This window comes from Saccopteryx bilineata, chromosome 2 (genome assembly GCF_036850765.1).
Source record: "Saccopteryx bilineata isolate mSacBil1 chromosome 2, mSacBil1_pri_phased_curated, whole genome shotgun sequence".
Taxonomy (NCBI): Eukaryota; Metazoa; Chordata; class Mammalia; order Chiroptera; family Emballonuridae; genus Saccopteryx; species Saccopteryx bilineata.
Window position 1 is genome coordinate 384,755,024 of NC_089491.1, and position 141,605 is coordinate 384,896,628.

Consider the following 141,605-nt stretch of genomic DNA (forward strand, 5'->3'; position numbering starts at 1 on the left):
GCGGCCTTCTGAGCCCCCGCGTCGCCAGCCTGAGTCCGGTGTTCCTGCAGCCACAGTGCTGCAGCCGCCCCAGAATATGGCGCCGGGGCGGTTCTGGCGCTGCTGCCAGCGCGGCGTGGGCTGGGTGCCGGTGCTGTTCATCGCCTTCGTGGTGGCCTGGTCCTACTATGCGTACGTGGTGGAGCTATGCGTGTGAAAGGCCGTTGTTTACCTGGTGGCTTTTCATCTGTTCTTTGTTATGTTTGTATGGCCCTATTGGATGACAATTTTCACCTCTCCAGCTTTCCCCTCCAAAGAGTTCTACTTGTCCAAATCTGAAAGGGAGTGTTATGAAAAAGAAACCAGCCAAGAACAACAACAAGAAATTTTGAGAAGAACAGCAAGGGACTTACCCATCTATACCACCTCAGGCTCAGGGACCATCAGATACTGTGAAAGACGTCAATTGATTAAACCTGACCGTGCCCATCACTGCTCAGCATGTGACACATGTATTCTTAAGATGGATCATCACTGTCCTTGGGTGAATAACTGTGTGGGATTTTCTAATTACAAATTCTTCCTGCTGTTTTTATTGTATTTCCTATTATATTGCCTTTTTGTGGCTACAACAGTTTTACAGTACTTTATAAAATTTTGGATGAACGAACTCACAGATACACATGCCCAATTCCACGTACTTTTTCTTTTCTTTGTGTCTACAACAGGGGTTCCCAAACAACGGCCTGCGGGCCAAATACGGCCCCCTGAGGCCATTTATCCAGCCTCCCCCGCACTTCTGGAAGGGGCACCTCTTTCATTGGTGGTCAGTGAGAGGAGCATAGTTCCCATTGAAATACTGGTCAGTTTGTTGATTTAAATTTACTTGTTCTTTATTTTAAATATTGTATTTGTTCCCGTTTTGTTTTTTTACTTTAAAATAAGATATGTGCAGTGTGCATAGGGATTTGTTCATAGTTTTTTTTATAGTCCGGCCCTCCAACGGTCTGAGGGACAGTGAACTGGCCCCCTGTGTAAAAAGTTTGGGGACCCCTGGTCTACAATGTTCTTCATCAGCGTCCTGTCACTTTTCAGCTGCCACTGCTGGCTCGTTGGAAAAAATAAAACAATGATTGAATCCTTCCGTGCACCCACCTTTTCCTATGGACCAGACAGAAAGGTTTCTCTCTTAGGTGCAGTAAGAATTGGAGACAAGTCTTTGGTGATGAAAAGAAATACTGGCTACTTCCAATATTTTCAAGCCTGGGTGACGGTTGCAGCTTTCCAGCGCGTCTTGTGGGAGTGGATCCAGAGCAAGCTTCTGTTCCTAACCAGAGTGAATATGCTAGGAGTATTGGCTCAAATCAACCTTTTCCTATCAAACCACTTAGTGAATCAAAAAACCGATTGCTGGATAGTGACTCTCAGTGGACAGAGAATGGATCTGAAGAAGGCCCTGTCAGATCAGGGACAAATAACCATGTTACAGTGGCAATAGAAAATTGAGTGCCACTTGTTCATAACTAACCAATTGAATAAGAACAAGATTTATAAAAACATATTATGGACATATTTTCATTATTATTTGCAAGAAAATTATCAATGGATGAAATAATTGAAGTATAACAGAAGATATATTTTTCCAAAAAAGAAGCTTTTGTATAGATCGCTGGATCCACAGAAGTGCTACTGCAGAGCAGGAAGATACCTTAATCCTACATAAGTCCAACACTGACTCACAGCTGCAACAGGGGCTTAATTTTACTGTGCAAATAACACCTGTTATGGGATGGTATGATATGTCAGATCACATGTTAACATGACATAATGTATTTTTTGATAACCTGAGTTACAGTATCAGAGTTGTTTTTTCGTGTTCCTATGAATTCTTCAGAAACACAAGCTAAAAACTTAAGTGAAGTACGTCTAGGGAAGTATGGTGGCTGATAAGTGAATAATAATAATAATATCCAAATTACTGTTGTTTGTACTATGTAAGGAACAGAAAATAACTGCTTTTTTAAAATTGGGTGATTGATAGTTTATAATTAGTTTTATACTTTTCAACGTTTTTAATAAAGATTTTTTAATGTTGCTATACAGTAAAATTCAGGAGAAAAAAAAAGTTCATCACTATGAGAAACTTCCCTTTAAACCCAGAAACATAGCTTAGAGAAATAACAAGTGACCCCGACTGCTTCTCTCAGAACCACCTCCTCCCTCTGCTGACATGCTCCCCCCAAAGCCTCACCCGGTACCAGGGACCCTGTGGTTGCCTAATGTCGTTGAATGGGTGAAACCTACCGCCTCACCTGCAAGTGAAGCACTCCCGGAACAAGAGCGCTGCAGTGATGAGGCGGGCAGGGAGGGCGGGGAGCAGCATGGCTGAGAACTGCTGCTGCCTCCTGCCCTCCTCCACCTCCCACTGTCTGAGGCGGGCAGGGGAGGGCGGGAGCAGCATGGCTGAGAACTGCTGCTGCCTCCTGCCCGCCTCCACTCCCACTGTCTGAGCACCTGTGTGCCCGGCGGTGTGCACGCCCGGAGATGTGTGCCCCGCCCTTGGGCTACTCGGACAAAGAAGCAACTGGACACCAAGAACACGGGGTAGAAAAGCTACACGGGTTTTAAAATAACAAGTTTCTAAAAGTTTATTACCAGCAGCTGAAAACCCCTGGCCTGAGCCCAGATACAAAGGTGACAATCTCAGAGGGATATTTGATTTATTTGATAAAAGACGGGGAAATGAAGAAGGCAGGGCAGTTGGTTAGGACGTGTAAGCCGCTCTTGACACCAGGGAGGCAGGTGGACGCTGGGAAGAGTGTCATCTGAACTGGCTGCGCCCCGCTTTGCATGCAAGAGACGACATCCGGATCCCGCCTTCAGCCGGAGGTCACTACGCATTCATCCCCAGAGCTGCTCTGCGCAGGCCTACGCCAAGTGTCTCCAGCACAGGCGATCCGTGAGATTAAAGTTATAGTTCTGGCCTTTGGCTATTTTCAACAACAGGTCCTCACTCTTACCGCAAGTCAGCTTGGCCTCTCAAGTTGAAGATCAATAGTTCTAGAGCAAGAGGTAAAAAGGTTACCTGCATACAGAAACCACAGACCAAGGACCATATTATATGTGCAAGTCAAAGTCTGACGGATCCAAAGAAAAGACACACACCAGAGAAGTCAAACCTAGCCAGCCCACGTGTGAACGCCGAGATCCAAGCGCGCCTGCTCAGAACGAGTCCCATTCAAACAATACTCATAAAGGTTTCCCCGTGCTATTTACAATGGTAAAGTCAATTTACTCTATAAGCTGCTAGGGAATTCTTTATTTAATACTGTCCTAACATAAAAGTTCACATAACTGCTTCTTTCAAACCATGATACTGAGCCTCATGACAACCTTAAAATTGGACCTAAAAGAAGGCAAACATAATGCCTTAGAGACCCAGAAACATTTGCACAGCTCAACTGTTAAACACAGTTCAACATCCATCCGGCGAATACAGTGGGGACGTCAGTACACGGGGTGTACAAGTTCTTCAGGGGGGTCAGAGACCTCTCGACGGCTCCTCAGGGGCCACCACGCGCTGGTCCTATGGAACTTCCTTCTGGGGCTGGTTTTCTCCCAGGACAGTGTGCGGACTGCCGGCCACGGGTTCAGATTTCCAGGAAGCATGACTGCCACCCTGTTCCTTAGAAGACCAGACATAAGGCTGTCACATAGATGTTATCATTTTCGCTCAAGTAGTTTTGGCTGAAGCTATATGACTTAGGTACATTCAATCACTGAGTCAAAAAGTTACTGTTAATGTTTCAGGTCAAATTCTATCATAACAAACAACGTAATACAAATCTTTACAGAAGCACAATTTCAAAAGCCCTAATGACAACTCACTCCTTCCAAGTCTCAGTCATAACCACAAAATTCCAGTACATTTCATCAAAGAGCATTTGACCTGAGGTTTAGGAATGGGGGGCGGGCGGGAGTGTAAAGCCTTCCTTTAACCTCTGACAAACAGACAACTAATCCTAACAAGAATTTTGCTAATGAAATACTCACAGTCCTTGCTTCTCCGACTCGTCTTAAAATGACGCCTTCTGCCAATAAAGCCTTCCCTGTTTCTGCAAATAGTTTCTCTTCGTCTGTCTCTCCGAGTTTTTGTAACTCCATGTACTTCTCCACGAACCTGGAATTCCAAGCAGTCATATCTTAGGTCTGCATGTTGAGAGTTGTCAAGATATGCTGTTACACAGTGTAAAGCATTCCCTTAACAGATCTTCCGATAAGATCATTGTTTTCCACCCTGCCTGGATAACTCAGTTGGTTAGAGCATCGCCCTGAAGCACACAGAGGTTATCGGTTCGATCCCTGGTCAGGGCACATACAGAACAAATCGATGTTCCTGTTTCTCTCTCACTCTCTCTTCCCCTCTCTAAAAAAATCAATAAAAAATTAAGAAAAGAAAAAAAGATCATTGTTTTCCTCCAGTGGAAAACTCCTCCAACTGATAACTGAATTTTTAAATACAAAGTCTCCCAGGGTTTATAAAATGCTTACCGTTGACAGGTAGACTTGAAGTTAGGATTGAACAGATCAAACGCTTTCTGACCAGATCCATAGGCTGAATAAAATTTCCTGGAAAATACAAACAACACAATGTAAGTAAGTCTTCAAATACAGATCACGGCCAAGAACAGGCCAAGAAGGAACAGCTGGGCCATGAGGAGTCGAACATGACATGGCCTACATAGCCTGAACCTAACAGTTTTGGATTTTGCCTTTAAATAGGTAATGCAGGCCCTGGCTGGTTGGCTCAGCATCAGCCCAGCGTATGGATGTCCTGGGTTTGATTCCCAGTGAGGGCACACAGGAGAAGCAACCATCTGCTTTTCTCCCCCTCCCTCTGCCCCTTCTTTCCCTCTTCTCCCACAGTCAATGGCTCGATTGGTTCGAGCCTCGGCCTGGACACTAAGGATAGGTCTGAGGTTGGGCCTCAGGTGTTAAAAATAGCTCAGCTGAGCCTGACCTGTGGTGGCGCAGTGGATAAAGCGTCGACCTGGAAATGCTGAGGTCGCCGGTTCGAAACCCTGGGCTTGCCTGGTCAAGGCACATATGGGAGTTGATGCTTCCAGCTCCTCTCCCTTCTCTCTTTCTGTCTCTCTCTCCTCTCTCTCCCTCTCTGTCTCTCTCTCCTCTCTAAAAATGAATTTAAAAAAAAAATAGCTCAGCTGATATGAGCATCAGCCCCAGACGGGGTTGTCAGCTGGATCCTGGTCTGGGTGCATGCAAGAGTCTGTCTATCTCCCTTCCTCTCCTTTAAATAAATAAACAAATAACTAAATAGATAATGCATGTACATGGTAAACACATCCAATGCTACACAAAGGTAACCAGTGAAAAGCAACACTCCTCCCCAGGAAGAAATACCAGTTTCTTATGTATCCACCCAGGAATATTCTAATAGACAAGCATATAGGCATCTATCATGTCTCCAGTCACATTGTTTAACCTCACAGCTAGTGAGCACTGGTCTGTATCTTGCCCTTTTTTACTTACTATTTCTTAGAGATCATTTCAAACCAGTGCCTATAGACTGTTTCCAGGCCTTTGCTACTCCAGACAGTCCTGGAATGATTACCTTTCCTCTATTTCTTAATGCACTGTGCAAGTCAGTCCATGGAATACATTCATTAAAATGGTATGATTGGATCAAGGTGTGGGCCCTTGTAATTTGGACTTCCAAACTGCCAAAATGCTTTGTAAGGCCAATTTACACTCACACCACTAATGTACGACAGTGTCTACTTCCCCACACCCTGACCAAATGATACTTTCCAATTTCATGGCCTCTACTGATTTGATAGTTGAAAACTTATAACTCATGGTAGTCTTGACTTTTCTGATGAAACAGATAAAGCATCTTAACATGTTTGTCAGCAAACTGAATCTACTTTTCTGTGATCTGTCCATGTCTTTGCCAGTTGTTCCATTTGGTGGTCTTTTCCTTACTGAATTATAAACAAACTTTATAGCAGTAAAAATAGAAAGTTAGCCCTTTGTCATATGTGCTGCAAAAAAATTTCCCAGTATGTTGGCTGAGTTTTGATTTTGCTTATGTACTTTTTTGGTGCAGAAAATTCAGTATTTTCATTTATGGCTTCTGGGTTTTATGTCACTCTTAGAAAGGCCTTTATCACTCAGACTTGTTTTAAAATTCTTCCATGTTTTCTTCTAGTACTTTTATGATTTCACTTTTTTTTTTTAATTTTATTTATTTCTTACAGAGACAGAGAGTGAGTCAGAGAGAGGGATAGACAGGGACAGACAGACAGGAACGAAAAGAGATGAGAAGCATCAATCATTAGTTTTTCATTGTGCGTTGCAACACCTTAGTTGTTCATTGATTGCTTTCTCATATGTGCCTTGACCGCGGGCCTTCAGCAGACCAAGTAACTCCTTGCTGGAGCCAGCAACCTTGGGTTCAAGCTGGTGGGCTTTTTGCTTAAACCAGATGAGCCCGCGCTTAAGCTGGCGACCTCAGGGTCTCGAACTTGGGTCCTCTGCATCCCAGTCCGATGCTCTATCCACTGCGCCACCGCCTGGTCAGGCTGATTTCACTTTTTAACATTAGGTTTTGATACATCTGGAATTTATTTTAAGTTCTTAAAAATATAATCCCGCCCTGGCCGGTTGGCTCAGCGGTAGAGCGTCGGCCTAGCGTGCGGAGGACCCGGGTTCGATTCCCGGCCAGGGCACACAGGAGAAGCGCCCATTTGCTTCTCCACCCCTCCGCCGCGCTTTCCTCTCTGTCTCTCTCTTCCCCTCCCGCAGCCAAGGCTCCATTGGAGCAAAGATAGCCCGGGCGCTGGGGATGGCTCTGTGGCCTCTGCCTCAGGCGCTAGAGTGGCTCTGGTCGCAACATGGCGACGCCCAGGATGGGCAGAGCATCGCCCCCTGGTGGGCAGAGCGTCGCCCCTGGTGGGCGTGCCGGGTGGATCCCGGTCCGGCGCATGCGGGAGTCTGTCTGACTGTCTCTCCCTGTTTCCAGCTTCAGAAAAATGGAAAAAAAAAAACAACAACAACAACAACAAAAAAAATATATAATCCCCCCCCCACAAAGATAATGTTAAAAAAAAACTATTTAATACAAGGTGTTACTATTTTGGCATTAATAGTAATAAAATGGAGAGCTATAAAATATTCTACATTGTTTAATGACCTATCACCCAGTTCCAACTACTCTCCACACAGAAGTACAAATGATTTTAATGTACACTTGTACCTGGAAAGCATGCTGACTACAATCATCCAATGGACCTGAGCAGAAAAGTGGTAAAAAAGTATTTTATGCCCCAAATATTTTGTGTCCTACCCTAAAAATTTCCAAGTAGAGCAAGAACAAACTTGTCCTCCTACGTCAAAGGAATGTTGTGTGTTATGGGGGTGGGGGGAATTCCTCCAATGAAAGGTACCTGGACCTCAATAGAGAATATAATAACTTTATAAATTCTATTTTTTGAGTGTATGTGTGTGTGAGAGAGAGAGAGAGACAGAGAAACAGAGAGAGGGACAGACCAAAAGGAGAGAGATGAGAAGCATCAATTCTTCATTGCAGCATCTTAGTTGTTCACTGATTGCTTTTTTTTTTTTTTTTAATTTTTTTTTTTATTTATTCATTTTAGAGAGGAGAGGGAGAGACAGAGAGAGGAGAGATAGAGAGAGAGAAGGGGGGAGGAGCAGGAAGCATCAACTCCCATATGTGCCTTGACCAGGCAAGCCCAGGGTTTCGAACCGGCGACCTCAGCATTTCCAGGTCGACGCTTTATCCACTGCGCCACCACAGGTCAGGCTGATTGCTTTTTCATATGTGCCTTGACTGTGGGGCTACAGCAGAGTGAGTGACCCCTTGCTCAAGTCAGCGACCTTGGGCTCAAGCTGGTGAGCCTTGCTCAAACCAGATGAGCCCGCGCTCAAGCTGGCAACCTCAAGGTTTCAAACCTGGGTCCTCCGTGTCCCAGTCCGACGCTCTATCCACTGTGCCACTGCCTGGTCAGGCTAAATTCTATTTTCTTACATCCAGGAATAGGGGTAAGAATAAGAGACATGCATTAACTTAAACCGGGCACAATCTCTGATCTTAACATTTAAGATAAAAGAAATCATACAAACTCAAGTACTAAAACTGACATAAGTATTGTGTTTTGGGGAAAGAGCTCTGTCAGTGAACTCCCAGTGTGTTGACCTCCTTAAGCTTCAGAGGCCACATGACTAAAAGGGGTAGACGTACCTGCCTTGAAGGGTTAGAGCAAGGCTTCAATGAGAATGTTTGCTAAGCATTTAGCATCTGCCTGCCGCAAAACAGATGTGGCCCAAACGGGGAACTATAATTGCAATGATCAGTCTACTTCTGGACTCCATATTCTACTTCTCAGAACTTCTGTTTCTCTCACATGGGGGATGGCACTGATTCACTAATTTTGCTAAATTTACAAGCCTTTCTCCAAAGGGCAAGCCCTGGCTCCATTCCTATTTAAGTGGCCAGATGCTGGCTGAACCTTCCCTTCTGCAGTTTTGCCGCATCGTATCACACTCACGCTCTAATCTGATCCTCGGGGTAGAAGATGTCCTGGATGGGAGGTTTGGCTTTGCCATAACGCAAGCGGGGCCTTCGGAAGACTGGCTCCCGCAGCGGGGGAAAGGCGTTATAGATGTCAAACCAGAGGGGCTTCTCCTTCAACACCCCGGCCCGCATGAGGTCCCGAGTCCTTCAGGAAGGAGAGAAAGAAGGTCAGTCAGTTACAACAGCCTAAGTCCCCGAACCAATCTAACCACAGTCGGGGACACCAGCGGGATCACGGAGTCCGCAAACAGAGCCGGAAGGAGGGCAGAGCAGCGGTGCCCCCCCACACACACACACAAACACACTACAGGTAAGATATCTTCATATCCCAAACCAACTCAACTAAGTCCCTCTGTCTTCGTATGTGTGTCCCGCCCCTCGCCCCATTCCCGTCACGTCAAATGCAAAGACGGTCCAGCCTGGCCCGTCCGCCTCTCCCTCCCTCCCTCTTCCTAGAGACCCCCACCACGTCCGGGAGAGGGGCAACCTTGAATGTGCAAGATAAATTCAAGGAGTGACACCGTCTAACACAACTATTCAGAAGCAGAAGAGAGAACAGACAGGCCTCCCGCGGCTCAGACACCGCACCCGGAGAATGCCTCGCCTTGCTCATACCCCACGCCAGCCGAGAGCCCGCGCCCGGGGGAGGCACCCTCAGCCCACCCCGGCTCCGAGCGCTCACCGGGAGAAAATGCTCCCCACGGTTTCCAGCCGGCTCCCCGCCATGGTCGGGACCTCTGCCCGGAAGCGGAAGCGCCAATGTCAGGCCCAGGCAGCGCAAGCTGCTAGCCGAGCAGACAATCTCCGGGCTAACACCGCAGCCCAGACGGGAGACCGGAGCCAGACAGAAGCAAAAGATGGGCCGAACTGGCGCGCTCCTCGGCTACTTGCCAGGTTCAGACAGGAGCACTCAATAGCCGAGCCAAAAGGGAGGGAGCGAGCCAAAGCCGGGCAGAAGCAATAAATAACCGATCTAGGGGAGGGATTAATTCTAGCGGTTGCTTTATCCTTCCCGGCTTCGCTGAGCCAACTCCTCCCAGCTGGGACCGCGCGCGGTGGGAAGAGGACGAGGGCGGTGGGAGGCGCAATCCATGTCCTGGCGGAGCCAACCAGCAGGCCACCAGCACTGGGCCCCAACTGGGCCTCATCTTGGTTGAAGTCACAAACTACACAGAAGGAAACCGAGGCCCGGGTCACTCTGGAGCCCAAGCCACCGTTCTCCGTCTCCAGCTGGTTAGCTCTCCCCACTAAATTTGCATCTGTCCCGCTGGGGGTGCTGCCTGCTGCAACTACTGTTTTCTCCCCGGAGGCCTGCTGCCTGCCTCCTACTTGGAGCTTGAAAAGTGAGAGTGTCCGGAGCAAACCAATTCCCAGAAGGAAACTCAAAAACATGGGGAAAGTAATCTCTCGGGGTTACCTTTTGGCCCAATAAGCACACTTCGGGTAAAATACCCCCATAGAAATGAAAGTATGGGCTGACTTGCGGTGGCACAGCAGATAAAGCGACAACCTAGAACGCTGAGGTCACCAGTTCAAAACCCAGGCTTGCCTAGTAAAGGCATGCATGGGATTTGATGCTTCCTGCTCCTCCCCCTTCTCTCTCTCCTCTCTAAAATGAATAAATAAAATCTTAAAAAAAAAAAAAGTAAAACACGATTTCATGGGGCTATTTGCTCAGGGATTGTCATTACAGCATTGTTTGTAGTGGCAAAAAAAAAAAAAGCTGGCCAATGGCTGCAAAATTATGGTCTATGTGGAATCCTATGCAGCTATGAAAATAGACGACTTTCCTGACCAGTGGTGGTGTAGTGGATAAAGTGTGAACCTAGAATCCTGAGGTCCCGGGTTGGAAACGTCCACTTGCCGGATCAGGACATATACGAGAAGCAACTACCACCAGTTAATGCTTCCTGCTCTTCCCACCCCTTTCTCTCTATCTCCTCTCTCTAATATGAATAAATACAATCTTTAAAAAATAAAATTAAATAGATGGCTTAGCTCCATATGTATTTACCTAGATGAATGCCCATGCCTTATAAGTAAATGAAAAAGGAAGTTTCGGAGAAATGCCTACCCTGCTAAGAGAAAAAGGAAAACACTGGACAGTATCTGTGCTTGTGTTTGTGTAAGGATAAAAACTGTGGAAAGACACAAGGCTGCAAACTTTGGTTATCTCCAGTAAAACTGCAAGAGGAGAAGGGAGAATGTTTTTATTTATCCCTCCAAGTTTGACCTGGAAAGAGTTTTTATTTATATTTGAATGTTTTAATCCAATGAAATGTTTTGAATCACAGGCACACACACACACACAAAAGTTCATTATCTTTGTCAGCAAGAAAGAGCATGGAGTCCTCCCAGAACCCGCCCTCTCCATGGGAGGCTGGTGAGAAGGAGGAAAGGAATGTGTGATGAGCAGCTGCTCCTTGTTTGCGTTATCTCCCTGACTCCACACACCTACCCACAAGGTGCCTATTATTATCTCCTCTATAGATTAGAAAGTGAGGCCTCAGGGGAATGAAGTAACTTGTCAGAGAGGTAACTGACACAGCCAGGCGTCCTTCCAGCCCAGCCTGGGCCCTTTCCAGAATCCACAGTGCCTCCTTAGCTATGCCTCAAGTGGAAGACTGGTTAACAGAGGTCAGGCCAGGCAAAACTGGCCCCAGGGAAGGCAGAGGACAGGGTGATTTGAGGCCCAGGGCTAAACTAAGAGGTGGGCATCACTGCTGCCCCAGGGACCTCTGAAACACAGAAGAGAGAGCAGCACCGCTCTGGCCGCTGGGCGAAGTGCAGAGGCTCCAGTCTCCCAGTCCTAGGAAGGTCTAGGAGACTTTGCTGGAGGGAGAGCAAACATGCTTCCAGCTAAATATAGTCTTCCCCGTCTCAGAACACGTTTCTAATTCTGTCGGAGTCAGAGCTAGCTGTCAGCCCAGACCACAGACCCACTTCCCTGCTCTGGCTCAGGCCCGCCCTCATAGGCCACTGCAGGTACCGCCGCTGAAGAATTGGAAGGGTTTATTCCAGGTTCAGGGAAAGAACCCGAAGACACAAACCCTCAGTGGGGGGGGGGGGGATTGCAAGACAAGACTTTTCTCTAGATCTTCTTAGAGAAGTCTCTTCCTCTACAGAGCCTTCAAAGTTTCCCCTCCAGCGTCGTATCTCATCTCTCTGTGACCAAGGGTGCAGAAAGTTGGCGGATAGAACAGGGGCACCATGGAGATGCGAGGGCAAGACGGGTTGGGAAGCCTCTGAGCCTACAACAGGAAGTGTGCGCCCAGGGCGTGTTCGTTTATAACACAGGAGGAAGGTCCTGGGCAGCCAGGGGTAGGCATCAGAAGCGTGTTTTCTTCCCTCCACAGCCTCTCGAGGCTGCAAGAGGCTGAGACACATGCCAAGCACTGAACAGGAACCTGGATTATCTCTTTCAACTGTCCAACCACGTGATGCCATAGGCAATGCCCTGAAAATCTTACCGAGGAGGAAAGAGAGCTTATACATTCTCCAAAAGGTCCTAATTCCTTTCACGATGCCGCTCGGCCCCAGTTCAGTCCCGCTGCATCGCATTGCAGGTGTGCCCGCTGATCGTGTCACCTTGGCACAGTTCCACGCTTCAAGCCTGTTTCCCCCTCTGGTAAAATGCGGATGGCAGGATCAACTGTCTGCACGGCTTGTGCAAGAGTAAAAGTGGTCATTCCTAGAAAGCACTAATCACAGCGCACACAGTGAGTCCTCGTGGTCAACAAGTCTGATGGCTTTTACAGCATCACTACTGCTGTTGTGTCCTGCACACCACAGGTCACCGCCTGGGACTGCAGCACACAATATTTCATTGATTGCCTTACTGGTTGATTTTCCTGTTAAATGATTCATTCGTCCCACAAACATTTAAGCATCTGCCTGACACTGTGCTGAGTCCAGTGGGTTAGACAGACAGAAAAATTCCTAATTGATAACTTCTGCACCGAGTAGCTTGTTGATTGTATAGTTTGCTAGGGCTGCCGTAACAAAATACTACATACTGGGTGGCTTAAACAACAGAAATTTGTTTTCTCCCAATTCTGGAGGCTGGAGGCAAGGATCAAGGTATTGGTAGGTCAGTTTCTTCTGAGGCCTCTCTCTAAAGACTTCTCTATACACAGTTACATCCTGAGGCACAGGGAGCTAGGACTTCAACGTATAAATTTGGGGGACACAATTCAGCCCATAACGGTGATAAGTACTTTGTTTGCCCATCTAGAGCTACCTGCCCTCTGTGCCCTTCTTCACCTGGCTCTGGGCCCCAGGAGGCTGACGTGTATGGACAGCACCCACCCAGCCCCTTGCCTTCAGCTGCCAGTTGAGTTCCAGTTGGTACTGCCAGCGGGAGGCATTGGCAGAGGAGTGGGAGAAAGCAGGAGAGTGAACCAGACTCTGTTCCCCTGGCTCCCTGCCTGCACAGCCCAGGAACTGAAAGTCACAGCTCCCACCATACGGACCCTTCACAGCTCTCTCTCACCAGGGTCCAGTCGCTGTTTCTTCCCTCATCTCTTCAGACTTAGACACAGCAAACTGTGCCCCTCCATTATTACTAGCCTTGAGGTCTAGACCATCCCTTGTGGCTTCTCTATACTCTGCCCACATCTTTGTGAACAGTGCCTGGGAGTTTGTCACACAAAAAGAGGAAGAGCATCCCCAATATCAGAAAAGCATTGTTAAGTGGAAATTCCAGCATATTGACAAAATCATTAATATTGCTACTCACCTTTGGCCAAAAAAGCCAGGATCAGGGGAAATCAGCTGTTGCTTTAAAAGAGGAGGAAGGCAGCCCTGGCCAGTTGGTTAGAGCATGGTCCCAACACACAAAAGTTGCCAATTCGATTCCCCATCAGGGCATGTACAGAAACAGGTCGATGTTTCTATCTCTCTCTCTCTCCCTCTCCTTTCCTCTCTCTCTAAAATCAATAAATAAAGGCCCTGGCCGGTTGGCTCAGTGGTAGAGCGTCGGCCTGGCGTGCAGAAGTCCCGGGTTCGATTCCCGGCCAGGGCACACAGGAGAAGCGCTCATTTGCTTCTCCACCCCTCCCCCTCTCCTTCCTCTCTGTCTCTCTCTTCCCCTCCCGCAGCCAAGGCTCCATTGGAGCAAAGATGGCCCGGGCGCTGGGGATGGCTCCTTGGCCTCTGCCCCAGGCGCTAGAGTGGCTCTGGTCGCAACAGAGCGACGCCCCGGAGGGGCAGAGCGTCGCCCCCTGGTGGGCGTGCCAGGTGGATCCCGGTCGGGCGCATGCGGGAGTCTGTCTATCTCTCCCCGTTTCCAGCTTCAGAAAAATACAAAAAAAAAATCAATAAATAAAAATTAAAAACATTGAAAAGAGGAAGAAAGCAATAGTATAGGTTCCAGGCACAGTCCAAGGAGCAGGGGGAGGAAGGGCAAGGAAGAAGGTTTCCAGGGGGAGGTGCTGTGTCTCCCGCTGCCCTGGGCTGTTTGGGGCACACACTCAGCCAGACTGGGTGAGTGTGTCCCCAGGGCCTGCTGCCTCCCTCCCTCAGCTTATCTCTGTCGCAGCTGGCAGCTCGGTGTTGTAACTCTGTTTACTTGTCTGAGGCTGTCTAACTAGGCCTCTCCAAGGGCAGGAAACGGGGCTCTTATCTCCGCCTCTCACACCCAACCTGGTGCTTGGCCTAGAGCTGGCTCTTAGAAAGTTTTCTAGTGAACAGCGTGGATGAATAAAGCCAAGTTAGAACAACTGAGGATGCAGCCGTCCCAGGCCTCCCTTGGTGCCAACTCACATCCAGCCCTCCTGCCTGGAGGCCCTCCCCAGGTGCACCCACAGGGAGAAAGCTGAGGTTGACGGGAAATAACCGTCCATCCCTCCATGCACCTGGTCATTTCCAGTTCTGGCTGTCCTTTGTGCCTCACTGATGGCTAGATCCCTTTTACAAACCTCCGGGCCTCAGTTCTGTCATCTGTAAAATGGGCATAACCACAGCACCTACCTGACAGTCTTATTGTGAGGATTCAGTGGGTTAACACCTGCAGAGTGCTTAGAACCCCGCGCCTGCTATGTGGTAACCGCGCAATAAATAGGAGTGATAATAACGATTTCTGACCATTCCATGCTTAAGAGCAATACATCACGATTTATTGAACCACACCTACAATTAAATCACACCTGGCAATTTGCAAGGAATTTTCACGTGGCTGCCCATTCATTTCTTCAGCAAACAGCAATTCTGTCACCAAGGAGAACTGAGTTCAGGCTGGGGAGGGACAAGCACTTTATTCCTGCACCTGCCCTGGGAGGTCTGTATCGTCGTGGTTCCTTTGTAGTCAGGGAAACAGGAGCCTGCGGGCCTGGAGCAACACTCTGACCTTTTGTTATTGGAATCACTCTGTGGAGTTATCCCAGCGGGGATAAGGCCCTTGAAGGCAGACATTTCTGGACTGGTGTGGGCTCTTCTTTTCTTGTGGAAGGCAAAGCATCTCAATATTTAGTGTGCACCTGAACCCCCTGGGGTTCTTGGGAAATGCAGATTTGGACTCAGTAGGTCGGGAGTAAGGCCTGGAACTCTGCATTTCTAACAGGCTTCCAGGTTGATGTCAATGGTGACCGTATCCACAGACCACACTTCAAACAGCGAGGTTAGAGCAAGGTTGACTCATGCTGCGTTTGTACTGAGCTCCACAGCTCCTTACTTCAGAGTCCCTGGGATAATCTTTTTGGCTTGATAAGGATTTGTGCCTCTTTACTCTCTAGAAATGACAAGCAGGGGAAATGCTGGTTGTGTGGAGCCTGAAGCTTGTATAATCTTAGTGTCCCTTTTAAGAAAAAATATGTATAGCCCTGGTCGGGTAGCTCAGTTGGTTAGGGCATCATCCCAATACATCAAGGTTATGGATGTGACCCCCCCCCCCAGTCAGGGTACATACAAGAATCAACGAATGAATGCATAAATAAGTGGAACAATGAATTAATGTTTCTCTAAAAAAAAAAATTAATAAACAAAAAAAATTTTCTAAGTGCAAAATATCTGTTTTGAAATTTTTACAAAATATAAGACAAGTGAACAGAGTAAATTCTCTTTGGCCTCGGGCCGAACAAGTACTCACATCTTCCTTCTGGGAAAATGGTGTTTGGCCTGTTAGCGACCTGGGACTGCCATTTCCGAGAGATTACCACCAGGTGGCAGTAGACTTACACAATCCCATTCAACACTCACCTCCCCTGCCCACTCATCAGAAATTTCCAAATCTTCCTCCAGCTGGTCTAGCCAGTTAATCCAACAAATTAATCTATGTTTGATAATGGACAAAAAGAGTTCATGTGCTTCTCTCTCGGTAGCATATTTGCCATTTATGGGAAATTCTAAAAGATTGTTTTTTAAACCAGATCAAGAATGCTAATAGGTGAGTACCAGGCTCACTTTGGATCCTGTGTGACTACGGAGACGTTTTTAGGCAGGTGGACCCTTTCGTGCTCCACAGACTGCATCTGTGCAGGGGTTCTAATTCTCACCACCTGTTTCCTCGCCCCAATATACAGTTTAGTGTTTCAGCACCAGTGCTAGCGTTCAGCTGCCACGGTTCATATCCAGGGACTACCACTTACTAAGGATGATGTTGAGTAAGGACCTTAACATTTCTGTGTCTGTTTCCTGATCCATGAAGTGGGAATAATAATACTGATTTCTTTTTTAATGTAATAGCTGTAGGGATTAGGTAAAATAGCATAAACACCCTAGAAAAGTGACTAGCATACAGAAAAGCACCCCTAACTGGCCATCATCTTCATCGTCCCACGCCTTACCTACTTTCTGCAAACCAAGTTTCTCTCCTGTCTTTTCTCTGACCTCAACCCTCTACCAGGTGCCTCAAAGGACAGAGGAAGGGTTGAGACCCCAGCCTGGTGACAACCAGGCCAGTTCTTCTGGGCTGAGAACTCATTTCTACTGAGGTCCCAGGGCAGCTGCTTTGTCCCAGGGGCTGCACGGGCCCGCGGCTCTCACTAGAACGTACAGAGCTGGGGTTAGAGGATACTCTTGGTTTGCCCAGATCCCAACGTGTCTGGAGCATCACCAGCTGTCCCAGATGTGCCCATTTACCAGCTCACCTCGCTCCAACTGGGGGTGTGGAGGAAAGCTGGGAGCCTCCACGGTTTGTCCTTAAGGAGAGAGCCAGGCCACTAGTTCAAACACGGCCTCAGGGGGCAGAGTGGTGGCCTTGGCCTGGGTTACCTGGGGCCCAGAAAGCAGATGTACAGGTGGAAGCCGCAGGAGGCCTTGGGGCTCAGCACAGGGAGACCCCTTTAACCTTGAGAACTGCCCTGTCTGGAAAGGGCACCAGCTTCCTCCTTCGGTAGTAAGTTCCGCGTGGGAGGTAGCCCGGCTGGGCTGGGCAGTAGGGAAACCAGAGCTGTTTAAATGGAGATGTCTGCGGACCCTTTGAAGTCCGAGATTGAACATCCCTCCAGCCTCCAGTCGGCCTTCTCTCCTGAAGCTGTTTATTTAAGGAGGTGACAAGCTGCAGCTTTTGCCAGACGCTGCCTTTCCTGTCCGTGTTTTCTTTGCCTATCAGCGAGCAGTTTGCTTTCTCAGGGTAAACAGGAAAAGCCAGCAGGTCGGCAAGGTGGCAGGTGTCACCTCCTGAGTGATCTGTAGGGAGGTCTGAGCCCTTGGGGCCTTACAAACGCTACGGCTTAATGGGGGCGTGAAGCAGGTGGCCTATGGGAGTGACACGGGGCTGCCGGGGCCAAGCCCTGCGCGGGAACAGAAGAGGGCTCAGCCCACGCCGCCAGCCACATCAGAGCACCAAGAGAAGAACACCAAGTCTTTATTACAGGAAGTCCTATGAAATAGCCCCAAGAGAAAACCCACACAGAGGGGGAAAAGGAGGCGGGAAAAACACTAACAAAACAACACGCACAGACGTGGGGTCGGGTCCTAGCACGGAGAGAGGCCGGGGCCATAGCCCAGAGGCCCGGTCCTCAGCCCCCGGGGTCAGCCCCAGCTGGGGCTCGGGATAGGAGCCCAAGGTGCCTGGATGGGGGCACAGCCAGCGCGGCACGCCGCGGAGGGCAGGCGGCCCTTTCTGGGCAGGGCCGGCCCCACGCGCTTCCAAACTTGGGCATGCCAAGCGGCGGCGGCGCGTCTGGCCCCTACCGCGCGCGGCGTGGGCGGAGGGAGGTGCGATCGCGGTGTCGCCTCCGCCTGCGGCCCTGAGCGCCCGCCACGCCCTCGTTATCTCGGGGTGACTTGAGGCCATCGGGCCCGCAACGGCTTGGCTCCCAGTTCCCGCCCGCCCCGCGCGGTGGGGCTGCTTGCACACTCGAGGGGGTGGGCGGCTGAAACGTCGGGCTGCCCAGGACTCCCGGGTCTCCTGAGAGGTCAGCGCGTTCCCATCCCGACGGGGGACGGCGGGGGTGGGCAGAGAGACGGGGCGGTCTCCCTCCCATTGGCAGTGGTTGGTGCCGGCTAAGGTTAGTAGAACCAGAGTTTTCCTCCTGGGATCATGTACCTTCTCACTCTTGGCAAAGGGCACCCAGCAAGCTCTTCTGCCCCAGGCACTTCCAGCCAGGGCGGCAGCCTCTTCTCCTTGCCCAGACCATTCCTGCCCAGCCCGAGTCCTCCAGCTCCGGGGCGGCCGCCTCCCCATCCCCGCCGGGGGTCGCGCCAGCCCCTATCAGAGGTCGCCTGAGGGGCCCAGGCAGGGCCGTGGGCAGACACCTCTCCCGTGTCCCATCACTCCTCAGAGGGGGCCAAGTTGCTGCCCAGGGCTGCCCCCCATCTGGAGGTCCATGCAGGGGCTGTGCCCAAGGTTCAGCAGGCTGAGAAAGATGCGGGGGACAATGGGGATACAGGGCTCAAAGTGCCCAGGGGGAGCTGGGGATGGGGCAGATGAGGCAGTGTCTGGGGCCCAGCAGGGGAGGCGGGGAGGGGGGAGCAGGGGCTCCTCCTTCCGGTCAAAGAGCCTCTGGTAGGGTCGTCCTGCTCTCTGTGGCACTCCAGCCTCTGCATGTTTCTGGGGCTTTGTTGTTTTTTTAGAAGGGGGTTGGAGCCTGCATTTCCATTCATTGCCCACAGAACAGCCTGCCTACAAAGGGGGCCCTGGTTGGCCACTGCCCCCCCCCCCAGGTCCTTCCTCCAATCACAGCATGCAACTCTGAAGTTCTAAGTCCCATGGAAAGTGGCAGTGGCAGTGGCAGTGGCGGGGCTGGACTGTGGCCGAGAATCGCTGGGCCTTGGTCCTCAAGCACCATCTGTCCGGCTGCAGCTCGGCTCTCCAACCGGGGCCGGGCTGCTCTCGCTGCCTCCACCGGGTCAGGTCCTCCCCAGCGAGGAGGAAGGCTGTCATCTGGTAAGGGAAAGGGACGGGAGACATCTTTTTCAATGGAGCTCAGTGGTCTTTCATCACCGGTTCCCAGAGAGATGGTTTTGGGCAGAGCTATCCAAGACAGGAACCCTCTCCTTCCTCTGGGGACTGTGTCAGCCTTGGAACTCCGCCTGGGGACACACACCCAGTCACAGAATCCAAGCGCCCAGAAACGGTCCACCTCGCAGAATCCCAGGGACTCTGGCAGCTGGCGATGGAGTAGGAACCACACTTCCAGTAGACACGCTGCACGGGAAGGGCCGAGCCGCAGGGAGGCGCCCGCCCATTCTGATACAGCGGTGGCTCAGGTGAGCCAGCCTGAGGGCACCTGCTGCAGCAGCAAAGTAAACTTGTGCCCCATGCACCGGCCTGAGGAGTTTGCAAGCCTTTAGTACTCAGAAGACCCACTCAGAGGGCCAGGATGATCGGAACTGAAGTGTTCTGGTGATGGGGCAGACAGAGTAGGGGCAGCGGAGGGACCAGCGGCTGTGAACCAGGTGAGGGGAAGGGAAAAGGAAGAGAAGTGAAATGGAAAAGACGGTAGGGAGGAGAGACTGGCCTTCTAGTCTCTAGACATCTAGAGCTAGAAAGACAACCGTGGCCCAGCTGGGGTTACGGAGCAGACTGGGGGACAAACTGAGATGGAGTTTCAGATTTTGGAGTCAAATGCACAGAAGTATTGCTGACACTGTAAAAGCAGGTGGTGGCTTTGCTGTGGGGAGTGAGAAGATTTCAGAAGGTCAAGGGCAGAGCTACCAGGAGAGCTGGGATTGAGGGAGCAGAAGTAACCGGAGACCAAACAGCACCCTGAGACTCAAGTTGAGAGGAAGAAGGCCCAGGATTCTGGGGCCACAGGAGGCAAGGGAGGGCGACTTCAGGAAAGACTATGGGCACAGCGTGCAGAAGAGAGGGCCGGGGGACGCAGCACTGAAGAAGGCCCTGCGCCAGGCAGGTGTCACTCTGGTGGTGGCGGGAGGGGTCACCAGCCTGCAATGGGCGAAGGAGGATGCCACTTTTTTGCAAGTTGGGTGATTTTTAAGATGGAGAAGCGGAGAATGTAGGCTCGAAGAAGAGGCTGGAAGGGGAAGAGCTAGAAGACTCAGAGGAGAGAAAATGATGGGCAAGGTCCTGATGGCTCTGGACTGGACATGGTTTCCCTGGGGACCCCAGGGAAGGGGACAGCAGCAACACCGTCAGCAGCGGGCCCTTCCTGTGGCGCTTGGTGAGCCTCCCAGGGAAGTGGGGGTACAGATCCGTGGATGAGACAGCCCGAGATAATGAACAGGCCTGGAAGGGCTCGGTGGAGGTGATGAGCAGGCCAGCTGCCCACTGGTAACTGTTCCGGGCTGTGTCTCTGTGACAGCTGTCCTGAGGGCAGCCAATACACCTGCACAGTCTGCAGCAGGGCCATGCCTGCCACACCATCAGCTCAAGAAAGCCTGTTGATGCCCACCGCTGGGACCAAGGCAGCAGCCGGGGGAAGGGCGGCGGGCAGCTTCCTGATGGGGGAGGGGCCGGAGAGTGACTGTCGCTACAGAGTCCTGGAGGAGGCACGGACAGTCCCTTTCTCCCACAGGGATGCACAGGGAGAGGGGAGAAGGTGGGGGCCCGGGCTCCAGCCGGAGACAGAACTGCCCTCAGAGGGGCTGTTTCCTTGCCAGCTCGTGGCAAACGCGACACCGCCTGCCCAAGAGGCCAGTGGGAGCGTTGTGTGTACACCGCTTGCGTGAGGCCATCCCTGCTCCTCCTACATTGTCCCCTCAGTGTGCCGGGTGTGGCCTGGACTATTGTCGCAGCTAGGCTGCAAACTGTTCGAGGGCAAAGCTGATTTGTTTTTCCTGTTCCTAGCATTTGGCACCAACAGGTGTGATTACCTTTCATCAAATGAATAAATAAAACAAAATGCAAAAGACCCATGTTTCCTGCCACAATGACGAGCGAGGAAACCCACGGCCCGTGCTCTCTGGTTCCGGAGCCCGATGCCTCTGGACTCCTGGGAAGACACTAAGGATGTGGGGCGTTGGGGTCCCGGCCTCAGGCAGTCCCTGGGCAGCTGTGGCCCAGGCCTTACCTCTTACTGTCCTTCCCTTAGGGTTTCCTCCACCTTGGGGACCTCCTGTCGCCTTCCCCGGAAGTCTTCATCTGAAAAGCAGAGGGACACTGCCTCATCCCCTACCCTGCGTGCCCCCAGACTGGGGCACGTGCTGGCCCCGGGGGAGGGGCGTCTGGTGGGAAGGCAGCAGAGCGCAGTGTGGATCAGGACACCTGTCTGCCAGCCTGGCTCCATCACTGAGCTCCAAGACCCCGGACAAGACCTCCCCTCAGTTCCCTCATCTATAAAGTGGGGTGGGGAAGTTGGACTCTACAGATGACCTCGAAGGCCCTCAAGTCCTCGCTTCTGGACGCCTCCTGACCACTGAAGGCCCCTCTCTCGGAAGCACGAGGACCAGGGCTTGGCTTTGCGCCAGCTGAGTTGGCGGCAGCGTCTTGCTGAAGGGCCTCTGGGTCCAGACGCTGGACCTGCCCAGAGCTTGGTTCTCAGGTTGAAGCCTGTCTGCGCCTCGCACTCCAGAGACACCCCCCAGCAACAGCACCTGGGATTTTGAGCTCCGGGTGGAGGTGTGGCTGGGGCTCCCCTCCAGGGGTGGAAGGGAGAGGCAATATGGTCCCAGTGGGAAGATCCATTTCTTTGGGTCACCCGCCCACCCATCCTGCATGTGTCCCCAGGTTGGGTCCACCCATAGGACACACAGGCCCTCTTCTTGGAGGGTCACTGATCACTGGCCGCTCAGAGACCCGCTTCCCGCACTCCGCGCTCACCACAGGTGTGGCCCTCCACGTCGTCCAGGAGGTTGGCCGTTGACGCAGCGGCCCCCAGCCTGCCCGGCCATTCAGGAAAACTGTCCTAGGATGGGTGGGCACTGCCTAGCCCTCCAACTCACGACCCTTAGTCCTCCACCACCCACTGCAAGCTCGGGAGGCTCCTGCCACACCAGCCTTACCCCCAACACCCCCAAAGCCTCCCCTCCCCCAGCCCCCAGCCCGGGAACGGAGAAGCTAGTCCCTCCTGTTCCCCTTTGGCTGTTCCAGCTTCTAATACCCTGGACCCTGCTTGGCCAGCATGGCTGGGAGCCCAGGGGAAAGGGTGGGAAACCGTATTTTCCCTCAAGGGATTGAAAGTGAGAAGGCAGGACCCATATGCTTGAAATGAGGCGGGGAGACCCGAGGACGAGTTCAGGTGGAGACATTAGTGGGAGAACCAAGTCTTCTCCCAGGATGCAGGGTACTCCTGACAAAACGTACGAACGCTGCAGGTTCCCTTCTGAGTCTCTATACCAGGGGTCCCTAAACTTTTTACACAGGGGGCCATTTCACTGTCCCTCAGACCGTTGGAGGGCCGGACTATAAAAAAAACTATGAACAAATCCCTATGCACACTGCATATATCTTATTTTAAAGTAAAAAAACAAAATGGGAACAAATACAATATGTAAAATAAAGAACAAGTAAATTTAAATCAACAAACTGGCCAGTATTTCAATGGGAACTATGGGCCTGCTTTTGGCTAATGAGATGGTCAATGAGCTCCTCTCACTGACCACCAATGAAAGAGGTGCCCCTTTCGGAAGTGCGGTGGGGGCCGGATAAATGGTCTCAGGGGGCCGCATGTGGCCCGCGGGCCGTAGTTTGGGGACCTCTGCTCTAGAAGGAAGATGGGGGATGGGACGCTGGTCCTTTCCCCAAGCCTGGTCATGGTGGTCCAGACGGGCACAGAGAGACGGGACAGCGGGTCTCAGGGAGAGGGGTGGGCCGCAGGAGCGGGCGGACCCGCAGCCGGGAGAGTGCCCAGCCCAGGGTCCAGTGCCTCAGAACCTGTCACCCTCACCCGGGACCAGGCCAGAAAGGATACGACTGATGCTTCAGCAAGTGTTTCCTCTTCGATTTCCTCATCTTGGTCTTCTCAGAGAAGGCCTTGGCCAGTTCAAACAGCTTCCTCCGAGTGGCTGGGGGCACAGGGGCCTGTGAGCCAGCAGCCAGAGCAGCAGGGAGCTGCCCGCCCGGGCTCAGGGGCGGCCCCTCTCCTCCCTGCTAGGGCGGGGGCAGCTGGGGAGGTGATGCCCGGCTGGGGCCCTGGGGGAGTGAGGTGGCCACCCGGCTTGGCCCACAGGGGCAGCACAGGCTACCGGGAGCTGGCCTGGGGACAGCTGGCCGCCCGAGCCCTGGGTATTCCTCCTCAGCCTGACAAACAGCGATGCATACTGGCTTTCCTCCCCACCGCCTCCTGCCGCCCCTGGTCACCTCCAGAGCTGGCTCTGGGATTTCCGTGACTAATCCCAGATTTTCCCTGAAATGGAGCCTGAAAGGATGGCGGCCTCCTTCACACACGGCCGTGTGTCTGTGCAGGGGGTGGCAGGGGCAGCGGAGGGCACGGCCTGGCTGGCAGGACTGCAGGCGGAGGTCACGGCCCCCACAGGCCTTCCCACCTGCAGAGAGTGGGGGTAGCGAAGACCTCCCAACTCAGGCCGGCTAAGCCCCCTCCAGCCACAGAGAATGTGAACACTAAAGCTGGGGGGGGGGGGTGCAGCGCATGATTTTTCTGCAGACAGCTGGCCCAGGAGGATTTAAAACTTAATTTGTACCCAGACTCAGCTGCAGAGGGAAACGAGGCAAGAAGGCTGAGGGAACCAGCCTGCAATTTAAATGTCACTTCGGTTCGCCCAGAGCCAGCTGCACAACAAGGTCCGGGTGGCTCCCTCCCTCCCGTGGCCACGGGGCCTGGCTGAGAAGATCGGGGAGGGGGGGGACACTGGCTGGACTCACATTTCCCCATGTGTTTCAACTTGTCCCTGAATAAGGCATCTTCGGACACAGCGGGGTTGGCGTCGCTGGCTCCTGGAAGGGGGAGACACCTCTGAGGGCCAGCATGAGAGGCAGAGTGGCTTCCCCAGGCACAGGGGGGCGGGTCAGGGCTGCCCCGAAGGACAGGGGTTCACCCGACCCTGCTCTTGGAGGAAGGAAGCAAAGAGCAGGCTCCTCCCTTGACCAGGATGGAGCTTCAGCGAGGAGGACAGCTGGGGTCTGAGGAACACTTCTTCCCCACCCAAGCGTCACATTCCCCCTCTATAGTAGTTAAAAAAGGGGGGGAGAGGTCCTGGCCCTGGTGGGTTAGCTCAGTGGATAGAGCATCAGCACAGCATGCAGATGTCCTGGGTTCAATCCCCAGTCAGGGCACACATGAGAAGCAACCATCTGCTTCTCTTCCCTTCCCTCTCCCCCTTCTCTCTCTTCCCCTCTTGCAGCCAGTGGCTCGATTGATTTAAGCGTTGGCCCTGGGTGCTGGGGATAGCTCAGCTGGTCCAAGCATCGGCCCTATACAGGGGTTGCCAGGTGGATTCTAGTTGGGATGCATGTAGGAGTCTGTCTTCCCTCCTCTCACTTAAAAAAAAGAAGGGGGACAGTCCTATGATCTGCTGTATGTGTGGAGAAATAGCTCCCACGGGCTCCCAGCTGGCTGCTTCCCTGACCAACTCCATGTCCCCGAAGTCACATTGGTAGCTTGACATCAGCCGTGGTGAGAGTTCTTTACGCCATGCAAGTCACCAGACACTGCACACCCTTCCCCTGCGCCCCAACCTCTATTAAACATTCACCAGCACTTGGTGTGCCTGCCTGCATCCCACAGGGTGTGAGAGTTACTGAGGTGACGGACGGAAGGTGTAGGGCTCAGGGACATCCGCCCGTGGTGGTTCCCATGCCCTTCCCCCGCGGTCAGCCCCCTCCACTACCCCCCCCCAACATGGAGTTCCTGACTGGTTACAATGAGTAGAAATGAGAGTAGGCCTGTCTCGGTGTCAGGACCCAGGTGGCCACCTCAAGTCTCCCCCCTTCCTCAGCCCTTACTCGGGTCTCTTGCTGCCCTTTTAAAGCCCCTGCTCTCCACCGTGCGATTCGGCTAATCCAAGTCACCTTGTTTGCTAAGTCCCCTGTGAGTCACTCTGATCCATCTCGGCGGCCTTGGTGTCTATAGTTAATTCAGGATCAAGGACAGAGTGTGCCGTTAAAACTCTCAGATGCACATCTGGTGGGGGCTGAGCTCCCCGCCTGTTGCCTATGAATCAGTTCCACGGGATTTTCTCCTTTGAGCCGGGATCAGCTGAGCTCCCCCATCCTTCTGCTCCCCGGCCCCCACTCCACAGCACCATGTAAGGTCTGCAGATTCCGCTTCTGGGTGGGCGGCCTGTGTGTGTGTGGAGGGCTCTGGCCGACGAGGGGCCACTGTGCGCATATACAGGCTGAGCCCAGTGTCAAGTGTGGAGCAGGGGTCTCTGGACCCTCATCTGTGCGTCCCAACAGGCTGCTGTCCGCCCCTGACCCTCCTTCAGCCTCTTAGGGCTCCTGGAGGGGTCTGGACTTCTCTTGAGGCAATTCTGTTTCTCACTATCTTATATATTACACATGAAGATCAAAAGTCTGGAGGAAGCTCCAATACAAGGGCAGAGCCTGGCCCACAACAGATCCTCCCCAACTACTGAATGAATGAATGAATGAATGAGTGAGTGAGCCCTTCCCACACTGATCCTGCCCTTCTCCTCTGACCCATCTGCTCGAATCAATAGTGTGTCCTCAGCTTTGCTGGTTTGCTCTACCCATTTCCTGGCTGTATCCCCGTAAGCTCCCCCTGAGTGGAGACCAAGGCTTGTAAGTCTCTGAGTCCTTCTTGGCCTCCTCCCCACATGGGACACAATGTGGTATGGCATGGCCCATTCTCACCTGAGTTCCCAACACCTCCAAGGAGCTGAGCCGGCCGGTTAGCCCCCCCCCGACACCCCTGGAGGTGCGCTCTGGCAGCCGCTGGACTGTGAGAACGCAGGGCTGCTGAGTGGAGGGGTCGTCTCACCCCACTGTGACCCTCCCGCCAGGCCGTTTCCTCGCCCTACCCCCAGCTCCAAACATGCCAAGCACAGAAGCACAGCTGGGGTGTGCGCCCCTGTGCCCTCCAGCTCTCTCTCACAGGAAGGCAAGGTTACCTGGGGCAGGAGAGGGGAAGCCAAAGTCATTCCCCACCGCCACGCTGCTGGACTTGGATTTCTGGGACTCGTATTTCAGTCGATCTGGAAAAGGACCACGTTCAGGTCAGGACATTAACACCTGGGCTGAGACCTAGGGGGCGGTTGGAAGTCAGACCCTGAGTCACGCACACGAGCACACACAACATCTGCTGGCTGTCAAAGAATCGGTCAGATCACAGAAACTACTGCCCTGAAAACATGGGAAGGGGAGACTGTCAGAATGAGGAGGACCCTGAGAGATCGTAGAGTCCAACCCCTTCATTTAACAGGAAATGCTCAAAGACCCCCAGCCCTTTTGCTACAAAGCTACGGCTGGCCGTGGGCCTCTGTCTCAACTTACCCTTGTCCCTGCCCACAGGTGTCTCCCTACGACATGCTGTCGGACACACACACACACACACACACACACACACACACACTGCCACTGTGACATGCACAGGAGCAACCTCTTGCAGCCCTCTGGGGCTGTACTCCATCCCAAACACACTCTCGCCCTACAGGAGAAAGGCAGCCAGGCTAGAGAGCATGGTCCCCAAGCCAAAGACAACCCAGATACCCCAAAACTCAGGAACCCCCGCTTTAACGTCCTCTCCTCGGGAGACTCCCACTCTGGCACCTGGGGACCAGCCACTCTGTTCCTGGAGCTCCAGACACACCATGCCAAGGCCGGCGCCTGGCACACAGCAGATGCGCAGGGGGGAGAAGAGGGCCTAAGCGGGCACACCTCTCTTCCTCTGAATACGGGGGCGGGAGAAGGGGTGGCGGGTGACAGGTCCCCGTTTGGCAGGATTCCGGGGCTCCCACACTGATCGTGGCCTTAGGGGCCATGTCTGAACAGTGCAGAGGTCACCCTGGCCCCTGCTCCCTGCCTCGCCTGCACCCCAAGGCCACAGAGTGGCGGCCGTGCCCCGCCCGTGCGCCACCTCTCTCCAGGGCCAGGAGGAAGTCTCGGTTGCGCTGCAGCTCCTTCATGAACTCCTCATTCTGCAGGAAGAGCGCGATCCTCTCGTCCTCCAGGTACTGCTTCCAGCGGCTCTCCTGGTCCCGGGTCCCGAGCCCCGCTGCGGGGGGCAGGCCTCCCTCTCCGCTCCTGGCCTTGGAGCCCCCAGGGTTGCCCTGAGCAGGGGAGTGAGCATGTTGAATGCCTGTTCACAAGGGCACGCGGTGCACAAACATCTGTGCACATCTGGTGCACACCTGTCCTTTCCCAGGATCTTCCAGCTACACCCTGGGGCCTGCACCTCCTTTCGAGACCCGGTCATAGGCCAGAATCCAACTGCAGCGAGAGCCAGGGTACTCTCTGCTGGGGAAGCAGCAAGGGCTTAGAAAAGACCATTCCTCTCTTGGACCTCCCCACCCCTTTACCTGCAAACTGCTCAGTAGCCTACTCACAATTCCCACACTCAAAAGTCCCCGCACTGGCTGTCTCAGGGGGACACCCCTCTATGAAAGCATCTTAGGACATGACAAGCTCTGGGGGCAGGCGGCCTCTGGCCCTTTCCCGGGAGAGGGAAGGAAGTGCTCCAGCCCTCTGCCATTGGCTGTCCCATCTCCCTCAGGCCTGGGAGGATGGCTGCGGCCTGTCTCCTCAGGGCTGTCACCTTCCCTGGGGGGAACAAGAGACCTCCAGGCCCAGATAGGAAATGAGGTTTTCAGTTCAGCATTCTTTCCCTACAAACCCGGGGCAACAGAAATAGCTCAGCCGGGGCTTAAATATCAGAAAGTGAAACTGGCCAGCCGAACTGTGTGGGCCAACAGGGACGCTGCGCAGGCAGGTGGGGCGCCCCCCACGTGTCACCTGTACGCCGTCCAGCTGCTGAGGCAGGATGCGGAGGAAGTCATCAGGGAGGTTGCCCAGCAGGGGCGGGTTCCAGTTCCGATAGTGCCTCTGGCTGGAAGGGGTCGCGGGGCCCAGCACATCGATGCTGCAGGGCAAGAGGCAACAAGAAGGAGGGAGTGGTCAGGCTCAAGCACGGGCGTCCTGGCCCACCACACCGGGGTCCTCCTGCTCAGAGGGCACTCCTGCTCCCCACAGCCTCTGCTTCCAGCCCAACGACCGCCACGCCAGCTCATCTTCTCCACCAGGCCTCGGCCAACCCGTCCCCCGGCCTGGGACTGGGTCCCTGCCACCCCGGACGGTCACTGCTCCCAGCCACAGACCTCTTAAGGTCTCTAATGTCTCTAACCCTATGGAGCTCTCTGCCCATGGCGCTGTGCTGGGTGCTGGGGATTGAGACACAGATGTTCCTGAGTGTCCTCTAGAGCCATCAGGAGTCATGGCCTTTTATGCTCGTGTCACTAGCACTGAGTAACAGGTGTGCTCCAAAGGAACAGACACATAAGCCACCAACAGCCCAGCCCGCCTGAATGCTGGTATGCAGGGGTGGGGGGACATGGGGACACCAGCATCCCCAGAGAGTAGAACAAATCCCGGCTCCAGTTCTGGCGCAGCCACAAGCCAGCAGGGTGGTCTGGGGTGAGACCTGCACCCCTCCGGATTGACCTTCCTCATCTAGAAACTGCTGTCTCCCTGCCAGGGCGGAGGGCGCCCTCACCAGGCTGTGTGAACAGTGTTCTGAAAGGCGGCGCAGACAGGATCTTGTTCCAGGGAGCGCTGGGGCAGCTCTTCCTAGGCAGGGGGCCTGGCAGTCTATGCCAAGCACGGCAGAGGCCACCAGCCAGGTGGGAAGCGGAGGAAGAGAGGCAGTCACTTGCGCCCTCCCTGACCCCAGGCCCCCGCCTGCCCTGGGCCTGAGGGCAGCCTGGGGCCCGGCCAGCAGCTCCCACAGCTCCTCGGAGGCCTGCAGCGTGGCAACCGCAGGACACATGTTCCACTGAATCAGGGAAGTGACACATGCAGAAGGCAGCTGAGCGCCGGGGCGGCCGGAGCTCCTCTGGCCCTAGGACCTGGCTTTGATTTGGTCTCCAGCTCCAGGAATCCCGCGGCCCCCTCGCTGGAGGGGGGCTTTTCCGGCTGGGCCGCTCTGCCCGTGGAAATGACTTCCTCTCCTTTTCTATTTCGGGAGGGTGGCCTGGTGGGGGCCGGGGGGAGGGGCGGGGGCGGCAGCAGATGGGATAACAAGCTGCTAAGTGCGGGGTGGGAGCCGCATGGCTGGAGCCCAGGGAAGCCCGGCAGGCGGTCCGCCCCCTCGCTGCAGGAGGGGGCGGTCTGCAGGGGCCGCCTCACTCCCAGGAGTTCCCGGCAGCGCTCTCTCTGCACGGCTCTGCCTTCTCTGGCCCCGCTGGAACCTTCCCTTTTCCCAAGGCCCTGAGAGCCAGGAAAGAGGGTGCCCCATCGCTCAGGGACTTGAAGACCACCTTTGATTAATCCCAGCACAGAGAAGGCCTCTCCAGGGCTGCCACCCTTCCTTGGGCTTCAGGGTCTTTATCTGGGACATGGGTGCCCACCCCAACTCAACCACACCTGGAGCTGCCCAGGAAAGCTGCGGAGGGGGTAGGGGAACCCTGGAGCGGCATGGACTCCTCTGGACATCTTACTGAGAGCCCAAGACAGGAGGGGGTGAGGAGCAGTAGCCTGTCCTCAGTTTCCCCTGCTGCTGGCCCTGAGGTCCTGGAGGAAAGGCAGGTGTAGCCCCTCCTGGCCTGGTGCCCTGGCACCGGCGGAGATGAGGTCAGCTCCTAGCTGTGAGAGACAGGGGGCCCTGGGCCCAGGCGGCCCGGGCAACTCCACTGTGGTCCGGAAAGAATGTCAGAAATGAGCCCAAAGGCAAATAAAAAACTCCCAAAGCTGTCATTTCAAGGGGGAAACAGCAAGTGGCCTAAGTGGAGGGGTGCCTCAGGGTTGGACAGGCTGGGGGAAGGGAAGGAGAGAGAAGGGGGGCTCTGAGCCTGCCCCTTGGAGCCCTGGATTAGAACCCCCTCCCAGTCAGACCTCCAGGTGGAACCCACGGAACACCAAACCCCAGAAGGATTTCAGAGTCAAAACTTCCAGGCAGGATTTTTAGTTAAGCCTGGACCTTGAGGCTCAGAAGGGTCAGGCGCTCTCCAAGGGCACCCGGATCACTCAGGCCAAACCCGGGCCCTGGGATCTTGGCATTCCAGGCACACTTCCCTGGGATGACCCCGTGTCTCTGTGCCCCAGCAGGACAAGCTTCCAAATCCTGGCCCAGCTGTAGTCTCACAGGTACCCCAGTGACCAGAGGTGACAGAAAGGCACCAGGCCATTCCTCCCCCAACCTCCTACTCGAACTGAACTCCACCAGCAGCCAGAGGGAGATTCTAGAACACTAACGGATCCTGGCACTCTCCAGGAAACCCACTGGCTGCAGGAGAGGGCCCGGCCCCTCCAAGCACCCACAGGGACCGCGGGATCTGCTTGCCTCTCTGGGCTCATCCAGCCATTCCATACTTCCTTGAGTCCCCAAGGTGGTTCCCTCTTTGCTGCCTCCAGGCCTTTGCACATGCTGTTTCCTTTGCCTGGAATGCCCTCCTGTCCTTCGCTTCACCAGATCACAGCTTAGACATCAGCTCCTCTAGGCAGCCTTTGCTGTACCCCTGCCCCCACATCTATGCCTCCCCTAGACTCTGATCTCCTTGGGGGGGCATCAAGGCAGTGCTCTATTCACTACTGCATCACACACATAGTTCAGCATCTATATACTGCAGGGGACTCAATAAAGGCTGGAAATGAAGGTCCGGATGGAGAGACCGGGTAAAGCCTAGGGGTGGATCTGGGCCTAGCGGGGCCATCCTGGAGCAAAGGGGCATGTGCTCAGAGGCTGGCCCTGGCTCTTAGGAACACTGGCCTCGGAGGGAAGCCTTGCCACTGGTCTCAGGGTTCAGTGTTAAAGCTCAGAGGTCAACCCTGCAGCAGAGGGTTGGAGGAGCTGTGAACCACCGATGAGCAGGGATCAGCACTTCCATTTCATTGATGAGGCACTAAGTAGTGAGCCACACTGTTTAAACGCCACACAGCAAAGGCACCGAAAGAATCCGAAGGGAGGGGGTAGAAAGAGTATTCTGCTTCTGGCTGAGTCCACAGCTCAAGTTCCCTTCCCTCAGTTTATATCCACCCCCAGTTTAGCAAAGCTTTCATTTCTGGGTCAGAGACCAGGGTCCGAATGAGGCCTCCTGAGCGTTAGTCTAGTGCAGGGGTAGTCAACCTTTTTATACCTACCGCCCACTGTTGTATCTCTGTTAGTAGTAAAATTTTCTAACCGCCCACCGGTTCCACAGTAATGGTGATTTACAAAGTAGGGAAGTAACTTTGCTTTATAAAATTTATAAAGCAGAGTTATAGCAAGTTAAAGCATATAATAATAATTACTTACCAAGTACTTTATGTCGGATTTTCACTAAGTTTGGCAGAATAAATCTTTATAAAACAACTTACTACAGTTAAATCTATCTTTTTATTTATACTTTGGTTGTTCCGCTACCACCCACCATTAAAGCTGGAACGCCCACTAGTGGGCCATAGGGACCAGGTTGACTACCACTGGTCTAGTGCCAAGGTCACCTTGCCCCTAACTGGGGCTCCCATCACTGGGCTGCACTGCCCCTGCCCCCCAGCCCTACCCCAGCACAGCTACTGAAAACCTAGCCAGAGTAGGGGAGGGAGGACGTGGCCAGGATACGCACACCAGGTTCACAATGGGATCTTGTCTCTTATGGCCTCAGTTTTCCCTTCTAAAAAATGGGTAGAACCATTCTGCCTAATAAAAACTGAACCAGTTGCAAAAGCACTTTGGGATAAAATTTTTTAAAAGTCAAAGGGAAATCATTTAGCTCCACCCCAGGCTGAAAGTCCTGCCAAACCCACCCACTTACTCCCTGTCCCCCACCCCATTACAGCCTCCTAGGACCACTTGTGATAAAAGGAGCCCAGCTTTGTTCCTGTCCGACTCAAAACATTGCTCCCCTACCTCCCCACATAATCTTCTAGGCTCCTATCAGCTACCGCGAGCTTCAATCCCAGAGAATTTTCTCATTGGGGAGGCGACAAGGCACAGCAATAAAGAACCCTGGTTTTGAAGTCAAAATGGCCTAGGTTCAAACCCCAGCTCTGTGGTCTTGGGGAAGTCATAGGAACTCTCTAGGCTCGGTCTTCTCATCTGTACAATGGGGCTGACAACAGAGCCTACCTGAGAAGCTGATAGAGGATTTGAATGTGACGGTTTCCAGCGCTCTGTACGAGGTAGCTGTCACTAGTGTCTATACCTGTGTGATAGCAGGGTCCTCCCTACCACTATCTGAGCCTCCCAGGACCCCCAGAAGAGAAGATCCACTAGAACTAGCCCCTTGACCCACTATTCCCACCCCCATCACTACCCTAGGCCAGTCATTCTAAGGGCATTCTAAGGACAGAGATACCTGGGCCCACCACAAACATGAAGCCCAGGAAAACAAGCCCCTCAGAGACCCAGGGCACCTAGCTGGAAACCAGTTTCGTGTTTCATTTCCATATTACCGAGTCCCTGACCTGGAAGAAGTCTCCAAGGACCTAGCAGTCTAGGCCCCTGCCTCCCGTTAGTGAACTATCCCAGAAAAAGAGACACTTGCTTCCGTTACTTTGAGAATTCTTCACGATATCCTTAGACCAGGGATGGCAAATACATACCCATCCCATCAGTTACTGATGACAGTCTGGCAGTAGCGCGTTGAGGGGGGCTTTTCGCAAGTGAGCGGGCAAAAGCACAGTGGTCAGTTAGTAACGCGGGCCATGGGCTCGAGAGGGGAATTGTCACTACACAGTTCATGTACTTCTCATTTGCACTCTGCCTCTCCCCTGACTCCTAGAAAGCAGAGGCTGGGCCTTGACTCTGTGTCCCAAATGGTGTTCAGCTTAGCACCTAGCCTAACGCAGGGGTTTAATGAATGTTTGCTCCCAGAAGTTTTCCTTTGTATCCGGCTAAAATGTATCTTGCTGCAGTAGAGGCCTGTTCTTGCTGAGGGATCAAGCCAAGATTCCCACTGTGTTTGTGCTCGCCCCAGACCCCTGGTCCCTTCCCCACCCACGGCCCTGCGCACTGTTGGAGAGGAGCAGGGGTTCTCACCGGGGAGGTGGAGTGGGTGGAGCCAGAGGGTAAGGCCTGTCGAACACGTGCATATGGTAGGCCGGAGGGGAGTACACAGGCGGGGGCTCTTCATCAGAGCTATCAGGTTCCAAAGTCCTTTCCAAGATCTACATCAGAGAGAATAAAAGAAATGTTAACAACCCTTCCTTGAACTTGAATAACATTTATACAAAATCCAGTGCGTTGCTGGTGGGGATGCACATTGTTACAACCGGCACTTTGCAAAAACAGTCTGGCTTTATATACTGAAGCTAGAAGCATGGCTACCCCTGACCCTACGAGTCCAACTCACTCAACAGACATGAAGGCACATGTCCCCAAAGGAATGTTCCGAGCAGCATTATCCATCCAAGTAAGGTTCAGAAACAAGCAAAGCAAATCACTGTGCTTGAAGTCAGAGCAGTGTGACCTCCGCCAGGGTGGGGAGGGGCACGGGGACTTCTGGGTTCCATTAATGTTTCCTGATCTGGACGCTGGTGAAACGTCACTGAGCTGTGCACTTACGATTCGTGGACTTTTCCATACGGGTGTTATTGTTGAAAACTAACTTGAACACCATCCACGCCCTCTCTCAAAGACTTCCACACGGATTATCTTGCCTTAACCTCACACAACTTGGCAAAACAGCATATGGATCATTACCCCATTTTAAAGATGAGGAAACTGAGGCCCAGGTTGACTAAGTGACATGGCAAAAGCCACACAGTGTTCTTGGAACTGAATCTCAATGTGGACATGGTCTCTGCAGCCAGGGTCCCTCCTTCAGTCACAATGCCTGCATTCCCAGGGTGGATTCCCAGGGTGGACACGCCAAGGGGGGCGCCCAGGACACCTCGCCCTCCCGAGACTCCTCTCTTCATCCAAGAGCCAGAAAGAGGGATGGGGAACGGCCAAGGGTTGGGCAAAGGCTGGGGTCCCATGTGGACTGACCTGGACCCTTCCCCAAAGTTCCATAGAGGAGTCTGGGGCAGGAGGCAGCCATCAACCATGAGATCCCAGACCACACAACCCCCACTGGCCTTTACCTCAGCCTCCCTCTCCTCCCAGCTCTGTTCCCATCTCCTTGGAGACCGAAGAATGTGGGAAGGGCTCAGAGGCTGTCAATCAGCCCGAGTCCCCAGGCCCCATGTTTTAAGCTCAAGTGAGTTTGCAGAAGTCACTGCTAACCTGCCTCTGCCCTGCCTTTGCAAGCCTGGGCTGGGCCGGGCGACACGGGCACATCCCTGCCCCGAGCCCAGCCGTGCCCAGGCTCCGGGACTCTCGCAGGGACTCCTGGCAGACGGCTAGGTGGTGAGAGAGCACGCACACACTCACACTGCCACGCTCTGCGCATCACAGCCAGCCTGACCCAAGGAGGCCTCCCGCCCTGGAATGCACTAACGTTCTTTCCTTTGAGGCGGAAAGTATTTAAACAGATGCTTTTGCAGAAAAAGAATGTCGATGCTTCGCAGGCCATGCTCTGCCTACCCCAAATTTCCACAGGAATAAAAGAGAGAGAGAGAGAGGGCGCTCCGTTTCCATTCATGGGCAAACCCGCGGGGCCTGGCACAGGACAGTGGCTCAGCGACTACCTGGCACACCCAGAGACCGCGCTGCTGCTGTCCCCCCCCCCAACACACACTCCCCGACCCCCAGACTGCACTGCTCAGAGGGACAGGGTTCCAGGCTGGGGCCTTGAGACCAACTTCTGGAGTCTGAGCCTCTCCCCCGCAGAGGCTGGTCTGAGTCAGATGCTGAGGAAGGGAGAGCTCGGTGGGAATCGTTCCCAGAAGGAAGCTGCCTGGGGTTTCCCATGACTGGCCTGGTGGCTGGCCCCCCACATTCAGGGAGGTCAGGCCTCCACAAGCACACCGGGAAGACCCCACGGTTCCCAGCCGCTCCTGCACCTCAGTGCCGGCTCCCGGGGCTGCGAGAACCAGACGCTCATCGGAGGCTTCTGAGAATGAGGAAGTGCCAAGGAGGCGGGCAGCCGGCCAGGCACGCTCCGGAAAGGCTGGTCCCCAGTCTCCGGGGAGGGTAGCCCCAGCTGTGTCTCTCGCCTCCCCCTGCCCCTCTCCCCCTAACCCCACCAGCCACAATGAGGTTGTTCTTCTGGCTCGAAAGGTGTTGAAGTTTTCGGCTCTGCAGTCTCCCAGCTTAATTCAGTGTGGGTGATGGACGCCTGCCAGGTGTTCTAAGGGTCAGAGTCTGGCCATTTATCTGACAAAAGATGTTCCTCTGTGGCAAGGGGACCCCTCGGGCCAGCCCGCCATCCATCAGCCCCCGGAGAAGGGGCTTTCTCCAGTTGACAGTTATTGTCATTCCAGCTGCTGCTCATAAATTTTCCAAAGCACTTTCCGCTGGCTCGGGAACTGCCCGCCAATGGGCCCAGGCAGCGCTCCAAGCGGGTGGGGGCCGGGGGGAAACAGCCCAGGAGGGGTGTTGAGAGGGGCTCAATCCGCAAAGCAAGATTCTTAGAAAAACAGAAGCCTACACAGCACAGGTCCATCTAGGGGACACGGAGCCTTGCAGGGCCCGCAGGGCTGCGGTTGCTGCGGACAGAGGAGGAAACAGTACCCTATGAGGCTGCAGAAGGGTCCGAGTTTGCAGAGAACCTTCCTCCCAACTCACCCGTAAAGGGTGTATCTGCAAACGCACACGCATACTCACCCCTCCTTTTCCCAAAGAACCCCTTGGTTTTCCAATACTCCCTCCACTTGCTAATCCAGGCAGGTCAAAGGAGTGATCTCCAGGGGAATGAGAAACTGTGTAAAGACAGCAGCAACATTTATTCATTCAACAATCTTCCCCAAGTGCCTGCGACGTGCCAGGACTGTCCCAGGTGCTGCAGGTGACACGGGATAGTGAGCCAGAGGTCACTGCCCACAGAGCTTCTCCTCTGCTTGGAGAGAGACATCTCAGGCAGCACGCACTAAGGGAGAGAGAAACCTCAGGCAGCACGCACTAAGGGAGAGAGAAACCTCAGGCAGCACGCACTAAGGGAGGAAGAGCATTAGGCTTCGCCCTGCAGGATGATTCTGATTGCGGTACAGCGGCGACCTGCAGGGCTGTGTTGAGTCGGACTCTGAGGCCATGCCTGGGTCTAGGTTTTCCACTCTAAGCGAGGTTAATAATCACGCCACCTCAAAGTTTGTGAAGACTAAAAGAGATGATACATCTAAAGCATGAGGATGGTGCCTGGCACAGGCCTGGACTCAATGTAGAGCAGAGTTAAAACCCATCCACTGGGTCCTTCCATCCATGGCTGCCTGTCATGGGCCACGTGCCCCTGCAGGCACTAACCCTCTCACTCAAACTGTGTGTCCATTCCTTGCCCTGCTCTGCAGGTCCTGTGGAGACTGAGGGACCAAACCTATGCTGAACTCTTGGAAGGGGCCAGGGAAGATTGGCTACACCCAGCAGGGGGCCACTGGAATGGTCACATCTCCCCAGCCACCCGCCTGGAGTGAGTGCAGAAGAGTTCGGGGGTCTGTCACTCACTGCCTCCTCCCTCAGGCCTCAGTCAGAGGAAGTCTGCTGTCACTCCTCTCCCACGGCTCTGATACTCTAGGGAGGGACACAGCCTCCCGCTCTCCGAGGAAGGCCTTGTCGGCCTCCTGGGCTCGCCTCGTTCTAGGATCCTGACAGATGGTCTTGCTGCCAGTTCCCCAATGACTCATGCTCTGTTTCACCTCTGAGCCTTTGCACAAGCTGTTCCCTCTGCCTGCACACCTTTCCTCTCTCTTCGCTGTTCTTTTGGGTCTCAGCTTAGCCATCCCTCCTCTCCTGCTTCCATTTCTCTCCATCATAGCACTTACCACTCCGGATGTCACTGCCTGAGTCCTGTCCCTAGTCTCCCCTGCACCGGGACTCTGTGAGGCAGAAACTCTGTCTGACTTGACCAAGGTGGATGCCCAGAAGTTTAAGAGTAGCATTTCTTGAAAAAATATAGACTAGAAGGCTCTAGCCTGGGTTGACATTCAGTGTGTTTGATGAGACCCAGGTATCTGTATTTTTAACCAGCTCCTTGATTCCGATGACCCCTCACGCAGGGTCTAGTACCATGCCTGGCATACCACTGAGTAGATGCTCAGTGCTTGTTGAATGCATGATTTCTGTCCATAAAATAAGGCCACTGACTGGCTTGGGGACCATTTTCCTAGGAGAAATAAGGCTGCTCGCTAGTGAGGACCTAGGCAGGGGTCTAACCCAGGAGCTCTAAGCTACAAAGGCCCTCGCAGGGTCAGGGCCACGCCCCTACCTCTGGGGGGATGCTGTCCTCGGAGTCCGAGCTGTCTTCGTAGACGCCGCCCCCGCCGCCCTCCAGGTTCATCTGCAGCAGCTGGTCGATGGTGGCGTCCACCGCGCCGCTGTTGGCGCGCAGCACACATTCGATGATGTCGTAGTCCATGTTGGGGAACATGGTCTTGAAGTCGTCCATGGCCTGGTTGAACTCGAGGCGGCGCACCTGGCGGGCGGGCCGGCTGTTGTTGAGCTCCTGCGAGGTGGCGGTCGCGCTGCCCCCGGCCCCGCGCGCCCCGCCGGAGCCACCGCCGCCGCCGCCACCGCCGCCGCCACCGCCGCCGCCGCCGCTGCTCCGGCGGAACAGGCTGGTCATCTTGCCGAGCCGTTGGGCAAAGGTGCTGCCCGCGGGCGCCAGGCCCTTGTCCCCGGGTCCCTGCGCCGTCGCAGCGTGCTCCGTGGGTTCGGGAAGCTACTCCCGCGCCTTCTCCAGCCCCTGGGCGGCCAGGTAGGGACGGGACAGGCACGGTCCCCGGGTCAGAAAACTACGGCGCGGGGCCGCCGGCGGCCCGAGGGGTGCGGGCCTCGCCGGGCGGCGGCATTCGGACCTGGGCCGTGGTGGGGCTGGATGGCTGGTCATCCACACCCCCGGGGCATCCTGGGGGCGGCTCCACTGAGGGTCCCACCTGAAACGGAGGAAGACAGAGTCAGGGACAGAATGCAACAAACTGTAGCTCGGGGTGATAGCTCTGGGGATTGGGAGACTCCCGCCATGCCCACAGGGGAACCGCTGCCTTCTGCTTTCTCTCCAGCTGCAATAACGAGCCAGCCACAGCTCTTCACTGACACTCTGCGCCAGGCACCACCCTAGTGTTCTGTGTGGGCTAACTCAAGACCTCACGAGGCAATTGCTAGTATTCCCATTTTGGAGATGGGAAAACTGAGGCATGGATGCTTACAAAGTGGAGGAGCTGGAATTTGAACCCAGGCCTGTGGCCTCGCAGCCAGTGGTCTCAACCACTACACCCACTGCCAGAGACCCTTGAGGACCTGGCTGGGGCAGAAGGAGCTCTGTAGAGGTGATGTCCTGCCTCTCTGGTCTCTGTCCCAACCCATACACACTCAGTTTTCCCATCTCCAAAATGGGAATGCGTACTAGCAATTGCCTCGTGAGGTCTTGAGTTAGCCCTCATCTTCCCTCCTCAGGTCCCACCATCATGGTCCCACAGCATGGCGTCCAATCTATGCAGAGCCCCTCTAACTCTGTGACAGAAAGCCCTCCAACCTACACAGATCCACGCCCGTAAGTCACTGCCAAGGTCACACTTCTGTGAGTGCAGTCAACTGAGAGTTGACTGTGTCTAAAATCATTACATCCTGAGTTTCTCACATTTATCCCAACTTTTACAGTAATTTTGCAAATTATAGAAATGAGGCAGCTTTATTTTAAGGGACTGTTCTATCAGAGGATATTCTTAAGTTTGATGAAATAGGTGCAAACCTGTCTTCCCTTTTTTTAGGACCTGAGTCATAATCTTAGCAGCTGATATAGAAATGTTTGGGTGAGCAAATCAGTGTGATGGTCTTCCTTGTCATGATCTCAAGAGTCAGATAACTGACAGTGCTGGGAAGGTGAGACCCGAGGGAGCGAGGAAGGTGCAGTGACCCTGCCTCACCACTGGGTCAGTCCCCTCACAAGTAACACAGGACCTCATACTGCCCCTCGATGCCTCCCAGAGCCACCAAGCTGAGATTCTAACCTCCACCTCCTGGAGGGGTGTGGAAATAGCCCAGGGCTCCAGTTCTGGGGCTTGCTGGGTGGGTGTCTGCCTATTCCCAGGGAGGTGGGCTGGATTTAAAAATGGAAAACTAGGAGCACATAGGTGCCACCCAGCCCGCGCCCCAGCACTGGTGTCACAGAACTGTAATCCCCCCGTGCACACTTCCAGAGGAAACCAGCTAACACTCTGGTATAGCTACATCTAGATACTTTTTCTGTGCATATATTACCATATGTATAAATTTATTGTACTAAAATGTGATCAAACCATAAATTCTACTTTGCAGCTTGTATTTTCTACTTAACAATTAATTGTAGCCATCTCCTCATGTCAGAACATACCGATCTACTTCATCATTTTTAATGCCTGTTGACTGAGCGAAGCATGATTTATTATTCAACCTCCTCCTCCCTGTCACTTTCCAGATAAGTAAGTCACAGCCCAGAGAGGCCAAGCCATTTCACAAGGAAACACAGAGCAATGACCTCAAGTGGTCATTACCAGAATTGTTATGAAAATGGACACAGGAAGGTAGCCAAGTATGACACGGCCCCCCACAGCTGGCTTCAGACACCACAGCGCCGCACCCCGCACCTCGCACCACCCGGGATGCACAGGGAGGCTGGAGGACGCTGCAGGGACTGCGGGGACGTCCTGCAGGACAGGTCCCACCCTGGCAGCCGCCTCTGTCCTGGGCTCTGAAGCCTGCTCTGGGGCCTCCAACAAGGACCACAACTTAAGAAGCTGTGCCCACCGCTGCCACCTGCTGCCCTGGTGTCATCACACATAGGGGTCAGTGCCTAGTACAAATGCCTTCCGGCACCACCATCTCCCTGCCCCTGGAGTAATTCAGCAAGAGAGCTAGACGGATGTGGCTCTCATTTGGCCAAGCACAATCCCTTAGAGAAAAAGGCCAGGTGGAGTAAGAAGGAAAATGACGGGCCCACACTGTCCCCATTAAGAGCCCTCTTCACCATGGCCTCTGGCCTCTCTGAGTGTAGGGAAGCCATTCTCGCATGGTTACCATTTACATAAGTGCATGGGTTCAGACGCAGGCTGCAATTCCTGCCGTCGTGCCCCAGCTGTGGGGCCTTGTTCAAGTCTCCTCTCCTCTCTGCACAGTGTCCTCACCCACATGTATGGAGCCTCAGTGAGAATTCTACAAGATAACCCTCAGCTCAGGGCCCGGAACACGTTAGCTCTGGGACTGCTGTCCCCACTGCCCCAGAAGGCTAGCGCAGAGCCAGGAGCAGGCGGCACGGCGGCCATGCTGCCCCCCAGAGTGGATGGGGCAGGGGAGCCTGAGGGGTCCTCCCCACCAACTGGATGGCAACCTCGGGAATTCCCTCTAGGAAGGGACACTGGTCCTCGAAGCCCCAGGGGAAGCCTGGCTGGCCGGGACAGCTGGAGGCACAACAGGGCAAGAAGGCTCTTCCATTGACCCCCAGCGCATAGCCTAGAGGAAGTACTGCGTGCTTGTGTGCGGGGGACAGGTACAAGGGGACACCTCCAAGCCAGCCCCACCCCCTGCTCCACAACGCAGATGAAGAGATGAGACCCAAGATGAGGAGGGAGTTGCCCAAGGACACAGAGCCAGTGGCGGCAGAGCCCAGACCTTCCCATCCAAGGGCGGTTCTGCGCATGAAGAGAAAGTGGCTCAGAAACGGTAATGGGAATGCAGTGGGGGGAAGGTCTGACGTATGGAAGTACTACACACTTTCACAGGACCCTGCAAGGACTCCCAGACTCCCCAGCCAGGCTGCCTATAATTAGCACCAGGCGGGGCTGTGAGGCTCCCACCTCTCAGAGGACCATCCCCCTGCCGGCTCCCCACTAAACTCAAGTGCAGTCAGAGCCGGACCTGACTGAGTGTGGCTGCAGTGACAGAGCAGGGAAAGACCGGCCTCAGGGTCACAGTCATCTGTCAGTCCCAGGCTGCCTTTTGCAGCCAGCACGGCTCAAATGGACAGCAATTTCAAACACATGAAAGAATTAAGGCAGGACGTTTAGGTTTATGAGCTGTGCCAGGCGCTTTCTCATTTAACCTTTATTACAACTCCAGAGATAGAGGTCATCCGTCTCTCCATTTTATAGCTGCGGAAACCGGCTCAGAGAAGTTAGGTGACTTGGGCAAAGTCACACAGCCAGAACTTAGGTCAGAATTAGGAACCTGCTACCTAAAAGCTAAAAATGTAAAGTCAGGCTTGCAGGGCCAAGGCCCAAGAAGCCTCCAAAATGCAGCCATGTGTACCCCAGGCTTGAGTCCAGGCACAGACTGGCTGACATTCAGCAGAGGAAATGTGACCCAGACAGCACTGAGGGAGGGGAAGAGGAGAGAGGAAGAGGGGTGTCTGTGGTTGGGCCCCAAAGCTGGCTCTGTGACCTTGGGGAACCCTCCTCACCACTCTGAACCCCAGCTGCTGGGCACAGGCAGAGAAATGGATAACCCGGCCGGTTTCGGAAGCAGGAAGCGAATCAAACCCGCTGCTGAGCCCCTTAGACATCTGGAAGGCTGACTCAGAAGATCTCCTGAACTCACAGCTGTCAGTGACCTGGGGACTGGGGAGCAGCTGCCCCCCACCTGTCCTTCCCCAGGTCCCAGGGAGCCAGACCTTTCACTTCCCAATGAAGGAATCCAGGCCTGGCAGGGCTGGCAAACTGCCAGCCTCCCCTCCAAGCCTGAGTGGACGGCCAAGGCCTGAGTCACTCCCTCCTGGTCCGGAGAAGTGGGCAGTCTGCCCCGGTGTTGTTCCGACCTTGCCCAAAGTCACCCCAGCCAGTCTCCTGTGGGCTGGGGGAGGGGCCCACAACGGGGAACGGGAGAGCCCAGGAGCCACCGTCCCGGCTCCCATTCTGACCGGGCCCAGTGACATTGTGTGACTTGGAGAAATTATTTCACTTCTCTGAACCTCAGCTTCCTCGTTCACAAAAGCAGGGGTAATACCTCCCCAGCAGGGGTGCTGTGATAGAACTTATAAGGGCACCCCCCTGCCCCCCGCATAGTAAGCGCCCAATGAGACAGGCTGGCGTGGCCTCAGCCTCAGGCCTCAGGCCTCAGCCCTTCTCCTGGGCTACACTCACACCCTGAGTGGTCTTATCCAGACCCCTGGCTTTAAATACCATCTACGCACTGAATACCAGCTCCCAAAACCTCGGGCCCCGAGGGCTGCTGGGACATACCCTTCAACACCACACCTGCCCATCCGACCCGCTGCCTCCATCTGAATGCCCAACAGCAGCTCCAGCGTAACAGGTCATCCACCTCATGAGTCCCTCCAACCCGGCCTGCGCCTTCTCGCCTTCTCCGTCTTTACTAACAGCGACTCCGTGAGGCTCAGGACAAACACTTGGGAGTGGTTCTTCAGTGTTCATGCTCTTTTACACCCCACACCTGATGGCAGCAAATCCAGTCCTCCCTGTCTCCAGCACAATTCCAGAACCCTGCCCCCTCCCCGCCTCCACTGCTAGCACCCCTAGTCTTTCTCCCTGCCTCCCCCATTGCCTCATGGCATTCCTCTGTCTCCAACCCCAACGGCTCCCCAAGTTCTCAGAACACAACCCAGATGGGCCTTACTGTGGCCCACCAGGCCCCACACAGTGTGTACTGTTTGACTTTGCCGTCAGACAACACACACAGGTGCACACGCACACCGGACCCCCTCCCTCCCGCCCCTCCCTGCCTCTGGCCACACCAGTTCCTCGCCAGTCCCTCCACAAGCCCCGTCTGCGCCCACCCAGGAGCCTCTGAACGCACTCTTCGCGCCATCCGCTACGTTCTTCTCATAAATGTCTGCACGACTGCCTCCCTCCCTTCCTTCCGGCCCCCACTCAAGCAGCGCCTTACCAGAGAGGCAGTACTACACCCCACCTGCCGTGTCCCCTCACCCTTCCTACACCCCACCTGCCGTGTTCCCTCACCCTTCCTCCGCATGAAACAGGTCACCGGAGAGACTTCACAGCTCATCGTCACTGGCCACCTTCCCCACTGGAATGGAAGTCCTGTGAGGGCAAGGTCTTCGCTGTACCCACCATGGTGCCCCCGGGCCTAAAAGAGTGCCCGGCTCTGTCAGTAGGTATGTGTTAGGTGGGTAAGTAAAGGGAAGGAGAGGCTCAGGTCGCCTTCTCTTCCCTTCCTCCTTGGGCTTATAACAACGGGGGGGGGGGGGGGAGGCGTTTCCAAAGACCTTTCTCCTCTGAGCTCTCATTTAGGGGCCGTGCATTCCTAGCCGTTCCACTTCACAGACCAGGCAACCGAGGCTAAGGCAGTCCAGGGGCATGAGGAAGGTCTCATGAGCCTTGGTCGCCCGGCCTGAGGACCACATTTGTTGTACGCAGGCCCATGTCAGACTGGTCCCCTTTCCAAGCCAGAGTTAGCTCCAGGGGGCAGGAAGTCGACCCCCTTCAAGATCTGACTTGGTGATCCACTGCCCCCAACCCTTCCCTGAAGACCAGGCTCAGCGCTGAAAGGTGGGGGCTAAAAAGGGGTGGGGCTAGAAGGCCAGAGGCCCCAATTGCCAGCACTTTCTGGTCCACTCCTCACTCTTCTGAAAGTGGCCAGGCCTGTCCCTACACAACCTTGGCTTGGCTTCCTTCTCTGAAAACCCCCCATGGACAGGGACAAGGGACAGATTGGCACTAGTGAGCCATCTGTAACAGCTTTGATCATAACCTGCAGAGGGACTGTCTCGTCTAAGATCTGGGCCCGGCTCCCTGCCACAGTGCCAGGCCACTAGGTGGAGTCCCAGGGCGCAGGCCAGGGCGGCTACTAAGGGAAGGGCAAACAGAGCAGCTCCTCTCTCAGAACCCGAGAAGCTGCCCTGCCCCCACCCCGGGACTGCCTAAAAGGGAAAGGAACCATCCAACCTCCCCAGGGGTCTTAGAATCCAAGATTCCAGAGTTTCAGAATAATTTATTCCCTAGGTAGGAAATACAGTACATACATTCCATTAATTTACATCCCGTGTCCTTGGCAGACATCACTAATCCATCCAGGTATTATTGTCCTCAGAACGGTTTTTTTAACAAAGCGTTCTGAGCAAGCCACTACCAAGTGATTAGAATTGGCAAGCCAGACACAAGCTGCTTGCCAGCCCTTTCATTTCCCGTACAAGAAGAGGAGGCCCTTGCTAACTTTGTCTCATCAAGAATCCAGGCTGCAAAAGCCAGCAGGGCCAGAATGAGGTCATATGACCCCCGGGACGCTTGTGTAACTGTGGTTCAGTTCTGGGGAAACCTCAAGTGGGTAATGTCAACGTTCATGGAGGGGCGCGGGGCAGCTGCGTCCTCGTCAGTCCGATTGTCACCCCAGACATGGTGGGGGCAGGGCGCAGGACGTCTGCTGAGCTTCTTGGATCCAAGCTGGAGAGGCCCCAAAAGGGAGTGAAATGAAGGGAGAGTGGGCCCAGAGACAGACAGAGGCTCTCAGGGGTCTGTGCAAGAGCGGGGATGAGTGTGTAAATGTGCGTGTGTGAGCGTGCAGCGGGAGAAGGGGGGCGCAGTGCTGACAGAAGCGTCTTGTCCTGCCCCTGCACGGGCTTGTTTTCTTCCCAAGCTATTAATGTCGCTGCAGCTTCAAAAGCCGGGTGACCTTTAAATGCCGGGCCTCCTGCTCCTGCCCAAGGCTGGGAAGTGGTTTAATGGAAACTCAAACGGCCCCAGCTGCTGGGGCTGCAACAAAGCCAGCCCCATCCTCCAGGTGCCTGGGCTCCTGGGCAGCCACACTTGTGCCCACCCCCAGGGTGGCGGGCGTGGGAGTCAAGAAGGGCAGAAAGGACCCTGGGGCCCAGCTTCTGGGGAAAGAAGTCCTGGCTGGACCTGAGAGGAGGAGCAAGAGAGGGAGAGACAGACTGGCTCTGCCATTCCCTGCTGTGTGGTCTGGGGTTAGCCATTTACCTCTCTGGGCCATCCCCCACCATTTAGTCTAATCTAAGGGTGGGACAGGAAAAAAAGATCTTTTTCCCCTGAACAAATCTTTTAAAAATCTGTAGAAAGGAAAAAAAAAAGATATTTTCTCTCCTAATTTTTTTTTCTGTCTCTTGCCTCAACCTCTGTGGGGCAAGGTCTTTAGCCAGTGGGGGCTGACAGGCAAGGACCAAGACAAGAGGTGTCCCAGGGAAGGTAATCGGTTCCTGCCCCTGCAGCCTCAGTTCTGAGGACACCATCATTCATGGCTGTCCCTACCGCCCAAATATCAGGCTTGGCTGCCATCAGAGGCACAATCGAGAAGCCAACCCTGCCTTCGGTCGAGAAGACCCAAGATGGGCCTGAGCGCCGCGTGAGTCGTCGGCTTGGCTTGCCTGACAGCTAATGGTAATAACAATGCTAATGATAACAGACAGCTCTTGCCTGCTTCCTGACGTGCCAACCACTACTCCAGGTGCATTCTGCATGTTAACTCCCTGCCTCCTCTCGACAGTACCTACCACCACTGCTGTTCCCACTCTATAGATAGAAAAAGGAGGCACAGAAGAGTCAAGTAATTTGTTCAAGGTCACAAAGCTAAGTGGCTACGCTGACATTTGAGCTCAGGAAGTGAGTTCAGAGTCAGCCCTCTTAATCCCTGGGCTCGACCACGCCTCTGTGTTCCCTGGAGCTGAGCACAGGGCAGGGCACACGGCAGAAACGGCAGAAATGCAGAGGTGCCCCGGAGAGGCTGGGCAGCTAGGGAAGAGTCTGCCGGCAAAGCCTCTTCAGGGAGGAAAGAACCATAGCAGTTTCCTGACAAAAAGCCTTTTCCCCACCCCACCAAGGTTATCGAGTTGCTGGGGCAACTGTTTCTACCTCTACTTGAGACGGTTGGGACTATTTCCACAACAATCCCTCTCACCATCAACAAACAGCACCAGCTCAGCCAAACACTCAACCCAGCCACTTGGGAGGAGATCCAACCTCACCGCCTGACCTGGAAGCCGCCCCTCGCCCGCCCTTGGCCTCAGCAGGCCCTCAGGGCTGGCCTGAATGTGTGTGTACCTGTGTACCTGGGACTGAGTGCAGTGGCCCACACTGGGAGGCAGGGGCCCCTGGCAGCTCAGGTGTGAGGCAGCGAGCTGGCCCTGCTCCAGGCATGAGCTCATGCTGGCCCGGGGCCAGCCCCACCCCTTGGGAAAGAAGAGCCGGCTACCCTTTCCTGGGCCTCTTGTTTAGGCAGTTGGGTGAAGGCCCCTCCACAGGCGGGGCGGCGTGGTCTGGGGCAGAGCCCCAAAGTCTGGACACCCACAGATGACGTCTCTGGGCCTCTGGGACAGGTGGTCAGTCAACGACACCACATTTAGTATTTAACTCAGTATCTGAGCATGCTCAGGGAATGCAGACCAAGGGACCAAGATGAGGGTTGAGTGCTCAGGGTGAGCAGTGGGAAATCCTGGGTACAGAAGTCCCAACTGCTGCCCCTCCTCTCCCACACCAACACATGCTTCTTTGCACCCACCCACTGACCCTAATTCCACTTCTATGAAATTCATAGTGTATAATGGAATTCATATCTATAATGGAATACTATACAGCAGTAAACAAAAGTGAGGTCTCTCTATATGTCTCTATGCCCAAAACCCATTGCTAAGGGGAATAGTGCAAGGCAGAGAACATGAGTAAAGAGATGCTCGGTTCGGCTCCAGACCACCATAATAAAGAGAATATAGCAATTAAGCAAGTCATAATCATTTTGCTGGGGGAGGGTCCTGCCTTCAATCTGTAAACAACGCAGCATCTGCAAAGTGCAATAAAGTGAAATACAATAAAACAAGATACGCCTGTATACGGCAGTGCATTGTGGTACGTGTATGTCTGTACGAATGTACGAATGGAGAGGGAGGGAGACGGAGTACTCGGAAGAGACTCGTAAGAAACTGATCAGACAGGTTGCCTATGGAAAGCAATAGTTCAGAAGAAACAGATCAGGGCAACTTCTCTGTAAACCTCTGTATCTCTTTTAAATGTCGCTTCATGTTCATTTATTAATTTTAAAATAAAATAAAATAATCAAATAACCTATAAAGAACATCAAAGTGACAGGCTTGCCAATGGTTCTTTGTTCTTTTTTTGCAAATGTGCATTATCTACAATGGGCACGAATTACTTTTCAGGATCATAGCAAATATCTGTGAGCACTTACTAGGTGCCATGTACTTTCCAAATGCCTGGCATGTATAATCTTGTCAAAGCCCCGCAAAGTAATTATTATACCCATTTTACAGGAAAGGAAACTGAGGCTTAGAGAGTTTAAGTAACTCATGGAGAGTCAGTCAGTGATGGAGCCAGAATTTGGATTCCAACAGTCTGCCCCATAGTCCATGCTGTTCTTAACCTCCACCTTGTACTGTCTTTCCAAAAAAAAAAAAAAAAAATTGAATGATAATAGAAAAAAAACCTTAAGAAAAAAGTGAACCATAGAGCCTCCAGGGCTTTCTGGGTTACTAACTTTCTGAGAATACCAGCTCAGTCCTTCCTGCCTCAACGTTTTTCAGAGGGCTTTTCCGGTCGGGCCTCAGCGGGAACCAGTGCACCCTCCTCCAGTGCCCCCCACCCCTCACAGTCAGGGAGACTAAGGCCCAGTGGGCAAGGTGATGGCCAGGGCCACCGCTCTTTCAGAGGCCAGACTACGGCATGGAAGGGCCACTGGAGTGGAGCCGGGTCATGGGGGGGGCACAAGGGTCACTGGAGTGGAGCCGGGTCATGGGGGGGGACCACAAGGGCCACTGGGGTGGAGCCGGGCCATGGGGGGGGGACCACAAGGGCCACTGGAGTGGAGCCGGGTCATGGGTGGGGAGACACAAGGGCCACTGGGGTGGAGCCGGGTCATGGGGGGGGGACCACAAGGGCCACTGGGGTGGAGCCGGGTCATGTGGGGGAGACACAAGAGCCACTGGGGTGGAGCCGGGTCATGGGGGGGAGGCACAAGGACCACTGGGGTGGAGCCGGGTCATGGGTAGGGAGACACAAGGGTCACTGGGGTGGAGCCGGGTCATGGGTAGGGAGACACAAGGGTCACTGGGGTGGAGCCGGGTCATGGGGGGGGAGACAAAAGGGCCACTGGGGTGGAGCCGGGTCATGGGGGGGGAGACAAAAGGGCCACTGGGGTGGAGCCGGGTCATGGGGGGGAGACACAAGAGCCACTGGGGTGGAGCCGGGTCATGGGGGGGAGGCACAAGGACCACTGGGGTGGAGCCGGGTCATGGGGGGGGAGACACAAGGGTCACTGGGGTAGAGCCGGGTCATGGGGGACACAAGGGTCACTGGGGTGGAGCCAGGTCATGGGGGGGGCACAAGGGTCACTGGGGTGGAGCCTGGTCATGGGTGGGGCACAAGGGTCACTGGGGTGGAGCCTGGTCATGGGGGGGAGACACAAGGGTCACTGGGGTGGAGCCGGGTCATGGGGGGGAGACACAAGGACCACTGGGGTGGAGCCTGGTCATGGGGGGGGACCACAAGGGCCACTGGGGTGGAGCCGGGTCATGGGGGGGGGACCACAAGGACCACTGGGGTGGAGCCAGGTCATGGGGGGAGCACAAGGGCCACTGGGGTGGAGCCGGGTCATGGGGGGGGGGAACCATGAGTTGGTTTAGTTACTGAGGCTGAGTCTGGGGTAAGAGGCCACAGAGCGGAGCCGTTAAGGTGGGGCCAAGCTCAGTTTACATCCTGGTCCCCACTCCAGGGGGGGTGAGTGAATGGACCTCCTGGGAATGAGTCTCCTCATCTGTAGAACAGGATACCTACACCCCTCCGGTGGGCTCCTGGGGGAGACGCATGGGCACACACAAGCTCCACACCGGGTGGTACGCCCTAAATCCACAGGGTTCTGGGGGGCTGAGACTGAAGGCCCAGGGGTCAGGCCTGGGATTATGGTCTCAACTCCAGCCTGGGGGGAGCATGTGTGGGACAGAGGGGCTCTGGGTTCCCGAGTGGAGCAGGGCGCTGGGCCCCCAGCCCATGCCGGCCTGACTCTGCCCCTGGAGAAGCTCCCGAGGGCCAGAGAAGGGACTGGGCCCTGGGTGGCCCAGGCCTCTCACTTCTGCTGGGGCTGGAGGAGAGGGGGCGGTCTGATGGAGGCTCCCTGGGCCCTGGGCCACGGGCCGATGGGCACATGGGCACATGGGCAGAAGGGCACACAGGCCCAGTGGCCTTCTCAAAACTGCTGCCAGTGACAGCCGAGGAATTCAGGCCCAGGGCCTTGGGGAGCGGGTGGTTAGCCCTGAGCTTCAAAGGGGCTGCAGGCAGCTGTGGCTGGCAGGGCCACCACTCCCCCACCCCCCAGTGGCCAGGACACCATCAGAAGTTCCAACCCAGGGAGAGGGGCCCAGCCCAGACAGCAGATGAGATTGTTTAGAGCTGCTTACCAGACCAGCTTCTCCCTCCAACCACAGGCTGCTCCCTCCTTCTCGCCCCCACCCTCCTCCACCAGTGCGGCAGCAAAGCTCCCATCCTGCGGCCACAACCCAGGTGTCCAGGGGCAGCTGCCAGGCCTCCTCTCCCCACCTGGACCCTCCCTGGGCCACATGACCTCACCTCTACATACCCACACACCCACACATGCCCTCTGGAGAGGCCATGGTTAGGAGGACAGGAAGAAATCTCATGTTCTCACTTCTGACATGTATTGCTGAAGGTCACAGAACTCTGTAGCCACAGAGCTGGGATTTGAAACCCCATCTTGAGACTCCTGGGCCCGTGCCTTCTCCCTGTGCAAGCGGACACGCAAGCCCACTCCAAACCAGCTCGTGTGTCTGGGTGTGCCCCGAGCACCAGCTCACTCAAACCCTCCCTCTCTCTCTCTCTCTCTCTCTCTCTCTCTCTCACACACACACACACACACACACACACTGCCACACACTCGCCTCGGGGCCTCAGCCACAGGACACAGACACCTGCTTAGATTTCTCCTGAACTCTCCCACCCAGCCTTGCACTCAATCCATTTCTCACTCCACCAACTCCAAAACTGTGTTTTTGACATTATAGCCAGCCTCCTAACCCCACACTAGTGTGTAATCACAGCACCCTGGCCCTCTGCGTAGCCCACCCTGCAAGCCGCTCCCTTTACTATGCTGACGGCAGGGCTAGACGTGGCCCCGGGCCCCTATCTCTTCCCCATTTTTGCCCAGGATGGTTTTCACAGCATTTAGTACAGCAACAGTGAGGTCGGGCTGACCTGACTTGCAGCAACACTGGTCAGAACCGGGGCGTGACCCACTCTGGCCAAGATTTCCCGGCTGCCTGCAGAACCAACCCCTGGAGGGGAGTGCAGGAAAGGGCCTTGGCCGGCTGGCGCTGGTAGCCTAGCCCTCAAAGCTGACAGTCAGGGGGAGGAGGCAGGAACTTCTAGGGGTCCCAAAATCTACCTTCTTTGCCTCCACGGGGCCTCAGTCTCCACCTCTAGAAAATGGAGAGAAATAGTCCCTACTCAGTCTGATCTTTCCTGTCACTGAAACCTCCCAGGGATGCAGGGACGTGGGTGGGGGAGGGATCAGGATCAGAGAAAGACGCCACTCTATGAGGTACAAACAGTGAGGCCTCTGCAGAATGAGGTAGCTGCATCCCAGTCCCTCAGGGCTAGAAGGCCCCGTGCCCTTACTTTACCTACAGAACCAGACCCCTTTCCTCATATGAAATCCTCAACAGAAGTCCGTGCTGTAAAGACATTAATCAGAAGCCTGACCTCACCCCCTTCATCCAGCAATTATGTGTAATCAGAGAGCCTGCTATTTACTGTGTGCTAGGCAGTGTTATGGTGCATGAGGTCAGCTAATGCTCACAATAACCCAGTGCCATGGACTATCACCTTCTATCTTTATCAGAGCCATTTTACAGGTAGAAACACCGAGTTCTGTGTGACTCAGAGGCTGTCCAGGGCAGAGACCAGTGTACCTGTCAAGTCTCCTGACACAGCAGTGACCTGCACGTGTTTTTAACACCTGGTTTAACCCCCTGTGCTCTCATCTCCCAAGCTGTTTATACTTCTGCCTGTTTCCCCCACTATTACCAAGCTGCCCTAGAGGACATGAAAACTTACTTCAATATCAGTCTAAGAAATAATGCTCTTTGCACTATAGCACTGTGTAGCTCAGAGGGTGGTGAACCTTCATCAGACTCCCCTGGGGTGTTTGCTGAGAACACGGATTCTCCCTCCTACCATTCAGTCAGAATCTCTGGGGGCGTGGTTGGGAGTCTGCCTGTTAACAAGCTCCCAAGGTCAGACTGATGCCCAGGATAGTGTGATGCAGTTTAGAGCCCTGGATTCTGGTGTTAGCTCCATCACAAACCAGCCACGTGACCTTAGGCAAGTCACTTTACCTCCTCAGGTTCCCATCTGCAAAATGGGCAGGAAGGATGATAAGATCTCCAAGACCACTTTCCCCCCTGACATCCTCTGGGTCTGACCTGAGTCCCCAGATGGTCCATCGGTGTATGAATTGAGTTTCATGGACAATTCAGTCCCTTTAGCAGCCAATATCCTACCCTGTAGGCACACATTAAAAAGAATTACTAGCTTTCTGATTTAGGGAGATCTACAAAAATACCTCTGGCTCCAGGCCCTAATTGCTTTTTGGATTATCCAAGACATCTTCCCTGCCCCGTGACATCCATTTTCTTCGCTCCAGCCTGGGCCAGCCAGATTCTGTAAACACTGGGTCCCACACCTGAGCTTAGTCAACAGTCATCAAACAGAGGCACTGCCAAATCACCCTACAAGCCCAAACTAGTCCAGTTCTGTCTGTCACAGGGAAGCAGCAGCCTTGGATGTGTGGACCCTGTCCCTTCCTCCAGTCATAGGATGGGCACAAGGAGCTCCAGCCTCCAAATGGATTACAACGTTATCCAGACTGAAGGGGTATGTGGTGACAGCATGCGAAGCGTCCAGCAGTAGCGGGGACCTTCCAAAAGCAGCTACACATGCCTCATTTCCCCCGCTCCTGGATAGCGCCATTAAAAACGACGTTATTTCGCTGGTGCTCAGGCATTGCTTGCTAGTGGCAAATATATGACTCACTCATCCTTCAAGGTCTATGAATCCTTGAGTGTGGAATGTGGGGGTTATCAGACCCATTGCCCATGGGCCCGGGGTGAATTCTGATTCGTGCTACCTTTGTGTATGGAGGACCTGCACGCGCGGCACGCGCGGATGCGCATGCGCAAAATAACCAGCAGGCAAGGACAGGCAGTGGGAAACATCTGTGAATTTTCCCCAGGGTCTGCTGATCCTAGTCATTTAAGAATCCTGAAATAGATCATTCTGTCACTCTGAGCACACTGTCTGCCCCAAATGACTGTGTTTTACACGTGTACAGCACGAAACAGTTTGCAATCCTGGAGAAGTGACTACAAGCCCTTTCCACTCAGCCAGGCTCTAGGCTGGGCATGGACCCCAGAGCAGGGGACACCCCCTGAGCACTGCACAAGGCACTTTCCCTACAGGGGACCCTCACGACAGAACTGCGCGGTAGGAAGTGTTATTTTGCAATGAGGAAATTGAGGCACAGAGAAATGAAAAAACTCACCCCACGTCTCACAGGCAGGAAGTGGTGGGGTCAGGATTTTACCTCAAAGCGCACACTTCCAACCACTCACCGCACTGTCACCCCACTTACAGTGGCGGGCCTCTCTGGCTGGGCATGGGACAAAGAGAGAAACTGAGGCTGGAGAAGGGCTGGGAACCTCGTCAGCTTGGCAAGGGGCCCCGTCCAGGCGGCCTGACGCAGGGGAGAGGCGCTGCGGAGAGCAGGCCCCGCAGCAGGGAGGTGGGAGAAGTGGGCGCACGGAGCTCAGAGCCGGGCAGGCCAGCCCCAGCACAGGCCCCTCAGCACTGCAGCCGTCCAGGCCGGAGGGACCCTCTCCGGGCTCCCACTCCCACCCCAGCAGGGCCGCCCTGTCCCGGTCTGGGCTCTGGTCAGGTTGGGTTTCCATCCCAACCACACCGGCAGCAGAGCAGCCCGAGTGAGTCAAGGCCTGGCAGGAGGAAGTGGCCACACTTGAAAATCATTAACACACAGGGCTGAGCTTGGGGCCTTTGTTCTTGAGCAAGGACTGGAGCATTTCACTTTCAGGAAGGAGCCGGGAGGGCGGGGCAGGCTCAGAATTGCACAACCGACGCATAGGCTCAGACACACGCAGGTCCCACGTGGACATCGGCTCATACGGCCCGGGGGAAAGCACCGGCAAACCCACTGCCCTCACGCCTCATGGGTCCACACGGACAGAGCGTACTGGCTAACCGAGCTTCCCTGCTCTTCAAATCAGAGAGGCCTTCCAACAGGGGGGTTCAGGAGGGTGGGCTGTGGTCAGCTGTCTTCCACGGCAGAGAAGCCAAGCAAAGGAAGGATGCAGAAAGGCGGCAGACAGAGAGTGGGAAGTCAGGTCAAGGCTCCACCACCATGGTGGCAGCCCCAGGTCCCAGGGATGAATGACGCCTCCACATCTGGGTGGGAGAGGCAACCCCCGCTCTGGGAAGACTGCCTTCCTGAACCTCCCTTTCCCCTGCACTCCCCTCTCTCAAACGACGGGCATCCCTCTTCCAATCATGCAGGTGTCATGTGTCCCCGATGTCTCCCAGATGCAAGGCAAGAACAGCAAACAGCTTCACAGGCCCCCCTGTGCCCCAAAACACCGTGTCCAGGGAAATGATTTTCAGGGAAAATGTCAGTTGACAAGGAGAAATCTGTTTTTAAAAATGTAACACAAACAACAAAAATAAAACAAGCTTTGAGCAAGCCCCCTGGGCCCTTGGAACGAAGGCTGTCCCTAGGTCCCAGGGAATGGGCCCTGCTCCCCAGCCCACCTCGCAAGGGTCAGTCAGAGGCTAAGGTTCCACTCTGCTCCCCCCCTGCACCTCATTAGAGCTTAACCTCCCGGCTCGGAGGAAATTGGGAGAAATGGGACTCTTGTCCTTTGTCAATTATAAAGAAAACAGCTCTTGAGGGGGGTGCCCTCCTTTGGTGGGGGGTCCTCACCTTCCCTAGGCTCCACTGTAGGCGGTGGCCTGTTTAAGGAAGCTGCCCTTTCCATCGGTGTTGTAGGACCTCTGCCTGGCAGGGGCAGGCCACCCACCGGGTCCAGCTCACCCCCCTCAAAGCCTCTCTGTTTGTAAAGGGCTTTCAGGGACAGGAAGCAATAAACAGAGTCAGGTGGCCAAGACGCAGGGGCTGATTATGCAGTTTATGGATTTTCCAGGCCTCTTTGTACTCTCCCACCAGCAGCCCGGGGCTCTGCAGAGAAAGGTACAGTACTGGCGAAAGACAGGCTGGCCTGTGGTGTAAAAGGTGGCTTTGTGACAGGACTAAGCTGGGTCTTCCTGAGCCTGTGAGCGGACTGCATGCCTCGATGGCTCCCCAAGCACTTTCTCCCAGCCTCCAAGAGACAAAGAGAAACCCCCATCACTAGAGCCCAGCCTTCTAATAGGTACAACTTACTCTCTATCTCTCTCCAGCCCCTGTTCACCTCTCCTCCAGGTCCGTGTGGACCTAAATTACTTGCTTACTTCCGAGGAGGCTGACTCTCAGAAGGAAGGGTGTGCCGGCCAGGCTGCCAGCTAGCTCAGGCCAGGTGGGTGGCCAGCTTCACAAAGACACTCACAGCTCAGCTTTCTGTAGCTGCCCTGGGAGTGGAGAGCAACTTAGGAAAAGTTGAGACTGGTAAGGAAAGTGGCTCTGGGCTTCACGGCTTCCCCATTGCCAAGCTCAGCCATGCTCCCCAAAGGGGCTGCGAGCTGAGGAAATGGTGGCCCACATGTGCAAAGCCATGAGTGAACAGCCACTGTGACAGCAAAAAACTAAAAAATAAAAAGGTATTCTCCTTCTTGTCTCTCCATACCCAGCAACCAATAAATAACACAAGTCGTGTCCACAGATGGAAACACACTGCAGCCAGGACCTTGGCCTGAAGTCCAACCTGGAATGACAGGAAAAACCAAGTTGCACAGCCTCGTGTACACAAGAGTTGGTTTTTTTCAAGTGCCCTTGCATATCTGGATATGCACAGGCAGATGAAAATGTTGGCGTGAACACTAATCGGCAGTTATCTAAGAAGCAGGGCTGTTCGCTGCTTACTTCACGCACCTCTACATCCTTTGAAGTTTTACAACAAACGTGCATTATTTCTGTAGCTTAAAATTAAGAATTAGAAAAAACAAGGCACATTCCTGGTGGAAATGTAAATGGTACAGCTGCCGTGGAAAAGAGCTGGGTGGTTCCTCAACAAGGTAAATCTAGAATTACCCTGTGGCCCAGCAATTCTCCTCCTAAGTATATACCCCAAAGAACTAAAAGTGAAGATTCAAACAAATATTTGCACACCCATGTTCATAGCAACGTTATTCACAATAGCCCAAGTGTCAGTCAACCAGTGAATGGATAAACATAATGTGATACAGTTGTGCAATGGACTATTACTCAGCCATTAAAAGGAATGAGATTCTGGTATATGCTAACATGGAAGAAGCTTGAAAACACCTCAAGTGATATAAGCCAGACACAAAAAGACAAGTACTATACAATTCCACTTTTATCAGGTACCAAAAATAGGCAAATTTCTAAAGACAGAAATTAGAACAGAGGTGGCCAGAGGCGGAGCAGATGGGGGGAATGGAGAGTTATTGTTTGGTCTGATGAACAAGTTCTAGAAATGAATAGTGGTGACGATTATACAACATTGTAAACATACATGCCATCAAATTTGCCATTTAAAAATGGTTAAAATAGTGAAATTTTTTGTTATGTATATTTTACCGCAATAAAAATACATAAAGAGCCTGACCTGTGGTGGCGCAGCGGATAGAGCGTTGACCTGGAACACTGAGGCCACTGGTTTGAAACCGGGGGCTTGCCCGGTTAAGGCACATCCAACAAGCAAGCAATGAACGACTAAAGTGAAGCACCTATGAGTTGACACTTCTCGCTCCCCACCCTCTCTCCTCTCTCTCTGTAAAATCAAAAATAACCCCCCACCCCAAGAAAGAATACATAAAGAGAAATCAGGCAGGATGAGGCATGGGGCTGTGGAAGAAACTGAATCCCTGGGCAGAAGGGGGCACTGCTTGGACTCTTCAGAGAGACAGCAATCAGCACACAGGAAATCCTGCCTGCACAGAGGAGCTCTGTCCCCATCTGCATGGAGTGGGCCCGGGGACAATGACACCCCTGTTGATGAGGACTGTTCACATGGTCGGCAGTCACACATGCCACGAGGCTGGGGGGAGATGGCGGCGCAGGGCTGCTTTCTGAGGCATGTGAAATAGCGGGGTTGTGTATGAGACGTTAGAAAAGGGTAGTGTGCTAGAAAATGGAGCGTGCAGTGGAGACCTTGAGGAGAAGAGGAGGGGAGTGGAGGACGGCGTGCTTATACCTCAGGGGAAGTCGGAGGGAAGGTCAGGAGAGAACGAGAGGAAAAAGAGAGAGAAAGAATAAGCAGAGGTCTGTCCTCGAGGGTGCTCTGGCAGGAAGACATCTCATTCATTCATCAGTCATTCCAGAAACGTCACAGAGCACCCCAGGTGCAGGGGGAAAGTGGGGTTGAGGGGATAGGAGGACCCGCTCACCTGGTAAATACCTTAGTGTACTTGCAGTCCCACCACCCACCTTGCCCCAAAAGAAACATATATATATAAATAAAACAAGGGCTGCCCCCACCTCCACCTTCTCGCAGAGGGCGAAAGCTGCTCTTACTTAAGGCCAAGCACGTCCATCCAGAATGGGATGTAAGTTCAACATGGCCAGCGTGGGCTGGCCTCGCAGGTAATGGGGCCTCCTTCACACAGGTGTCCCTGTCCCCACCTGCTACCGGGCATCCACCAATACCAGGTTCTTCCTTCCCAAGGGGGAAGGGCAAAGAGAGGAGCGTGGGCATGCCAGGGTGGGCCACCCGGTTTGGAGGCTGTGACTGCTGAATCTAGACTCCTCCCATCTGTGGTTTCCCGAGGTCTCCCCTGCTTATCTCCAACTGCGCAAGGACAGGGGAGCTGTGTCTGGGGGCACCTCGGTGGTCCCCGCCGCTCCGCCTCCCTCCAGATAAGAATTGTAAACAGTGGCTCTGCTGTAAAAGGACGTTGTATCCAGGGCCTTCCTGGTACGTGTAATGTGGGTGTACGTGCGTGCGCGCTGGAGAAGGCAGGTGGCTCTGCAATGTCTCGGCCACTCACGGCCTTCGCGGAGACCCACTCTGAGAACTGCACTGTCCAATAAGCTCGCCACTGCTCACAGGTGGCAAGAGAAATTTAAATTTTAATTAATTAAAATGAAAAGAATCTAGAATTCCAATCCTCTGTCGTATCACCGCATTTCTAGCGCTCAGCAGCCACCCAGGCTGGTGGCCATCGTGTTGAACGGAGCATTTCCTGGGTTGCAGGAAGTTCCACCAGGCAGTGCTGTTCTAGAACCCAAAGGGGAGCCCTCCTCCTTAGCAGAATGACGATTGAAGGGCTTTCTTACAATTGTCTGAGGGAGACCAAGGACTGTGGACAATTGATCCCCAACAGAGAAGCCCTTTTGCAGCCTTCTGGGAAGTGGGTACAGGCAAAGACCCTCTTCTTGTGGGCAGGCAGAACCAGGGTGCGCACTAGGCCCTCTTCATCCAAGATCAAAGCTTTGGCCCGGCTCCTGTGAAACTTGACACCCCAGGCAGAGAGGAGAAGCCCAGTTGGGAGCCCAAGTTCTGGTTTCAACATGTACGGGGGGGGGGGGGGGGGGGGGGGGGTGGCTGGCCCTCCAATTTGCTTTGCCAGGAAGAAGGGGGTGCACCCCATGGTGGCCCTGGCAGTGCCTCCTTGGGCTTCTCCAGAGCCAGGGAAGGCATCCGAGAAAAAGAGCAGCTGAGCTGAGGCAGGGGTATGTGGAGAGCTGGGGAGGGGAGAGGTGGCTTACTAAGGAAAAAAACATCATTTCAAAGAACCTGATGGGTAAGGCTAAGGAAATGAATAGAAAGGGGTTCTGAGAATGCAGATGACAACTGGGTCTTTTTTTTTTTTTTTTTTTTTATGAAGTTGGAAACAGGAGGCAGTCAGACAGACTCCCGCATGCACCTGACGGGGATCCACCTGGCACGCCCACCAGGGGGCGATGCTCTGCCCATCCAGGGCGTGGCTCTGTTGCAACCAGAGCCATTCTAGTGCCTGAGGCAGAGGCCATGGAGCCATACTCAACGCCCGGGGCCAACTTTGCTCCAATGGAGCCTCGGCTGCAGGAGGGGAAGAGAGAGACAGAGAGGAAGGAGAGGGGGAGGGCTGGAGAAGCAGATGGGCGCTTCTCCTGTGTGCCCTGGCTGGGAATCGAACCCAGGACTCCTGCATGCCAGGCTGATGCTCTACCACTGTGCTAACCGACCAGGGCTGACGACTGGGTCTTAGGAACTGTATCTCTGAACTAACCAGGGAGAAAATTTGGTCAACATCAATCCCACCCCTGCTGCACCCCAGCACCCAGCTACGTGAAGTAGCTGGGACCCTTTCACTTAACCGACCTTCTCAAGGACTTCTCCACCAGAGTCAAAGGATCATCACCATTCCCCGCAATGGGCCTCAGCTTGTCCTGAAAGCCAACCAAAATGAACTATAAATCGGCAGTGTTTCTGCCAAAGCCCCCGGTTCAGGGCTGGGGGCTGGGGGCTGGGAGAGGAGTGAGCCCACAAACTAGAAAGCGTGAGAACAACAGGAAAGGAAGACTCGAGGTGACAAGCTGAGAACCTGGGCTCTGGTCCTGGCTCTGCCACATGGATCCCTGAGCAAGTTTCCCTTTTCCTCTGAACCTTTAAAAAATAATAATAGTAAAATAAAACAGATACAGAGAAACTGCACAAAACAAAGGCACATTTAATAAATGAATTTACCAAATAAGGCAAACACCTTGCAGCCACTCATGTCAAGAAACAAAACTTGGCCAGCCAAGCCAAAGCCCCGCCCACATGCCACCAGCTGATTTTTGTAGCAATCACTCCCTTGCATTTCTCTGTCACTCAAATGTCCATCCTTGGACAGTTTAGCCTTGACTGTTGTCTTTTAAGTCTATTGTAACCTACAGATCCCTTTCACCCGTTTCTTCCTTGTCATTTATGAGTTAAAGAGCCCAGGCCGTTTGGCTATCGACTTCTCAACTGTCTGCAGTTCACAGAGCAAATTTCCTTTTCTCTCTGATCCTCAGTTACTTATTCTTGACCAGCACTGTTCTGCTCATTTTATGGGGCTCCTGTGGCAATAAAAGAGACAGACTGGCCTGACCTGTGGTGACGCAATGGATAAAGCGTTGACCTGGAAGGCTGAGGTCGCTGGTTCAAAACCTCAGGCTCGCCCACTCAGGCACATACAAAAAGCAACTAGTACAACGTGATGCTTCTTGCTCCTCCCCGCCTTTCTCTCTCTCTCCGTACTCTGTCTAAAATCAATAAATAAAATCTTTACAGAGAGAGAGAGAGAGAGAGACAGCCTGAAAGCTCATCAGGAAACGCTTATTTTTGTTAAGCAAAGAATGCAGGATGCAAACTGATACATATGGTATGCTTTCAACTACATAAAGAAAAAAATGCGTAGGAAAAAAGGACCAGAAGGCAATAGGCCAACATATCAATAGCTGTACTGACGGTGGAATTCTGCATGCTCCTCTTTTCTCTATCTTATATTTTCCACAATTAGCACATAACAGTGTGACAGGGGACAGGTCATTTTTAAACATTTTAAAGGAAAGAGTGCTCTTAAAGTGTGGCAAGAAATTGAAAGTGTCACCCAGCTTGTCCACAGTCCCGTCCCAGGACCACCTGGCTTTACTTTCTGTTCCCACGGCCACTGCCAACCCAGATGTGCTCCTCTGCACCCCGGACTGCTTCCTTTGAAGCCTCCTAGCTTGTCTTCTGTCGCCCTCCTGTCTTCCATCTGTGCCGCCAACGGAAATTTCAATCAAGCCGAGTCACTTCCCAGCCCTCCTGTCTCCCATATAAAGATCAGACCCCTATCTTTTTTAGCATCAAGAGTCACTACCGCGGAGGACCCGGGTTCGATTCCCGGCCAGGGCACACAGGAGAAGCGCCCATTTGCTTCTCCATCCCTCCGCCACGCTTTCCTCTCTGTCTCTCTCTTCCCCTCCCGCAGCCAAGGCTCCATTGGAGCAAAGATGGCCCGGGCGCTGGGGATGGCTCTGTGGCCTCTGCCTCAGGCGCTGGAGTGGCTCTGGTCGCAACATGGCGACGCCCAGGATGGGCAGAGCATCGCCCCCTGGTGGGCAGAGTGTCGCCCCTGGTGGGCGTGCCGGGTGGATCCCGGTCGGGCGCATGCGGGAGTCTGTCTGACTGTCTCTCCCTGTTTCCAGCTTCAGAAAAATGGAAAAGAAAAAAAAAAAAAAAAAAAAAGAGTCACTACCCTCAGTGAGCATCAGGGTGACCTGTAGGGCTTGCTAGACACACATTGCTGGGCGCCACCCTCAAAGCTCCTGGCTCCCTAGGTCTGGGGTGTAGCCCCAAATTTTGCATACCTAGCAAGTTCTTGGATAATACTGATGCCACTGGTTCAGGGACCACACAGGAACACTGACTGACTGGCATTGCTCTGTGTCCTCCTAAGCAGCCCTGTCCAGTCTTCAAGACCTAGCTCAAGTTCCCCCGTTCCCCGAGGCAGTCTCTGGAAACTTCTGCCGGTATTGCTCTCTCTCTGCTCTTCCAGACCACCTCGAGCACTTACAGTGGGCCAGCGGTCTGAAAGAAGGGGGAGAGCACGTAGTGGCCGTAATGACCGCCGACATGCCACTTCATCTGCTGCTGTCTCCCTCCATCAATATCAGATCTTAAAGGCAGAGGCTGGGCCAGACCAGGCGGTGGTGCAGTGGATAGAGCGTCGGACTGGGATGCCAAGGACCCAGGTTTGAGACCCCGAGGTTGCCAGCTTGAGTGCGGGCTCATCTGGTTTGAGCAAAAGCTCACCAACTTGGACCCAAGGTCGCTGGCTTGAGCAAGGGGTTACTCGGTCTGCTGAAGGCCCGCAGTCAAGGCACATATGAGAAAGCAATCAATGAACAACTAAGATGTCGCAATGCACAACGAAAAACTAATAATTGATGCTTCTCATTTCTCCATTTCTGTCTGTCTGTCCTTGTCTGACTCTTTCTCTCTCTGTAAAAAAAAAAAAAAAAAAAAGGCAGAGGCTAGGAGAAACACTTCAGCGACCCCCGCATTCCCCAGGAGGAATTCTGCATGTCCCAGCTGAACAGAATCTGTTTCATTCATGGGCACCCCAGTGACATCCACACAGACTTGTAATTATTCACTCACTCCTTCCCTGTCAGTCAAAAACACTTAGAGAGCAACCCCCTGTACGTGAGAACACACGTACAGAAATCCCTTCATGGGGACGAAGAATAGGTTACAGAAGAAGCCCGCAGCTTGTGGCGCAGTGGATAGAGCATTGAACTGGGACGAAGAAGACCCAGGTTCGAGACCTCGAGGTCGCCAGCTTGAGCGAGAGCTCATCTGGTTTGAGCAAAAGCTCACCAGCTTGAGCCCAAGGTCGCTGGCTCGAGCAAGGAGTGACTTGGTCTGCTGAAGGCCCGCAGTCAAGGCACGTATGAGAAAGCAATCAATGAACAATTAAGGTGTCGCAATGCACAACGAAAAACTGATGATTAATGCTTCTCATCTCTCCGTTCCTGTCTGTCTGTCCCTGTCTATCCCTCTCTCTAACTCTCTCTCTGTTTCCGTAAAAATAAAAATTAAAAAAATAAAAATAAAAATAAATTAAAAAAAAAAAGCCCGCAGAAGGGGAACTGGGAGGGACCCTTCCAACTGCAGCCAAATGCCACCCCTTCCCCGACCCCAGAGACCACCACACACACACAACCTTGGCTGAGATGCAGGTGTCACTGCCACCAGCAAGGACACACACAGTTGTGGCCACACCCACATGTAGCCATGGTGAAGGCTTGGCCACTGGTCGCAGACACAGGGTTTATGGGCAGTTGTTGCTAAGAGAACAGATGTCCAGGCAAGAAGGCAGAGCAGCAGACACAGTGGTTGTGGCTGTGCAGGCCTGGGCCCCCAGGAGGGAGACAAGAAGACACAGCCTCTTAAGGACAAGCTGGTGAATCTGAGGAGCAGACCCCTGCCCCACTCCCTCAGACATCGGGGGCCCTGGACACTTAGGCCTCTGCAAGATGTTCTGAGCAAGCTGAGGGGACCGTGGCTGCTCTGGGACGTCAGGCAACTTTGACTTCTTTGTGCCCCAGCTGACTATCTGACATCTTTTTAAATAGTAGTCAAGTTGAAGAACGAGATGATAGAGATCCCCTTTGGAAGAACAGAAGAACAAAGAACGCTAATGCCAATAAAAATCGTAGAGCAATAATGCCACTCTGTAAAAGGAAAAGAGAAACTGCAAGGAGCCGTCAGTGCCTGGAGGGGCGCCCGAAGAGTACAAGGCTCCCAGCAGCGGTGACTGGTGACCGCAGCTGGAGGGAACAGCAGCATCTCTGAGCTTTTGAAAGACATAGGTCCAGGGCCCCCACTGAAGCAGTGTCTCCTGGTGTACACAGCCCCCATCCTCCAAACCCAAGCAGGCCAAAGAGGTTTGAGTATTCTGGGTCGTTATTACTTAAGACACATTACGCCAGAGGTCAGGTAGCAAATCATCTTCTAAGAGGGGCGGGCAAGGCAGTGGCCGCAGGGGCTGAAAAGGGCCACGGGTGGCTGGAGACCAGCTGCGAGGAGCAGAACGTCAGTAGTGACTACTTCACCCTGGACTGCTCCTCCCTACGTTTGTTTACCCCTACGCCCCTCACCCAGCACGTTTCCCTGGTCCTGCACCCGACTGCCTTGGCTCCAGCCGCTGCTCCCTGACCAACTGTGACTCTTGATTTCAGGATTCAGACTTCAGACCACCTCCTCCAGGAAGTCCTGCCAGATGCACTCCTTGGCTCACCCCCACACAGCTTTCTTCCACCTGTTAAATTCTTACCCCTCCTGCACAATCAATATGGCAGCACTAGTCACATGATATCACAGTTACTAGTGTGCCAGTTGGTAGCCCCAACAGACAGTGCCTACCTGGAAGGCAGGGGTTCTTTTTTTGGTTTGGTTTTGTTTGTTTTGGTTTGGTTTTGGTCTCATTCAGCTCTCTGTCCCCAGCACTGGCCTCAGAGCCCAGCATAGAACAAGCACAGAGTAGGCAAGCAATATGTATAGATATGCTGATCAGGAGAAAGGGAAGGGAAGAGAGGAAAAAAAATTTTTTTTTAATTAAATTTTCTTCCATCACCATTTATACCCCCTTTACCCTCTTTTACCTACTCCCAGCCCCCAGGACGGGAAGAAATTTTAAATCAAACAGCTCCACTAAGCAACTTCTTCAGAACTCTAGGGAAACCACAGCAAGTATCTTTTTAAAGCACTTCCTGTGTGCACAGGGAGGACTGAGACACGGGAGGTAAGCGTGCCCACCGCGGCAGAGCTGGACAAGAAGCGGGCAGTCTGGCTCCACAGTCCTTGCCCTCAACCACTCTGCTCTGGTATCTGTGGTTCAAAGGGAGAAAGGCTGCTTTAAATCTGGAAAAACAGAGCTGCCTCTGAAGTTCTTGCTCTCTGTGGCTCTGGGGTCACAGCGACTCCGTACTTCACCCTTGGACAAAGCACTGATCCAGGTGGCTGTCCACAGGAGCAGGAGCACTTTGTGCCTCAGGTCCCTCTCAGCGAAATACCAAGGACATTGCAGCATCCAACTGGGAGAGCCCAAGAGTCAGTGGTCCCAGGCTGGGAGCTCTTGAAGGCCAATCTAGAAACAGGAATAAGGATAATGCCATCCAGGGCCTTGGCATGAAAAGGCTGGTTTCTCCTGTGCCCAAGTCTCCTGGCGTCTGGTTTGGGAACAGCAGAGGGGTGTGGCTTGCACCTACCCCACCCGGCCGCTCTGGGTCCGGGAACAGGCCAGTGAAAAAGGAGAATGTCCCACCAATCCAGGGGGCTTTACTAAGAAGAGGCTATGAAGAAAAGCAGGAACCCTGAGTAGCACAGAAGTAGGCAGAAAATAAAATGTATTCCAAGTCAACCAGAGTAATTAAAAACGAACCATATGCCAGGTACTTGGCAAGGTACCTCCCCACAGCCTTCATTTAATTTTCACACCAACCCAAAGTGGCAGCTACTTTTTTCCTTGTCTTTTTAAAATATATATATAGGAAGGGGGTAGGGAGAGAGGGAGAGAAGCATCAACTCATCACTCCACGTAGATTGCTTTTCATACGTGCCTTGACCGGGGATGGAACTTGCCACCTGGGAATCCAGCCTGTGACCGAGGGATCAGGCCAGCATCCCCGGCACCGCTGTGCCACCACCGGTTCAGGCTCCCCTTGTCTTGCCAACAGGAAAGTCTGGCAGCAGGAGAGAAAGCGAGGAGGCAACCCTCAAAGGCTGAAACGTTTGGCCAAAGCTGAGTAGAGTTAAGGACCTCTGAGTCAAGCATTAAAGATAATTGTTCTTTGTCCTCAATCTTTCTCAAAAGCAGACAGAATAAAATGGAGCTTAGACTAGATTCCAGAAGAAAGTTCTTGACATTAAAGAGGCATTATAGAGAGTTCACTTCCCGGGATACACCCCCAAAAGTGGCAGCTCCAGCTAGTGCCCCTTGTACAGGCAGGAGGCTAGACAACTTGACCTTTACCACCATGAGAGCATCACCCTAGCACACTCAGCTCTCCTCAGGAAGCTTGGCTCCAGCCCCAGTCTCAAGGGATTCTGCTCAATTTAACAAGCAAAGGAGTCTAGAGAGTTCAGATGTTAAAATGAAGTGCAGAGTTTGTGAATTTAATGAAACAGGTTAATGTGAGTGCGTTCCAGTTAGCAGGAATGCAGGGTTGTGAGAAGTCTACCGTATCCCTCTTGAACAATGCAGTTTGTCAAACGAGCCATGAGGAGAGGACTGTGGGAAGTGTGGCAGGCAAACCGCTCGGACAGAAAACTGCCGTTTGGCCTCCAGAAGCCCCATCCTGCGTGGGCCGCCCTTGCTTACTCGCTGCTCAAACGCTGGGAGGCCCGTGAGGACAGGGCAGGTCTCGGCTGCCCCGGGCTGCTCAGGCCAACACGTGTGCTTTGGCCTGGGCCAGAAGACTCCCCTAATAGACTGTGATTGGCCTGGAACATAGAACACCCTGGGCAGAGGGAAGCTAGATCCTAAGCAAGGTGCTCAGTCTGAAGAGAGGTTCCTGTTTCTGAATGTTTCATTTCAAACCAGGCTTTGCTGGTTTGAATCTAACACAGAATTTACTATTCATCATAGAACAATCACGTGGCAATAACTTTGCAGACTCTACACAGATGTGGGGTTTCCTTAAGGTAGAAGGAGCCACATTACCAACCAAGTTCAAAACCTCTCACTCCTGCAGGAGAAAACAAGGCCCAGAAAAGGTAAAGGCCTCTCTCTCAAGGTCCCACCAAAGAATTGGAGCTTGCGCCCAGCTCTCCCCCCACCCCCCGCATCCCATCCCAGGTGGCCAGCAGCTCACTGCCCTGAGAATGCAGTGGGCCCAGGGGTCCGAGAGTGTCTACAGACCACTGCATAGCTCGCTCCATCCGATAGCCTCATGATGCAAGAGGCATGGACCACACGGGCAGGGCAGTCCGGCCAGGCACCACACCCCAGAGCCCCTGGCTAGAACTAACCATAACTTTCCATTCAGGGCATTCCAGGCCACCATGAGGCCTCCTGACAATCCTTGCACTGCCCCCACCTTCCCCCTTTGATCCCCAAAAGGGGAGGGGGCTGGAGAGCAAAGAGAAACCTTCACTGAGCATCGTGGATTTACCCAAAGCAAAGGCAACACAAAGGCTGCACCTGTTTCCATGGAGACGTGATTAAGCGAAGAACAGAGGGAGAAACACAAGCCCATCACCGCCTTCCGGGCCAGTGTGATAGATGTTGGCAGGCCAGAGCCCCGACAGGAAGACAGCGGGAAGATGAAAGGTAATCAGAAGATCTAGAAGCCATACCAGGAGCCCTTTCGGTTAGCAGAGAGGGTGGCCCCCACTCTTGAGAAGGATCCTGAACAACAGCAACAACAACAAAATCCCAAAGAGAAATCCAAAGTGGGTGATTATTCACTTTACAGAAGGATTCCTCGCAGGACAAAGGCATTCCTTGAAACCCGAATCCCCAGGGAGCCCTGAGGTGCTCGTTTGGTTTCACTGGTTTCTCCTCTGAGGCTGAGGAGGACAGGGGAGTAACTTTCAGTTGAAAGTTTGTAAGAAAAGATGACAAAATTCCTAAGGGGAAGGGAGGAGAGGTGGGGACAAGACATCTGTTTATAAGATATCTGTTGAGAGTGTGAGAGTGGCCCACAAGGAACTGAGACGGCCGCTTTAAAACAAAGGGGAGCGGGCTGGGCGCCGGGTGGAGTCACAGAGGCCGAGGGGCCAGGATCACTGGGAGGAGGCCGGGTGGCCCCATGCTTTGGGGGGTAGGGCACTCTCAAAGGCAGTAAGCTAAGAGCAGATGCGGGGAGCAGAAGGGTCAACCCTCATCCCCCCAGGGGTTGAAATGCTCCTGGGCGAGGGCCGGAGGGAAATGCCAGCGGTGGGTTCAGCAGACGACAGGGGCCCAAGAGCAGCAACAGCAGGCCTCCTGGCTTCCCTCCCTGTGACGCGTACTAAACACCTCTTCACACGTGTTGTCATCCTGGGAGCCACGCCGTGCACCCGCACAGCCCTGCCCTGGGAGAGTCTCAACCAGGCCTTCCCTCCGCTCAGTCTCTTCCTGACCACAATTCCCACAGAGAACACACACCAAGCATAACAGCACCAATGATATATACCGAGCATGTCGCATGGGCCAGACGCTACGTAGCCATTGTCTCATTTATCGTCCCAACCGCCCCACAAGGGACAGAATGATTCTCACTACCATTTACCAACGGGGGAGACAGGCACAGAGAGGAAAGCCCCAAATCATGCAGCTAGTACTCAAACACAGGTCTGCCCAACTCCAAAGCCTGTGAACACTAGGCTAAGTGCCGGCCACATCGGCCCACTTAACAGATGGAAATGTTGAGGATGACAGAATGCAAGCGCTGATGCCCGGCCGGACTCTGAAGACTTGCTCTCCTGACCCACCCCCGGCTTTTTTTTTTTTTTTTTTGCCTTGTGATGCCTCCCCTGGGAAGGCCAGCTGGCTTTGTTGGTGTGATACAGGGACTGCTCTGTGGCCATGGAGTCAGCCTCCCGTCCTGGATCTCAGTTTTCCTGTAACCAGGAGGCATTAATGTAGCGTGAGCCCACCGTCTCACTGAGAAAAGAGGGGCCAGGAAGAAACAGAAGCCGTATATCCAAGATGTCACCGGGAAGTCCATGGGACGAACAGACTGAGTCCTAGTTCTAGCAAAAGATTCCCAAAGATGGGCCTGACCTGTGGTGGCGCAGTGGATAAAGCGTCGACTTGGAAATGCTGAGGTCGCCGGTTCGAAACCCTGGGCTTGCCTGGTCAAGGCACATATGGGAGTTGATGCTTCCAGCTCCTCCCCCCTTCTCTCTCTCTGTCTCTCTCTCTCCTCTCTAAAAATGAATAAATAAAAAGAAAAAAAAAAAAAAAAAGATTCCCAAAGACCCACAAGCTCTGGAGTGAGCCATGAGCAAACTCCCTGGGCGACATCTCCAGGAGGCATCTGGTCCAACGGTCTTCCCGCCAGGGTACATTTGGGAGACCCAGAGACTTCCTGGGGCTGTCTGACTCGGTTGGCTTTCAGGGAATCAATTTCCCAAACCTCCACTTCTGTGTGGAGTCCTTCCTTAAAGTGAGGTGCTGGGAACCATCTGGTCTACCCTCCTCAATTCTTCCCAAAGGAAAGGCCTAGCCATCCTACTTGTACCCTCCAGCTCTGCTCTGGGGTGTAAAAGCCACCAAACAAACAATTGGGAAATGCAGCAGACCTGGGAGGAAGGGGGGGGGGTATGGAGAAGGGGGACTTATCTATATCTTATCTCCCCATCTGTTTATTTTAGAATTAGAATTAGGAAGCTAGGAAGCTGCCCCAGGGTCACTTGTTTAACACATGTATTGGAATAAAAAAAAGTAAGTTGGACTTTTTCTGATACAAAGTCTGATTTGACTGATGGCTCTAACAACAAGGTCCCACTTTGCCGATTAGGAATTATGGCAGGCATTTCCCATAGCGGCATGGGCCGAGTTTGCCATTCGAAGGCTGTGACAAAAATATATTTTAAACAAGTACATGACACACAATAAGCCTGAAAATATACTCTACTTAACGTTATGATAAAAATTTTTATATGTGAATTTCAAAATGTGTTAGGGGATACAATTTTTCAAAATTATTTTGACAGGTATGGAGGCAGTTTGAAGCCTGTTATGTCACTTCCCTGGAGTCACACTCAGAGGCTGTGGCTTCCACGCCACTGACAGGCCCACCGGGCCACACAGGTGGTAGGTTCTCAGGAGAAGGCAGCTGCAGCTATATGACGAGCACTAAACCTGGAACCTGGGTGGAAGCTTGTTTCTGCTCCTTCTGAGTGGTGTGGATCTGGTTAAGTCCCCACACTCCTTGAGCCTCAGTTTCCTCACAAGTAAACAGGAATACCACCATACACAGAAGGCATATTAAAATCCTGAGGAGGAGGATGATATTAAATGAATAATGGAGAAGTGCATCAGCATAAACAGCCCCATATAGTAGTTAACCAGCAAGTGTTTTCTGTTGGGCTTGGACAACTTTATGGTATTTTTTTTTTCTAGATGATGCTAATAACTGATATTTACTGAGCACTTACTATGTGCCAGGCACAGGTCTCAGTGCTTCCCAGGCCCCAGCTCATTTGTTTTCACAACAATCCTACGGGCACGGTGCCATTCTTATCCCTGATTTACAAGGATAGAAAACTTACACCTTGCCCAGCTCAGTCAGCTAGCAACAAGAAGCCCAGGGCTCCAGCTGATTTCAGAGCCTGTGGCGCTAAACCCCCCTGGCTCAAAGTGTGGCCTGGAACTAGCAGCATCTGCACCAACCGGGGACTTATTAAAAATGCAGGGTCCTAAGACCCCCTCCAAACCAACTGAATCAGAATCTGCCTCCTAACAACATCTACTGGTGATTCCTATGCTTGTCCACGTAGGAGAGTCACCGCTCTAAACCACCAGTCTGGCTGATTAACCATCCTGCTTTTAACTTGCTGAAGGTAATGTTAGAATGTTTGCTTTCTCCACGCGCACACACACAGCTGGCAATTAAAGCAAACAAGGTGGCTGGGGATTATAATAATCCATCAGTAACACACACAAAATGCATTCTGTTCAAGGGGTAAGGGAAGAGTCACATACTGTGGTCACCAGTGGTCACCTCTGAAGCATGGGAGAAGGACTAGTCAAAAGGGCTTTCAATTTCTATTAGTTGAAACCTTTAATAAAAATAATGTCATTGTTTGTGGGTTATATCATTAAAAGGGAAAGCGTATTTTAAAACACACACACACAGCCCTGGCCGGTTGGCTCAGCGGTGGAGCGTCGGCCTAGCGTGCGGAGGACCCGGGTTCGATTCCCGGCCAGGGCACACAGGAGAAGCGCCCATTTGCTTCTCCACCCCTCCGCCGCGCATTCCTCTCTGTCTCTCTCTTCCCCTCCCGCAGCCAAGGCTCCATTGGAGCAAAGATGGCCCGGGCGCTGGGGATGGCTCTGTGGCCTCTGCCCCAGGCGCTAGAGTGGCTCTGGTCGCAACATGGCGACGCCCAGGATGGGCAGAGCATCGCCCCCTGGTGGGCAGAGCGTCGCCCCTGGTGGGCGTGCCGGGTGGATCCCGGTCGGGCGCATGCGGGAGTCTGTCTGACTGTCTCTCCCTGTTTCCAGCTTCAGAAAAAAAAAAAAAAAAATTTAAAACACACACACACAGGCCTGACCTGTGGTGGCGCAGTGGATAAAGCGTCGACCTGGAAATGCTGAGGTCGCCGGTTCGAAACCCTGGGCTTGCCTGGTCAAGGCACATATGGGAGTTGATGCTTACAGGTCCTCCCCCGTCTCTCTCCTCTCTCTCTCTCTCTCTCTCTCCCTCTCTCTCTCCTCTCTAAAATTAATTTAAAAAAATTAAAACACACACAGGTCCCTGGAAACTGTACTTTAGGAATCACGTCTATCCAAGGGTATGGATGGTACACCGCGCCCTGCAAGGTCAAGAGAGAGTCAGTAGGGAAGGGTTGGTGGAATAAAAGGAGTCCGAAGACCCAGATCCAAGTCCAAGCTCTGCCCCCAATTTTCCGAGGGACCTGAAGGCTCTCACTTAGCACGCGTGGGCCTGTGTTTCCTCTGCAGCAGAATGGGGGTCACCCCACACACACTTCAGCCCCTCAGCGCTGGGGCAGGGCGAAGCCAGACAGTAAAAAAGGAAAAACGCACCCTCACTAATTACATTCACTAAACACAGATAGTCCGTGGCTTTATAAGGAAGAGCTATCTACTCAGCAATCTGGATTTAGATTCTAGGAGCCTCAGGCTGATTTTCAAATCCTTATTCGAACTTAAAAGTTAGGTTTGGACGTGGTTCAAAGCAGGAAAAGAAAGGGCCATTTCTCCATCTGGCCCATTTTCTCTGCGCTTGTCACAGGCTTTCTCCGCAGGCTCCCAGCTCCCAGGAGGTTCTGTTCTTGGGTTCTGCGGACTTCCTGTTCGCATAGCGCGCCCGCACTCCCGGTGCTTTCTATGACTCCCGGGCACGCCCGCCCCACGCTGCCTCCCAGCTGCTCTCCGCAGCTGCGCAGAAGACTCGGGGCCCCCTGTTCAGCTGGCTCCTGGCCAACGCCTTAGTTTCCCCGCTTTTATCTTACAGCTCAGATTTGCAGAGCTGGAAAGAGCAGTAAGCGTCACCCCTCGCTCCTCTAGGGAGGGCGGAGCTTAGGTACAGAGGGACGAAGTGATTTTTTCAAATTCACATTGCTGGTTCAGAGTAAAGAGAGCCAGGTCAGGGCTCTATGACCTTGGGAAATACGGCCTTTCCTGACAATTTCTCTATCATTTGTCTGCAACTTGTCTGTCACTGACCTTGCCCCTCTGTCTCTTCATGCTCGGGGACATAGGACTCCGAGGACTAAAAGCCGCTGGGATGCTCGTCACACTGAACGATCCCAAAACCGCACAATCTGAAAGTATCCTTGAAACGGAGCCAGATAAGAATCCCCTGCCAGACTTTCTAAAGAGAAGCAGGGGCCCCTGAGCCATTATGAGCTTCAGTTACAGTAAAGAACTGGCAAACGGTGCCCGGGGCAGACAGCTCCAGCCCCACTGCTCCCACGTGAGACACTGAGAGCCCCACCACCTCAGGTTGGGAAAGAAGATTCTAGATAAGAATAAAGCCCTTCATGCGGAGTAGGAGCTCAAACAGCAACTGTGACCATCACCATTATACTCATTCGGGACCGTCCATCCCAAAGGCAGGGGTCTAAATCCAGCTGCACATTAGAATCACGTAGAAAAGTTATTCCTTTTTAATACTAGCCTGACCTGTGGTGGCGCAGTGGATAAAGCGTCAACCTGGAACACTGAGGTTGCTAGTTCAAAATCCCAGGCTTGCCTGGTTAAGGCACATATGGGAGTTGATGCTTCCTGCTCCTCCCCCTTCTCTTTCTTTCTCCCCTCTCTAAAATGAATAAAGTCTTTATTATAATAATAATAGTAATAATAATGCCCAGATCTTATCCTCAGTGATTCTGATGCAGTGATCTGGGGTGCAGCCTAGGGAATCAGTACATTTTTCTTTCTTTTTAAAATAATCATTTTATTGAGATATAATTCACCTACCATATAATTCAGTCATTTAAAGCAGTGGTTCCCAACCTTTTTGGGGCCAGGGACCGGTTTAATGTCAGAAAATATTTTCATGGACAGGCCTTTAGGGTGGGACGGATAAATGTATCACATAACTGAGACAAGCGCCAAGAGTGAGTCTTAGACAGATGTAACAGAGGGAATCTGGTCATTTCTTAAAAATAAAACATCGGCCTGACCAGTGGTGGCGCAGTGGATAGAGCATGAGACTGGGATGCTGAAAGACCCAGGTTCAAGACCCCGAGATCGCCAGCTTGAGCGCAGGCTCATCTGGTTTGAGCAAAAGCTCACCAGCATAAACCCAAGGTCACTGACTCGGTCTGCTGAAGGCCCGTGGTCAAGGCACATATAAGAAAGCAACCAATGAACAACTAAAGTGTCTCAACGTAAAACTAATGATTGATGCTTCTCATCTCTCCATTTCTGTCTGTCTGTCCCTGTTTGTCCTTCTCTCTGACTCTCTCTCTCTCTCTGTAAAAAATAAATAAATGAATAAATAAAATAAAACATCATTCAGACTTAAATATAAATAAAATGGGAATAATGTAAGTTATTTATTATTTCTCTGTGGACCGGTACCAAATGGCCCACGGACCGGTACCAGTACCGGTTCGCAGACCGGCGGTTGGGGACTACTGATTTAAAGTATGTAATTTAATGGTGTTTAGTGTAATTCAATGGCTTTTAGTATATTCACAGATGTGGCAACCACTACTTCAGTCAGTTTTAGATCATTTTCATGATCTCAAAATAAGAAACCTGTACCTATTAGCTATCACCCACCTTGATGAGGTTTATTTTTTAAATCCTATCAATTCTTAATGTAAGATGTTTTTATCACAATATCAATATTTTGTCTTTTGTGCTTCCTTCGGCAGCACATATAATGAAATACTTGATCTTTCTACATCTGTGTGACATGCATATCGTCCTTTTAGCCTGTAGTGTGAACAGGAAATTACATTGACAAATTCTTACAGTACTGGGTAAACACAGTTCAGCTATAAGGTTCTATCTTATACAGAGCTGGTTTTGATTTTCTTAATATTTTATTTCAGATCGTTGACAGCGCCTTCACTGAGCCAGCTCGTAAGGTGACTGCTGTGTGCCAGGCAATGCGCAGGCGCTCAGGATGCCAGCAGACGAGACAGAGCCCTGCTCCTGCGGCTGCATTCTGGTCTGCATTTCGCTTTTTGTACACTCTCCCTGCCTGGCTGTGGCTTCAAGTACATTTTTAATCACTCTCTAGGTGATTCTAATGTGGGCTCTGGCTGAGAACTGTGCTCTAAATCAGTGCGTCGCCACCTTGAGCATGCATACACGTCTCCTAAGGAGCTTGCTAAAATCCAAGTTCTGACTTTGCAGGTTTGGTGTGAGGTCTGAGATTCTGCATTTCTAACTAGTTCCCAGGGGGCAGGCCCACACAGCTGGTCCATGGCCTCAGGAGGAAGAGCACCCAGAACTCAAATCAAGGTCTTGGGCAGATGGCTGGAAAGTTTATAAGATTTGTAACAGTCTCCAAGACCAGCTCTGTCTAGCCAGGCCAGAGTCCACTGCCTCCTGGAAGCAGACAGTCAATTAACTATATGACCTCAGACTGGGGCAGAAGAACCCAGAACCAAAGCCTGTCCCCAGATGACTCTTTGACTTCCTGTTGGCTTTTTGCGTTCTAACAAGAGTCTGCAGACAAATGTGGCCAGAAAGACTCACTAGCAAATTAATCATGACAACACAGCCTGCATTCATGCGGAGTAGCCTTCTCAGCGCCGTCCCAGGGAAAAGCCAGAAGGAAAGGGCCCTTGTTACTTTCACTTGGATGAGCGGGGTGCAGAAGAACACGGCCTGACTTGGGAGGATGTCCCAGCCAGAAGGAGCTGAAAACAATAGCAGCTCTCGTCAGCCAGACCCCTCTGGTCAGCCAAGCAGGAAAGCTTCCTGCCTGGAGCTGGCTAGGTAAGGGCACAGTTGAAGGGACTCCAGGAAACGTGAGCAGGGGGGAGCTGGGCGGGCAAGTCCCTTCTGGCTTTGAGGTTGGTGCATTTTGGGACCCTTCACAACATCGCAAAACAACACTGATGGGCACCCACTGTGTGCCAGGGAGTTTTACAGAAATACTCTCACTTGATCCTCACACCAACTTTGCAAGTCAGGCAGCACTGTTTTTATTGGCTGGATGAGAAAACTGAGGCTCGGTGGGTAAGTGACAATAGAATTTACAGAAGACAGAGCCAGGATTGGAACCCAAACGTCCTCACGTTGCTGCTCAAAACCCTTAAATCTCTCACCTCAATTATCATTTCACTAGAGTAGGGAAGAAAGGGAAAAGGGTATAAATTAATGGAACGGAGAGTGGCTTTGGGTCCCCAAGAACAAAGGAGAGTGCTTATTACCATTACAGTGATTATTAATCATTTTCATCATTAGAAGTGTAATTAAGAGACACTGGGAGAAAAGATTGGAGTTTCTCCTGACATTCAGGGTGGCTAAGCAAGGGTGATAGCACCTGATGACTCCAGGGTGAATACCCAGAAGCCTTTGTGGGAAGGCTCTGTCTATGGAATAGAGCGACTCCAAAACCCAACAGATCAGCCTGACCAGTGGTGGCACAGTGGATAAAGCATCAACCTGGAAACGCTGGGGTTGCCAGTTCAAAACCCTGGGCTTGCCTGGTCAAGGCACATATGGGAGTTGATGCTTCCTGCCCCTCCCCCTTCTCTCTCTTTCTCTCCCCTCTCTATAATGAATAAATAAAATCTTAAAAACAAACAAACAAACAAAAACCCAACAGATAAAGGAAGGAGTCCAAGCTGGGTCAGAGCAGCAAGTTCCTGGTGCTTGAGTCACCATGCCAGGCCCAAGGCTGAAAGTGAGATTCAGCTAATTCATCAGTGGGCCCTGAGAGCGAACCTGAACCAGCAGCCCATCACTTCACCCCTGCGTAAGTCACAAGAACCTTCCAAAGTCCCTCCGAATGAGTGCCATGATTTCAGCACTATGGGCCTGAGGAGTGAAGATGCCACACCAAGACCCAGATCTATACCATAGCCAGGCCCCTTCTTGCCACGGCACTGATCTTGGCAGAGGCCCCACTCTGGATTAATTTTATACCAACAGAATGCAAACACATGGCTCATGTTGTGCTCCATAGAGTTCTGAGGCTTATAGAGTTGGAGCGGGGGTTGCCAACAATAGGAAACTGCTCAGGGAAGAAATGGTATAGCCAATATTTCACTAGATGAAATAAAATACAGCCATTTTAAATAATGTTGTTTTTTTGTTTGTTTGTTTTTACAAAGACAGAGAGAGTCAGAGAGAGGGATAGATAGGGACAGACAGACAGAAACAGAGAGAGATGAGAAGCATCAATCACCAGTTTTTCGTTGTGACACCTTAGTTGTTCATTGATTGCTTTCTCATACGTGCCTTGACCGTGGGCCTTCAGCAGACTGAGTAACCCCTTGCTCGAGCCAGCGACCTTGTGAGCTTTCCATTAAACCAGATGAACCCGCACTCAAGCTGGTGACCTCAGCATCTCAAACCTGGGTCCTCCGCATCCCAGTCTGACACTCTCTCCATTGCACCACCACCTGGTCAGGCTAAATAATGTTTTAAAACCAGATTATTTCATTAAAAATGCTAATTATGAGGCATTACATTAAAAAGCTATATACAAAATGACAATCAGTGAGATCATAAATTTTTAATCTATGCACATAAAAAAACAGAAAACAGAGGGAAATATAACCAAATGTTATCAGTAGCAGTTTTTAAATGATCAGAATGATCATTTTGTGTTGGAAGTTAAACGTTTTCCATTTCTTCTTTATTGAACTATTAAACTACCAGGGGCAAGAGGAGCACATTCTGATTACACTCGCCATGTCTGAGGCGTCAGGGTGAAGACCTGCTGTGACAGCATAAGCCCCGCCCCACCCAGGAGACGAAACAGACACAGGTGCAATCCAGAGGCCTTCGGACAAGCCAGCCGGCGGGGTGCCCTTCCCCAGGGGCTGAAATTCTCCAAGGAACATGGCAAAAAGCCCATTAGCCCTTCAAGTGCTCTAAAGGATTTAGGGGAAGACGCCAAAGTGAAACATCGTCCAATCAGGTGCTCTGCCCCAGGCCGAGAGGCAGAAGACAGCTGCCACTGTGGGTGTCTCTCAGAGACCCCCAAGCAGATGAGGACTCCTGCCCACTACATCCCACCCCAGCACAAGGACATAGAAGAGACAAGCGTCACCATATGGGGCTCAGGGGCCTCTCGAGAATGTCAATGGGAGGGAAAATGGCAGGTCCCTAAGCCATGTGCAAACGTGAATAAGGAAAGAGGTTTAAAGAGAAGCAACTGCACCAGCCGTCTCTAAAAGAAAACTAATTACAGGAGCTGCTCCTCCGGAACGGGGCTCGGTACTGCAGGCACAGCTCGTCCCAGGGGCCCGCAGTCACCCAGCGCCTGTGCCTACGCAGCCGCCCGCAGCTGGCCCAGAGGCGCAGGCAGGAATCCAGCTGGGGCGGCCAGCCAGCCGCCTCCCTCAGCCGGGCAGGGAGGCCCAGGTCCACAAGTCCCGCTTACTGAGAAGTCATAGCAGAGGTCAGGAGGCCTGTGCCCTGCGCCAGGATGGGAGACACTAGAATGTGGAGAGAAATAGAAATTTCCTTCTCTGGAAATTTTAAAGACCTAAGCATTTGAAATAGTTCAACAATAACATGAGGCTGGGGGGGGGGGGGGAGTGATGTCCTCTTCCCTCAAAGCTGGGGAAGGGACATAGTCAAATAGAGTAAAAATGCAAGTTCTCAGGGGTTCCTCACTCAGGTTCAGGGCAAGGGGCCCATGTTCGCCATCACTGACGGGGCCGCTTGTGGATGTCCCTGCTGCCGGCACTGCTGCTGAGGCACTGGGGAGAACTGGGAAAGGCCCCCGCTCCGGAAACCAAGCAGGCAGGAAGGGCCTGCGGGCTCAGCTGGGGTCTGGTCCCTGTTCTGTGGCTTCCCAGCTGCGGCTGGGCAAGCCCCTCGCTCCTCTGAAGTGCACGTGGTATCCATCCTAGCTACTGTGTGAAAGACATTTGCAGAGCCTGGCCTGTGGTGGCACAGTGGATAGAGCGCCAACCTGGAATGTTGGGGTCACCGGTTCGAAACCCTGGGTTGCCCAGTCAAGGCACCTATAACAAGCAACCAGTGAACAGCTAGAGTGAAGCAACTACTTCTCATCCCCTAACCCCTACCTCCTCTGTTCGTAAAAATCAATAGATAAAATCTTTTAAAAAAAAAAGGTTTGCAGAGGAATGTGTGGAATGGTCCTTCTAAAAGACTACCCGATTCTAAACAAACGGAAAGTGTCACTATGATTAGTGGGGTGTCATTATGATTAGTGAGGTGTCGTTATAAAGCGGGGACACTCTGCTTTCCTTTCATGACAACACGCACATCAGAAGCAGAACCAGATGAGCACATTCAGTTTTGCTCAAAGCAGCCAGGATCGGAGCGGCGGCCCCGGGAACGCACGAAGCGGGCGCAGAAGTTGCGGGCCCCACGGGACCTGGAGAGCCAGAGGCGGAGGAAGAGCCCAGGAGAGAGCGGGTAGGGGTGGAGTCAACAAAACCAAGGAAACCAGGGAGAAGTAAGAACGTTAGAACCGAGATCCCACCCTCCTGGGAATGAGCCCGCATCCCTGGGAAAGAGGCCGAAATGAAAGGGAGGCGCAGCTGGGGGGAGCCCGCCGTGAGAACAGAAGGGCAATTGTTCCCCAGGACGAACCGGCACTGCACCCGAGCAGCCAGCCCACTGTCGCTTTGTGCCTTAATGTAATTAAGGGCCCGGTGGGGGCCCATGTTTGGAATCCTTTAACTCCTGCCATTCTCACCAACAGCTGAGCCAGGCCTGCGGGCGGCTGGGGGGGGGGCGGGCAGCGCTGGGTTTCTGGGCAGCGTAGCTATAAGGGGGCAACGGGGCCAGGGCGGCAGGAGGCCAGGCGCGCATTCTGGGCCGGGTCTGCGAGGGAGAGGCACTTCCTCCCCGGCACTGTCCCCAGGAGTTCCCTGAAGCCCTGCCACTGCCCTAACCCCAGTTAGCATGCCCACTAATTGCTGGGGCTGCAGAGAACAAGAAAGCCCAAGGAGCGAAAGAGACAGAGTTAATTAAGGAGAGAGAGAAAAAAGCCTGCTTCTCAGCTTCTCATTCCCCTCCTCCTCGCACGCTCTGGGCCAGGCGTCTGGTTTCAGGGAAGCTCTGGAGGCAGGGTCTCCATGCCAGGAGCCAAAACCAACAACAAACAGCACATGGAAATGATTGGACAGGAGCAGCTGGAAGCAGAGGGCTCCTAAGGGCTTGCTCCACAGCTCTGCTGCCCTCCAAACTTCCCAGAGGTACCGTCAAGGGGTCCACACGCCACCCACCCAAAGGAAAGCCTCATGTTCTCAGAGGGCAGCGGGACGTTCTGTAGGCTAAACTATAATAATGCAACATAAGCATCTGAAATATTACCTCATCTAATCTCACAACTACCCTATGAGGAAGGTACTAATCTTATCCCCATTTAACAGATGGGAGACTGAGGCTTAGATGAGAAAAGTACTTACTTAAGGTCAGCAAGCTAGCAAGTAGCAGAGGACTGATTCAGACCCGTGGCACCCTGACTCCAAAGCCTGTGCATTTAACTCCTACTATGCTGGGGGCCACTCAGATATTCTCATATGCCAGAAACGAGCCTTATGGAGCTAAGAAGTTTCTTAGCCATAGGTCCTTGAGGGTTTTTGTTTGTTTGTTTGTTTGTTTTTTGTATTTTTCTGAAGCTGGAAACAGGGAGAGACAGTCAGACAGACTCCCACATGCGCCCGACCGGGATCCACCCGGCACGCCCACCAGGGGCAACACTGTGCCCACCAGGGGGCGATGCTCTGCCCCTCCAGGACGTCGCTCTGCCGCGACCAGAGCCACTCCAGCGCCTGGGGCAGAGGCCAAGGAGCCATCCCCAGCGCCCGGGCCATCCTTGCTCCAATGGAGCCTTGGCTGCGGGAGGGGAAGAGAGAGACAGAGAGGAAGGAGGGGGGGTGGAGAAGCAAATGGGCGCTTCTCCCATGTGCCCTGGCCGGGAATCGAACCTGGGTGCCCCGCACGCCAGGCCGACGCTCTACCGCTGAGCCAACCAGCCAGGGCCAGGTCCTTGAGGTTTTGATGAGATCCTGGAACCCCCACCACCACCGCTGCCAAGATCAAATACACAATTTAATGTGTTGGTGTGTACATACATTTTTCAGGGTGGAAGGGGGTATCAAAGTTCTCTTTAGATAAGGATTCTGAGACCCAAAAAGAGATCAAGAACCATGAGTCAATAAGGTTTGCCAAGTTGGCTCTAAAACATGCTAGACCTTCTGATTTGAGTCCTCTACTCCTTCACCTCACCTCCCTGCTTTGAGGAAACAGCCAAGAGGGCCATGCGAATGTCTTCAGAAAGTGAGGATGTGCTGGCAATTTAGAATTTGGCAACTTGGCTCTATAAACCCACCCAGCCTGCTTGGGAGAGGGTGCCAGGAGATGCACAGTGGGACAGGGGCAGGAAAGGGTGAACAGCTGGGCCCTACAGGATAAAAAGGATTTCCGACATAGTGTTTATTGCTTCTCACTATCACTTCAAAACAAGTTCCAACACTGTCCCAATTCTGATCCTGGATTTTGCTTGGATCCACATAGAAGAAGATTCATTACCCGAAGCCCCAGATGATCAGAAATTACAGGGGGGGAAAGTTGCTATTCCAAACTAATTTGCTACAGTTTTAAAGACCATTGTCTGTCTTAAAGCAAAGGTATCCCTTAACTGAGGCCATTGTCCTCATTTTCAGATACTCCAATACAGCGAATAATAGTGATAGTGCTGCCGCCCACATCTGACAGCCAGTAGCATCGAGCACCCATTCTGTGTGCTGGGCCCCATGCTTTAGTCCCATTTATCTAATTTAACCCTCACCTCAGCCCTAGGAGGCAAAGGCGTTATTATCTCTGACTTCCAGATGACAAAATTAAGGCTCAGAGAGGTTAAACAGCTGCCCAAGAACACACAGCAAGAAAGTGACAGAGCCAGGATTCACACCCAGGTATACCCGACCCTAAAAGATGAGTTTGTAAACCAGGGTCGCCAAAAGTGGGTCCACAGGCCCATTCACACATTATTAGTTATGGGTCCTTTAAGTACAGAAAAGAAAGGTAAGGATTTAGAGACATTTCTAGCAATCTGACACTGCATTAGCACCTGCGCATGTGACCATGGACTTCCTCTTTGAACAGAGAACAGTTCAGTCATTGTCACACTTGTGCAGACTGCTCATGCTCATTGGAACCACATATAAAAATTCATCCCCGAATGAATAATAATAAGAAAAAGAACCTGTCTGTCCTTCACATCAGGTAGTTTGAGAAGCACTGTTTCAAAGGCTTCTGCAAAGACGGGGGCATATATGACACTCAAACGAGGCCTCCAGTGGTTTTCAAGCACGCTGCTCCGACTTGAATGTGCACACAAACCACTCGGGGACCTTGTTAAAATGCAGACTGCCTCGGGCCTGAGACTGTCCATTCCTAACCCAGTGAGGTCGGTACGGTGGGTCAGGGACCAGACTTTGAGGAGCAAGGCTCTAATTGGACAAGCGCAGCAGGGCAGACAGGCCAGTGCGGGGCAAGCCCACCTGCAAAGGCAGCCAGAGCCTTGCACAGGGCCCAGGGCAGGCTCCCCACGCAGCCCCAGCTGTCAGGAGGGCGGAGGCTTTCTGTGGGATTGGGCTCGGCTCACAGGCAGCCCTTCCGACTCACCTTCCCCTCTCCAGCCTGAGCCTGGGATGCCCAAGGGCCCTTTTATCCTCAGTTGAAGAAACGGAAGCCCTTTCTGTCCCACGGGCTTGACAGAAGGCCGAGATAAGCAGCTCAGAGGCACTTGCAAACATTCAGAGGAACGGACCTATAACCATGCCCAAGAAGAGATGTTCTAAGAACTCCGTGCATCTGCCTTGACTCTGCTCGTGCCCGACCGCAGCCAGTTCTCGGACAGGTGCCCGGGGAAGGGTTTCTACACACATGTGTTTGGACAGCACTTTTCCTTCTTAAAAAAGAAGTGAGTGCTAAGAAATCTAACTCAGAGCTAGAAGCCTCTGAAGAAGGGGAATAATGTCACCCCAAGAGGGCAGAAATGGCCCCTTGGTGGCCACTCCTGCTGCCAGAAAGTGCCAGGAGCCAGAAAGCTCACCTCCAAAAGAGGACAGTCCCCACCTCCTTCAGGTAATCCTCAAGTTACCTGTCCTGTTCCCTGGAAATTCTTGACAATAGTGACCTTCCTCCTTCTTACCAATCCCAGTCGCTCCTACTTCAACTCCTTGGCACAAGGACTGAAGAATTAGGTACTTATTAAAGAGGCAGTTACCAGTAAAAGCCCCAGATCTCCTATTCATTCAGGGGGTTCGCTCATTCATTCATTTATGGAGCACTGCCACGTGCCAGGCACCATCAGAAGGTGGACATACAGCATGGACTCAGAAGACAAGGGCCTTTGCCTCCCCCTTCTCTAAGAAGCAGAGACTACCTGATAGAAGGGGCCAGAGAGCCGTTAACAAGGCAAAGGGCACTCACTGCCTGTTCCTGGAGCCAAAGGGAAAGTAAGTTCGCATATGCACTCGCTTGGGAAAGTCAGCCCCACGGTGGAACTGGGCTTTGAAGTTGATGGTACTTGACAAGGGCTCCTTCACTCCACACACAAGGTGAAGAAAGGCCTGAGGTTTACTGCCATCCACAGCAAATGCGGTCAGAGGGGCTTAATGTCCCAAACAAAAGTGTCTGGACAAGATGCCAGCCCAACCTCAGGGAGCATCAGGCTGAAAACTTCCTCTAGATCTCAGGTGACTCTCATGACACCATGAAGCTCTTTCTCCTTTGCAGAAACCAAATCACCTCCTCCTCTCCCCAAACCTAGCCATGTGCTATTTCCCTGTATGATGACTCCACCCCACCCCTCTTCCCGAAGCATGTCCTTCCCTCTCCCAGAATGGTGCTTAAATCTCCAGGCACTAAAGCAGAGCTTTTCAACCTTGAGCACTATTGACAGTTGGAGCCAGATGACTCTGTTTTGGGGGGTTGCCCTGTGAATTGGAAGATGTTTAGCATCCTCCCTGGCCTCTACCCATAAATGCCAGCACCCCCCCCCCAGCTCTTACAATCAAAAATATTTCCAGACAATACCTATGTCTCTATAGGGACAAAATCATTCCCATGTGGCTGCACATGGGAAACACCCAGGAGCTTATAAAATTCACCCATCCTGGGCCCACCCCACTTCCTCTCTGATTCGGGTCTAAATTCCACCCGTAAACAAGAATCACTTTCAAAGTCCTTAATGTTCTTTTTTTTTTTTTTTTTTTTTTTTTTTTTTTACAGAGGCAGAGATAGACAGGGACAGACAGACAGGAACGGAGAGAGATGAGAAGCATCAATCACTAGTTTCTCGTTGCGCGTTGCGACACCTTAGTTGTTCATTGATTGCTCTCTCATATGTGCCTTGACCTTAGGCCTTCAGCAGACAGAGTAACCCTTTGCTTGAGCCCGCGACCTTGGGTTCAAGCTGGTGGGATTTTGCTCAAACCAGATGAGCCCGTGCTCAAGCTGGCGACCCCAGGGTCCCGAACCTGGATCCCTCCGCATCCCAGTCCGACGCTCTATCCACTGCGCCACCTTAGGTCACCTTAGGTCATTAAGGTCAGGCCTTAATGTTCTTTTAATGTGGGGGCTGGGTCATCAGAATCTCTCCAGAACCATGAACTAGACCTTTTTCCCCTCTCTCCAGAGTTCCAGTGTTCCATAAGGTTCCTCCTATTTTGTGCTAACCAGAAAAATTTGGAAAGTTATTGAGGCCCCCTCACCCCTACCTCAGAGGAAGAAGCCACTTTAAATAGCCCAGATTCAACAGCATACGACAAGGAAGAATTGACGAAACTGCAAACTTCAACAGGGACTTCAACAGGGAAGGGAGACACAGGAGACATGGGAGTCCATGAGAATTGAATGCCCTGATTTTGGTCCAAGCCTGAATGAGACCCCCTTCAGGCTTTCCCTTGGAGGTGAGGAAACTGCGGAGTGGCCAGGGTGCCAGCTCTGTACACTCAAGTTTATTGAGCCCCAGCCTTCTGAACTAGAATGGCTGAGGGGCAGCAGCAGTAGAAACTTCACTCTACCAGCCTGGACATGGCTGGCTTGCTCAGGCTGTCAGTGACTTGAGAACACACACACACACAGGCCTGGAGTCAGCTCCTTTAGGCCCCCTCCTCACACCACCTTAGAACCCCCGGGAAGATCTGGGTAGTTAGTTGACTGAGAGAGGTCTAGTCCATGGTAACCGATGTCGGCAGGCTGTGTCCTGCCTCCTCCCCACACCTGAGGCTGCCCCCACTGGCCACCTCTTCAGACAAGAACAAAGAGGACTGCAGTGTCACCAGAGAAGATCTGGTTATTAACCCCTGGCTTCCTTAAGACCTGGAAATTCATTCATCACTCACCCATTCATATTCAGTAGCAAAGAGAGAGAGAATACCTTTCAAGTGATCTAAGTGCTTAGAGAGCAGACATGCTATCCTTCCTGGTCTTTATGCATGCTTGAGTTAGCTTAAAGACAAACTGATGGGAGGGGAATCCAGGGGCCAAGCTCCCCCCAAGACAGCCGAAGCTATTCAAGCCCCCGGTCAGCCTTCTCCCTAAGATTCACTGGCTAAAGCAGAAGAATGCAAATTGCCGATGTGGTTACATTACATTCACTGAATGATTTAGAGTCCCCCCCCCCCCCCCTCCACGATTATACTTGTTTGAGCTTCATGGCCAACAGGAGGAGCAAGCCTCAGTGATGTGCCTCAGGTGGCCTGGGCCAGGTTGCTGAAATCAGTCTAGGGCACTGAGCCCTTCCGTTTCGAGGTGGCCCCCGCGGGGATCGCGATTTTTTTCAAGCTTCCTTCCCTCCCTCCGTTACACAGACACACACACCCCGTTGCCTAGAGACTGAACACATTCCTGATGCTTCGGCTTCTTTTCATTCTCCAGAAGCTGGCGCTTTGGAAATGGGGCCTCCAGGAAACATGCCTGAGGCAGGGGAGAGGAGGGAACCCAGAGTGACATTTCCTCGGCACAGGCCCGCCGCCCTCCCCCTTCTCCCGGGTCTGAACGCCCCAGCAGGCTGGCACTGAAGGGCTCCCACAGGGAACAAGGCCCCCTTTGAAAGTTGTGTTTACCCCAGCCTAGGGCAGGGGTTGCCATGGCCACAGGCCACCCTGGCGGGGCACAGAGCAGGCCTCTGGCCAGGAACTCGCCTTGACCTTTTCCTAGGAACCCTCCTGCCCCCCCCCCACACACACACACACCCCTCTCCAGAACCCCCGCAGCTGCTGGGAAAGCTGCTTTTCTTTCCTTTTACTTTTTCTATTTCATTTATTTTATTTTTAAAATATATCTATTGAATTTTGGGGGGTGCCATTGGTTAATAAAATTCTAAAGCTTTCATCTGGATACTATATTGTTGGAAACGCTGATTTTTGTCTTTTATCAAGTCTTCAACTGAAAACATAATCCCGAAGGGAACGAAAGCGGATTAAAACTCCTCCCAGAGCAGTCCAAGCGCCCCACCCCCACCCCCCTGCCGAGAGAAAAGCCGGCGACTCGACTGCCCACTGCCCGCTCTGGGCTGAGCCCGCGGCCGGAGAGGCGGCCTGGCTCCACCCCCCGCGGCCCCGCCCCGCGGCCCGCCCCCTGCGCTGCTAATGGCGCTGACTTATTTATGAAATTCATCATCGCCGCGTCCGGAGCGGAGCATGGCCCGGTGAGACCTCAGCGGCGCAGGGAGGGCGGGCGGCGCCGTCCGCAGACTGCGGGCCTCCACCCCCGCGCGGCCGAAGGACAAAGGCGGAGGGCCAGGCCTGACAGCGTCGCCCGGGTCCCGGGAACTTCAGGCCTCGCCAGGACCACCCCATTCCTCCCTTGCCCCTTCCCGCAGGAGAAGCGAGAGGGAGCCGAGCCTCTAAATAATTCAGCCTTCAAATCGCTCTGTGGTCAGGATTCCTTCATTTATTTTTTAACTCTCCAGGCTCTGTAGTTTCACAAAGGGAAGCACTTGAATCCCCAACCGGGACCTGGCGTGAGACCCAGAGCCTCCCAAGCCCCTAGCCCAGGACTGGGGTGAAAGAGCCACTAAACTTCCAGGTTTCACAGTCATCTGGAATTCAACAAATTGCTGGGCCCCACCCACGTGGCTGGGACGCAGATGAGACAGTGGGAGGAGGGGCCGCAGGCACCCCAGGGGCTGTGTCTGCACCACCTTGCCCCTGCAATGCTGGCAAAATGAACAGACAGACCCCAGGGCAGCCTGCTAGACTTACCTCTCCGTCACCAATGCCCCCGCCCCATCCAGCTTCCTAGCCTCTCTCAGGCTCGGTCCTGCACTCCACCTACTCTAACTTACGGGGCTGGGCACACACTATTACTACTCAGCTGGAGGGCCCTGGAACTGGCAACTTTATTAATAACCTGCCTATTAATTAGCTGATATTCTATTGAGCACTCATTTCATGTAATCCTCACAATAACCACATGAGGTAGATACTACAAATATCCTCATTTCACAGTCAGGAAACCAAGACTCACGGAAGTTAAGAAATTCTCCCAGGTCATTCAGCTAGCAAGTGAAGAACAAGGATTCAGACCCAGCTGTCTAAGCCCAGACTCCATGCCTTAATCCCCACATTACATGGACATATGCATATGCTGCACACACAGAATCTTCAAAGAGCACAACTAACTAAGCTCAGAGAGGTCAAGTGACTTGCCAGTATTCACACAGCCAGCTGGGACAGTCAGGTGGACAGGGATCAAAGTGCCATAATCAGGGCTAACATCCTTTCCACATCACACAGTTTCAACTACAGAAGCATCCATGTTTACCCCAGTGAGAGCGGACTCAAGGTTCTCTCTCTTATACAATATACAGCAGGGATCCCCAAACTTTTTACACAGGGGGCCAGTTCACTGTCCCTCAGACTGTTGGAGGGCCAGACTATAAAAAAATATGAACAAATCCCTGTGCACATTGCACATATCTTATTTTAAAGTAAAAAAACAAAACGGGAACAAATACAATATTTAAATTAAAGAACGAGTAAATTTAAATCAACAAACTGACCAGTATTTCAATGGGAACTATGCTCCTCTCACTGACCACCAATGAAAGAGGTGCCCCTTCTGGAAGTGCGGTGGGGGCCGGATAAATGGCCTCAGGGGGCCGCATGCGGCCCGCGGGCCGTAGTTTGGGGACCCCTGATATACAGTAATGGTCTAATAGCTTATAAATCTGGCTTGACCCCTGGCAATGCCCTACGCTAATCCTATCCACTCTCTCAGGTCCCTGCTCCATGACTTTCCAACAAACAGCTCCCCTGCCTCCATCAAGACTTTTAAATTCTCTCAAACAGCATTATAATCCCTCCCCCCCTCTTTAGGGCAGTGCAACCCCCAAGATTCCTAACGAGAAATACCGCCATACCATTCACACTTATGCAGCACTTTCCTGTGCTCAAAGCTTTCTTATAGATATTACCCAATTGACTCTAGGTAAGCTTGGGCACCTTTTTGAGCACTCCCTTCTGCCCCATTCACAGGGGAAGGCACCCCCAAGCTATGGTGTTACTATAGGCCATGTCCGCCAGGCCACAGCTGATTGGACCAATGGGAGAAGCTGACACAAATAGGCCAATCAGATTCTTCTCCCAGGAATTTGAATCAAGGTTCTAAGATACTATTCACTCTGAATGAGGTGGGTATCATTGGCAGCTGACTGCCATGACATCTGGCACCCAACTACAGAAGCAATGGCACCCTGCAACTCTGGGCATTTTAGCAGCTCAGCCATATTTCTTGCCCTTGATTCTTCCATTCCTGTGTGGCTTTAAATAGCTCGAGCTGGTTTCTGTTACTTGCAATCAGTAGAGTCTGAACTGAAAGATGGGCTGCGTTATTATCCTCCTTTTATAGATAAGGAAAGAGGGTCACAGAGGTAAAGTGACTAAATGAATGTCACATGACCAACATGTCATAAAGAAGAGCTTAAATCCCTATGTGACTTTCCTTCAGTGCCATCTCATTCCTGCTTCCCCAGATTAAAGGAGGTGGCAGGTGTTCCCTTTCTGCAAATGTAAAAAAATTTGTAACTGAGGATAAGTGATTAAGCCAGAGGTACTCCAAAGGACTAAAGCCAGGGACAAGAAATATAAAATCCTGTCCTTGAAACCATGAAGATAACCCTTTGCCCCTCCACATTTCCCAGTCTCCTTTGCAGTTAGGTTAGAACCATGTGACTAGTTCTGGCCAGTGAAATATGAGTGTAAGTAACAGGTGTCAGTTCCTTGCCGAGGCAGTCAAAAGCCAGGGGCTGCCTCCATCTCTCTCTTCCCCTCCTGAAGGCCCCACATTCCAGATGGTGTGGCTATTAGGTGGAGGAGAATGGCCCAACCCACATCAGACTTTCCATGAGCACATATTTCATCCACATTGTGTCAAGCCACTGCGATGTCAGGACTTGACTATGAACACAGCATAGTCTAGCCTGACCAATGGTGGCACAAGGGATAGAGAATCAACCTGGGACACTGAGGTTCCAGGTTCAAAACCCCAAGGTTGCTGGCTTGAGCGTGGGCTCATCGGGCTTGAACACAGGGTCACTGGCTTAAATGTGGAATCATTGACATCCTATGGACACTGGCTTGAGCCCAAGGTCACTGACTTGAGCACAAGGTCGCTGGCATGAGCCCAAGGTCACTGGCTTGAGCAAGGGTCACTGGCTCGGCTGGAGCTCCCCATAGTCAGGACACATATGAGAAAGCGATCGATGAACAACTAAAATGCTACAACTACGAGTTGATGCTTCTCATCTCCCTCACTGCCTGTCTCTCTCCCTTTCTCTAAAAACAAACAGCCTGACCTGTGGTGGTGCAGTGGATAAAGCATCGACCTGGAACACTAAGGTCACTGGTTCAAAAACCCTGCACTTGTCTGGTCAAGGCACATATGGAAGTTGATGCTTCCTTCTCCTCCCCCCTTTCTCTCTCTCTCTCTCTCTCTTTCTCTTTCTCTCTCTCTCTCTCTCTCTCTTTCACTCTTTCTCCTCTCTAAAATGAGTAAATAAATAAAAATTTTAAAAACAAACAAACAGCATAGTCTAGCCTCTCCTAACTGAAGCAAACCAATTATTCAACCTGGGCCCCTCTGCACATTGCTCTGGTCTGCGGGGTGCTACATTTGTTAGTTTAACATTCATTCATTAACATTCATTTGTTTAACGAACATTTCTAGAGCACTAATGCCAGATGCTTTAATGGGTACAGCCAAGAGCACCAGTCGAAAATAAACCCAATCCCTTCCCTTAAGAAGCTCCCTATCTGGTAAACCCAGGCACCACTTGGGGACTGAAAGGAACAGTTCTACAGGTGTGAAGGCAGGACCTCCCACCTGCCACTGGCTAAACTGAGCCTGGAGGAAAGGTAAGCTGCCAGGAGGCAGAGAGCTTGTCCCTGCCACTCCAGGAGAGTGGCAGCCAAGAGTGAACTCATACCAGGCTCTCACGCCCTGGGCTCTCCCAGCTCCCTTCCTGCCGGCCTCATGGCCACACAGAAGGGTTTCCCTTGCCCTGGGCACAGAACAGAGGGAGAAGGCATCAAGGAGGAGTCATCAAGCAAGCAGGTGGCTGGTAGAAAACAGAAGTAAAAGAAACAGCTCAGCTGCCCTCCCCGTCCTCTGCAGCAGAAGTCTCTACTCTGGGAATCACCTTCCTGCTTAATTTATTTCAATCCAAAAAGTCCCCAATAGCTGAGCTCTTCCCCCCATACCCCCAAGTAGTTGAGGAGCAACCAGAGAAATCATCACTCTGTCAAGAACTGGTGTCTGGCTACACCCTCCTTCATGCCAAAAGCTAGTTGAGAATTCAAGCAGGCAGGTGAGCCATAAACAGTGATGTGGGCTACTCACTGCACAAGGTGCCCATCCAGGGATGTGAACGGGGCTGGAATCCAGCCGGTGCTCTGCTTACCAAGCTGTGTACCCAGGAGAAAGGGTCCCTTCTTCTAATACAAAGGTGTCTGCTCTATGCTGTCACCATAGAAGCCCTGGAGCTGGGGCTTCCTGGTAAGGGGTGACGTTTGAGAACGGGTGCATGGGAATTTGCTAGACTAGTGTCTCTACTTTTGTGTATATTCGAAAATTTTCACAATAAGAGGTCACAACAAAAAAACCCAAAAATATCAACCCAGTGAGTGGCTATGTTACTTACACAAGTTATAGGCGGTCCTCAAATAGTATCGTCATTTTTGTTCAGTGTGGTTTTGTTACAACATTGACGAGATACCAGAGGAACTCCTGTTTATGTAAGTTAGCCTGCAGGAAAACTGGCCTCATTATGCACTGTTCTGCCACCATTCCAAGAACCTACCAATGATGTTAAGTGAAGAATTACCGTACTTTACCCCCTAGCTCTCAGCCGCAGTTCCCACATCTCAAAAGACAATAATCCCTGGCTCACAAAGTTGGCATAAAGACTCCATTACAGGCCCTGGCCGGTTGGCTCAGTGGCAGAGCGTTGGCCTGGCGTGCAGAAGTCTCGGGTTCGATTCCTGGCCAGGGCACACAGGAGAAGCACCCATCTGCTTCTCCACCCCTCCCCCTCTCCTTCCTCTCTGTCTCTCTCTTCCCCTCCTGCAGCCGAGGCTCCATTGGAGCAAAGATGGCCCGGGCACTGGGGATGGCTCCTTGGCCTCTGCCCCAGGCGCTAGAGTGGCTCTGGTCGCGGCAGAGCGACGCCCCGGAGGGGCAGAGCATCGCCCCCTGGTGGGCAGAGCGTCCCCTGGTGGGCGTGCCGGGTGGATCCCGGTCGGGCACATGCGGGAGTCTGTCTGTCTCTCCCCATTTCTAGCTTCAGAAAAATAAAAAAAAAAAAAAAAAAAAAAAAGACTCCATTACATTGAGTGAAATTCTTGACATAGAGTAAGTCCTCTTACAAACGGGAGCTATTAACAGTAGCTGCAGAGGATGACTGGGGGCAGGAAGGAAGTTGAGGCAAAATGGGGCACAAGGGCTTTGCCAAGAAATAAAGCAAACGCCCCGGGAAACATACGTGCCAAGAAGTCCCCGAGAGTTTGAAAACACAACCACCCTATTAATGTCCCTACATCGGGCTTCCAGGGGCCTGGTCAGATGGAGGGAGTTTTCTTGCAACCCATCCCTCCAAGGTCAAGTTTACATTCCTCAGAGACCCCAGCCTCAGCTCAGAATCCAAATTAGGGTCCACAGAAAGGTCACAAAGAGGGGCTCAGGAAAGGATGTGCTCTCTAGCCTCCTGGCAAACTCAGAAGACAGGGCAACTGGTGGGTGGGGTTTGGCAGGCAGGAAGCACTCCCTCCCTCCCTGAAGGCTCCTTTCTGGAGTCCTAGAAGAGAAACAGAAGTCCCCAAAATGTCTCAGGGGTCAAGCATTCACACAGGAGGGCCCCTGCCGTGATTTCACTGGTCAGTGTATGAATAGCCATTCACATCCCTGAAGGTCAAAAGCTATTTCTTAATTGTCTATTTCCACGTAATACAACTTTAAGTTGATGTCTTCAAAATGATCACTGCTGTGTGTGAACTTCCCCAGTGGTTTGTTATTAGAAAATGACACCTTACACCCACTACTCATTCCCCCTTAAGGTTCATGCCCGGAGCCTCACAGGGATGGAAGGGCTGGGGTGGCAGTGACTGGAAGCTGGAAACCCTTCCCAAAGTCCCCGGTGGGACCTCACCCTTGGCTCAAACCCCCACCGAGGCCCAGGGGGTTATCCTGGCTTCTGTCCTGGGTGACCAACGCAGAGGCTTCTGGTTTCAGTCAAATGCCATGTCACTCTCTCACTCTCTCCTGTCTTTCTTCTTTTCCAGGATCAAAGCTAATAGGATGATTCATTCGTTTATTAAGTCGACTCCTGAGAAAAAGGGAAGTCACCCAAGTTCCTGATCCTCCCTCTGTGGAACACAAGCCTCTCCATGGCTCGCCCCCATACACACGGCATAGAAATGCAGTAACAGAAACTCCACTAAAAATGGCCCATCCTTCACCTCCCTTTCATGTCTCAAGGAATTCGCTCTGCTTGGCAGTGCTCAAAGTCTCTAAAGCTGTCCCAGCTTACCACTGAGTTGGGACTTAAAGGCAGGTTTCCAAATAAAACGCGATAGGAGAGGAAAGAGACACCTGGCCCTTAAATCCGCAGCTGACACAATCCCTCTCAGCAGATAGTAAAAATCCACCCAGAAAATGTCCTTCTCTGTCCCTGCTGGCTGTCTTCAGCTCTGTCCCAAACTTAGGAACAGCTGTTTCCCTGTAAGTCCAAAAAAAGCTCTCATATGCTCTGTCCCCTCATTCTTTCCAGCACCGTGATCTGTACACTTAATCTACCTCCAGGCTCGGCTTGCCCCTCCCTCTGCTCGGAAAGGAGGAAGAGGAACAGTCACGGAGTAAGAAGTACAACACTCCAACGTGATGAAGGAAGCCCTCTCGTCAACACCCTGTACAGACTCAGCAGCCGGACAAGCTGAGTTCGGAACCCAGCACCTCAACTCACCAGCTGTATGGCCTTGGGCCAGTTGACTTAACCCTCTCCATCTCAGTCTCCTCATATGTAAAGTGGAGATAATACTATATTTACAGGGTTGAGTAAATAAATTAAGACGCTTAAAACACTTAAAAAGGTTCCTGGCATGCAGTAGACACCTAATAAAGGTTAGCTATTATTATTAGAGCATCATTGCTATGCTGGGGGGGGGGGATTATTACCAGCTTTATTTAACTGATGTATTCAACAGTCACTTCTTATTGTGCATATAATAATAGATTAACCTCAAGAAAAGTACAAATTAAATTAAGGAACCTGTTCAGAATGGCACAGTCCATACATGTCTGCACTGAGACTGGGTCTCTGGTCCTAAACTCCATATCAAGCACACACACAAATTTCACCCTTGAAAATGCTCCCTCCTTCTAGCATGGAAACATGAGAAGTCCCATGGGTCAGCATTAAAAGCAGGTTTCAATTCTGCAAGCCCCAGAGAGTGGCAGTACTCAAGGGAGTGATGCAGGGTTTGCCAAACAAAATCCTTTTTCAGATTCCAAGAAAATCTATTACCAAGGCAGCCTGACAGGAGAGGGTGCCACCCCACCCAAGGTGGCCAAAGAGCCCGCAAGGCTGAGGATCACACAGGCATCAACAGGGTTTCAGACTACTGTAAAAGGGCTCCCATGGGAGACTCCTAGGCTGTCAGCGATGAGCAAAACCAAAGGTCAGTGCAAACCATTGGGAGCGCCTGTGCTGGCATGGCCGAAGACATGCGGACATCTGCCAAGCCTCTACTTGTTTAAAACGCGCACTGTCTTCACCCTTGATAAATAGCAAGCAGTCTACAGAAATATTTCCATTGTGACCAAAAGCCAGCATGCCACCCCTCCTCACTGAAGTGGATATTTCCAGTTTGACAAGAACTCCTCAATAAAAACAACTAAAAACACCCCAACCTTTCCAGTGGAGGTAACCACACTGGCACTTAGGAAAGTTACAAACACTAGTAAATTACATCTGTGGAAACAGATGATTTGGTAAACATACACCCTCACGCCCAAAGTTTAATTATATCTAATAAATGGATTGAGCCCATCTTCTAGCTCAATTATGAATATTCATTAGAAGATTTAAACACAAGGACTTTCATAAATGCTCTTCATGTAGTTCAGGACTGTGATGAACTCACTTCATAGCCATACTGGAGAGAACTAGGAATTACAAGAGTCCAAGGCCCTGGCCAGGCAGCTCAGTTGGTTAGAGCGAGCGTTGTCCGATACGCCAAGGTTGCATGATCCCCAGTCAGAGCATAAAAAGAATCAATTAGTGAATACGTAAATAAGTAGAACAATGAATCAATGTTTTTCTCTCTCACCCTTCCTCTCTCTCTAAATCAATCAATCAATAAAATTGTAAAAGAAGTCCAGCATTGTAGCCCTGGCTCTACCACTAACTAGCCATGTGATTTTGTGAAATAATTATTATAATAACAACAATAATAACAGCAGCACATAACATTGACTGAGGAATTATAATATGCCAATCATTGTACTCAGGGCTTTATAAGTATTGAATCCTCATCACCAAACACAGAGACTATTATTTCTCCCATTGCATGGATCAAGAAGCTCAGACTCAGAGGGACTGAGTGATTTGCCCCAAGAACACAGCAGCAACTAGCAGAGCTGGATTCAGACGAGAGCAGTCTGACTTGGCGTTCTTCACCACATTCCATGGGTCTTTGCAAGGTGCTTAAAGACCCAGGACCACAAATTCCTCTAGGAGCCGTCTGGACGATCTTCGAAATCCTTTCCGGCTTTAAAATTCAATGAGTCTTTCTTTTAGAAATAAAATGAATTTATGACTGTGAGAAATAAAATGCAATGATGCTCTAGCCCTGCCACGGTGGAATGAAACATCTGTGTGAGCCTCACCCACACCCAGTCAGGGAGGAAAACTGCTGATTTTGAGGCTAAGGATGCCCTGGGCAACACCAGGCTGGCCCCAAACCATCTCGTGGAAAATGACAGCTTGAGGTTCTTAGAGGATACACCAGCTCGCAGAGGTCTGCAAGTTTTCAACTATCGGCTCTAAACCTTAATTTGACCTTTTTTTCTTTTTTATCAGCGAGAGAAACAGACAGGCAGACAAACAGGAAGGGAGAGAGATGAGAAGCATCAACGTGTAGTTGCAGCACCTTCGTTGTTCATTGTTTCTCATACATGCCTTGACCAGGGGGCTCCAGCTGAGCCAGTGACCCCTTGCTCAAGTCAATGACCATTGGACCATGGGGTCATGTCTATGATGCCACAATCAAGTCAGTGACCCTGAGCTCAAGCTAGTGAGCACACACTCAAGCCGGAGACCATGGGGATTCGAATGTGGGTCCTCAGCAGATCGACAGTATCCACAGTATTACCATCTGGTCAGGTGGTGTTGTTTTTTTAAAGAAAACTCAAATGCAAGAAAATGCTGCACAGTAGGGGTGAGTGTTGGCCTTGTGGCATACTCAACACTGCTTGCCTCTAGTGTCTACACCTGCCCATGGAGAACCCACTTCACCCAGGTAATCTGTCTATGTTCTCCCAGCCCACGGCTCAATAGTCCTGTCATTGCACAGGGCTTTGTCCATCGCACACCTGCTGATGTCGTCACACACTCCCTCCCTCAGCACCCAGCGTGGTCTCCAGACACATACACACACACACATACACACACACACACACACACACACACACACACACACACACACACACACACGACTCTCCATCCGGGCTTTATCTGCACCCTCTCCTGGCTCAGCCCCGGAGTTCCCTGCCCACCCACCTTGCCACTAGCGACAGCAGCCAATGGTGAAGCTTTCTCCCAGCTCTCCCTCCTCTCACCCTCCCCAGCTCCCTCTTTCAGCTCCTGGTACAGCCTGAAACTGAAACTAATCTCAGATCTGAATGAAGTGAAATCATTTCCTACGCCTGATCATCCTACATGACCGCAGAGAATCTCCTCCTCAAAAGAGCTCCAAAGCCAGCGTGCTGGTCACCCAAAGAAACAGGGCTCTGTCAGGTCCCCCTCAGAACCCAGTAAATGCTTCCTTAATAAATAGGAGATGACAGGGTTAGAGGGGAAGCAAGAGTTTGTGCCAGTGTTTGCTGTTCCTGCTTCTCTTCAATTTGCACAAGTTGATTTAAATTCACCCTAGGAGCTACAGTTCACCGCCCGGTATTTTAAACTCATTGTCCAGCATCAGTTCTTATTTAGCTAATTCTTGTTAAGATTCTTTTCCGACAGACAGCAAGCCTTGTTCTCTCCGGAGGTCTCTATGGCATCTTGCTGAATGCAGCTCAGATTGCTATACCACATGCTTCTCCTAAATTTGAAAAATGCAAACTTTACTTCTGTGCAAGGAACAACAACAACACAACTAAAACAAATAAAGCAAGTCGATACAAATGAACATAACGTCAGCCCGTGATGATCTGTCAAAGAACTGGACATTTTAGGGAAGACCCTAAACTGTTTTTGTTGATTACCCTTGCCCCCAGCACAATTTTGGGCTCCTTTCTCTGTTGCTGGGGGCAGATGATACAATGATAATACTTTTGGCTTAAGCAAAACAGACTTGGAAGGGTAAATGCATTGGCCGGACAAGGGGAGAGCAAAAGAATAATAGCTTTCAGATTGTCTGCTGTTTATTCTTCATTCAACAAAGGTTACCGAGAGCCCCATATGTGCGCTTGCAGGTCTTCTGGGTGCTGGCTCCCACTGGGCACACCATTCTTAGGAACACGTGAGTACAAGCTGATGCTTTCTCTAGTTCCAACAGCCAGATGCACACACAGTAGTTAATCTGCAGCCCTCCTCGCAAGGCTTGATGGGGCTCCATCCTGTCCAGCTGCACGCACTCCCAGGAAGATTCCCTCTGCCCGGGGTCAGTGCGGGGCAACACCTGTGCCCCTTGTTGGGCAGATATGGTTTGTGCCTTGGCTCACTCATTAGTGGGTGACTTGCTCAATGTTACTGGACATTCTTCAGTCAGTTGCGTGATAAAATGAGGGGTTAGGCCAGAGATCAGCACAACCTTCTAGCTCAAAAGTCCCAGCTCCTCTGACCATCCTATCACTGAGCTGACACAGACCTCTTGGGGCCTCTATTTCATCTTCCTGCCTCCAGATGAAACCTCTTAGGCCACAAAGACAAATGGAACTGGTTCCCATTTCCAGAGACCTTTGGGGGAGGCCACTGCCCCTCGCTCCTATGAGTCACTTGTCCTTACATCCTATCTGGAGCATCGTCCTCGTCCCTCCTGCGCGGCTTGCATTCATTTGCCTCTGGTTCTGCTTCTAAGGCTGCGGGCAAGAGTGAATCACAGTGTTCTGAACAGTAACTCTTACGAGATTTTTATTTCTTCTTCAGCGTGTTCACCACCGGCCTTACGGGCGATGACTGTTACAAACCACAAAGACAGCAAGAAAGCCAACTGCACTTCCCAGTTCCTGCCTTGTCTGGGCAGAGGTGTTGCAGGATCCAGAGCGTGTGACCCTTGGTCCCACTTCTTTTTTTTTTTTTTTTTTTCATTTTTCTGAAGCTGGAAACAGGGAGAGACAGTCAGACAGACTCCCACATGCGCCCGACCGGGATCCACCCGGCACGCCCACCAGGGGCGACGCTCTGCCCACCAGGGGGCGATGCTCTGCCCATCCTGGGCGTCGCCATGTTGCGACCAGAGCCACTCTAGCGCCTGGGGCAGAGGCCACAGAGCCATCCCCAGCGCCCGGGCCATCTTTGCTCCAATGGAGCCTTGGCTGTGGAAGGGGAAGAGAGAGACAGAGAGGAAAGCGCGGCGGAGGGGTGGAGAAGCAAATGGGCGCTTCTCCTGTGTGCCCTGGCCGGAATCGAACCCGGGTCCTCCGCACGCTAGGCCGACGCTCTACCGCTGAGCCAACCGGCCAGGGCGGTCCCACTTCTTCAAGTTCACCGAATAGGAGAATAATGTCACTGCTCCACGCCCAGATCAAAAGCCCCCAAAATAGTAGCCACTTGACCCTCATTTGGCTCAAGTGCCCCTCTTGCAGCAAGCCTTCCCTGCCCCAACTTCTCTTCTCGATGGCAAAGCACCTTTTTCTTCAGTGTTTTACCTCATTGCAGCACTTGCAATGGCAACTGGAGTCCCAGGCTCCCCTAGGAGACTGGAAGCATCTTGCAGGCAGGGGCCATCTCCTAGTGACTTTTGTACTTGGGGACAGGCTCCAGTAGAGTGTCTGGCACTTGGCCAGTGATTCTCAGCAGACTGTGCTAGCCTGAACCCTCCAACGATGCCTGAACACTGGCAGCCCTTCGAGCAGAGCACAGAACCGCTCTGATTTCCCAACCCTCCACCTCCCAGGTAGGTAGAAATCTCTCTGAGACCTTCTCTAAGGATGCAGACTCTGTAGCCTGGGCCTCTTAGGTTCAAATCCTGGCCCGGCCACTTTCTAGCCACGTGATCTTGGGCAAGTTCTTGAACCTCTTTGTGTCTCTGTTTCTTCACTGAGAAATAGAGATGATATCTCATAAGGTCTTGTGCGGATTAAATGAGCTGCTCCATGAGAAGCATTAGAAACAGGGTCTGAACCATAGCAAGAGCTCAGTGAGTGTTGGAAATATTATTTCCCAAGCCTATTACTTCACAGAACCCCTGACCCATCCACACCCTGCAGTGTTCATTCCTGTCTGCATAGTGCCCGCCCCTCAGACTCCCTTCCGCCAGGACCCCTTTGCCCAGTTCCTTCCGGTCCAATGTTAGCGTGAACATAAAGTCTTTCACCCTTCCTCACCAATTTACGATCCTCCCCCACCCCACTCTACTAGTTTATAAGGCAAATTCTCCAAAGAGGAGAGAGAGGACCTGGTCCCACAGAAGGGCTACAAATGCCGAGTCCTTCTGCCCCCAACCCTGCTTCTCTATCCACTACCCTTGTCATTCCAGGCTGCCCGTTCCCCAGGTGCGGTCCCCCTGCTTATAATATAAGCGCCTCGTCCCGAACCATCCCACCACTCCAAAAGCCAGCTCCGCCTCTACAGTTTTCACCAAAGATCTTCCTTAACCATAAGGAGCGTTAGAACATTAGGACCACGTGCAAAAATAAAAATAATAGTGTCTGCTCTAAAAATGTTTACTCCTGGTTGTCAAATGGGAGGGGGTTTTGGGTGTCTGCATGAAAAAGGGGAAAGGATTTAGGAGAGCAAGTTGGCAGTTATAAATTAGTCACAGGGATGTGAAGCATAGCATAGGGAATATCATCAATAGTATTTTTAGTCAATATTTTAATAACTATATATGGTATCAGCTGGGTGCAAGTTATACAGATGTCTAATCACTACACTGTACCTGAAATTAACCTAATATTGTCTGTCAACAGTAATTGAAAAATAAGTACGGTTTTAAAGAATGCTTATTCTTGACATGCATGTTAGATCTCCTTTAACACTTTCTATAGCTGAGAAACTGAGGCACTAATGAAGTCATAGAGTGAGATGGAGAGCTGAGATTCTAACTGGGGATGAGTAACTCCAGACGCTATACTCGAAACCACTAAGCTATGTGGGAATGCGCACAAGGTGGACGGATTGCCTCCTGGGGGTGGAGCTTAGACCAATGGCGCCTGAACTTTCTTATCCCACCAATCATTCCCCAAAGACACTCAGTGCCACTGCAATGAAAACGAAGTTGTTACATTTTATGAAAAGGGTGTTTATGTTTATAAGCATTGTTATCGTATTTATCATGTGACCCGTTTTAAAGATAAGAGCTCTGACATATCAGAGGTGCTTCCTGGGAGGCTGGAAGCAGAGAGAATCAGAGAAGCGCTGAGTAAGGTGAGACAACCCAGCGTCCTAAACTCACCAGCCTGTGGCAACCACAGCAGCAGCACACAGGCAAGTCCTGGCCACCAAGGAACGTGAATCTTTATTCACCACCACAGGACCCTTACAGCCCACCAAGACTGGTGAGTCACCGCACCTCCAGGGCTGGTTATGGCTCTGACGTCCCATAAGTGGAAGAGCCAACACAACAGAGGCATCGCCTCCTCCAAGCCACCTCCTTGTACAGTCAAAGGTGATCCGTGGCTGACTCCCAGCGTCCTGCCTCTGAGGCTCTAGAATACTTCTGCCTATGTTGCTGATTGCCAGGGTGGGAATAACCCACCAGGCAGAGTAAATGGAGGAAGCTCTGAAGGAAGAAACAAGTGTGAGTGCTACTATATGCCAGGCGCTGTGCTTGCTACACTGCTAACAGAAATGAGGGGATCAGAGAACGTGCAGATACTCCGGTACTTTCAGCCTTTTGTGTAGTGCATTTTCACCAATGAAATATAAGTTGGTTTTGCATCTCACTTGCATAACCAAACAACTTTCTTTGATTTGTTTCCTTTTCTGATGTTCTCATTTAATAAAAAGAAAATCAAATGCTTCTTTTTTTTATCACTTCATATTCATTTTGAATTATCCCCTAATTTTTGTGAGCAGTATATTTAAACAAAGAAAAATTCCCATGAGCTACCACTGTCTGGGGACACTTGAGCCTAAGAGGGGCTTCTCAATACCAAGGCAAAGAAGTTGTAGATGGCAGACTCTACCAAAGGCTCTTCCAGATTCCCAGCAAGTGTAGATGTCATGAACACCTGAGGGACAGCCAGGGCACAGTGAGCTTTGTCTGAGAAAAAAAGGCAGGCCAGGCCTCCACAGGGCTGCACTGGGGATGGTGACAGCCATCTTCTCTGGCCCCTACGTGCCTTTCAAGTTCAGAGGGTTCTAAGGAACCTACAATATGTAGACCTTGGTCTCAGGCAACTCCACCCCAATACCTCCTCAAGAGGGAGGGCTCTTTTCACGTTTAAACTTTCCACCAAGGCACCTTTGCCCACCTCAGCCCCTTTTTCCCCAAGAGTGAGCTGGGGCTCTCCAAGCACCTGGTTCTTACACACGGCTAAAACACCACAATACTCATCCTTTCCCTTATCCCTGTATGTACTTTTAATTCAAGGGCCCTGTGGCCCCCACCCAGTGCTCAACGACTTCTTACCACTTAGAGAGCAAAATGAGCCCCTGGTGAAGGGCGCCCCATCTGTCCCACCCTCTGGCTCGCTGTAGAGAGCTGGAATCTGGTCTAGAGTTTACAGGTCTCCATGGCCTTAAGCCCAAAGTGGCAACAGAAGGCCATGAGAAAAGACAGCTCTGCTCTTCATACCCTGGGATTATTCACTGAGCAGCCACAAAGCAGGGAACTGTTCTGAATGGCTAGGGCTGTACCAGACTCTAGATCAGGGCTCTTCATAGGACCCCAGTTCCAAGGAGTATATTGCATACAAAATGTATCCCTGGCATACATTCATGTTTTGATGGGGAGAGGAAAGTTAGAGTTTTCATCTGATTCTCAATGGGGCCCATGACCCCAACCTCTGGCCCAAGTTCCCCCTACTCATCTTCTCATCCCTAGACCATGCTAGCTAGCCAAGGTCTCTCTCCTACTCAAGGAGGGGCCCAGGCCTGAGGCTCCACTCCTGTTCCCTTGTCTCCTGCTCCTTCCAGCTATAGAAAATGGACAGGGGTTTCGAACCCAACCCTCCAGCTCCTGGTAACCTGAAGCAGGTTTTTCTCTCCAGCCCAGGGATGCCACCCTCCATTCACACTGAGTTCCCAGCAGCATGGACCCCCAACAGCAGAGAGAACCCAATTGCACACTTCATCCTACAGGGGCCAAATCTCACTGTGAGATGACTTCTTCCATGAGAGAATTCCTGATGGCCTTCACCTTTCTCGGGCACACCTAGCTAACTCTACCTAGGCTGTAAAAATGAGCATGATTGGCAAATAAAGGATATTAAAGGCCAGAAAAATCTTCCTGAGTCCTTTCTCTTGGGCCACTGGGCCAGGGTGTGGCAGGGTAACCAACCGGAAGGCTTGCTCCTCATGATGCATCACCAGCATCTTTCCTGACACCAGCCAGAGGGTCAGGTGGGGAGGCGATGTCTTCCTCAATCCTGTATCGCCTCTAGCACATCTTATTTCTAAACTCCCAGTCATTCCCCTCACTCTCCACGCTCACAGAAAAAAAAAGAGAGAGAGAAAGAAAGAAAGAAAGAAAGAAAGAAAGAAAGAAAGAAAGAAAGAAAGAAAGAAAGAAAAGAAAGAACGAAAAATTTAAAACCTCTCTTCCCTGCTGTCCAGGAATTTAATTTCAGTATAAATTTCTTGGAGCTAAAACTTCTTTGAAGAGGAAGAGAAATGATCAAGCCATTCCTAGGTGTAAAGTAACCATTCAAGGAGAAAAAACGAAGAGGAAAGAATGAATTAACGCAAATACCAACCCCCTAGAGCTTAGAGCCCGGGGCACAGACAGCCTGCGGGGCGGGGGAGCAGGGGCGGGGACAGTGCTTTCTGAACTTTCCCAAGCCAACACGCCGGGAGATGAAGTTCCCAGGGGACCGGGTGGGACCAGATCAGGCTGAGGCGACCTGTAACATCGGCGGGGCCAGGAAGCGAACCTCCCATCCTCCTAAAAGGAGCTCTGCCCCAGCAGGCGCCCCCGCCAGCCGTCGCCGGCCAGCCAGCGCGTCCAGGCCCGGGCAGAGCCGGGAGGGGCGCCCACACAAAAGGGGGAGCGGCCGCACAAGGGACTCGGGGCAACGCCCGCTGGGAGGCCTCGCTGCCCGGCCGGGCACCGCCGCCCGCACCCACCCCTCCCCCGCGCCCCGCGCCCAGTCCCCCGATGCCCGCACGCCCCGCGCGCCCACGGCCGGGAGGGAGGTGGGGGCCTGGGAGGGGAGCGAGGCCGGGACCTGCCGCACGCTGCCGGGCGGCGCGGGCTCCCGGGAAGCCGCGGCGGCAACAGCACCGGGAATCAAACTCACGCCGGCCCGGCCCTCCCGGCGGTGCCTCGGCGATCGGTGCCCGAGAAGGTGGGGCCCCCCCGGGTCGGGGCCGGAATGGCGCGCGGAGCGGCCGGCGGGGGCCGCGGCCGGACCGAAAGGGAAATCTTACCGAGCGGCCACCACGCGCGTCCGCGCCCCGCGGGCCGGTGGGGCCGGTGGGGCCGGCGGGCTGGGGGAGGGGTGGCGATCCCGCGGCGGCGGCGGCGGCGGCGGGCCCGGCGCGGCGGCGCGGCTGGGGCGCGGGAGGCGGAGAAAGCGAGGCGAGGCCAGCTTCCTAGCGGCGGGCGGCGAGAAATGCAGCTGTCCTCGCGCGCCCGCCGGCGGGGCCACCAGTGGGGCCGCGCGGGGAGGAGCGGGGCCGCGGGCGGGGCGGGGGCCGGCGGCGGCGCCCCCAGACCCTCTCCGGCGCCCGACCCCTTTCTAGAGAGGAAGGCAGCGGGAATCGGGAGGGCGGTAGGACAGCAGCACGGTGACGGGAGCTGGGGGTCGCCGGGCGGAGAGCAGGAAAATCCCTGCCGCCCGCACCGGCCGCGGCGACTCCCCGGCCGGAGGGCAGGAGGGCCTGCGCGAGGAGCCCCGGGATCCCGGACAGGGCCGGGTGCCGGGCGTCCCGCCCCGCCAGGCTCGGGGAGCGGCACCGGGAAGACGCATCCCGGAGAGGAATGGGGGGGGCAGGGAGACCCGACACCCCGGCTCCGAGGGGAACCGAAGAGCAGGGCTGCCCCGAAAAGGTTCGGAATGTGGACTCACATATGGGGCCTGGGACAGCTGAGATGTGGGGGAGGGGCGGCCCCCTGGGAATTAGGGCTCAGGAAAGGAAACAAAATGCGGAGGTCAGAGCAGATGGTGGGAAGAAGGGCAGGAAATCAAAGATGCTTAGGCATTCGCACCATCAGCTGCCTCCTGCCATCTTCCTATCTCCTCCCCAACATCCCTGGTCATTTCAGGGTCTTCTGAGGCATGAGAAAAATTTCCACAGAACTCGTTCAATAAATGGGACATCAACTTTGTTCTTTTTCCATGTGGTTTGGTTTTAAACTCCACTTTGGGGGTGGGCAGGGTGGGGCAGGTGGTGATCACCAAGCACCTGCTTGGAACAGAGGCTACCTAGGGGTTCTGAGGAAGGCAGAAGCCAGAATGCGGGCCAGCTCTGCCCCCAGACCTCTTGCAAAGAGTGGGTGCCCTCCTCCTGGACAAGCTTACCTTAGAGACCCACTTTGCCCATCTAGGCCCAGACCCCCAGGAGAGCTCCCCCTCCTCTGAGGGCTTGCAGTCCCCTATCTCTGCTGAGACAAATCAACACTCTCAGCCACAAAGGCATCTGATGGTAAAAGCCGCAAACCAAAGTGCCCAGACACCAATGGGTTTCCATCATTTGCATGAAAAGGGTAAATTTCTTCAGCAAATTGAGAACCTCAGAACCGCACCCTCCTTGGGGAGGTCCCATGTTAGATTAGCATGTTGAGTGGAGTTCCAGAATTGGGTCCCAGACCCTCCGGGCATCTCCTCTCCCATCCCTCTTTCCCTTGGTGCATTCGATTGGGGGGAAGGGAGGTTTAAACCCCAGGAAGTGATCCTATCAATCCCAGGTTAAAGATACTAATCTAGATTCTAGAGGAACTGACCTATGCCTCCATGCTGACTCCCGGCTCCTGTCCTGAGAGCTCAGGGTTTATCCTCCTTGCTGGTCCTCTAGATTATGTTATCATGTGTGTCACCTTACTCTTGCCCACAGTGCAGTTTATCTACCCCTTTTGGGGGTTTTTGTTTTTGTTTTTTTTTAAGTGAGAGGAGGAGAGACAGTGAGACAGATTCCTGCATGCATCGGACTAGGATCTACCCAGCAACCGCTGTCTGGGGCTGATGCTCTAATCAACCGAACTATCCTCAGTGCCTGAGGCTGAAGCTCGAACCAATCAAGCCACTGGCTGTGGGAGAGGAAGAGGGAGAGGGAGGGGGAAAAAAGCAGATGGTCGCTTCTCCTGTGTGTCTTGACCAGGAATCGAACCCAGGACATCCATACACTGGCTGACACTCTATCCACTGAGCCATCTGGCCAGGGATTCTGCCACTTTTCTGTTTACTTGCAAGATCTTCCCTGTCACCTTGGCATTTCAGGGGCCAGGAAAAGGCATCTGCAAACATGGAGCTCTTCCTGTTTGTCTTCTACTCTAAATGCTCATAAAAGCATTTAATATATTATTAATATAGTTATCCAATGAACCCAGTCACGGTAATGGATGCTTTTCCTTGAAGAACTCTTCCTTTCAAGGCTGTCTTCCTGGAAGCTTTCTTCAGATGCATCTCCTGCCTTTCAAACCCCCAGGGAACCTCCCTAACTCCCACCACTGCCTCTGCATGAACGTGGTCCTGGGCCCCAGGGCAGCTCTCACTCCTGAACGTGGTCCTGGGCCCCGGGCCGGCCCTCCCTCCTGAACGTGGTCTGTGCTCCAGCCCCTCACGTGCAGCTGCCCACAGCGGCTCTCCCCTACATGCAGGTCCCTCAGACACCTCACAGCGAAGAGACTAAAAGCAAACTTGAACCTGGAAGCCCTTTCCTCCCCAAGCCTCCTCCTGCTCACCGTCTGGCTTTGCAGATGGAAACTTCAGTCCTCACATCCCTTCCCCTGAATCCTATTGGTTATCAGGTTCTATTTATTCCTCCTTCACTTCCTTTCGCTCCCTTACTCCCAGCTTCTGCCCTGGTTTAGGCCCTTATTGCTTGTGCTCATCTCAGAGGATGAGATGTCCCTTTTGCTCTAAAGCCCAACCCCGTTGTCTGTTTCAGGAGACTCTATAAATTCTTTCCCCTTCCCCCTCTCTCTGCTTGGAACCCAAAAACACTACAGGATGCCCCTTTCTGAGGAACTTGCCGGCCCGGGCCAGGGACCTAGTTCTCTCTGGCCCATTCATCTACTTCCTCTAAGAAACCACACTTACTCTCTCTGCTCCGTCAGTCCCCATGTTCAGTCCTCTGCAGGCCATCTCCTTCCCTGTCATCCCATTGGCTCCCAGTCTTTTCAACCCATGGCCCCTCCCTACTCTGCTTGTCAGCCCCCTTGCAGCTCTGGATGCAGTTAACACCTCCTTGAAATGACTTTTGTGTACCGCCAACCCTGAATGCTCCACTGGCATCCACATAACTTTGGGCCAGTTACTTAACTCTTTCTGTGCCTCAGTTTCCTCTTCTGCATTTGGGGCTCACCACAGTGCCAACCTCAAGATTGAGAATTAAACAAATCCACACACATGAAGTGTCCTGAACAGCGCCTGGCACATTAAATGTTCATAAATGCTACTGTTGTTACTGATAATGACATTACCACATCTGCTGTCAGGAGGAGTGTGTTGATGTCTGACTCCCACACGTGCTCCCTCTCTCTGGCTCCTCACTGGAATGTGTAGCTGCCACTGGACAGGCTGTCCTACAGTCACCTTGCCATCAGCATGGCAAGCCCTGGAACCTGTGATCCCCACGTCCTCCTTCACCAGAATTCTCTGTCCCAGGGAAGGGCACCTCCCACTCTACCAACTTCACATGCCACCTGTTCCCCTCTCCCACATCAACCCTAAGTAAGCTCAGGGCTTTCTACTTCCCGGGTTTCTCTGGACTCTGCCCCTCTCCGTTCAGTCCCAATGCTCTGTCCCAGTGCAGGCCGCCAGGCCCCTGCCTTTTAGTCCATCCTCAAAGCCAGCAGGGTTTCCTGAAGCATAGACTAGGGATGTCTCCCTCCTGCTGAAAAGGTGGATGACTCTCCTCTGCCTAGAGAATGAAATGTAAACAGGTTGGAGAGGCCCTTCCCAGCTTGCCCTTAACCTACAGTCCTGCTCCTTCCCTTTCCTACGCTCTCCCCAGCGGCCCACCCCCAGGCTGGAAGAGCAGGCTGCTTGCTGCTCCCGTAGAGTACAAAGGAAGCCAAGGGGAACCTCGGGCTAAGTCTCCTGGTATACCAAGCACAGATAGATGGAAGCATGTCTGCCACGTCTCACCCCCACCGTGAGGATGAGGCTGAGAGGGAGCTGTGGAGCTCAGGCTTGGAACGAGCAGGTTCCAGCTGGACCACAGGGCAAAGAGGATATCCACTTTCTGGGATTTCCGCAGCCCAGGACGAATGGCGAGGCGCGAACGGTGCATAGAGCATGTGCCTGCCTGCAGCTTAGGACCCAGCCACATCGTCCCAGCCCCCAGGAGACTCTCTCCCCTCCTCCAACCATAGAAGGCAGCTTAACGAGACCCAAGGTGGAAGAAAAAGTGGTGTCAACATCCAGATAATGTGGGGAATCCTATTGCCTTGTCCATTGTCACCAACTTGACCAAGACGCCCAAACTTTGAGAGAACTGGTGCTGTGCTTGCTTCGGCAGCGTATATTACCAACAATTGGAAAGAACTGGTGCTATCACTTGTGGGTTTTTAAAATTTTTTTATTTATTGATTTTAGAGAGAGGATAGAGAGAAGGTGGGGAAAGCAGGAAGCATCAACTCATAGTAGTTGCTTCTCATATGTGCCTTGACCGTGCAAGCCCGGGGTTTCAAACTGGTGACCTCAGCGTTCCAGGTCAATGCTCTGTCCGCTGCACCACCACAGGTCAGGCTCACTCGGGTTGTTTGTTTGTTTGTTTGTTTTGTTTTGCTTCTGTAGTTTTATTGAAATATCATATAATTAACATATACTATTGTGTGAGCCTCACTTGGGGGTTTTGAAAGAAAACATGGGTGACAGGTGGAAGCAGTGACCCCCCCAAATGAGTAAACAACCCCCTTCTGGGAGAAAATCTAGATGGATGCCTATGGGCTTGCCAGTCTCAACCCCATTTTAGAGAAAGCTTTCTGGAACCTTCACCCTTTCCCAGAGCTCGAGCGCCAATGGCATACCTGTGGACTTTCTTTGGACCTTTCTTTCTTTCTTTTTTTTTTTTTTAATTTTTTTTATTATTTATTCATTTTAGAGAGGAGAGAGAGAGAGAGAGAGGAGAGACAGAAAGAGAGAAGGGAGGGAGGAGCTGGAAGCATCAATTCCCATATGTGCCTTGACCAGGCAAGCCCAGGTTTTGAACCGGCGACCTCAGCATTTCCAGGTCGATGCCTTATCCACTGCGCCACCACAGGTCAGGCTGGACCTTTCTTCTCTTGCATAACAAACTGCTCCCTTGTGCCCTGGCCGGTTGGCTCAGCGGTAGAGCGTCGGCCTAGCGTGCGGAGGACCCGGGTTCGATTCCCGGCCAGGGCACACAGGAGAAGCGCCCATTTGCTTCTCCACCCCTCCGCCGCGCTTTCCTCTCTGTCTCTCTCTTCCTCTCCCGCAGCCAAGGCTCCATTGGAGCAAAGATGGCCCGGGCGCTGGGGATGGCTCTGTGGCCTCTGCCTCAGGCGCTAGAGTGGCTCTGGTCGCAACACGGCGACACCCAGGATGGGCAGAGTATCGCCCCCTGGTGGGCAGAGCGTAGCCCCTGGTGGGCGTGCCGGGTGGATCCCGGTCGGGTGCATGCGGGAGTCTGTTTGACTGTCTCTCCCTGTTTCCAGCTTCAGAAAAATGAAAAACAAACAAACAAACAAACTGCTCCCTTGCAGTGCCTTCGTCCACGCTGCCAGCCCGTGTGTAGCACGTGGTATTGTAGCTGGTACCTCCCTGCATCCCAGGGAGGCAGGGGATATCTTCTGTCTCAGGGCCTGAACCTCCCAGCCCAAGGCCTGGCAGGCCCATGAGTGAGTCAATATTTGCCAAAGGGCTGACTTCTGACAGGTGGGAGTGATGCGCCTGGTTTGCCCTCTCAGAAACCACGTGTCCTCCCTTCACTGGTAATAGTTTGTGAGGCTGCAAGTGTCCTGCCTTCAGTACAGAGGCTGCTAGCTCACCCTGAACAAGGTCCTGAAGTGGAGAGTAGAAATAGAGAAATGGAATTCTATATAACCATTAAAATTGCTTTTAAAGAATAGTGAATGCCTATAAAAATGTTATGAAAAAAAAAAGTTACGATACGTTACAGGGAAAGGGAGGCTACAAACCAGTATATGTAATATGAGCCAATTTATTTTTATTTAGTTATAAACATGAAAGAAAATATGCCAACATGTTAACAATTTTTCCATGAGGGTTTTATGGATAACTTTTACTTTTTTACTAATATTTTTCCAGATTGAACATACATTCCTTTAAATAGTGTGTGTGTGTGTGTGTGTGTGTGTATGTGCTCATATTTAATCTTCAAGATTTTATGATTGGAAATTAAACATAACTAGCTTTCCTCCATAATTATGCTTCACTTAGACTATTTCAGTCCAGTTCCATGCCCATCCCCAAAGATGAACAATGTGTACCCCTCTTTGCCCTCCAAGTCTAAGGGGACAGGAGATGTCTAGCAAGTAATACAAGGCAGAATGTGACCCCTCCTAAAATCAAGGTGTACACGAGAGAAAGTGGTTAATTTTCATGGGGAAGAGGTCAGAGAGGGCGCCTTTGAACAGCTGGCTTTCGAGCTGTGCCTCGAGAGAAGAACCCTTTTGACCGGGGTTAAGGGCATTCCCACTTAGGACATAACATAAGCTGGGGCACATCTGGATGTGGGTGAATTATCTACTGTGGCCAGATTGCGGGGTGGGGATGTCAGACAGTGAGATGAGGCTGGAAAGGTGAAGGGTCTGTGACAGTGAATGGCCTGGAATACCAAACTCAGGAATCAACAGGGAAAGCGTGTGTCCCCTGAATTTCAAAATCAAATATTAACATTGATTTTGACTTTTCTGACACCACCAAGAGTCGGGGCAGTAAGGTCTCCCACTCCTGCACCTGACCACCTCCTAGGGGAACCAGCCTGGAGTTAAGTATTTGCTACAAATAATTCCTAGAGGCTTAGCTGAGCTCCAACCCCAGCTTGGAGAAGCAGAGTTTAGTTCCTCCTACACTCCGCTCCATTTGACAAGTATAGTGTAGCGGCTAAGTGCCAGGCAGCCCAGAGAAGCACTAATCCCTGCCGTACCCACTTACAAGCTGGGTGACCTCACTTGAATTACTAAACCTCTCTGAGTTTTTGTTTCCTCATCTCTAAAATGAGAAGAATATTACCTTTCTCCTCACTAGGTAAAAAATAATAATAATTTCGTGAACATTTTTTAAAAAGGAAAGAGTCTGTAATTTTAATTTAAAAAAACCAAAAACCAGCTATGTTAATGTTACAGGACCCTGGTCGGCAAACTGTGGCTCGCGAGCCATATGCGGCTCTTTGGCCCCTTGACTGTGGCTCTTCCACAAAATACCACGTGCGGGTGCTACCGCGATAAGGAATGTACCTACCTATGTAGTTTAAGTTTAAAAAATTTGGCTCTCGAAAGAAATTTCAATCGTTGTACTGTTGATATTTGGCTCTGTTGACTAATGAGTTTGCCAACCACTGTTCCAGGAGACTAAAGAGACAGACACATCAACTAAATGCGGGGGTGGGGGGGTAAAGGTGGACAAATATATAGTCACAGAAGACGGTTTGACTTTGGGTGGTGGACATAAATAAATAAATGCCACACTACACCTTGTACTGGAGGGGAGAAAATGCTAATTAGATAAGCTCACGAAATTAGAATATGGATGGTAGATTAAACAAAAGTATTATACAAATGTAAATGTATAAACTTAGGCCCTGGCTGGTTGGTTCAGTGGATAGAGCACTGACCTAGTGTATGGACATTCCGAGTTTGATAACCGATCAGGACACACAGGAGAAGTAACCATCTGCTTCTCTTCCCCTCCATCTCCCTTTTATCTCCCTCTTCCCCTCCTGCAGCCAGTGGCTCGGTTCAGCCTCCATCCCTGCACTGGGTGGGAATAGCTGGGATGGTCCCATCACGTAAACCTCAGGCACTAAAAATAGCTCAGTTGATTTGAGCATCTGCCCCGGACAGGGGTTGCCCAGTGGATCCCAGTGGGGGATGCATGCAGGGGTCTGTCTCACTATCTCCCCTCTTCTCACTTAAAATAAATAAATAAATGCCTGACCAGGCAGTGCTGCAGCGGATAGAGCATTGGCTTGAGATGCTGATGACCCAGGTTTGAAGCCCCAAGGTTGCCAGCTTGAGTGCAGGCTCATCAGCTTGAACGTGGGGTCATCGGCTTGAACATGACCCCATGATTGTTGGCGTGAGCCCAATGTTGCTGGCTTGAGCAAGGAGTTACTGGCTCTGCTGGAGCCCCACGGTCAAGGCACATATGAGAAAGCAGTCAATGAACATCTAAAGTACTGCAACTATGAGTTGATGCTTCTCATCTCTCTCCCTTCCTATCTGTCTGTCCCTCCATCTCCTCTCTCTCTCTCTCTCTCTCTCTCTCTCTCAAAATTAAATAAATAAATAAAGTTAATAACTGGGCTGTGGTCTAAATACATATCTCTGTTTTTAGGAAATACACACAGAAGTATTTAGAGGTAAGGACCGTGATGTATAAAACCCTGAAATGGTTCAGGAAAAAAATTTAGAAAGATAGAGAGGGAGATTATGTGATTTATGTGATTAAGCAAGGGGTAAAAAATATATATTTATATTTTTTTGTATTTTTCTGAAGCTGGAAACGAGGAGGCAGTCAGACAGACTCCCGCATGCGCCCGACCAGGATCCACCCAGCACGCCCATCAGGGGGGATGCTCTGCCCATCCGGGGCGTGGCGATCAGAGCCACTCTAGCACCTGGGGCGGAGGCCAAGGAGCCATCCCCAGCGCCCGGGCCATCTTTTGCTCCAATGGAGCCTTGGCTGCGGAAGGGGAAGAGAGAGACAGAGAGGAAGGAAAGGGGGAGGGGTGGAGAAGCAGATGGGCGCCTCTCCTGTGTGCCCTGGCCGGGAATTGAACCCGGGACTTCCGCACGCCAGGCCGACGCTCTATCACTGAGCCAAACGGCCAGGGCCTAAAATTTTAATAATAGGTGAATCTAGGTAAAGAGTATACAGTTGTTTCTGGTACGATTGTTATTTTTGCACTTTTTGTAAGTTTGCAATTATTGCCAAATTAAAAGTTTTTCAAAAATATTCCAGGTTCACTTTGTATTTTTTCTGCCCAAAACCTGCAATCAGCTTTTTCTCCAGAGGGTCCTACTGAGTAGGAGTATTTAACCACATTAAAAATAATAATAATTTGAGCAAAAGCTCACCAGCTTGGACCCAACATCGCTGGCTCGAGCAAGGGGTCACTTGGTCTGCTGAAGGCCCGCGGTCAAGGCACATATGAGAAAGCAATCAATGAGCTAAGGTTTCGCAATGAAAAACTGATGACAGATGCTTCTCATCTCTCTCTGTTCCTATCTGTCTGTCCCTGTCTATCCCTCTCTCTGACTCTCTCTCTGTCCCTGTAAAATAATAATAATAATAATAATACATTTTTAAGTAGGTAAATGAGAAGGAAAAGCATTCTTAGCGTATGCAATAGTATGACCAAAGGCAAAGAAATGTGAAATATAAGTGCAGATGAGAGAAAGCACAAGTGGGTCTTCTGAAAGGCAACCCAGGATAAGCGGTAGCCTCCCCGGGGATGGGAAACGCAGGCCCCAACAGCCTCCCATAGTCCCTTCCCACTCACCTGCACGGGTGTGATTTGGATGTAAAATACAATAAGCGAACAGTTTTGACGTCCTTCAGAGGGCCAGCACTGTACTCGGGGGCACGTCATCTGCGGAAACCACAGAACTGAATTCTATTTATTTACATATAATAGAATGCGTACAGATATTGTGCAGAATCTAGAAAGTGAAGCTGCATTGGAGATGGAAACTTCAGCAGGAGGGAGGGTGGCAATGCCCACTCGACCAATCAGAACGCAGGAGATACCACCTAATCACAGCTCGGCAATGCTCTAGTCCGGGCGCCGCGGGCACGCCCAGAGCTGTTCTTTTGATGTGACCGTCCGCCAGCCCAGCTCTAACTCGAGCCTACCTTGGGGGAAATCGGGGAGAGGAGGCCGGCAAAGTAGGTTAGGCTACTGGGTGGAGGTCATCAATGCTAGGCCTAGCAGCAGTGATGCGAGGGCACCACAGGAGGCTGACTGACACAGCCCGGGCACAACCCACGTTTGCCGCGCGCTCTGCCGGGCCCCTTTCTCAGGCGCGGGAGTCGGGGGCGCCGTGGGGAGAGCAGGTGCAGCCGATGATCTCGCCTGGGTTGGTCGTGGCGCTCCCTGTCCTCTTAGGAAGGCAGGAGATCAGGCCTGTGCCAGGCTTGCAGCAAGCTGTAAGAACTAACTTTTCGAGAGGATGATGAGCTTGTAGAGGGAAGCAGTGCATGTGCCTTCTCTGGATACAGTGTATGCGGGGGGGCGGGGGGGAGAAGCTGGATGGAAAGAATTGTCTGAAGCAATTGTCTGAAGAATTGTCTGATGCCCCATCCCCAGACAGGCACATATCATGGCTCCTCTTCCAGGTCTTCCAGCCTGGAGATTCTTCCCTGGGTCTAACCTGAACCCTTCCTGCCACATCTCTAGCCAGCTGCTTTTGAGATGTGTGTGTCTTCCATCGAGCTTTCTCATTCCTGGGATGCGGGTCTGCTCCCAAGCTGGACACCCATCCTCAAAAATCTCAGAGTGAGGTGGGCAAGCCATGCAGGAAGGCATCCGATTCGTTTGCAGGACCTTTTATTATGATGATGATGATGATGATGTTTATGTTTATTATGTTCACTTTATTGATTTTAGAGAGAGGAAGGGAAAGAGAGAGAGACAGGAACATTGATCTGTTCCTGCATGTGCCCTGACCAGGGATTGAACCAGCAACCTCTGTGCTTCTGGACAATGCTCTAACGAACCAACTGAGCTATCCCATCAGGGCTCCTTTGTGGGTCTTTCAGAGAATATAGTTGGTGCCTCTGAGCCAAAGGATGTTGCCCTCACCGAGACAGGAAATAGGAGGACCAAGTGGGGGTAGAGTACATTGAATTTGTGAATTTGCAGCTCCTTTCTTCATACTAGGCTCTGTGCTCAACACTTTATGTGAATTAGATCCTCAAAAACATTACTAGGTTGGAACTATTATCACCATTATTTTAACAGCCAAGGAAACTGAGGCCAGAGATGTTATATATCTTGCCCAAGTGACAGTTCCAAATGACACTGCCTGGATTTATACCCAGGCCTGTCAGAATCCAAGCCAGAGATTTAGGGGATGTAGCAAAACATTTGCAACTAGTATAATCGAGCTTAGGAACTAGCCTCCCTTCTGTGGGATGCTGGACTACCTCTACTTTATTTGAATATTTATTTACCAACTCCTGTTATACCAAGGAAGAGTCAACCAACTGCCTAAAGTAACAGGGAACGTTTCAGAGGGATCAACATTTAAATTGGACTTTGCAGGACATGTAGGGGCTCACAATGGAGAAAATGCGTTGGAGGTTACCTGTGGGGAGGCCACTGTAGGCTAAGGGAACATTAGATACAAAGGCCCTGTGGTCGCCTTTCTTTCTCTTTCCCCAACTTGCTCCTTGCCCCCTTCTTCTCTTTCAGAGGTCCTTGATAGTCACAGAGCTTCTGGGGTTAACAGAGTGGCAGAACTTCCCTTGTGTTAGACAGGATAGGGGGCCTGGCCCATGGTGGCACAGTGGATAAAGTGTTGGCCTGGAACGCTGAGGTCACTGGTTAGAAACCCTGGGTTTGCCTGGTCAAGGCATATATGGGAGTGGATGCTTTCTGCTTTTCTCTCTCTTTCCTCTCTAAAATGAAGTCTTAAAAAAGATTTTTTTTTTAAAGGCAGAAAAGGGGTGGCCCTACTACTTCTTCAGCTGGAAGCAGTTCATGGGTCTCCACCACAGAGGTGACGATTCTCTACTAATTACTTGAATCTTGCCTGTTTCTTTAGCTACTGATTTTGTTCTTTTTCTGGCTATAAAGAGCATGTCTTTTCTTCCACCCATTGACTAGAGCTGAAATTCTTACAGCTGGCCTGGACGCAGCCTGGAGCCCTCTGAGTAATCATGTCAAACACAGGACAGAGTCATAGAGAGGGAAGGATGTCAGCATGGGGGTTACACCACCGGAAGCAAAAGGACTTTTTCTCCAAAATCTCTTTCTTTTCTGGGCCTCTTTCCAACTTCCAAGTTCTCATTTTCTTCCCCCCCCCCATAAACAAAGGTGATTTCTCTCTGACTCTACCCACCATTTACAAAGCCAGGCATTTGTTGGCTCGTGAACAGGGACCTTGGGGATCCAGGCTTCTTCAAGCCAGATCTCTGAGTGGGTTTAGGCTGATGCTATAGAGGCTGTGGCTTTAGTGGATTCCAATGGCCCCTAAGACGGACAAGAGACCTAGCTCTCTGTCCCAGTCTCCGAGGCTGCCTCCCCTCTCCATGAGCAGCCTCTAGAATTGGCACATTTGCTCCCAGTGTCGGACCTAGATACTCTGCCATACAGAGCTGCTGGACCCGTCACTGGAAGAGCATGTCCCTTCCATTCCCTTGGTCTGCTTGTCATTTTCAGCTGCCATGACAGAAGAATAGCTCACTTACAGAAAAGAACACAGTCCTCAAATGCCCATCTTTAGCATAATAGTAGTTCTTGTTTCAGGACCTTTATAGATGTCTTTAGGAAAATGTGACATTCGGGTAATCATGGATGCAGCCAAACAGGTGGATTTCACTTTAAGAAAACTCCATAAACGATGTGAATTTATCAAGACACCCCAGATAATTCTAAACACCCTACATGGTTGATAAATACATCAGAAAGAACTTACTCCAGTAAGAATAGTGATTTGAAGTTCTTATTTTGTGTACTATTCAAAGAGATATTTAGGTGTTGGGAGGGAAATAAGATGTCAAAGAAGATAATTAGGGGTGCAGAAATTTCTGAAATCATGATGCGAGTCAGTGGTGATACAGAGTCTTAGGTGAAAACCCTTTCCTTGACCACAACAGAGCAGTTTGGGTCATGTGAAGTGTACTTGATCCTCATGGTCCAGGGCCAAGGTTGGAGTCAAGTGCCTGTCATGGGAAGGGGAAAGCTAACTAACCAGTTTAGGATGGGTGGGTCCAAAGACAGGGCTAGATTACACAAATCCAAAGCAAAACCCTTGACCCTCCCTTGATTCCTTTCTTGAAAACTAAATGGGCCTTAGATTGCCCCAAAACGGGCAGCCAAGAAAAGCTGGAGTCCACACTGATGCACAGCCTCGGTCGGTATTCAGCTCTGAACCTGCCTGCCCTCCTACTTTGACAGGACAGGGGAAGATTATCCAGTAATCTGCCTGGGCCAGATCAGCTGTGGGGATTTCCAGGCCCAAACAGGGTCAGATGGTATTCTTTCAGGCTCCAAGACTCTGTAAGAAGGAAATGGAAGAAGCGCAGGGTTGAGGGCCAGATTTATTACGGCACAAAGGGGAAAGTGATTACCATCCCATGAACACACTGGATTTTTAGTCCAATGATCCTTGAGGATACTACAGAAAACACCTCCACTACCCACATGGCAAACCCAGGTCCCTCCAGAGAGGATCAAACTGCAGGGCCCTTTGAGAAGAGCACAGCCAGGACTGGACAGATCAACGAGCAACTCAGTGCAATTACGCTTCCTGTTCCCAGATAAAAGCAACACAAGGAACACTTCTTCTGCTCCAGGTGTTTTCACCAAGTCAATAAAGAGACTAAGGCAATAATTAGCAGAGGAAGTCTGGGAAGCTTCAATTCTGTCTAAAACAGATGTAGATATCTGCAACTTTTTCATTAATGAAGTTTCAGATTCATCTAGATTCCCTGTCTGGTGATGCTCTCACTTGGGTACTTGTCATATCTCTTAATAGCCTCCTTGTCCTCCTCATTCCCTTTACATGCTCTTTAGTGCTAACAGTATCTGACAATGCTATTGGTACTCAGTAGACAAATGATGAATCTAGTTGAACACAAATGGGGTGGGGACCCAGCCTAAAGCCCTTTTCGAGTAAAGAAACTGGGTTCTGGAGCCTGAGAATGCTTTAAGGCCATCTTCTCTTTTTGGTAGGACAGGGGCCTAAACCTGGGGCCACTGCCCCAAGGCCTGGTTTCCTGGGCTTTCACTCAGGATGATTGGCAGGGGTCCTCCTCCTGCAGCCAGTTTGGTGCATTTCCACCCTCCCGTTGTATCTCAGACCCAACTAGCCTGACAGTCCCGCCCTCTTTCTCCAGCCCAGTACTGACTTGTGTACACGTGAAGAAGCAGTGCTTCAAAAATTTCTCTGTCATCATAGTGAACTGGTGAAGCATCTGAGGTATTAAGCAATCCATAACATTTGTGACCGGTTAACTTTAATTTGTCAAAATAAATCTGCAGTATTTTGCATGTTAGTAATACAATGCTGGTATTGACAGGAAAAATCATCATCTGCTTACAGAGAAACCTTCATTTAGGAGCACACCTTAGGAGGGAAATGAATACACAATAAAAGGCAAATGCAGGCCAAGCAGCGAGCCCTAGAGCATAACAGGCTGATGTCAGATTTGAGGATTATCTAATACAACTGTTAGCTGCTAATCTGATAAAGGGGAAGCTTTCAACCGGGTTACAACCAGAAGGGAAAAACAAAATCTCTGCTTTTTCGTAGAGCGGTGGCTGTTGTGCCTTCAACACTTGGTCGAATCAGTTCATAAGAATCAAAACTCAATTCCAGTTCCAAGACACAGGAGACTTTCACCATACAAACAACTAGGTCCCCCTTTCAGTGGCCTGTCGCCACCCCCATCCTGCCAACTCTCTCCCTCCCAAAAGAAGACACAACGTGGCTTTATTATTGCAGACAGCTTCTTGAGTGAATAAAGAATGCATACAAAATAGTATTTTAACTGAAGTCATACAATGAAGTCTCACTCCTGTTTATTATACAATGAATTGATAAAACAATCATTTCTAGTATATATCTCTTTTTTTGTTTTTAAAGAACTAATACTTTCAGGGTTCTGACAACCACACTCTAGCCTGGGGTAGGGCCCACACCTGCCCCCACTGAGTACTGCTCCTTGGGCCAGCATGGAGGAAACCTGGGCTGTTCGAATCATGGAGGATCGTGATTACCAGCCCAGTTGGAGATGACAGGTCCCAGCAGGCAGAGCCAGAACCCGGTCCTGGGGCTGCGTGCAGGGAAATGTGGGCTTCCTCCAAATGTAGCCACCACCTGCCCAGTCCAAGCCTCAACAGGGCTGCGCATGGGCCTTCCCTACACGAGTCCTTCCAGTAGTCCACACATAATGCTCTACATATTAAAATCAAACCATCTTTGTACTGTGGATAGAAACAGTTGTAACAAAGTCATAGCTACATATTTTTCTCTACATTTTGTTTATTGAGACAAACTAATTAAAAGGCACAAACATAGGGCATGTTTACATGGACATTATAACAAACATATACATTAAAAGTGTAGGAATGTGTTGCCTTCCTGCTAAACAGAAAGTTCCTAAGCTTTTATATATACAAAAGTTGTACAATTTAATGTCCTAAAGTACAAAAGATCATTTATAAAATTATTTTACACTAAGTACTATTTATTTTTTACTATGTAGTTCAACCCCCTCGAACTGTTTGTATAATGATACACAGAGACCTATCCCTGATGTAGGACGTCTGCCTCAGGTACAAGGTATTCTGATGCTTGAACTGACACAGTGGGGTATAAACGGAAGTCATCCAGTTTGATAGTCCTGCAAACATTCTGCAAGATAACCACAACTAATTGCCATTTCTCTTAACTGCAAGATTTTAAAAAAAGGGGGAAAAAACATTGCAACTTAAAAAAAAAATCACAGCGTCTTGGTTTTAGTAACTATTTTTTTTTTTCAAAACACAATGCTTTAAAAACATTAATGTGTGGCATGATGGTGTAAGAGTACTGTTTCCCTAGCTTTTGGTTTCTACTCTATGTACAGAGATAAAATATCCTGCTAATAAAAAGCACATGTCTTAACGTGCACAATTGTTGCTGGTTTCTACAGGGAGCGCAAGAAGCTAGCTATCTCCCTGAAAACACCACAAAGCTGATCAAAGTGTTTTCTCAAAGAAAAAAAAAGTGATGTCCATATATATACAAAGTTGAACAAATCTGCACAATACTTGGTTAAGAAATGAAAGAAATGAAAAAAAAATACACTCTGCTTGTTCCGAAGGGGTATACTACCTAGTTAGTGGTTAGAATAGAAACTGTATACAATTTAATATAAGACATAAACTCTAGTGAGCAACTAACATAACTTTCCCTGTTGTAACATCAACAGGCTCTGATTGGGAGAGAGAGGGGCATATCACATCCCAGTGCCTCCAGCGTCTTCCAATTTAAAGCAATAATTTTAAATGTTCCAAAAGTATTCCTCGGCTCCTGAATAGGAGTCCCATTGGCCTCCACTTGTTAGGAGTCTGCCTGTCCGCACGCTTGACTTCTCCTCTGTCGGCTGCGGCCTTGTCTTACCAAAACACAATTTGTATATTTTGGTGTTTTTTGTTTTTTTTAAAGTCAACTACAGTGCTATATTCCATCAGGATTAATATGCTGAGCAATATTTACATCTCCAAATATCAGGTCACAATCCCTATTATATGTTGAAGTTAGAATGATAAATTATCATATGCTTTGCATATCAGAGCTGGTATCACCTTTCCCATAGGGAATGCTGCCTGAAATTAACATATTCCCAAAGGTAAAATGCATATTCTCTGAAATGCATTTTATTATGATAATGCATGTATTTACTCATAAAAACAATAAAAGACAATTCTACACTAGCTCTCAATCCATGGATTTAGAACTTCAGGTTAAAATCAGCCATCCACCTTATATTGAGAGAAGAGTTCTGCTAGTGTTTAGCATAAAATGATTTCTTGGGATTAGAAACTAAATGCTGTTTTTATTTACTTATTTTTGTTTAAAGGGTTTTGTTTTTTTATGATTGGTTTTAGTTCTGGTATTCATCTGGCCAACTACTATCCTGTTTAAGCAATGCTGTCAGCTAAAAGGAATTTCTGATTAAACTAAAGTGGTCCAGTGATAAGTTACACACACACCCTACTTTGAACAATCCCAGCCAAATTGAAGAAAAATGCTACTACACTAATATTAACTAATGTAATAAAATCTCCCAATTTCATGGTTTACTTTTTGCTTTAATAAACTAAAAGTTGCTGGTAAGTATTTACTTTAACCCATGTTTTGATTTCAGAATACCGTTTACCAAGGTGGCGATGTAGGCAAAGCCTGGGGTAAGAAAGGCATGCTTTCTACAGGCCTCATTGCTATATTGAGAGGGGCAGCTAACGTCATGGGTGTGGGCAGATTCATCGGAGACGTGATTGTGACAGGGTGTGCTATATTCACTGGAGCAGTGACAGGGGTGGGGAGGTTGACCGGGGTAGTGAGTGTTAAAGGAGAGGTCATGGATAATGGACTGGTTATAGTTACAGGGTGCCCTATGTTCATCGGGCTGGTTATGTTAACTGCACTTGAAACATTTACTGGACTTCTCATGCTCATTGCAGCTGCCACTGTGACTGGGTTTGACATAGTCCCAGATGACACAGAGGACGTTATATTGAATGGAGTAGTTAGAGTCACAGGTGTCGTAGCAGCCGTGGAGGTTTGGCACAGGTTAGCAGCTTCTAAAATAAGAAGACAAAAGGGCCTTTAGATTCTCAAAACAGTAAACAAAATTCACAAACAGCTTCTGAATCAACTTCTTTTAATTAAAAAGAGCAAATAATTAATTAAATTTGCTTTTTATTAAGTATTCAACAGGAAGGGAGATTCCTTCTGAGCACAAGACTGGGGGCCAGGAACCCACGTGTGTGCAAATCTCTTTTCTGATACTGCACCTCTCTCAAGCACTTACACAACTTGTTTAGCCCTGGCACTTTTGGTTTCAAATTTAGATTTACTTACCTAGCTCACAGTGATACTGGGAAGATGAATGAATTTCTGTAAGGCACTCTGGGGGTTGGCAGACAGAGATCAAGGAGAGCAACAGTATTCTCCTTATCACTGCATGCAGTCCTCTGAATTCTAAAGACTTTCCTGGGAAGAGCCAACTACTGGCAGGCCACACAACAAGATCTGAACTTACTGATTTGAGAGACAGACAGACAGACAGACAGAAACATCTATCTGTTCCTGTACGTGCTCTGACTAGGGATCAAACCGGCAACCTTGGCGTATCGGGGTGACGCTCTAACCAAATGAGCGGTCCAGCCAGGGCCAGGGCAACAAGGTCTTATTTACACAGAGCTGAGCCGGTGGTTACAAAATAACAGATCATCAGAAAAATCTTCTCATAAGGCACACTGTATCTAGCAGAGACAGAGGTGTGTGTCTTCAATGCTATATTTACTCTTAAGCTGCTCAAAGGTGAAGTCACATTCTGTTAAGGTTTTAAAAATCCAGAATTAGGGCCTGACCAGTGGTGGCACAGTGGATAGAGTATTGACCTGGGACGCTGAGGACCTAGGTTTGAAACCCCAAGGTCACCAGCTAGAGGGTGACTGGCTCAGCTTGAGCCCTCTGGTCAAGGCACGTATGAGAAGCAATCAATGAACAACTAAAGTGAGGCAAGTAATGCCTCACAAGTTGATGCTTCTCATCTACCTTCCTGTTTCTCTCTCAAAAAAACAAACAAAAAAAAAACAAAAACCCTATTGAATTAATTCAAGTCTACTAAATATCCCAAGAGGATTTTTCAGTGAGTGAAGTAAAATAAATGATTCTAAAATTCATATGGAAGAGCAAAGAACCAGGAAGAGACTAGACAAATTAAAAAAAAAAAAATTTGATAAACAGACATTGATAAACAAGCCATTTTAATATCGTCTATTTATTTCAATCTTAGGAAAATCATCTTAGTTAAACATCATCTGTTGTTTCTGGTTGTGTTTTAGCTATTTTAAGAAAAAAGAAACATCCCTCAGTAGGTTTACGTTCTTCCCCACTACCATTTCTTCTTCCCTTTCTGTGGCTGACACAATCCCCCACTTTACGCCTAGACCCTGAACTTCACATATTACACATGTGGAACCATAGCCAGGAGGACTAGCCCGGCAAGAAGACCAGGCAGTGAGTTGGGGGTTATCCAGCAAAGCCTTCATAAGGAAAATTTCCTCAGAGGTAATACCCCTACCCCTCAACAAAATTCAGCACCACCTGCTGGTGTGTCACAGAACGGTAGTAAGATGACGGGTGGGCTAGCTGTGACTTGGTTGTCAAAAATGAAAAAGGTATTAGAGACTAAAGAGGGAGGTCTGCACACATTCCTTGTGCGGGTCGTCTCACCTCAGGCAGGCCCTTCTTTGATTAGTGCAATGTAACTTCGGCATACTCCATACTCTGTATCAGGTATTCCCAAATCTGGCTAATGATCAAAATCACTTAGGGAGCCTTTTAAAAAATGGCTTCCAAAAAATCCAATAGTGAGATTTAGATGGAACCTGGGCAATCAGTATTTTTAAAAAAGTTGCAAAGATGATGACCTGATTGTCTTCCAATTTTGGGAACTTATATTACATTATTTAAGCCCAGTATTTAAAAGGGATATGCGGATTCAATTTTAGGTTTTCAGGTCAGGAGTCTCCTCACCCTCAAAACGTGACATTTACTAATATGAATACAGAGGTTTCTAACACTGGTGGTCATTTCCAGAGAGATTCATGGTATGAATGGGAACACAATAACATTTTGTTTCATGGAGGTCCGAAGATGAGCTAAACAACTGAATCTTATTGTGCGAGCAAACTGAAATACAATACCAAATAGAAGAGTGAAGAAAGAAAGAGTGAGAGAGAAAACTAACTCACTTCGGAGGTGATGGTCCTATTGCTAAGGATGTTCTCCTGTTTCCACCCCTCTCTCATCTACCATCTCCCCATGTTTTCTTTTTAATCTACTAGTTTCTATGACTCCAACACTTCCACTCTCACACCCTCTCTAAGTAAAACATTTTTATAATAGGCTAGGAAGCATACTATGCAATTATTACAGCACTTACACACAGACATCTTCCTGCGCTTTCCTTCCATTCTCCAGCCCTAACTCTACACCAAACATCTTATCAGAGTAATGAAAACTCTTCATTTGGAAGACAGGAAGAAGCAGTATCTGAGCAAGGGTGGAAAGCCTATCTGACTGCTGTACTCTTTCCTCCAATGCCAGTAAATACAAAAAAGGAGACCATTCCTTTCATCTTTATCCAAGTACAGAGTGTTTAGAGGGGGACTGGGGAAGGAAACAGTTACACCACATGAAAGCAAAGGATGGAAGAAACTACACAGCAAAGAAATGACAGAGGAGCCCACACGCGGAAGATTCCTCATGAACTTAGAACAGTAAGCTATGGCGGGGCGGGGGAGAAAGGAGGAAGTTAGGAATCTGTCCTGTGGCTGATGGTACACTGACAAAAGGATTGACTTGAAATGGCTGGACAACAGTCCAGAAGCCAAACCTACAACTAGTAAGTCAAAAATCTGCGCTGAAAACCGATACTCCAACTGACCCTTAGATATATGAGAGAAAAGTAGACCATTCTCAGTTACAGCAATGTCTCTAACAACTGAAATACATACATGTTAAGCTAATGCCAGCCTCAGTGAATGACATTAAAGGTGAGACCAAGAGAAAAGACATCAGCCTTATAGAGTCTGAAACATGAAATAAATAAAACAATACAGAAAGAACACTAATAGTAGAAAACAGCATGGTTGTAAAAAATGAATTTATATACACGTAAAGATTTTCTGCGCACCTCTAAAAGAGGGAATATTCTAGACAGGAAAAAATTCAGCCCCGACTACACAAAGGCTGACATGAAAACAAACATAAAAAGTGGACTTTGAGTATATACAGCAAAGGACCAAACTTGGTTTTCAATTTGTAACAAAAAGTAAACCAAAAAAAGAATACTGGGAATTTTTATTTCCTAGTAAAAAACACAAACTTATCTGGAAGCTTGAAAGCTTTGTTGCCAATAACTTCCACTTCCCAGCACACAGTGTTTCCACGTCTCCCTAAGGCCGGATTCCCTAAGCTGTGGCTTCTTGACTTGGATCACTCGGCATACCGGATGAAGACACTCCTCCAGCCACACTGGGAGCGCCTGCCGCCTCGTCTCCCTTACCTTTCTTTCTTGCTTTGACAGCTTCTTCCCACAGTCTCAGTGTCTCTACCTGCTTCCCTGGCCAGCTGGTCACATGTTGTTGTTGTTGCTGCTGCTGTTGCTGCTGCTTCTGGTTGCTGGTCTCTTCATTCATGCATGCTACTCCAAAGACAAACCAGAAACACTACGTTTACCTTGAAAAAGTACAGCTATCTTTTCAAAATCCAAAACATATACTTTAACTCTTTGTGCCTCTATGATCTTTATCATTTGACTTGACAGTTTTGTTTTTTTAATTTTTATTTATTGATTTTAGAGAGAGAAAGAGAAACACTGATCTATTTGTGTATGTGCCCTGACTGGGGATCAAACCAGCAACCTCTGCTTAGCAGGATGATGAAGTAACCAATCGTGCCATGCGGCCAGGGCAGACTTGATAGTTTTTATTAAGTGCATCTTTTTTGTGCTTATGTCTATATTGATCAAAACAGATAAAGTAAAAGAACTAGAAAGCTAGAGAAAACCAATATAAAAGAGGAAAAAATATTTGCTACATTAAAAAGCAAGTTTTAGAATAGGACTTGGGTAATATTAGCATGGACTAAATTAATACTCATCAAAATATCTAAAACACTTGGTTACTTGACCACAATGATGTACACTAAAGGTAATTTTTAATAAAATTAACAAAGAATGACATGCTAGATTCTTAAATCTACTTAAAAGTAAGCAAATATACTAACAAAGAAAAATTGATGAGATTAAACCACACTAAGCATTCTTTCCTAGTCATTTTTGTCCACCTACTTTCATAATCTGATGTTTCTGCTACATAAAATGCATATGTAACAGAATATATAACACTGTAGAATACATAATAGAGTAGAATTAGGAAAATTCTTTTTTTCTGGTGGTTAGGGAGATCTTAAAGAAAAAGCCTGGATAAATAAAAATATTAAATTTTATCCATAAGCCCCCGGAATATTCTATCAACTCTGAATTTAAGGTAAGCAAAGTGTTTAAACTTTAAAATGGATCTGACATTCCATTTCTCCATAGACTCGGGTTAGAAAAGCTAACTGATTAACACCTCTTTCATCTTTAAAGTAATTAAGGACATACTAGTAATAGATACTAGTAATTCTCAAACATCAGTGTCTCCTACAATAAGGAGTTAGGAGACACTGATATTTGAGAATATTCCCAACATTAAATAAAAGCTATTAAAATTGCCTGGATATGATGCAACTTCCTAGTGTGGCTTTTGCTGCCACAACTCTAATACACTAGAGCTTTTTATTCAAACCCCAAAGAAGGAACACATTAAAAAGTAGCGGTGGGGAAAATTCTGCTGTTCTGACATGGGTGTTATTAGACAAGTCCAGGATTGAAAGCCAAATCAGTGCTGTTTGTACACATGCATTTGAAGTACATTTCCAATACTAATATACACTTTCCATTACTGCATATTTGCACACTTTAATAATATAAGGTAACATGTAAGATGAACAGTAATAGTCTTAAGAGCACTGCAAAACATGCCTTTGATGCATTATAAAAACATCTAGGTTTCATTATATGAAATGCAAAAGAAAGACAATTCAAAGCATCCCTTACTTTTGCTGATGCCTTGTTTACACGTATTACAGTTGATACTTTGGCTCTGCCCGTGTGTCTTTAAGTGGCTGGTGATGTACGCTGCGCTCAGGAGCTTCCCGCAGATGTTACACGATACCTTGCCTTCGTGGCGCACCATGTGAGTCCGCAGTCTGTCTTTGGTGGCAAAGGCAGCAGTGCACGTCTGCATGAGGGAGGAAAACTTTTTTTAAATATAGACTATCCTGTTCTACTCATTTTAAAGTATGTTATATACTAGGCATTACCCTACTCATATCAGCAAGCCAACTGAGTTAGCTGAGTTCTAATTGTATGTGTTATCCAGTCATAATCACAATAAAACATTTTGTGAATTTAGACCCTGACATTTTAAGGGAAGAAAAATACCAACAGAGAGTAGTAAGAAGATGTGAGCTTTAGTCAGTTCAACCTGGATTTAAATCCAGCTCCCCGATTCACTCAACAGTGTAACACTGAGCAAGTTAACCTGTCTGAATTCGTTTCTTCACTTGTAAAATGTTGATAATACCTACCTCACAAGATTAAGAGCCTGACCAAGGCCTCGCACACAGAAGGCTCTCACTCAAAATGACACTAGCTTCCTTTCTCCAACTGGATTTTTCTTAGAATTCAAATCATTTACTTAATAAAATCAGTAGTTAACAAATTTAATGGAAAGAAACATAAAAAGACTTCCAGCAACAAATTAGAATCACCGATACCTAAAATAGTAATTCGATTTAGCAAGATTCTTAACCTTTTCATTATTACATGTTGAATAAAATCATTAACATGAATAAATTTTCAAACAACTAGAAAAGGTTGGCAGTAGCTGACAAAAATCCAATAAATAACTTTTGGAAGACAATTCATATTTTCTTCTGTTACAGTTAAAACAATCTCAACCATCAACCCAGAAACTCATTTAAAACACTCCATTTATTCGATTTCAATACACAACCTTTGCAAAACTATAATATTTTTATAACAATAAATGCTGTAGCCCAAGGAAAGGGAAATGTAGCTTAATAAAAACAACATATTTACATTATTAAATGATCTTGCCCCACAGAAATAGAAGTTGTCGTTTACATTTTATAAAACTAGAATTCAAATGGATCACACTTATTCAAGTCAGTGATTTTTAAGACTATTCAAGAACAGTGAGATTTGATTGGCTCAGACCTTCTGGACAATGTGCATTAGTGCTACACTAAGGATAAGTCATTTTAACTCTTACTTGGCATTTGAAGGGTCTTTCTGTTGAATGGACATGTTTTACGTGACAGCTTAAATGGTCAGGCCTGTGAAAGAGAGAGTTTCAACAGAAGATATAATGGAACACACATAAAGAAATGCTACTTACTGTGATGTTTACATGCTTGGCAGAGCTGGGAGGGCAGTTTAAAGAAAGCTAGCAAAATTACCAACTCCCCCTCCCCCTGTGCAAGCCTCCTTACCTCTCTTACCATAAACAAAAGTTTTACCTGTCTTCTCTCCTAGTCAATATCAAATCATATTAGATATTGCTTTTTTACAATTACTAAATACCCATGGTTTTAGTCCTAATACTTGCCAGAAACAGCTACTACTATATATTTTATATACATATTTTAAAAACCTTTAAAAATGAAAATTAGTGAAATGTTAGTAACCACAGAAATATGAAAAAACATGCTCCTAAAAGTTTTATTAAGAGTATCCAAGGTGATCCCAACTTCCAGAAAATAAGCGGCTTTGATTTATATGCAGTGAACCTCATTCTAGTGTACCCAACTGAATTGGAATCTGGTGGTTTTGCAATGATAAGAAGTATCCACGCGCCAAATGAAGGCCTGAGTTCACCAAGGTATTTCTTAAATGAAATAATAAGTTAATCACCATGTCACCACGTGTCAACCAACCAAACTGAAATGAAACCTGAAAGTATAATCCTTTATCTATCACCAACCTCCTTTAATAACACAGGCCTGCGGACATCTATTCTCACATAAACCTTCTAGAGCACACAGAAACAAAACTGAAATTCAGTGAATACCATAATGAAAAAAAGCAAAGCAAAATGCAGTACCTCGAGAAGCCTTTCCCACAAACACTGCAAGTATAGGGTTTGGTGATGCCTCCTTCATGAGACCTCACATGGTAAGTCATCCGGTCCTTCCGCTTGAAGCGCTGATTACAAATCGGACACTCGAAGGGCTTCTCGTCGGAGTGGGAGAGCTTGTGCCGATTGAGGTGGTACACGTCTCGGAAGGCCTTCCCACACATCTCACAGGCATGGTTCTTCTTGACAGGCTTGCTGGGTTTCTTGACAGACTGGGTCACGGGCATCGCTGTGGTGCTGGCACTGCTGCTGGGGTTGGTGCCCGAGGAAGACGTAGTGACTGTGGACAAGATGCCTGCAATGGTGGAGACCAGCGAAGTTCGGCTGCTGTCCCCAGCGATGGTGGAGATAAGAGGAACCACTGTAGTGGGGGTTTTCTTTGCCCGGGACACCAACTTGATCCCTGTGTGGCAGGACTCATGGCGCCTCAGGTGGTAGCTGTCCCTGAAAGCTTTACTGCAGTAAGTGCACACAAATGAAGTTTTGGGTTTTTCTTTTTTAATCCCAATGGCATCCTTTAATGTTTCTGGTGCAGCCTGAGGTTTCTGAGTTATTGGTATTGGAAGTAATGGTTTCTGATCAGGGGGCTCCACAGCAGAGCTCAGGAGGGGCAGCAAGCTGTTTTGTGCTGCCTGCTGTTGGTGATGAGAGCCTTCATGGGTCTAAAACCAAACATTTACACTTCAGAAATTCAACCTCTCACAATGACCTCCAAAATTCAACATGTTCCAAATAACAGAAACGAGAAGAATCAAAGAGCCTGTAAGCAACTCTCTACAGCACAGATCCAGCCATCACCTAGTTATTCTCAAGAGCTCCCAATACAAAGCATTAAAATCACTGTGCGGCCCCAAAACTTTCACGACTCAGTTGCTGAAAGTGATCTTGCTTTCAAACAGCTGACTAAACTACACACCGCCCTGGTTCATACGGGACATACCAGCTGATGAAATCAGTTTGCATTAGTCTGTCAGTGCTGAAACCTCGTCTAAATAACTTGTCAAAAAATACGCTCCAGACTTATTTAACAGTAATGCTGCAGTAATGCACAACACACACGCACACACAGGCACACGCACACAATCATCTGCTTGTCTATTACCCACAAAAAGAAAGACTTATGTCTCTCCCTTTCCATCAGAAAATTCTTAGTGATTGTGGAAGGAGGCTGGTGCTAAGTGATAAAAGGAATCTAATTCTCTGAATACATATGCAATCTAAGTTTACTTTAAAACATTTCTCTTAACTCTACTAAAAGACTTGGCTGAAATGAAACCTGCTATTAGTCAACCTGGAAGGCCTCTGTGAAGGTAGCCCACAGCAAAACAGCTGTTAGCTGTTTCTCAGCTCATAGAACTCTGCATCCTTCAGCAACACTACTTGTTCAGACCCTAAACTCTCAAAGACAGACTAAGAGAAAACAAAAAGTTATAATTAAAATTCCTTTTATTTTCATCTTCTTCCAGCAGTTATAGGTTTTGTTAACAGTGTTAGACTTTTGCTGGTATAATGCACTCCCAACCTGGGGCTGACATTGTCTGGAACTTTACTTTAGCTGCACTGAAACCAGAAGTTCTTCATGGATCAGGTTCTTGGTATTTGTGAACAGTTATTCTCTTGGCTTTAATTCTTTCAAAATTCTCCATACCTCCATACTGATAAACGTTTAGGAAATGATGGGGAAAAATTCCTGAAATAGTTCTTCCTAATATGTTCTACTTTACCAACATTATTTTTGAAACTCTTGACTGTGAGCCCAAGACCCTATGCTTGAGTTTTGTAATCCTAAAAGAATACAGGTGCTCAGAGGTTAAGAGTTCCAAATACTTTAAGCATACAACGTCCTAGGAGGAGCCCATCCCATCATCTTAGACACTCTAGGCATTTCTTTATCCTTCTCACTCTATAACCACTAGTCTGACACTTAACTTGACAAAGGAGACAAAAAACAAAACAAAACAAAACAAAAACCCCAGAAGACACACACACACTCACACAGAGCTCTTCGCCTGATGGATTAGGACATCTACCACACACTGCTCCTCTGCTTACTTGATGGCGGGCGCACAACAGCTAAGCCAGAACCAGGCTCCCCCTAGTCATCAGGGGGGACGGTGTCCAGAGTGACAGTTTCAATTTAATAATTTTGATCAAATCTCCCTCTGAGTCATGGAAGTCCTCACAGATCTTGTGCTTACTTATGAGTATGTTTCTGGACTTAGGGACCATACTGAACTGCAGTCCACTTTTAATTTATGGAGCTCTTGTAAATGTCGGTGTCTAACCAGATGGCATTAGTAGAAACTACAGAATCTGGACTCTAATCTTACTGCCTTTCCAACTTGGCTGTAGGATACCCAAGTTTCCATATAGTATACAAATGGTTAATAGCTGAAGATAGCTCAAGATATACAATTTCAAAGGCAACAGATCAGATAATAGGGAATGCAAATCTTCTGGACGAAGTTCAGACTTACAGTGTTTAGAGACATTTTTCAATTCTAAACAATCATTAGTTTGATGGAGTACTAAAAGCACTTACTGCCATTTTACCAAGTCAGATGTCTGTGGCAACATAAAGTATTTTTACAGCATTGCTGAAGCTCACTCTCACAGGAGGGTCACACCAGGTCCCTGCTTCTTGGGTGAAATGCTGTAGAATGCCTCGACCACTACAGAAATCTCTTTCTGAGGACTCCTAGGATCCCCACACTTCTACATGAAGCCCTCTAAGAGGGGAAGTGGGTTTCCCCAACTTGTTGTCTGGGGGAGAGACAGAGTAAAATAACCACAACCTGCCTTCAGTTAAGAGATTTAAAATACATACAGAACTTCTGGGTCGACTTTTATTTGCTAGCATTGTCAAACCAAAGTTTTAATTTTATCTCCCATCTCTTTCAATTGTAAGGCTTTAAAAACCCTCCCAAGCTTTTCTTTTTCTGGGGCTGGCAAAAAACAAAACAAATGTTATTTCATCACCCAGGGTGGTAGAATACGGCACCATGAAATCCCCAGTGCCAGCGGGTAAGAGATTTTGTACTGAAACAAATTAGCATCAGTGAGTCATATCTTGAATGTCCTGTTAGGAGAATCATCCATCAAACATTTTAACAACTCTGGTTTTCACTTGCCACCAGGTTATCTGGAAAGCAGGCCTGTATTAAACTGGTTAAAAATATAAACTCAACAGGGTGCTCCAGGAAACAAAACAGGAGAGTTTAAGTCTCCATTTCCCCAGGGAAAATGACTTAAGAAGGGAACTAAGTCTATTCATACCTTTCCATAGAAAAGACTAAAATACTCTCTTTACCCATTCCACCTGTCCTCAGCTCCAAATTACAAGTTTTCCAACTATCAATCACTACACACATTACCAAGCCCAGGATCAAATAGGAGCTTTCACACTTCTCCATCATGTGGAAAAAAATGATTTTAATAGCTGAAAAAAATTAAATAATATAAAATCAAATTAAAAAGTTGATCAATAAATGCTTGGCATTTGCTTTACCCAGGAAAAGAATAATAAAAATATCCCAAAAGGTTTTTCAACTAGCTTTCCAAAAATTAGTTATGGTTCTTTCCTTTTCACAAAGAACTCCCATTTTTCCCCCCAATCTCCATTAAGTTTATAGACAGCAGGTTTAATGTGGTAAATCTAATTCATTCCTCACATGAAAATCACTTCAGTGGCTTAGTAATCCCGTATTTTAAGATGACCATTTGCAAGGTTTTTCTAGAGAAGGCACCTGCCACCTTCACAACAATCTGGATGCCAGTGAGTTACATATTAATCATTTTCCAATGCATTTTTAAGTATGCTTATCCCAATTATCAAACACATCAAAGCAAGATAAAACAAGACCAGATAAGAATGAGAAAGTGGGGACGTTTGTGAGTTCCATAATTTTGGATGTATTCTCAATATTAAGAAGCCTTAATATATTTCAATAACTACATGCTTAAAAATTAAGTTCCTGACATCGGAAAGAATATTTGTCTTAAAACAATCAACTAGTTCTACACAATAGGTTCTGTTTGATTTATCCAATTCCCAACATGAACTCCACCGGGATGGTTCCAGCGGCTGGGAGAAGTTTTTGAAAATTTTACATCCGTTCCTGGTTCGTTCCAAAAGGTCTCAGGAGCCCAAGCTACGCGTTTGGGATTTCACTAAGTTATTCAAAGTAGGAAAATAAGTCCGAGAGGCGGGAAGAACGCACTTAACGTGAGGAGCTTCCTAACCTCCTCCGGTTTCCCCGTGAGCTCATCACTACTGCCCACTAAGTACTTCGTTTGCAAATAGAAACGAAGCAGGAAAAACATAACGTTCCAGCCCAGGTCTTCCCAACAGGGGTCCCCCATCTAAAGTGGGCAGGCAAGAGGACTGCCAACGTATCGGCTCCAGTCACTTTGAAGTTTCTAGCAAAAAGTCAAGAGCAACACCCCGACCAATGAGTCATCTGGGGGCTCCGCGAGCGGACTTGGTCTGCTCCCTCCACTTTCTGTCTCCCCTACTGGGGTGCAGGGGTCGTTCCCAGTGGGCCGAGCGAGCGAAGCGCTCGGGCACAAGGTCGGAGCTCCCGGAGGCCCGGCCCGGCGGGGGGACTCCCGGGCTGAATGGGACGGTGGGAGAGCCGGACAGAGGGAGCGGTGTCAGCTGCCAAGACTCGGCGGAGCCTTGGGCAAGAAAGAACGTCAATCCGGCGAAAAAGTTTGGGGAGGGAATCCACACAACACCCCCGGGCGGGTCAACACGAGGTGGGGCGGCGGGAAGGGGGAGTGGCGGGGAACCCGGGACACCCGCTATTCGCGGGCACGGGGGGGTCAGAAAGTCGCCCCGCACAATCAAAAGCGCGAGGTGCGCTCGCAGCGAGGGGGCGAAGGGTGGAGTGCGCGGGGCGCGGGGGGCAGCGCCGGGGCCGCCCTCGCCCTCACCCTCACCCCGCGCTGCGGCCCGGACCCGGCGCGCCGTCGTGGCCGAGCGGCCCGCGCCCTCCGTCCTCCGGGCCGCGGATGGTGACAGCGGCCGGCCTCCTCCCTTCCCCTTCGGGGCGGGCAGGCGGGCGGGCGGGGCGTGTGCGTGCGCCCGAGTGTGCTGGGGGGGCCGGGGCGCACCCCGAGGCCTGCTCTGTGCCCCGCGCCCCGGGAGGCCGCCTCCTTTCACCTCGGCGGCCCCGCTCCGCCGGCGCGGGCGGGCGGGCGGAAAAACAAAGGGGGATTAGGGCCGGGCCGGAGCGCGGCGCCGGGGAGGGAGGGAGGAGGAGCGGCGCCCGCCCGCCCGCCAGCGCGGGGCCCGGCCCCCCTGTCCCCCCCGCGCCCCCCCGGGGGGGCCCCCACTACCTGGAACAGGAACGTGGTCCAGTTGGCCTCCATGGCTGCGGCGGCCGACCCCCCTCCTCCCCACTCCCCCCGCTCGGGGCGCCTCCTCAGCCGGAGGAGGCGACAACAAAGCGGCGGCGGCGGCGGCGGCAGCGGCAGCGGCGGCTCCTCAACATGGCAGCGCCGAGCGCGGCCACTTCCGGTAACCTCCGGGACGCACCACCGCGGCGGCGAGCGCGGGCGGGGGGGGAGCCCCGAGCCGGTGGCCGCCGCCCCCAGCCGCCCCGACCCCTCCTGGGCGTCCCCGCTGCCGGCGCGCCGCCTCGGAGCCCGGCCAGTGCCTGCGGGCGGTGGGGTCAGGGCCCCCGCGCGGGGGCCGGGGTGGGGCCGGGGGCGGGGATGGGGCGCGGCGTCCCCCCCCGCGGGGGTGTGTGGTGCTGCGGTCCGTGGCTCAGGCAGCTGGAGCAGGGGGAGCTCAGGAGAGAAGATGGAGGACGCCAGGGTCTGGCGCTGCTTCGCTGGGCACCGCTGGGCCGTCGCCCGTGACTCAGACGCGGTGCCCTGCAGCGTCGCGTCCCTAGCAGACCCTCGGCGGAAGGCACAGGCCACCGCGGTCACCCGGCTCTCCTGCTCCTTTTGCGCAGCACAGCCCCCGCCCGCAAAGTGGGGGAAGCCCCAGCTCTCCCCTCTGCTATTTCGTCCTCAGCGAGCTGAGCCCTCCGCACTCGCGCCTGATCAGATATGCATCTAACTCCGAGTGGCCTTCCAACTCAAGCAGGGAATCCCACTGGGGTGCAGCCTCAGATCCTCCCAGTGCCGAGGGAAACACTTCCCACGCACAGACATGTCATAACTGGGTTATTCTTGGGTGAAGGGCTGAGCTTCCCCAACCTCCCCTTAACTCCAGATAGGATGTGAAATTCTACCCAACACCACCTCTCCCGCCAAAAAAAATAAAAACAAGTGAGAAGCTAGAGTCAAGAAATGATTTTAGTCCTTTAGAACAGTTTCCTCACCCCCCACAACAAAAATCGAACTTCTGGTTGGACAGCGTCAGATGTCACTGAGGTGACCCCAGCCTCCGTTTGCAGTTCCAAGCCTTTCGTGTAGGCGTCACTACTACTGGTACTTCGTAGGATGGTGCCTGAACGTTTTCTATCCTTTGCTCACGTAGAGGTAGCTACCGGGAATATCAGAGACAAGCTATTATTAACAAGTGTCTCCAGTCCAAGAAGTCTCTTGTGACAGGAATTGAGGGGTCAGAAGGTATCAGTGATATTTTTATAAACTCTGGTTTAAGAAAAATTTCTCAAATGGTCACATCATTTTAAGATTTCAACATTTTTCATGACCAACTGTTTCTTATCTCATCCCCTTCATTTCTTTCTCTCCAGACACATTCTATCTAATCAAGGTCACCATCTCCAGCTTTCCCCATATGTACACAATTGGATACTGCCTGGAGGCTTTGGGGACGATGAGAAGTTCTGCAGTTTGGAAAAGTAGCAGCGACACATCAAGGAACCAGGCAGCTTAAGACAGCAGGGGACAGAAAATTAACAGTTTCTGATGCATTCCTCAGCTAAACTGCTACCCGCCCGTATGACTTCTATAAATACCCATTAGTCTCCTTTGGAAAGAAAAATGAAGTGATTCAGGATACCTAAGTTTATGTATGCATGCAAGATAGGGAGGCAACTAAGATGTAAACCTACTAAGCTGTGTCCTTGGACAGTGTAAATTCTTTCATTTGCCTGCCCTAACACACTTCTCTAACTCAGCTCCTTTGTTGTCTTTCAAACTGGGGTGAAAACGAAGCTTCAGGATTATGAAAATTAGTACTTAACGAGACCATTATTCTAATGACAACAGTGGTGGATTCTCCTGGCTTCTTATCCAGCAGTGCTTCTCACAGCACTCTGGAGAGGGGTTTTCCCGCTAACAGGAAGTGGAGGTCAAGTGAAAACAGTCCAGTTCTCATTACTGAAGGGTTGGGATTCAGAAGTATTACTTTTCTTGAGGAGAACAACTAATTTTATTACTATCCATGAGATTAAACCAGAATTCCTGATTGCTCCCCAAACCCTCCCTCAAAAAGGAAAGCTAAGGCTCTGGCTGGGATGCTCTGCAGATAAAACGTTGACCCAGGGCACCAGAGATCATGGATTGGACCCCCATCAGGGCACCTAGGAGAAGTGATAATAAATTCACAACTAAATGGAACTAAGTGAAACAAGTTGATGTTTCTCTCTTCCCCTTCCTATCTCTCTCTCTCAAATCAATGGTCCTATCTCTCTCTCTCTGTCTCTCAAATTAATGGAAAAGTAAAAAAAAAAGTCTAACAGCCCTAAATTCAGAAAAACTTTTAAACCTAAGAAAAAATATTTAAAAACAATCAGCTCCAACTAAATGAGCTCCTTCACAGACCCTACTGGGGTCCAGTCAAAAAACTAGAGATGCCTGACCAGGCGGTGGTGCAATGGATAGAGCGTCGGACTGGGATGGGAGGACCCAGGTTCGAGACCCCAAGGTTGACAGCTTGAGCGTGGGCTCATCTGGTTTGAGCGAGGCTCACCAGCGTGGACCCAAGGACGCTGGCTCGAGCAAGGGGTTACTCCATCCACTGAAGGCCCACGGTCAAGGCACATATGAGAAAGCAATCAATGAACAACTAAGGTGTCGCAACGAAAAACTAATGATTGATGCTTCTCATCTCTCTCTGTTCCTGTCTATCTGTCCCTATCTATCCCTCTCTCTGACTTTCTCTCTGTATCAGTAAAAAATAAAAAAATAGAGATATCTAAAGACAGTGAATTCATCTTGATTATTGTAAACAACTTTTAGTGCATGAATAAATAGTATTACCTTCAGATACAAATAATAACTGAAATATTTGATGTCTAAGCAAAAAATACACTATGCCTACATTCACCCAAATGAAACGCAGATTCCCTCTCTATTCTGTTCAGGTCTGTCCCCCCCCCAACCCCTTCTTGTATAACTTGTCAATTTAACCTTTCAGGGCCTCTGGAAAATGAGGACAAAATACATACCTGACTTATAGAGGTGACTTGTGGATTAAATGAGAAATGTATGTAAAATGCTTAGACTATTTCCTAGAATATAACAGGGGCTAAGGAAATATTTTTATTGTTGTTTTTGAGTGGTTCTACATTTAACTTTAGGGCTGGGAACTCTGCATAACAGCCAGTTAATTATCCCTCTTACTTTTAAAGTGACCAGTTTTTCCTCATGCCCTATCCCTCTCTCCTTCAAAAAACCCTAAGTGGTCAAAAGGCTAATAACACATGACAAAAGAAGATGGAGAGTAGCTTTTCTAAAGACAATTTTTAGCCTGACCAGGCAGTGGCGCAGTCGATAAAGCGTCGGATTGGGATGCGGAAGACCCAGGTTCGAGACCCCGAGGTCGCCAGCTTGAGCGTGGGCTCATCTGGTTTGAGCAAAAATTCACCAGCTTGGACCCAAGGTCGCTGGCTCAAGCAAGGGGTTACTCAGTCTGCTGAAGGCCCACAGTCAAGGCACATATGAGAAAGCAATCAATGAACAACTAAGGTGTCGCAATGCGCAATGAAAAACTAATGATTGATGCTTCTCATCTTGCTCTGTTCCTGTCTGTCTGTTCCTATCTATCCCTCTCTCTGACTCTCTCTCTGTCTCTGTAAAAAAAAAAAAAAAAAAAAAAAAAAGACAATTTTTAGCAAACATTAAAAAGCAACAAAATACTTCTTTCCTATGTTGGAGAGGATTTTAAAATCCTGTGAATATATTAAGGACTAGGATTAGATTTAGAAGCCTAGAAATAGAAAGCATCTTTGCTTCATTACCTGTCCCCATGTAAGACTGTTCAACAAACCAAAGGCAAATCAAATCCAAAAATTTCAGTCCAGACTATTTAGTTAGAAGAAGCTTCCAATTGGCAGTTAATGGACTAACTCTTATAAAAGCCAGAACTGACAATTCACAAATCTAATAAAAAGCAAGACTGCAATAGATTTATTTATTTATTTATTATTGATTTTAGTGAGAGAGGAAGGGAGAGAGAGACAGACAGACAAGAACATCTATTTGCTCCGGTATGTGCGCCCTGACCAGGGACTGAACCGGCAACCTCTGCACTTCGGAGGGAAGCTCCAACCAACTGAGCTTCCTGGCCAGGGTTGCAATTTTTAGAAATATCAAATAATAGTGGCCAGAGAGAAACGGGATCCTTCATTACCAGCCTCAAAGCAGTGAGGAGAAAAGCACATGCTATGCCAGAGCAAAGGGAACACCCCCTCTCCCCCAAACAAAAACAAGGAAACCTCCCTGAGAGGAAAGCAGAAGTAATCTCCCCGCCCCTTCCACTTCACCCCTAGCTCCATAAATACACTAAGGGCTTAAGCCAACTGCCTGTGGCCCATGTGGTCAGAGGTTGGGTTTGTGTTTCAATTCTACCACCTAAAGTGTCATCACTAGTTATTTTTGTTTTAACTGGGAAGGTGAGGAAGGGAAAACAAAGAATTTTTTTTCTGAATACCTATTTAAGTTCCTTGACAGCTGGAAAATAGTCACAGATAACAAAGGGACAGGGAACAAACCTACGCATTTTCCTAGTAGACATTTAGTTCAGTTGGTAGCTGAGAGTTCTTAAATACTCTATGGTTTCTAAGCTAAGAACTGTCACACAGGCCCTGGCTGGGTGGCTCAGTGGATAAGTGTCATCCGGGTGTGCCAAGGTTGCAGGCTAGATCCCAGTCAGGCCAATCACAAGAAGCAATCAATGAGTGGACAACTAAGTGGAACAAGTTGATGCTTCTTTCTCTCTCTCCTTCTCTTACCTCCCCACTCCCTCTCTCTAATTAGTGGAAAAATTAACAACTAAAAGAGCATCACACCCCCAATATGCCAAAAACAAGTCCAAAGCCATGAAAACCCATTTATCACCTTAACTCTTCTTGACAGAAGCTGCCAGAAATCAATGTTAAACTTATCAGTTTCATCCACAAAGTGTTTGAGTAGAAATACTAACTTCCATTTTACAACTCCTGAATGACTGACAGAGGACATCCAATAAATAGCAAACAAAATAGCATAGGACACAAGAAGGAAAGAAACTAAGGTAAAAAATACACCAAGTAAGAAATTCAATACAACTGGAAAACACTCTCAGGCACCATTTCTCCTTTGGACACCTGTTCCTCCCTGCCCTCAGATGACCCAAGACCAGGGTAAAAACTGAATGTGAAGTAAATCTCTTTACAGTGGCAATAGCCTCCGACTGAAATACATGCTACTGGTTAGGAGGGCTGTCACGGCACTAAACAGCATTGTGCTAGCCATCTATATTACAGAACAATGCTATTCATTTGCCAAAACAGCAACAAAAACTACTTGTAAATGTTCTTACGAAGAGTAGAGGCAGAGCAAAACCATAAATATAGCAAGTGAATACTCTTTACCCAAACTCCAACAGAAACATCTGCTCAATTTTTTCTTCTGGCCTGACCTGTGGGTGGCACAGTGGATTAAACGTTGACCTAGATCCTAGAACACTGAGGTTGCTGGTTCAAAACTCTGGACTTGCCCAATCAAGGCACATGCAAGAAGCAACTATTAAGAGTTGATGCTTCCTTTTCCCCACCCCACCTTTCTCTCTCTCTCTGTCTCAAAACAATAAATCTTTTTTAAAAATTTCTTCTTCCAAAAATAAATTATTCTTCATACCATATTTGGGGGTTCCAGGATGGATTTTGTTTCTCAGAAGTCTCTAGAGTTAGCATATTGATACATGCAGATTTTATGTCTCCTTCTTTCTGAGTACCACTTCCTCTCCCTTTCACTGGCCTTGATTTTTTAAAAAAGCTTCATTGGGTCATTCAGGTATTCAGCTGAGGATCCCTCCATTCCTGGTAGTGAAGGGAACAAGAACTAACAAATTGATATTGAGGAACCCATGTAGTATGTTCCCTGGGTGAGAGAAGTAAGCAGTGGTGACCTGAGACCTTGGTGTGCTAACACAAGACCAGTTAGACTAAGCTTTAGAAGGCTGCTCCTTTCTAGAAAGCAATGCCAAGAGATGGCCACACAAGGCCAAGACAGCATGAGATCTGGTTAAGGCTCCTGTGGAGGTAATGAACTCCTTTAAGAGATGCTTCTTGCCCCTGCGAAGTCTCTGAACTAGAAGCTGCCTAGAGTTCCAGTCACTGGGTCCTGGCATAAAAGCAGGTGCAAGGACCCAGTAAGCTGGTTGCTAAACGTTTTGCATAGGGACAGCAGCTGTACTTGGCACTTCCTCCTCAGGCCACAAACAAAACACCAAGCTTATCAACAAATAGTATTTGAAGCATTTTACCCCTGGTTGCCTGAGCAGTGGCAGCAAACTCTGTTCAACCTGGAGAGAGAAAACCAGCTCTGGCCTGTGGCTGTGGCTAGAGCGTCCTCCTGGCATCCCCAGGTTGCAGGTTTGATCCTGGTCAGGGCACATGGAAGAAGCAACCAGTGAGTGCATAACTAAATGGAATATTCCCTCTCTCAAATCAATGGGGAAAACAGTTCAAGAAAAGGAGGAGGGCCAGAATTCCGAGAGGGCAGGATAGATTTTTGACTCCATAAACAATTTGCTATGGTACACAGGAAGGCAGACTCCGAGCATCTGCAGTTTTCCTTTGAAGCAACTTCAGTCTCTTCAACAAAGAACACAACTCGTTGACAGATTAGCCTTCTACCCCCAAGGCCTGACCCAGTCCTCTGCTTTGTTTTACTGACCTTACATAAGCACCCCCCCCATAGCTGCCCAGCTGTTTCCTCTTGTTCTCAAGCTTCCTCCCCTCCCCCACCTCTCCTTTTACTTTCTCTCCCCTTTCATTCTGCGGTGAATGCTTAGAAAGCAGATGGCAAGTAGTGAATCCAAGCCAGAGGAAGTGCTTCCTGAGCATCGGGGATAAAGCAATCCCACACAGGCATTCTGTTCTGGGTGTTGGGACACATATTATTTCTGCGTTTTGCCCAAGGAAATCCCCATATATGTTCTGTACACAAGGTTATTTTGCTGAAGACAGTTACTCTGATACCCAAGCAAAGCATATGGGAGGATCCAAGTTGGTATTATTCATCTGTGATTAGCCCTCTCACTGGAGAAGAAGAGCTGAGAAAATCGAAAGAGCAGCTTGACTACTAGAGGCAGGTTTGGGATTTACTCCGCAGTGATCTTAAAATCAGAGTTTGGGATGAAAACTCACCTGGGAAAACAGGAGAGGAAGGGTGAGGGGGAAAGGGCACAAGTCCAACATCTCCAATCAATGTTTACTCGAATTTACTAAGTCTCTCCTGGTGGCCCTACATGCCACCTGGTAAACACCTGCTCCTAAAGATAGCATAGGTGATATCTATTTTTTCTTTTTTTCTTGTTTTTTTTTTTTTGTATTTTTCTGAAGCTGGAAATGGGGAGAGACAGTCAAACAGACTCCCGCATGCGCCCGACCGGGATCCACCCGGCACGCCCACCAGGGGCGACGCTCTGCCCACCAGGGGCGACGCTCTGCCCACCAAGGGGCGATGCTCTGCCCCTCCGGGGCGTCGCTTTGCCGTGACCAGAGCCACTCTAGCACCTGGGGTAGAGGCCAAGGAGCCATCCCCAGCGCCCGGGCCATCTTTGCTCCAATGGAGCCTTGGCTGCGGGAGGGAAAGAGACAGAGAGGAAGGGGGGGTGTGGAGAAGCAAATGGGTGCTTCTCCTATGTGCCCTGGCCGGGAATCGAACCCGGGTCCCCCCCACGCCAGGCCGACGCTCTACCGCTGAGCCAACCGGCCAGGGCCCATACATAGGTGATATCTAAAGAGAATACACTCGGCTGGTTAGAGCATCGTCCTGATATGCAAAGATTGCTGATTGGATCCTCAGTCAGGGCACATACAGAAATAGATTGATGTTTCTGTCTCTTGCCCTTCCTCTCTCTCCAAAATCAATAAATAAGAATTTTTTTAAAATAAAGAAAATCAGCTCAAATAAAGCCCCAAATTCAGGCTATGCTAATTGCTACCTAGAATGTATAAGATGACAAAAGACCAGCCAGTACACCTCAGAGACTAACTTTCCAGTTCACAACGAATTCTAATCAGCTTGAAGATAAAACAAAGACCTCCTTAATGTAGACTCTGTCTTTAAAAATATAGCTCATGGCCTGACCGAGCGGTGGCGCAGTGGATGGAGCGTCAGACTGGGATGCGGAGGACCCAGGTTCGAGACCCCGAGGTCACCAGCTTGAGCCCAAGGTCGCTGGCTCCAGCAAGGGGTTACTCAGTCTGCTGAAGGCCCACGGTCAAGGCACGTATGGGAGAGCAATCAATGAACAATTAAGGTGTCGCAATGCACAACGAAAAATTAATGATTGATGCCTCTCATCTCTCCGTTCCTGTCTGTCTGTCCCTGTCTATCCCTCTCTCTCTCTCTCTGTAAAAAAAAATAAATAAATAAAAAATATATATATATATGTAGAAGTATTCTGTAACTATTATGGAGGCATTGCCATTTCAGTTAACAAATATTTATTGAGCACCTATTAAATGCCAGGAATTGTACTAGTTACCAGAACTACCTTTTTTTAAAGATTTTAAAAATGTATTCATTTTAGAGGGGGGAGGAGCAGGAAGCATCAACTCCTATATGTGCCTTGACCAGGCAAGCCCAGGCCTTCCAACCGGTGACCTCAGCGTTCCAGGTCAAAGCTTTATCCACAGCGCCACCATAGGTCAGGCGGGAACTACTTTTAAGGAGCTCCTCCAGTAACCAAAACTTGAAAGTAATATAGACCAGTTAGACATTTTCACAGAGGGCTTAAAGAGCACTGGGTAGGAAGCAAATTTTTAAAGGAAGTGTTTGTTTTTTATTCTCTCACTTCATTGGTTCTCACATGTTAGCTCTGATACTGAGAAGGGTCATCTAGGGTTGTGATATCAAACTGATGCCTAAGCTGTATACTCAGGGCTAACTATCATACAGACTTTTACAGCAAACTGGGAAGTGGGAAATGACCACATTGGCTTTTAACACCCATCAAACCTAGATGGTAAGGCAATTCAATCTGGTTGTGTTGTGGGTCCATTTTACTAATACAAATTTGTGTAAGTGCATCCTCAGCTACCAAAACAAGTGCAGATGTTTGTAGGCCTTGACCTACACTCTTTTCTATGCTGCATTTCTCTGTGGGGCTGCTGCCTAGTTAGAGTGGCTGGCCAGGCCCTGGCCACGGTGTGACTGGCGGCTCTTCTGTAGGGCTACCTGATGAGCAGGCTACCCGATGAGCAGGGGTCAGTGGTGGGAAGGGACTCTCTGATGCTGGCTGTGCACCGCATACTGGAAAGCCAGGAAACAGAACACCTCACTTGCCTGCTGCTGGGCTCTGGGCCATGGCCACTGTGACTAGAGTGACTAGATGAATTCCTGCTTTGGAACTGCCCCCAGCAACAGAGTTTAAGAATGTGAATCAAAGATGGTGCCATGGGACACCCTGGTGGCATTAGGTGGATATTACAAGTTACATTCAAAGTCTTATCCTCCCCCTAACCTCCCCACTGGGAAGGGCAGACTAATGTGAAGAAGGTGACGTAGCAGTCAAATGAACAGAAGCTTGTCACCAGGAGACATGGATTCCAGTCCTCTGCCAGTCAACATCTCTGAGCCTATTTCCTCAAATGGGAAAATGAGGCTAATACTATTTGAAGATTAAAATGAATCAAAGTACTTCATAAAATGATTAGGGGCTCCTTTCAGTAAGAACAAAGTATTTTTGTCCTATCTCCCTACATTCCCTTGCAGTTTTCCATTAAAAAGAAAGCGCCTGACCAGGCGGTGGCACAGTGGATAGAGCGTCAGACTGGGATGCAGAGGACCCAGGTTTGAGACTCCGAGTTCGCCAGCTTGAGCGCGAACTCATCTGGTTTGAGCAAAGCTCACCAGCTTGGACCCAACATTGCTGGTTTGAGCAAGGGGTTATTCAGTCTGCTGAAGGCCCACGGTCAAGGCACATATTAGAAAGCAGTCAATGAACAACTAAGGAACTGCAACAAAAAACTGATGATTGATGCTTCTCATTTCTCTGTTCCTATCTCTCCCCATCTATCCCTCTGTCTTTGTACATAAATAAATACGTTTTTTTAAAAGGTAGCAAAGTTCATACT

The 141,605-nt window shown here is 50.6% G+C and overlaps 3 protein-coding genes and 1 pseudogene across 5 annotated transcripts; 1 reads left to right on the forward strand and 3 right to left on the reverse strand.

Annotated features, from left to right (window-relative positions):
- The first annotated feature begins 52 nt into the window (after positions 1 to 52).
- On the forward strand, positions 53 to 2,020 carry LOC136323648 (palmitoyltransferase ZDHHC20-like; annotated as a pseudogene).
- Positions 2,021 to 2,601: 581 nt separating this feature from the next.
- MRPS23 (mitochondrial ribosomal protein S23) lies at positions 2,602 to 9,429 on the reverse strand. Its single transcript, XM_066255517.1, has 5 exons — positions 9,276 to 9,429; positions 8,568 to 8,738; positions 4,531 to 4,608; positions 4,033 to 4,159; positions 2,602 to 3,664 (listed from the first exon to the last, which is right to left on the reverse strand). The coding sequence occupies exons 1-5, from the start codon at positions 9,317 to 9,319 to the stop codon at positions 3,566 to 3,568; spliced, it is 519 nt and encodes a 172-aa protein (XP_066111614.1). The 5' UTR covers positions 9,320 to 9,429; the 3' UTR covers positions 2,602 to 3,565.
- A 7,951-nt stretch (positions 9,430 to 17,380) lies between these two features.
- CUEDC1 (CUE domain containing 1) lies at positions 17,381 to 101,919 on the reverse strand. Of its 2 annotated transcripts, none has more exons than XM_066264032.1 (11): positions 101,455 to 101,919; positions 37,283 to 37,949; positions 33,022 to 33,149; positions 27,804 to 27,930; positions 26,929 to 27,121; positions 25,964 to 26,047; positions 23,757 to 23,828; positions 22,846 to 22,939; positions 21,756 to 21,814; positions 21,007 to 21,077; positions 17,381 to 18,917 (listed from the first exon to the last, which is right to left on the reverse strand). In XM_066264032.1, exons 2-10 carry the CDS (start codon positions 37,637 to 37,639, stop codon positions 21,010 to 21,012), a joined length of 1,182 nt encoding a protein of 393 aa, XP_066120129.1. In that variant the 5' UTR covers positions 37,640 to 37,949; positions 101,455 to 101,919; the 3' UTR covers positions 17,381 to 18,917; positions 21,007 to 21,009. The 2 variants fall into 2 exon arrangements, with proteins under 2 accessions (XP_066120129.1, XP_066120130.1); XM_066264033.1 differs by lacking the exon at positions 101,455 to 101,919 and adding an exon at positions 51,329 to 51,346.
- Positions 101,920 to 115,558: 13,639 nt separating this feature from the next.
- VEZF1 (vascular endothelial zinc finger 1) lies at positions 115,559 to 131,626 on the reverse strand. 2 transcript variants are annotated; one of them, XM_066264035.1, is made up of 6 exons: positions 131,452 to 131,626; positions 126,079 to 126,773; positions 125,248 to 125,311; positions 124,008 to 124,191; positions 122,412 to 122,549; positions 115,559 to 118,914 (listed from the first exon to the last, which is right to left on the reverse strand). In XM_066264035.1, exons 1-6 carry the CDS (start codon positions 131,482 to 131,484, stop codon positions 118,487 to 118,489), a joined length of 1,542 nt encoding a protein of 513 aa, XP_066120132.1. In that variant the 5' UTR covers positions 131,485 to 131,626; the 3' UTR covers positions 115,559 to 118,486. The 2 variants fall into 2 exon arrangements, with proteins under 2 accessions (XP_066120132.1, XP_066120131.1); XM_066264034.1 differs by having other exon boundaries at positions 124,008 to 124,209.
- Positions 131,627 to 141,605: the final 9,979 nt, after the last annotated feature.

Bases quoted from the DNA above. Each gene is read 5' to 3' on its own strand.
- MRPS23 (XM_066255517.1), bottom strand. From the start codon at position 9,319: ATGGCGGGGAGCCGGCTGGAAACCGTGGGGAGCATTTTCTCCCG. The intron at 8,739-9,275 runs GTGAGCGCTCGG...TCCTTCCTGAAG, and splicing joins GTGGGGAGCATTTTCTCCCG to GACTCGGGACCTCATGCGGG. The intron at 4,609-8,567 runs GTGAGTGTGATA...TGTATTTTCCAG, and splicing joins CCCGAGGATCAGATTAGAGC to GAAATTTTATTCAGCCTATG.
- CUEDC1 (XM_066264032.1), bottom strand. From the start codon at position 37,639: ATGACCAGCCTGTTCCGCCGGAGCAGCGGCGGCGGCGGCGGTGGCGGC. The intron at 27,931-33,021 runs GTGAGAACCCCT...CTTGCCCTGCAG, and splicing joins CCACCCACTCCACCTCCCCG to CATCGATGTGCTGGGCCCCG. The intron at 23,829-25,963 runs GTAACCTTGCCT...TCCCCCTTCCAG, and splicing joins CTTCCCCTCTCCTGCCCCAG to GAGCCAGCGACGCCAACCCC.
- VEZF1 (XM_066264034.1), bottom strand. From the start codon at position 131,484: ATGGAGGCCAACTGGACCACGTTCCTGTTCCAG. The intron at 126,774-131,451 runs GTAGTGGGGGCC...GTTTGGTTTTAG, and splicing joins GGACCACGTTCCTGTTCCAG to ACCCATGAAGGCTCTCATCA. The intron at 124,210-125,247 runs GTAAGAGTTAAA...ATTTAAAAAAAG, and splicing joins AAAGACCCTTCAAATGCCAA to TTTTCCTCCCTCATGCAGAC.